General features: G+C 36.4%; 2 protein-coding genes across 2 annotated transcripts in view; both read left to right on the forward strand.

Moving 5' to 3' along the window:
* Positions 1-5184: 5184 nt before the first annotated feature.
* LOC138705175 (juvenile hormone esterase-like) lies at positions 5185-70022 on the forward strand. Its single transcript, XM_069833880.1, has 10 exons — positions 5185-5407; positions 15944-16072; positions 16159-16315; positions 32093-32278; positions 42587-42768; positions 46870-47029; positions 49884-50071; positions 56559-56715; positions 62527-62656; positions 69637-70022. Exons 1-10 carry the CDS (start codon positions 5219-5221, stop codon positions 69854-69856), a joined length of 1698 nt encoding a protein of 565 aa, XP_069689981.1. The 5' UTR covers positions 5185-5218; the 3' UTR covers positions 69857-70022.
* An 18436-nt stretch (positions 70023-88458) lies between these two features.
* The window catches only part of LOC138705174 (juvenile hormone esterase-like), a 58330-nt gene continuing 2609 nt past the window's right edge, over positions 88459-144179 (forward strand). The window contains exons 1-9 of the mRNA XM_069833879.1: positions 88459-88683; positions 100673-100801; positions 100897-101053; positions 104013-104198; positions 109240-109421; positions 118585-118744; positions 122765-122952; positions 127129-127285; positions 139149-139278. Of these exons, the coding sequence (XP_069689980.1) occupies positions 88492-88683; positions 100673-100801; positions 100897-101053; positions 104013-104198; positions 109240-109421; positions 118585-118744; positions 122765-122952; positions 127129-127285; positions 139149-139278 (1481 nt within the window). The 5' untranslated portion in view covers positions 88459-88491. The remainder of the gene's footprint in view (positions 88684-100672; positions 100802-100896; positions 101054-104012; positions 104199-109239; positions 109422-118584; positions 118745-122764; positions 122953-127128; positions 127286-139148; positions 139279-144179) is intronic.

The following is a 144179-nucleotide window of genomic DNA, read 5'->3' on the forward strand; positions in this document are numbered from 1 at the left end:
CTAAAGGAGTTTTCGCCCAGTTAAGATCAATGTGGAGAAAACGGAAGATACTTGTAAATAACAAAGCGAGTCAAATATAGTTCACTACATTTCCACGGGTATGAGACGTGGAAAATAACTTTTTTTTTAATTGGTGGCATTTGATATGCCTATTTAAATAAGTTTCAGGTCTCTTATGGACCCTTGCCTTTCGCAGTCGTATGGAGAAATATGATTAATGTGAAACTGGCGTTTTCATTTTCCTTTGGAAAATAACTGACGGAATAACCAAGAGCTTATAGACAATCACAAACAGATGTCTAAGGACCATCCTCGGAATAAGAAAGATGGATGTCACTTGCATTGAGAATGTGTGACAAAGAACATGGCAAACGAAAATGGATCTCCGTATTAAGAAAAACGAAAGTGGCAGTGGATCGTTCATACTCTGAGGAAGAGCTCAAATCATATTCCATGACAGGTTCTAGAATGGAACCCACAAGGACAGAACAAAAACTATTTGGTGAAAATATATCGACTTGTAAGTGACTATGCCCGGTCTGTCATGAAAACAGGCAAAGGAGATGGTAGCGAAATCTGCCCGATGGCGTTCTCCTCTGGAAACCCTGTGTGTCTCAGAGGCACGATAGGAATTCAAGAGAAGAATACTAAGAAGGAACCAATAAAAATGACCACGACCCTCCACATTCCCAATTCTACTAAATTCTTGACCATCACTTCTCTCAGATCTTCTTCCGCGATAGACTGTCATCTACTCGTACTGTATCGGTGAAAAATACCTCTACTGCAAAACGTGACCTCTAGCGGGCATTACAGAGAACTACGACAATATGGGGAAATCAGAACAAAAATAAAATTATTGCAGCATTGGTTTAAGATAACGTATTAAATTGTACACAAATGGTCTTATATAACAAGGTGATTGCTGTTATCTTTACAATGCTGTAAAGAGGTTGATTGCAATCAGTTAACTTTCATCATTTTCCATTAAAATTACCGTTTCTGTTTACTTCCGAATGCATGAACTGCTTCGTAGTGGCGTTCGAGTTTGACGCCATTGCTGTACACTGATTTCAGAGCTACTGTGAACAGAATTTTCAGCTGAAGGGAACGCCCAATACCTTAAAGACAAAGTTCATGGGGTGGCTGGGCTCAAGTATAATTCAGATCTGGATTTTTGTAACTGAAAAGTCCATAGTTATGCTTATGCACAAGGTCGCAGTTAGAGTCTTCTTGGGATTCTCCCGTTTCTCCATGTTAGACATCAACATTTCTTCAGATCTCCATTCCATTATTATTCCTCGATCGGCGGTTGACGATGCACGGAGTGATCTGATTTCGGAAACAGCGAAGTTGCCTGCTGGAAATCTGAATTTTCTGACAATGTGAGTTGAGAATGCTCCTGACCAGGAGTTAAATAAAGATGTAAAAGGCCGCAGTGCAAGGTAGTACTGATCCCTCTTCAATAATAGGCTATTAGTTCTGGTTATTATCAGTATATTCCATAAATCTATGACATTGCAACCATAGCTTTACTTCCAACTCGAAGGAAATGACACGAATTTTATATCCCTTTAAAATCGATTGCCCTGGGCAGAGCTTGAACCCGCGAACTTCAGATACAACGACCAGCACCCTAACCTCCAGACCACCGAAGACGATGGACCTGGGTATCTTCTCGTTCTTCACATGACAGGATGGTGTGACATGAAAAAGAGAAGGAAAAATGTTATGTGTACTTCCAAAAGGGATGGATTGAACACAGACTGTGAATAAATAAAATAGTCTTTCGCTTAATCAGCTCTACTATCGTCATCATTATCAACTTCATCATAATCATAATTTCGTAAAAGCTGAGCGCTTTGTCCCATTATATCCCCCCATTTTCGAAGGATCAGTAATACTGTGATTCCGTGTTCCTATGATCAATTGATTATCACGGTGCAGGACAACACAAAATTAGCATCTCGGCCACACGAAATGAAGATAATTCTGCAGGTACCTTCTAGGGATCCACAGCAGCGTCTACCTTTGTAACAGAATCGCTGGGTTTGAAAACAAATTAAGTCCATCGAAATCACAAATTTATTTTTACACTGTTTCGGAGTCTTCTTGGTGACGCATGGAAACGAGGGTAAACCACCTCCAACTTATGCTTGTAAGCAATGACAAAATGCCCCCGGGAATGAAAAGCGAGGTTGTTCTGGACTTACTGGATTTTCCAACCCGGTATTAGATATTAGAAATAGAATGCGAGTTTCTGTACTGCCGCCTACAAATAGCTTGCAGCCTGTAACATTCAGTTATTTACATTACATCTGATTCTCCAAAATAACTGTGTCATGAGATATGACATAATAAGCAGTGCTTGAAAAGACGCAGACGTCACCCTTGTGAAATTATCAGCGCCCACTTGGACTTCCAAGTAACACTCAGGACAGTGTTTTTCTAGCAAAAACCCATATGTTATCACTACACTTAAGAGAGTAAAATTCCCAATAAAATATTATACTGACTAAAACACTTCAATGAGAATTTTGGTTACGCCAAAAAAATTTTATTCATGTAACACTAGTGAATTGCTGGAAACGCAAATTTGACGAGAAAAATTAAGAGAGTGAAAAATTAATTTAAAGACCGAGCTAACAATTCATAGAAGGAAGGCAAAAATGTTGAATAGCATTCTATGAGCATGCCAGGAAAGGACACAGGAAGATGACAATGTTGCAGGTCTTAGATTAGATTAGATTTATTTATTTAACCTGGTAGAGATAAGGCCGTCAGGCCTTCTCTGCCCCTCTACCAGGGGATTACAACTATAACATGAACAATAAGATTACAATTAATATTAAATTTACAATTACAATTACAATTACAATAAAAATTAAAGTACGACAAGAATACCTGATTAATGAAAGCTAGACATTTTATCATAGAAGTTAAGAACAAAGAATATTTTTGTATTTACAAAATTACAAATTAAACCTACAATAACAAAATTCTATAGTGATGAAATTACCGGATATTGAGATATTTTGTGGTAGATTAAAAGAACTATTTACAAGAAACCATGTCTGAACGAGTCTCAATTACTGACCAAGTGCCTAGTAAGTTTGCGTTTGAATTCAATTTTATTTCGACAGTCCCTGATGCTAGCAGGTAACGAATTCCAGAGTCTTGGCAGGGCTATTGTGAAAGAGGATGAGTATGAGGAGGTGCGATGGGATGGTATTGTTAGTATTGTTTCATGGCGAGAGCGTGTGTTCAGATTGTGGTGGGAAGAAAGGTAAGTGAAGCGAGACGACAGGCCTAGTATTCTATTTTCAGCAGAACATGCCTGTGACTCATCTTCGTGGCACTGAGATATTCTGTCGTCGACAGATTTCGATTTATTATAATGTCTGCATTTTCACTGGGCCGAATATGGCGCTAAACGATGTGATGATGAAAAGACATTAAATAGAAAACTGCGGACATGAAAAATCTGTACTTGTTCACTGATCCTTGTCCAGGGAAGAATTTAAACAATACAATTGAGTAGTTTTTCTGCACTAACACAGTGTGACATGTTCAATGATGTACAAAATTATTTACCAGTGCGATACCACAGTTACCTACCATGTGACCGTTGTTGCTCTGTCACTGAAAGGATGAAGAAGGTTGAGAAAACAGAGATACCAATGGTTGGTACGACACGGCTAGTCGGAAATATGTTATTGTAGTCGTGAAGGAAGAAAATTTCAAAGAACATGAGTTTCTAAAGGGTTACTTTAAAAAGTATGTAACCAACAAGATCGGGAAGTTCACTGTGTCTCAAGTATAAGGTACTAAAGTATTCTAGTGTACACAAGTTTCAGGTCAAAACATCAGAATTAATGAAAGGTGAGCTGTGTGAGTACTTTCAAAATTGAAAACCTAAAGCAGATGTGATCAGGCTACCAAAATTGTTTAAACATTCAAGCAGACATGCACAGAAATGGTACAACTCATTGTCGTCACACAAAGACATGGTTCAGTCCAGCGACGGTAGTAATGCCTAACCTACTGCTCAAGTGAGCTAATCTGTTTTTGAATATTAAGTTTTCAATAATAAAATACTTCTTTAGTCATCAGGCGTACGTATAAAATTTTCCTGATCCACAGCTCCTACTAAACACGTTCAAGAATAAAAAAAGATGCAAATCCAGATTATTCAAAGGCACACATACCTTGCAATTGCACATACTGTGTAAGTAATAGAGTTTCTGGTAAATGTGTAGGTGTTAAACTCTGTAAAACGCATTCAAGCCATTAATTTGTCATGAAAAAGAATGCAGTCATGATGTTTTTTGTCTCTCCTGTAAAATTTGGCTTGTTAGACTTAGCTAATGTATTTTCGAACCTAGTTATTCAATTGTATTAATTGAGGCGTACAGTTCCAAACCCCTCTAAATACACTTTTTCAATGAAATGATTTCTATCTCGTAACAGTAAGGATGGATGCATTATCCTATTGACCCACGAGAAAAAGTTAATCTAAAAAATAGTCACTTTTCCAATATCCTCTAATTATCAAATCATCTCCCGAATAAAAACAAAAGCAGTATAAATTTCTCATTTCCTGAAAAATTTGCTCGAATCGAGAGGGTTTTGGGACTGCACGTCTCACTTATGTACTTATAGTCGAATATTTCGCATATTTCAGTGCATATTTCGCATGTTGTGTACACACTTCGCATACATGTCCAAGGTCCAGTAATCATATTTATGAATTTATTAATTTTATTTGTCATACTCATAACATTCAATTGATGTACTAGCAGCAATATCACCTCATGGTCCACCGCTGTGGAGTAACGATTAGTATACCTGACCGTGAAACGAGCGTTCGTGGGTTCAAATCCTGGTTCCGACAAGTTACATGGTTGAGGTTTTTCTGGCGTTTTCCTTCAACCCATTAAGAGCAAATGCTGGGTAACTTTCGGCGTTGAACCCTGGACTCATTTCGCTGGCATTATCACCTTCATCTCATTCAGATGCTAGATAACCTTAGCAATTGATAAAGCGTCGTAAAATAACCCACTAAAAATCGCCACTCATCCAGCGTCCAATAAAGTTGTCGCCACTTGGACTCACAATCATATGGCCTACGAGATGATTTTGTGATTGTGGTGGCGATTACTATCTTATATAAGGTGCACTCTGTGTGCTGTACGTATTGTCACAGATATACAGTAGCATGATGCTTCAGCCGTGGTTCTGCTTTCTCGCTGCTCTGCTTGTCTACGAGGCGCAGGGGCAATGCTTCGTCTCCAAGCAGCAGGGATCCGTGCAAGGCTCCCAGATGACGTCGAGGAATGGACGAAATTTCTGCTCATTCAGGGGAATACCGTATGCTGCACCTCCGATAGGACCACTTCGATTCAAGGTCTGCTACATACATCTATCATAACATAATATAAATGTCGTAATTCATTTAGGGGAAATGCAGAAGTTGAAGAATGGAATTATGAGTCTACATATGCCTTAACTCCGCCAGAAAAAAATAAAGAACTGATTGAATGAATGGATGAATGAATGAATGATTAAAACTTATGCAGTAGTAATAGTAGTAGTAGTAGTAGTACTAGTAGTAGTAGTAGTAGTACTAGTAGTAGTAGTAGTAGTAGTAGTAGTAGTAGTAGTAGTAGTAATAGTAGTAGTAGTAGTAGTAGTAGTAGTAGTAGCAGAGTTTTATTTAACGTCGCTTCGAAATCTATTATTTAATTATTGAGTCGAAATTTAACGCGGGCGAAAAATAATATTTGTACGCGTCTCTGTATCAGGGACAAGGTTCTTTTCATATACAATAAATCTATAACACGGAACTCACAACATGACTTCTCTCCTTTTGCAATAAAAAAAAAAAAAAAAAAAAAAAAAAAAAAAAATGCATTGTCTGCACTTCATATTATTGTTCCACATCACTTCTAAAGTCGTTTCTTCTAAGTCATTTTCCTCACACTTACAAAGTTACATGGAAGATTCAAGACTTTATTAATGACAATACTACTTACTAATTTATAGAATAATGTAGCAATAATATAATATAATTAATTAAAGCATTTCAATTTCATTACCTAGCCTGCTTATAATTTTAACGCATCTGTAGTTATATGACACTTTAACAAAATAATATGACAGTAAATTGTAACAATTCACATTAAAACATACAGTATTTTAGAAAAAAACATCGTCTACACTTTTAATATAGTTCCATATCACTTCGAAGTTCAATTCTTATTATTAATTTTTTTAACACTTATATAAAGTTATAAGATATTCACAATTTAAAGTACCGTACCAGACTTTGATTTCAAAAGTTCCAAGTCTAAATAAATATTTATTTCTATTGAATTTAATTTAAACAAAAAAAAAACACGTCAATTTAGATTAAGAGTGACGTGTGAAACCAGTGATAATTGCATTTTAAATTTTACCACCTCACCCTTCTTTTTAAAAATTCAAATGGCACCCGTATATTATGATATTTAATTTTGAAAGAGTGTTTGTCTATATATTTTACCGGGTGAAAATGAGATAGTCCAAAGCCACATGTCTAACTCATTTTTTTGTGACAGTTAATTTCTTACACGTATAGGGAAGCTACTTAATAGCAAATTATTATAAAAAATTACTCAACAAATGACTTATGTATACGCGAAGAAATTATGATACCGTACCTAATAGCATTGGACTATAAAATTCAAATATGCTCTCCTGTAAAATGTTGTCTTTGTGGCTTAGGACAATATCATTCTCGATTCTTCATATATTCATTTTGTTCTCTATCGTCCCTGAGAGCCTGGATTGTTATTGTCAGTCGAATCAACTATTACATTAAATGCTCAATAGACAGTCTTTGTAGTTTTATTTTCTTCAGATCTAATCAACAATAACAACAATCCAGATTGCCAGACGATGCGACTGTAGAAAACAAAAGATGTGAAACAAAATTAAATGTATAAACAATTGAATACATGCTTTAAAATTTAAGTATCATAATATAAGCGTGACATTTAAAATGGGTGAATCGTGAAGCGGTGAATCTAAAATGTAATTTACAGCTAATTTATTTCTTATTTATTCCCACTCTAGTAGATCCGAAAGGAAACATTTATCCCTTAATGGATTATCATGCAAGTAAGAAAATTATCAAGCAAGAAACTATAACCTACCCTAAGATTCACCTTTTAGTCCCCCCCCCGGAACCTGATAATCTGAGAAATGCAATCTATCCGTTGTTACTATTTTTAAAGTCCATAGAAATCCTACAGAAGCATTAAACATTTAAATGTGGTACCGGATTCTCTTTAGAATAATATCAATATCTTGGTAATAGTATTATTAAAATAGTCTGTATTTAATAAGTATCAAGTGAAAGATTACTTATTTAATCAATTGTCTTCACTTAAGTATAATAATTCTATTTTACTTGTGATTGTTGCATATATTTTAAATGACACTCTAAAATTGATGTAGGCCTTCAGCTGTCAAAAGAGAAATGACCGCACTCGTGAACAGCGAATATATTCCAAGTCCACTTCGGATTACGTTGATGTTACACGATCATTGCGCTTGCACTTGCACTTGAAGCAGTTTCGAAACTATGGTGTTTAAGCAGGAGTTCAAGTTATAATTTATATTATGTTATCGTTCTTTAGCGATATAAATAATATTCAAGTTATCATTTATATTTTGTTATCGTTTTTAGCGATATAAATAATATAAATTTACTGTTAGGTTTGGGACAATAAGCTGCATAATACCAGTGTTAGAATTTTCTTCTTAAATTATTACATTATACTACCCCAGCGGTTCCCAGCCATTTTCGACTCGCGAACCCGTTCCACAACGATCTGAGTTGGGTCAACCATTGACTTTTAAATATACATACAGTAGACATGCATAAAATTTTATTCCAAGCAAAAGGTTTAATAACCTTAAATTAACTTAACCCTTAACGGTTAAAACCTATAGTTACTCTAGTTACGGCTTAAAAGTTACACAACGTGTAGGCCTACTTGCAATAATAAATACAAGTTTTCATTGTAATTACTCACCTCTTCCCTGGAATTCAGTGAGAAGTTTGCGCCTACTTCCCATAGCACAGAGCTTTGAAGTGAGGAACCACAGAAGTTAAATAAAGTCTCAAATCACTTTGAGCACAAAGTCTATTTCTGTATTTATTTTTTAAATAGGCATATGAAGAAAACGACTATTCGCACAAATATGTGGATGAAAAGGGTAATAAAATTGTTACGTTTTTATTCGCTAACACTGGGAACTCCTATAAAACTCAACCAAAAATCAATTAATGGCAAAGATTTATAACTTTTCTGTAACTGAAAATCAGTGGAAATTTCAAGAAACAGATCTTTTTCATCTACGCTTGATGTGGATTCTAAAATTGTTGACTCTTCGAAGGGATTGCGAATCCAATTGTTATTCTTGGACATAGCAGGGAAATATTCTCTGAAGGATTTTTCAGGTCCATTCAAATGTTCTTTAACCATGTTCTTGACATTTTCGTCCAAAGAAAGATGATTTTTCACCAGGAAGTCGTGAAGGGTATCAAAGCACTCGATTTGGTTGCTATTGAAACACGTTTCAGAAAAAATTAAATTTTTTAATGAATGATTCGATACGGTTTTGCACAATATAAACGTTTATATTTGACCCCTGGAGAGATAAGTTTAAACTGTTAATTTTTTAGAAAATATGTACCAAATAAGCTAAAGTCAGAAGCCAGATTCCATTTCCATGCACTTTGCTCGGTGAAAGGCATAGCTGGTGAGAAAAACGTAAACTTCGTCTTTAAGCTCATACAGTCTGGAAATAGTTCTACCTCGAGATAGCCACCTAACTTCAGTGTGAGACAATAAACACTTATAAATGCTTCCCATTTCCTCACAAAGCACTGCAAAGATGCGGGAATTTGTAGGGCGAGCCTTAATAAAATTAATTATTTTCACTGCATCGTCCAGCACACATTTGAACTCATCGGGCATGCGTTTAGAAACAAGAGCCTGTCTATGAATGCAACGATGTGTCTAAGAAGCGTTCGGCGCTACCGATTTCACTTTAGCAACAAACCCAGCATAACACCCTGTCATAGATTTCGCACCATCTGAACAAATGCCTAGGGCCTACACAGCGAGTCCAGTCTATTGAATTTTCGCGAAAGTATTCGTCAGTTAACTTAAATATATCTCCTCCTGTATTTGTCTCTTTTAAGGGCTTGCAGAATAGTAGCTCCTCTTCTACAGACTCCCCATTAATATAACGGACGAAAACTAACAAAATGGCTAAATTGGCAATATCAGTCGATTCGTCAAGTTGAATTTGCCACGTCTTTAATCCGGCGGTTGATCGTATTGTCGGACAATGATAGCATATCGATTTTTTTTGTGAAAGATTCTCCAAGCATGCACTGTACTACATCATTTATACATATCCGCACTAAATCTTCAGATATTGAATGAGGTTTTGCAGTTTTAGCAGTTCTGTAGCTAACGCGATAAGACGCATTGTTACTGTTTGCAGCGGATACAAAAGTAGTTAAATCATTTTTCCACACGTTAGCTTTTCGTGAAAAAAATCAGCAGATTTGTTTACGTGGGTGGGGTGTTTAGTTACTAAATGGCGTTTAAGTAGAGAAGGTTTCAGACTACTGTTAGCAAGAATGTCGCCACAAACAACACACTGTAATTTTGGACAATCCTTGTCACCTACATATGAAAATCCAAATCTAATGTAATTATCATCGTACTTTCTTTTCTTTACACAGGGTTCACTTTTGTCGGATTGATACACATCACTAGAAGTTGAATGAACTATTGACACAACACTAACTTACGATTTTGTTAAACCTTGTTTCCCTTTCAAATTTACACTTTTCAACCAGTTACCCATTTTAATGTGAACGGAAACGATTCTGATACATAACTGACAACTTACTGCATTTGCCACAAGAAAATAAGAAGTAGGCTATTGTTGAAAATACAAAATTAAAAATATAAATTTGTTGACATTCCACATTAACATCTAAAATCAAAGGCCTGACCGCTATGTAACCGTTCCTTAGTCGGGTCGCGGTACTGTTGTTAGTATTGTTAGAACACAAAGAAGCTGGCAGACAAAATTTCTATTGTAGCGAAATCAAATGCATTCCTAACGTTGTTACATAACTGTAAATCAGGCATTCGCCGTAAATATTAATCTATAGTGGAAATAATGTGATAAATTGCCGATGTTACACATATGTAACAAGGGGCATTATAGGGTTAATTTAATTTTAAAGTAATAATAATAATATAATAATAATAATAAATATTATTATTATTATTATTATTATTATTATTATTATTATTATTATTATTATTATTATTACGACATTGCCGCAGAAATGAAGGAAACAATAATAGGCCTAACCTCGAAACTCGCCATTACGGAACTCCTTGGGGGTTTGCGAACCACAGGTTGGGGACGATGTACTAACCTATAACACAATAAAATGAAAAGGAGTAACGAGGATTTGAGCCTGAGACGTTGATATCAAAATTCCGACGTTCTTCCGACTGAGGTACGGCATTTACTTGGCACTGATGTATTTTTTTTATTTTAGTAGGCTATTTTTTGACGCTTTATCAACATCTTAGGTTATTTAGTTTCTGAATGAGATGAAGGTGATAATGCCGGTGAAATGAGTCCGGAGTCCAGCACCGAAAGTTATCCAGCATTTGCTCATATTTGGTTGAGGGAAAACCCCAGAAAAAACCTCAACCAAGTAACTTGCCCCGACCGGGAATCGAACCCAGGCCACCTGGTTTCGCGGCCAGACGCGCTAACAGTTACTCCACAGGCGTGGACTATTCTGAATATTTAATTATTTAAAAGGTTACATTTATGACAATAACATTAGTAGTTATAATAGCAGATGCAGCATCAGTAGTAATTGTAACTACAGAGTGATTCAAAACCTCTGCGACAAACTCTGAGGGGTGACATACCTATGTCGTCATATCATATTAGTCAGTTCAGATAGGAAAAATGGACGTTGCCATGTTTCCTACGTTATTTTTGTGTAAAATTTATAAACTAATAAAGGATAGTGTGCTCTTGGTTAGAAACATAAAAAAGGCTATTTCCTTTATACAAAAAGGCCAAAATGGTCCTCTAAAAATCCTAACTTTGGCAATGATTAAGAACGTACTATGTGGATCAGAGTGCTGTAGAACAGTGCTTACAACCGGTTTATATTCGACCGGTTGCAGATCAACCGGCGAGGTTGGACATTCGTTCGAATATCCGACCTTGAAGCGGGTGCGCCTGGCTAGACAGAACCACAGATATAGAGGGCAGAATACCAAGCGAATTTCACCATACAGGAACTCTGCTCACATTTTCTAACTACACAAATGGAGTAACAATTGAAGGAATTTACTTTTCCTAATTAAAAAAGGGTTAGCTTGAAATTCTTAGGAAAATATTTGGGGATGAGGGATGAAGTTACAGGAGAATGGAGAAAGTCACACAACGCAGATGCACGTACTATATTCTTCACCTGATATAACTAGGAACATTAAATCCAGAAGTTTGAGATGGGCAGGGCATGTAGCACGTATGGCCGAATCCAAAAATGCATATGGAGTCTTAGTTGGGAGGCCGGAGGGAATAAGTCTTTGAGGAGGCCGAGACGTGTATGAGAGGATAATATTAAAATGGATTTGAGGGAAGTGGGATATGATAATAGAGACTGGACTAATCTTGCACAGGATAGGGACCAATGGCGGGCTTATGTGAGGGCAGCAATGAACCCGCGGGTTTCTTAAAAGCCATAAGTAAGTAAGTTAGGAAATAGGGTTATAATTGATTGGACACTTTGGTACATTTATCTTCATAACTAATATATAAATCAACTAATGAACGCCGTTAACAACAAAGGAAATAAGCGTAATGCATAGATGAAATATGACGTGTGAAGAGATATAAGAATGAAATAAATTACAATTACTTAGAAAATAGAAGAGCAAATATGTACACACTTACTATTGTAACGTTCATACTTCAAACTCACAATACATAGGTTATCTCTGAAAGAGTAGTTCTTAATATAGCCTATGCCTTTTAATTATTCTAAGTGGATGTATTATTATTTCTCTAACAAATCGTTGTTTTGGAGATAACAAGTTATTAACAAAAATAAAGCACTCTCAAGTTTAATGATTGTAGTTTCATGATGCGTGCTTCAATCAATGAGGAGAGAGGAGGAAATATCATTTGAAAGTACACTATGATAATCGCGTCCTTGCAACGATCCTTGGAACTCCTGAATGGCTCAATATTATCTGTTTTTCATGAACCAGAACCGTGTAACCGAGTGAGACTCGGACATTGGTTAAACCGAACATTAGACTACTCTGCGAGACGGAAGGGCTTCGCATACTGTCTATAGCGTCAGGCGTTCAGTAGCAATCTGTCTTTTCTATCTTTCGTAACCGGTTATGCAGTACTCTAGTGTGAATGCAGTTCGAAAACAAATTACGGCTCTGAGTTCGAGATTATGAACTATATTTTTTAACTCTGTGAAATTTATGTCCGCAAATGACATAGTTATTAATAAGACTCTAACATGTACTTATATTATTACTTTATAATTGAAGAATGCATATTTTTATCATAGTGAGTACTTTGCCAATATTTTAAGACCTAGATAGAGGCTAAGACTCTGCGAGGAAACTAAGACGCCATTTCTGCCTGCGACTTTGACTGGCATGGCTCTACAGAGAGGTGCAGGAATGAAAGAAAGTGTAATATGGGCTGTGATTCACCTTGATTTTTCGGCATCGGAGGCAGGTAGACGTTTCCACGTTTCAGAAAGGACAGCTCGGAGATGGTAGAGTGGTAGAAGAAAAATTTAAACACGACAACAGGATGCCAGATTAGTGGTAGAGGTTGAAAGGAATCCCTTTCATACCGCTGCTACTTTGAAGGCAGTTAATTTCCCTTGCCACGACCAGACCGTGAGAAACCGCTTAAGGGCCACCAATTTGAGATCTCCACGTGCCAATCCTAGAGACGTTCACAAAGAGGAGCAAATAGAAGAATGTTTAGTCTTTGCAGTGGGAAATGGTGATCGGGATTGGAAAAGGTTAATCTTTTCTGATGAAGTCCTCTTTTCTACTACAAAGGAAGGACTAACTCTTCTATATCGTCCAATTCGACCACAGATACGCTGCCATTCGTGCCCGCAGTGGTAGAGTATCTGTGTTATGTTGGGAGTGAATTTCTCGTCGTGAAGTGGGCACAATCCATCGCGGGAAACTGAACCAGCAGACATATCAAGGGTTGCTGAAACTCTATATAATTCTTTATGCTAGGTAGTTATGTTCTGCTGAAATTTTTCAATTTCACCAGAATGATCTTCCAGTCCACACACCTCAATTGATTCGAGACTGGTTTGCGAGGAGATAGGATATCAAACTGATAGATTGGCCTCGTCGCTCTCCAAGCTTGAACCCTTTGGAGAATATGTGCACCCAAGTAAAGAATCATATGCGGAAAAATTGGACCACTTCCCCTCCAAGACGTCCTGATAATTTGTGGAAGCTCGTCCAGGATGCCTGGGATGCCGTGGCTGAGAACAGTCGCTATTTGAAAACACTAGTCGATTCCATGCCCACCGGACTGCAAGATGTGATCGAGATGTAAGGAAGATGGACTAAATATTGAATCGTGGCTCTTTTTTTTTAACTTTTTATTGAATGAATTTTCTAAGACAGACACCATAATTTCTGCCACGAAAGATATTTGTGTTGAGAATAAAATCTTTCTTTCTTTCCATTTTCAGTCAGAATGTCATAATAAATAATGATAAAGTCTTGGTGTAATGCATTCATGAACCTAATGTTAATTAATAGGAGTCATAAAAGAAACAGGAGCATTTATATTTTCTCTCTCACCGTTTAAAAAAAACAAAACAAAAAATACATCAAATAAATAAATGAACAAATAATTTAAATTATAGAAAAGTTCACAGTAGTACCAATCTTGATCACTAGAATGCATGTTGAACAGTCTTAGAGGTCTAGTTTTGAATAATGTAGGCTATAGAAAATCAACAGCAGCGCAAACAAGATCCAAGCTAGGGAGCTGCAGATTGGAGTTTAGAACCGGTTTAGATTCGAACGGTGAGAGATACAACCAGCTAGGTTGAGCATCCGGCCGAATATTCGATTTTCAAACGGTTGTGTTGCAGGCTAGACAGAATACCAGGAGCACTTAATCATACATGAAACTGACATTTTTCGATTACACAACCAGAGTAACAACTGAAGGAAACTTATGTTGACTTATTTTTAAAAAGTGTTTGCAAGTACTCCTACAGTAGATTCAACACTATAACACATTAGATATTTTCTTCATTATTTTGAACTTGCAGTAACTCCATAAGTACAGTATCGTTTATAATTTAAACTTTTAGAGTCTTGCTAATAAAATTTGCTTATAGATGTGTTAAGCAATGGTATAATTTCACACAGAACAAGACGTGCAAGCCATGTATATTTTTCTTACCAATAAACGCTATAGGCCATAGCTAGCGTTTTACTATACCAGTGTTAAACAGTATTAACTTCATCATTATTTTATTACGTCACAACTCTTTCTCGTCACATATCGACTGAATCTCCTTCGATTTGTATAACACGTTAATCGATATTACGTAAGTGTTTACTGTTTATGTAAGATTGCGGATGGTTTAGAGCACAAATCACACAGAGAAAGAAATGGGAAGGGGAAAGAAAATACAGAAAAAATTAAGTATCATAATGCAGTATAGTACGCATAATTTATATTAATAAACATCTTTCATAATAGGTAGGTATTATACGGTATTAATAAGCCATGAAAATACTCGGCTGATATTTTACAATATCATAAACGTATGTTTTGGTCACAAGTAGGACGAGACAGTATGTGCAGTACTTATTCTGGCTATAAAAGACAAAAAGGAGATATTGTAGATTATTATTTAGTCAACTGTCCGAGGGCAGGTCTGAACCTCACAAGTGTTACCAAGAAGGCACCATTTATAAGGCAACTAGGCCAGGAGATAATGGGGTACGGTGACCAGTTTCTTTTCCCCTCCATTGCATACATAGCCGACTAGCTACACGTTACATTAGACAAACTTCAGATATGTATCTAAATAATGGTTACTGAAGGGAACAAGTTTTCTCTCATTGATTCATTGTAAATAGAAAATTTGTTTCCTTTATACTGAAGAAAACAACATTTAATCAATTGTAGGCCTAATATTGAACTCATAAATTTACAGTTATAAGCACTTTGATATCCATTGGCGCCACATCACTGCTTTCTTATATTTATCAAAACCGACACCATTTTGTGACTTCTTTGGTGTAGCTTTTCTATAGAACTATAAAAAAGTTTTATTCAAAGTATTTGTGATAAGTAAATAATTATTCAAGTTAGAAGCAAGTGCATTTAGTAACGAAAGTCAAGCGTGCTTTAATCTATTCTCTACCCCAACAGGACACAGAATATATAATATAGTCGCCTGCTTAAAATTATGTCAATGCTTCATTTCTTGCCCATGTGCGAAGACTTCGACGTGATATTAAAATTTGCAGTTCGGAACTTACAGATCCACCTGCTTCAAATTTCTTTTGCAATATCAGCAACAATTCGTTGTACGCAGAGTTCAATAAAAATACAAAAGAAAAAAACATTTCGGTTATTTTTGGGTCCCTCCTCGTAGCTGTGTCTGTTATAAAAGAACTCTCATTAGTGCAGCCTAATAAGCATATCTTGTAAACATTAAAAACTTAATTACTCTAGTTCATATTGTTCTGATTTTTATAAATGTTTGTTTATATTTTGAACAGATGTTATTTCGCAGGCACCTCAACCTGTAGATTTCTGGATTAAGGAATGGAATGCAACTGTAGATGGTCCCATGTGTATGCAGAATACAGGACAGATAGCTGGACAGGAAGACTGCTTGTACCTCAACGTTTACACTCCACAGGTAATGAGAAGTTTGTCGCTAAGAATTATAATAATTCGAATCTGAGATTCATTGAACACAACATAATGTTAATTTCTTGTCTACAGACCACTTTTCCCAGCGTCCAGTCTTTCCCAGTGTTACTGTATCTACATGGAGGTGCCTTCTACTACGGATCGGGGATCAGTACTATGTACAACCCTGAATACGTCTTAGATAAAGATGTCGTGTTAGTAACTATCAACTACCGACTTGGAGTTTTGGGTAAGCAGTGGTATAGTATTTCTTATTTAGCTCTTCCTGTTGTTCTTTTGTTCCTTCTTATCAACTTAAACTTTTAATCTCTACTTTGTTTTCCCCTTCTGCTGGTTACTTATTAATACTTTATTTAATGGCGTGATGAAATTTTAAACGATACTTCATTCATTTCACTGCAAACCCAGCATTATCCAATCTACCATATTTGCCGCCTTCCTCTTAGCCTTCTTAATGTTGTATATAACCTGATACCTTCTTCTGAACCGAAATTTTCCCTCTTTCACCATTTCTTCCATTCCACTCTTCAGTCCGCAGTTTATTGTTAGTCAATGACCCAGCCAAATTCTTTTTCTCTTCCTGAACAGTTTCAGCATTTATCTTTCTGAAACAACTTCACTTCTTATTCTGTCTCCATTCTTCTCTATATCCCCACATCTCAAATGCTTCTAGTCGTTCCTCTTTATATCTGCAGCATACAGTGCCACACTCCATATAAAGCGCTTCATTAGTCTCTTCCTTAGTTCTTGTCCACAGATCTGCAGAAGACACTCTTTTTTCTATTGCAACCTCCTTTGTCATTGCTATTCTCTTTTTGTTTTCCTGACAGCAGCTCATGTTAGCACTTGAAATGCACCTCAAGTATTTGAAGCTGTCAACATGTTCTATGTCTGACTTCGAATTCGAATGTATATAATCAGCAAATCTTAAACACCTTATTCTTCTTCCCATGTTCTGAAAACAATGCTTCACTAAATCCTCCAAGTAGATGTTGAATAGGTTAGTGATAGAAGGCATCGTTGTAGTATTCCTCTCTCCATTCTACTACTTGCAGACATGTCTTCTCCGATCCTGACTTTGACTCGTTGTTTCTTATAAAAATTACTGAACAGCCTCCTATCTTTCCAATCCACACCAATTTCCTTCAGGATCTCCATATGTTTACTCCAATCCATTGTGTCAAAAGTCTCGTTCAGGTCCACACATATTACATAATACTTATTTATTTTGTCTAGGATCTTTCACCGATTGTTCACAACAATCCAATTGCATCTCTCGTATCTTTTCCCTTCCTGAAGGAAAACTATTGTTCTTCCAACATTGATTTAGTATTCGTAGGAGAATTTTCGCCGAATGCGACATGAGGCTGGTAGTCTTGAAATCATTACATTACTTAGCATTATTTTCTTTCGCTATTGGCAGCAATACTTTCTCCGTGAAATATTCAGGCCATTCAATTTTTTCATAATACTATACAATATTAGTCAAAGGCCAGGAAAGTTTCGACATGGCTCTAACATTGTTAAAAAGTAAATTTTTAGAAAAGTAGTCAGATTTATTTACAAAAGAAAAGGCTATAAACTGATTAAACACGTTCAAATATGACCGCCATTTTTCTCCTATATTTTTAATTGGCTCAGTTCTAGAGAATTAACACCATTTAGAAGAAAATCTTTCTGATAATCTAGAAATTGTTTTACAAGCTTTCACAATGACGACAGTTCATAGTTCTGAATCTTGTTTGTACAGTAGAGTCAATTCGCATTTAAAGAGTCAAAGCATTATTTTCTAGCATGAATTTTAATATATATATATACATACATACATACATACATACATACATACATACATAAAATTCACTCAGGAATAGCTTCAATTGCTGTTTATGTATTTAATTTTCCGCAGCAACAATAGTGAAACAATGGAAACAAACAAAATCTGAAAATTAAAATTAATGCACGTTATGTTTTGTAAATATAATGCTCCTTCGACATATCTGCAAAAGTAAACTGTCGTAATAATGAAACCATTGAAATACTTCATACAAACCGTATACAGTATATTGTACTTAGTGAGGGAAGTGAGACTGGTTTCTATGGACAGAAAACATATAATTAATGACAAATATGATCCGTAAAAATCTGTTTATACATTTCTTCACAGCAAACAATCTGTTTGCGTCGTAAATCTAAACCACAGTCTTCTCGAACTGTATTCAACGTGTATTTAGACATGTTTATTTGATATGTCAACCACTGGAACGCTTAAGAACGGTAGCATTTCAAGTATAGAAGGCTGTGGTCTGTAACTTGTGGTGGTCATTGTTGCCAATTTAGTGACTGTGTCATCAAATCTTATTCTTTTAAAATATTTGTCAGTGACAAATATCGTTACTTATCTATTATTTATATAGGGTTAAATACAGTACTATTTGAAGCATTCTTTAGCGATAGAAATAAAGTTTTAATCATTATCACTATAGAAAGTAAATAAATTTTGCAACACTGTTAGCGATTTGCCATAAAAGTAGTATTGGCATTGTTTGAACCTCAACTCAGGACGTAAATTTCTGCTTCAGCATAATTTTGTAAGATAATTTTTGTTGTTGCACTTTTTATTAATAAATTAAGTAAGGCACTCTGAAGCTTTAACAGTATTTCAAATGATAAGTGTCAAAGAACTTTGCAAAATAATCGTAAGCTTCAAAGATTTACGTCACTGACTAAACGAAACAATTTATTGTAAATATCATGTACGTGTATGTTGTAAGGGAGATGTACGACTTTTTTCAAATTGAGGTAAGCCAGGAAAAAATCTTGGGGTAGCATAGCGCCTCTGGTTTTTTCCCACTTCCCTCACTGATTATACTTCATTGAATATTATACTACTTCATAATACGTTTTGTCCCATATAACAGCTATTTTCAACCCTTTTCAACATGTGGCACAGTAAAGTTGTACAGTGGAAGCTCTTAGGTTCGACAGAACACAAGTTCGACATCCTATAGTTCGACTGCTTACGTAGGAGAATTAGACATGCCCCTATACGGGTACTAAGAAATGGGTTTGCCATTTGAATGGAAATTGGTTCTGTGTCTTGTAGTGATACTTTTTTAAAGAAAGCATAATATTTTATTAATTAGGACATCCATATTGATCACTGATTTTAAATTAATGAACTCTTCTTTTTCTATTTGAGAATTGTGCCGTTTGTGAGACGGAACTGTCGAAACCCACTGTGGTACTAGAAGTGCATACACAAGTCTCGGTGCGGGCAGAAAATGCAACTACAGTACTGTATACGTTGACGCATAACCAATAAGAATTTGTATTCATTTCACCTAACACGCCCATTACCCTTATTGGACTGAACTTTCAATTCTGTTTTGTCGAACTTAGGAGAGTCCACTGTACTTAGAATCCCGCGGCACACCCGTATGATCTAAATCAGTGGTTACTAATCAGGGAGGAATTTTTAGGGTCTTAAGAGGGAATAAAAATAAATCAAATATAGTATGTGTATGTGCATTAATATATAAAATAACATATTTTCAGCCACCGGCGTGGCTCAGTCGGTTAAGGCGATTGCCTGCCAGTCTGAAGTTGCGTTCGGGCGCGGGTTCGATTCCCGCTTGGGCTGATTACCTATTTGGTTTTTTTCCGAGGTTTTCCCCAACAGTAAAGTGAATGCAAGGTAACATGGCGAATCCTCTGCCTCATCTCGCCAAATATCATCTCGCTACCACCAAACACATCGACGCTAAATAACCTAGTAGTTGATACAGCGTCGTTAAATGACCGATTGAAAAAACATATTTTCAATTTTACTCCGTATAAGCATTATTTTTGAGTCGAGATAGAGGAGAATTGTAGTGGAATGAATAGTGAAAGGACGCTTGGCGCAAAAAAGGTTGAGAAGCACCGAAACAAACCGCACATTATTCACAAATAGAACTAAAAATTTTTTTATATTTCTATTTGAAGATTATGATATAAATGTAAAATGTAATAAAATGATTGTAATGCAATATTAGGTGACACCATTAAGGAATTATGCATATTTTCTTAATTTGTTATGTGAAACATACAAGACTGTTACATCTTTTGCCGAAGTATTTAATGTACAATATATTTTTATTTCATAAATACATGTAAAAAACGATATTTTTAAGGCTGGTACGCTATCCTAACTTTACTGATCTGACAACCTTAGCTGTGCCTCTGTCATTCTCTTCTCTGCTACTCGCAAACCTACACTGTGTTTACTGAATGTTGATTTGTGCCTCGTTCGCTGAAAGTTGACACTTGTAGATTTACTTTTCTTTTATTACTGTTTTCACTTTTGTTTTTCCAGTTTTTGCTATCATAACCTTCACTATTTTTATCTTCCCACGACACACCAATGGATCACTCGCTGCAAACTATTGTGCCGCGGCACACCGGTAGAAGATGGCTGGCCTATAATATCATACTTCCTTTCGCTGATTGAAGCACTTCTAATTAAGTATCTCTAAAAACAATAACAATAATTTAAAACATTTATAACCATACGACGCAATTTGTTCAATTAGAATATCAAGAAATTGTGATGTAATACATTTAACTCAAATTAATTTATGATAATTATAGCTAATCGCATGTCTGATTGAGGTTCTGGCTGATATGTAGGTGTAGGTCTACATCTATTATCAGGCAGAAGGGTAAGGAAAGGTATTTTCGTGATATAGGTTTATTCATGATAATTTTTGCAAAAGCTTTCAAGAACATGCCTACTGTAGAAAATAGTTGTAGGCATCTGCTAGTAATACTGTAGACCTATTTTTTCACGGATGGCAAAACACGATTGATTCCATCTTAGTTTGTTTGTGCTGGCCATGACAGAAAGATGTATTGTGCGCTGCTTATTTTCTTAAGAATTTCGGCAGTTTTTGAACTGTTGGTAGTGTTGCAGTGATTACTGTGCACATATAAATTAAGAAGTCCATACTTGTACTATACTGTAGTACTTGAGTTCGTCTAACTGTAGAGTGGATCGGGGGAAGATGCCTGAATTTTTCTTTGATTGAAAATTTAAGATATTGTTCATTTAGTTTGGAATTTCATATTGAAATATCAAAGTCTGGAAGGTATTTTGAAAATATATTTTTGGTACAAAACAGAAAACATTAATTACCTTGTTTATAGATACGGGTTTTCTTCTTACCTGCATTGTAGGCATCTTTCCCCAATAGTCGGATAAGATGGCAAATACAATTAACATATATACAGGGTGTTTAAAAAATACGGGGCATAATTTCAGGTATGTATTTCCCACATGTAGACAATCAAAATAGTTCCTTACAACATGTGTCCGGAAATGCTTCATTTCCGAGTTATGGCCTTCACAACATTGAAATTCACCGGAAAGTTTTTCTTTCCGCAGGTCGTTGTCATTACAGATGATGTTCAAAATGTCCACCTCCTGCTTGAATATAGACCTCACATCGATGTCTCATTGACCTGCGAACACGATCCCAAACTCCAGGAGTATTGCGTATGTCCTCAGAACATGCCACAATTCAATTCCTTAGGGATTCCAAATCAGGCACCGGAGACGAATAAACCAATGATTTTAAATGGCGGTTCTCCCTCAACATGTGGGCCGGTATCATTGGTGATCGATTAGTTGGATCCCATGTACTTGTAAACAGACTTACAGGGCAGGCGTACACAAACTTCCTGGAAAACACCATACCTCATGTTTTAGAAGACACTCCACTGATCAATCGTCAACACATTCACTTCTTGCATGATGGCGCTCCTGCACACTTCAGTCGTAGGTACGGCTCGCCGGTACTTGGATCGAAGGTTTCCTGATCGATGGATAGGTAGAGGTGGCCCAATTACTTGGCCTCCACGCTCACCTGATCTGAACCCTCTCGATTTCTACTTGTGGGGCCATTTAAAATCATTGGTTTATTCGTCTCCGGTGCCTGATTTGGAATCCCTTCGGAATCGAATTGTGGCATGTTCTGAGGACATGCGCAATAATAATAATTTATTTATTTAATCTGGATGAGCTAAGGCCAGTAGGCCTTCTCTTCCGCCCAGCCAGACTCTAATTCTAATTAAATACATTTGCTTACATAGTTATTACATTAATATCTAGATCATAAAACAACATGAAAGTAAATAATGAAAATTGGATAACTAATGTTAGTGTGACAATAATAGACACTTGTAAGAAATAGTTATAATAATAATGATAATAATAATAATAATAATGGTAATAATAATAGTAATAATAATAATAATAATAATAATAATAATAATAATGAGATAATTTAGATATTTTTCTCTGTGATATATATATATAACCATTAAACATTGAGAAACCTGAAACAGCTATTATTGTTGACAATAATTGTTAGAAAAATATCTCGTTAGCCTATTCTTAAATTGATTTGATGTCTGACAGTCCCTGACATTACTCGGTAGGGAATTCCAAAGTCGAGGAACAGCCACAGTGAAAGAAGATGAATATGAGGATGTTCGGTGGGAGGGAATGGATAATATTGAGGAGTGTTGTAATCGTGTGTCTAGGTTATGATGGGTGGATAAATTTTGAAAACGAGACGCAAGATAGACAGGAGTGGAGAAATGCAATATGTGAAAGAAAAGGGAAAGATAGTGGATTTTCCTACGATCTTCTAGACGGAGCCACGACAACATTTCGAGGGATGGTGTTACGTGATCAGCCCGGCAAATATTGCAGACGAAACGGACGCACATATTATGAACACGTTGTCGGACGCACATATTATGAACACTCCTGGAGTTTGGGATCGTGTTCGCAGGTCAATGAGACATCGATGTGAGGTCTGTATTCAAGCAGGAGGTGGACATTTTGAACAACTTCTGTAATGACAACGACCTGCGGAAAGAAAAACATTCCAGTGAATTTCAATGTTGTGAAGGCCATAGCTCGGAAATGAAGCATTTCCGGACACATGTTGTAATGAACTATTTTGATTGTCTACGTGTGGGAAATACATACCTGAAATTATGCCCCGTATTTTTGAAACACCCTGTATATATATATATATATATATATATATATATATATATATATATATATATATATATTTTTTACCTGAACTTGGTTTGATACATGTATATAACAAAAATGACAATCTGAAGCTCATTGACATTTTATCACTCGTTTATCACTACTTAACAACACAGACATTGCACATATTTTATTTCCGTGTGCAAGACTCGTGAAATCACTTCTTGCACACAATGAATTTCATCCAGTACATTTTCTGTCATCATTATTTCTAGGCGGCGTCTAAGGATACGGTAACGAATCCCGTATGTTGCGATGGCCTAAATCAATTCATATCCTCTGTTCTAACACGTTCCATCGCAAGTTGAAGACTGTCCCCAATCCCCTGAATTCTATCAGAGGACCTTACTTAATGTTTACGCATTCCCTGCAAGAAAACGAAAAAATAAAACTCTTGCAAAAATTTGCCATCTTACCCCGAAAAAAATTGAGCATCTCCCCCAAGTATCGGGGTAAGATGCCTAATGCTGTGACTCAAGCTAAGATGGCGGAACAAGTTCGTTGGTTGTTAACAATACAAACTTTAGAACCTTTACTACAATATCCATTACAAATGTTTGACAGTTATTACGAATTCAACGATGTATTAAAATTGTAACATACCTTTGCAATTGCTTTATAGCAGAAAAATGAACTGTTTTCTTGCTTTTCTTCTTTTCACAACAAGAACACGTCGCAAATTGTGTTAGCTTCCACTCCACAGACATACAACTGTCTCAGTGATCACGAAGACATGCGCGTTCTCTCTTGGAAGAATGTGAAACTACAAAGAAATAAGTATCTTCCCCCCGATCACTCTACATATATTTAGATTATATTACTGATGTTAATGGCGTCAATTAAAGCTTAGGAAATGGATGCGATATCTTAGCTTTCATCTCGTGAAAATGATGGCGGCCGAACTAGCCTCAGTATTTCGGCCCATAGCAAGGTTTCTGTACCTTTGCCAGAAAAACTTATTTGAAGATAATTGTTACCCATAAATCGTACTTCAATTCTATCTATTTTTTTTATTAATTTAGTGCCAATCACGAAATTACCTACCTTATTTTGAGTTTAGATTTAACTTAGGAAAAGAGAGAATTAAATACAGGAAATATGGTGCAATCAACTTATTGCAGCCGCCAAAATGGTAAGGGAGGAGAAAGTATCTAGTTATAAAGCTACGAAAAAAAAATGTATGTGTAATGGAGTTCACTCAAAGATTTCATGACCAGAAATGATGGTAATGGAAATCAGACTCCTAAATTACGAAGACTTTTTGCTCTTACGTCTGATCTGGAAGTACGGCTATATATTAATTATACGAGGGTGGATCGGAAAGTAACGCACAATAATTAAAGAAAAACGTTCAGTAGGTAAACAAAAATAAAAAAATACCCAAATGAACTCACATGTTTCAGCTACTTTTCTACATATGCGCCAAATTTCTCAACACATTTCTCCCATCGCGGTACCAGTTTCAGTATACCCTGTTCATAAAAGTCTGTTCGGTTGGAGTATAGCCATCTGCGGACAGTTGATTGCATTTCTGCATCGATCGCAAAGAGATGGTCTGCCAGGAATTTCTTCTTGGGACCAAACAGATAAAAGTCCGACGGTACAAGGTCTGGACTGTATGGTGAATGCAGGAGCGCCTCCCAACCAAATGTGTTTATTTTCTCACGAACAGAAGCCGCAACATTGAGGCGGGTATTGTCATGCAGAAGTTTGACATAGTCAGCATTAATGTTACGGCGTTTGTTACGAAGGGCACGATTCAACTTTACCAAAGTTTGAATATACGCTTGCAGCATTCACAGTGGTCTCGTGTGTAGCAAAGTCCACCAACAAAACACCATGTATATCCCAGAACACTCACAAGCACTTTCTTTGAAGATTGAGTCACTTTGAATTTTTTCTTTACTGGGTAAGCAGCATGTTTCCACTCGATAGAAGCCTGCTTTGTTTCGGGCGTGTAGTGCTACGTCCAGGACTTACCACCAGTAACAATTGCTTCCAGAAAGTCTTGCCCTTCTGCAGCGTAACACCTTAAGTTGTACAAGTATGTCATCAATCGCTGGCCCTTGTGGTCGTCTGTCAGGTTCTTAGGCGCCCAGCGGGCACTAACTTTAGAAAATTTCAATGTGTCATGCACGATATCGTACAACACAATGTATGAAATGTTGAACTGCTGAGATAAGGTTCGCAGTTACATCCGCCGGTCGTTCAAAATTTCCACCTCATGTCTGTGACATTACGCTGGGTTGCAGCTGCTACCGGCCGCCCGGAATGTGGCGAATCACGAAGATTCTCACGGTCGCCTGAGAAGAATGCGCACCACCTGGAGATATTGCTACAGTCCATACAGTCTTTCCTGTACAGCCACACATGTCCCTGAGAATGTCCTTTAACCCACAAAAATCGCACAACACTTCGCTGCTCTTCACAAGTGGACGATAGTAACATGCGCGCCATCTTTGTTGCGTAGCTCACGCACACGCTTCTCTCGCTAGAGCTGCACATGCAATGAATCTGTATTGAAGACTTCAAACTACGAGTAATATCTCGGTGAAATGTCAATACCAAAGCAGAAAAAAATTTGTGCATTACTTTCCGATCCACTCTCGTATTATACAAATGCAAGAGTTGGGATTTGGCTTGACAGTGCCAATTTTGAAAGTGGCACACCAGACGGCCAGGAGTGTCGGGCGAGAATATTTGTTGAATGCAGATAGCGAAAGTGCCAGGTAATGATGTTGCTTTCATTTAAAACAGAGATATAATCTCAATATGTCTCGCGCCGTGGCGTCGTGGTCTAAGTCATCCTGCCTGGGACTCGCGTTACGGAATGCGCTCTGGTTCGAGTCCTTATGGGGGAAGAAATTTTCTCATGAAATTTCGGCCAGTGTATGGGACCGGTGCCCATCCAGCATCGTGATGCACTTGGGGAGCTACGATAGGTAGCGAAATCCGGTTACGCAAACCAGCTATAACGGCTGGGGGGCTCATTGTGCTAACCACACGATACCTCCATTCTGGTTGGATGATCGTTCACCTCTACTTCGGCATGTGGCCGTGAGGCCAGCAGACGTCTGGTCGGTCTTGGCCCCTCGTAGGTTGTAGCGCCACGGATCATTATTACAATCTCACAATAAGGACTCCTAAAAATTTTGCTGCCTAGAACTCACAAGAATCGTAAAATATGTGTTTATGTTTCACATTTTGTTCTTTGTTTAATGTTTTTAATTTTTATTAGCCCTAAGATGTTTTAGAGACTGTTGTTCCGATGATCTCTTATTTTTACATCAACAGTCCCTTGAAATGTTCAAATTAATCAAAATAGGCCTATCTCTACATAGCGGTCATAAATGTGTTTATATTTCATATTTTATTCTTTGTTTCATTTGTTGTTCTTTATTGGGCTTATTTCAAAGATAGTAATCTAGAAGATTTTTTTTTTCATGAACTATCTTATGAACTGTTAAAACTGATGAAATAGTCTATATCATTGAAATACATTTATAGGCTTGCATAAATAAGAGGTCATCAAATAGTTTAGTGTTTAAAAACACTATTGTTAATTTATGTAAATATACAGTAGGCCTAATATGAAATAACTATGTATTCCTTTCATACACGAAATTGCCTTTCCACTATCACGAAATTAGGTACCCCTATCACGAAATTACCTACCTAACACGCACATTTTCAATCCTATTTTCTATTAATAATTAAAATTAAAAGAACAGAAAATATACCTCTCTGTTATATGTTTTTTTACAATAATGCCATAGAAATAGAAAAATATAATATTATTTCCAAAATGTAGAAAAACTAGCCATAATATTAAACATATCACAAAAATTCCTTTCCTTACCCTACATCTTACTTGACGATATGTGTCAGGGGAAGAACAATTGTTTGTATAAATCTGAAGTATGATTAGTGTAATATACAGAGTGAACGGTAACTAATGTCATTCATTCTGGTGGGTGATTCCTTGAGTAAAGAGCAACAAAAAAGTCAAATATCATTTTTCTATATTTTGAATAGTTTGCCAGAAAAACGTGCATTTTTAAAATACATGAATTATGACATCTTGCAACATTGCGCCCTGCAGCCAGCTGCGAGTACGCATTCAGTTGTTTTGCTCTGAACAACTCCTTCACCTGGATTGTTGAAGGGTAATTGCCAATGTAGGCCATTGTTTTTAAACTCGTAAGGAAAAAAACAGACAATATACCGGTAACATTTAAATTTTGTGTTTCAACTGTGTTAGTGAATGGAGAATGAACAAGGCTCATTTCATGTTATACAAAATCTTGGAAAATTTAAAATAAACTCTAAAACCTAAATTTAATTTAATGTTCAGACAACACAGAGACTAAGACACGCATATTTCAAACTAAAGTGAAAAGAATAAGAAATACTTCTATACCCTCGTTTCAATTGAATAGTCTAGAGATCGTGTAGAATAATAAAAAACAAAATTTTAAAACATCTGAAACTCTAAAGGAAAGAAATAAACATACGATAAGCTTATTTTACGTTAAAGTAACGAACAAAATTAAAGTAGTACCTAGTATTATGAAACAAGTTTATAATGTTATAGTTTATTACGTGAGAAAATGTTATGAAACGAATGTAGTGAGTTTCATACTTTTACGGATGTAATAATTGTACAAAATTATAAATGAATTTCTTACCCGTTTTTGTACGATAGCATTATAAAATATTATTAATAAAGAAATAACATTAGATTTGTAATGATGTATATTATGATATCATGTTCCATGAAGAAAGAGCTTGCTATGACAAATTTGATATAGGTATCAAATTATTACAGCACTGGCAAATCGTTTCATAATGTTAACTTCATTATATAAGTTATGCCTGACGTTTTGGTTGTCATGGTAATATTTTTACGGCACTAGTGCTATAATGTGACATATTATGCACGATTTTCACTAACAATAAAGACTGTTTATAGTGCTAATGTACAACAAATTTTACTTTTAAACTCCTCGATTCAATTTTAATTAATTTCTAGTGAACACACCCAATAAAAAAATTATTTTACATTATACAAATGTAATTAATTATTTAAAAAATTTCCTTTTGTCGTACTACGATTATTCTCTTCAGCCAGTTAGAAATAGTTCCCTCCCACTTTCAGTTTCAGTATTCGGTAAACTTAGATACAAGAAATCAAATTTCCCGAGTCATAAAAAGATATTGTGTTAAGTTTGCATTTCTCGTTGCCTCACCCACCCAATCCTTGCATATGCGAGCTCCACATCTTCAGGCAGCTTATAATGTTGTTACACTGCACCAGGTTTTAAAATTCTTTTCGGAACAACTTACATTGGTTTGGATCAAATTTCTGCACATTTAAAGGGCAAAACTAAAATTCTTTTAGTCATTTATTATCATAATACACTTCTTTCTTAAGCTGACTGAGCATATTGGAAAATTATTCAATAGCTTTCCCAAAATACATTATAAAATGTTTCATATAAAATAATTTTTTTCTCGAAAAGGAAATACAAACAAGCAAAACTGTATTAAACTTTTTTGTTTGAAATATCTCAAAGAATAAGCCATTAAAATTCATGACATCACTTACATCGGTGATATATGCAATGGAGGGGGACAGGAACTGGCCATCCTACCCCTTTCTGTCCTGGCCTAGTTGCCTCATAATTGGTGCCATGTTGGTGTCACTTGTGAGTTACATATTGTCTTCGGACAGATGACTAAACAATAAACAACATAGCTGATCGATATTTTCAAAGAATCCGAGGGGAAATATTAGTACTAATATTATTGGTTAAAGTTATTTGATGATTAAAATTCATAGTTTTCTTCTGCAAATGAAACAAATGGAGAAAAAGTTGGGGAAATAGATAGATAAATATTATTAAATAATACACTATTGCGCCTCTTTTCAATGTAATTTGAGCTCTGAGGAAGAATCTGTGTGAGCTTCACTTGGCTTTATCCTTATACATTGTTCCATTGAAGAAACTTGAAGAATTTTAATTTTCTTCTGAATTAAGGGCATCCGAAGTATGGGAAGACTGAAATATATTGGAAGTGACCTTAAGGATTACAGCAAGAAAGAATATGAAGAGAATGGAAAGTCGTGAAAAGCTAGATAGCTATTAACAGTAGAAATACGTCTAACTTACTCTCAACTATGTCATCATCATCATCATTATCATCATCATCATCATCATCATCATCATCTCCCAAATCGGGATTCGTCCTTTAAAACCTGTTTCGAGAACAAATGGGTCCTTCCATTTTCTCGCGGTTCGTCCGACATCTGTAAGTCCAGACAGTTTGTAAGGCAATGCTTGTCGAGGATATCTTGAAGGAATCATTGTCAACACATTCGTTGCCATGCTGTTCATGGCGTTGTCAGCATTCAAGTCTGTCCAGATGTCTCTGTTTAGCATTCTGAGCGAGTAAGAATTCCCATGGAGAAGTTTCCTGCCTCTTGCATGGTACATTATCTGTAGAGGCTTATTCTCTCAGGTTAGGTGGATTGCCTTCACTTCGTCTCTAGAGCTCCATCTACTTCCCACATTTACCTATGACCGGGTCCTGTCTTTTGTTTCGTAATGTCGGCATCTCCTAGCCTTAGTCGCTCCCATGACAATAAGTCTACAAGACAGCAGATCCTACCCATCTCTAATCTCTTCACCAACCTACAGCCCATGCATTTTGCCAAGACACTTGCGATGAGCAGTAGAAGAACAACGTTTATGTGGAGGGGGTAGAAGTAAAAGGGAAGGTTGGGCGTGTGTCTACCGAGTTCAAGGCAAAGGCTAACCTATTCCCCTACAATTCGTAAGTAGACCCATCCGATCTCGTGCGCATCTCTGTAGGAAGAGTGGGGGAGTGTCTGGACATAATGCATGAACTGTACCTTTCCGATGAGGTTGTTTACTCAACTGAACGTTAAGAACAGCTAACGCAGAACAAATCTGAAATTATTAACTGAAGGGAGTGGTGGAATAAAGGCCTATACCACCCTGTCATCAAAATTATTTACTTAAAATGGCTTCTAGTGAACCAGGATGTTTACTGCAGCCCTCACATAGGCCCGACATTGGTCCTTATTCTGACCAAGATTAATTCAGTCCCTAACATCATATTTCAACTCCCTCAAGTAAATTTTAATACTTTCCTCTCATCTACGTCTCGGCCTCCCAAAAAGACTTTTTCCCTTAGGTCTTCCAAATAACACTCTATATACATTTCTGGATTCACCAACACGTGCCAATGCCCTGCCCATCTCAAAAGTTTGGATTTAATGTGTCTAATTATGTTTCGGTGAAGGATACAATACCTGCAGTTCTACGTTGTGTAATTTTCTCCATTCCCCTGTAACTTCATCCCTCTTAGCCCCAAATATTTTCCTAAGAACTTTATTCTCAAACATCCTTAACCTCCGGTCCTCTCTCAAAATAAGAATTCAAGTTTCACAACCACACAGAACAACCGGTAATATAACTGTTTTATAAATTCTAACTTTCAGGTTTCTTTGAGAGCAGACTACACTAAAAGCTTCCAAACCGAATAATTGCAAGCATTTCCCATATTCATTCTGCGTTTAATTTCGTTCTGAGTGTCATTTATATTTGCCACCGTTGCTCCAAAACATTTGAATTTTTCCACCTCTTATTAGCATGAATTTACAACTTCTATATTTCCATTTTGTACTATGTTCTGGTCACGAGACATAATCATATACTTTGTCTTTTTGGGATTTACTTCCAAACCTCTCTCATCACTTGCTTCAAAAACTTCACGTGTTTTCCCCTAATAGCTAGTGGATTTTCTTCCAACATATTCACGTCATCCACATAAAGAAGTAGCTGTTGTAACCTGTTCAATTCCAAACCCTCTCATTTTTCCTGGTCATATTCTAGAGCAAAGTTAAAAAGTAACTTGGTGAAAGTGCATCTCCTTGCTTTATCCTGCTGTGAATTGGAAAAAACTTCAGACAGAAACTGGCCTATACCGTTTCTGCTGTACGTTTCACTGAGACACATTTTAATAAATCGAACTAGCTTTGTGGGAATACCAAATTCAGTAAGAATATTACGTAAAACTTCTCTCTTAACCGAATCAAATTCCTTTTTGGAATCCATGAATAACTGATGTACTGTACTCTTATACTCCCGTTCTTCTCTAATATCTGTCGAATACAAAAAATCTGATCAATAATTGATTTATTAAGCCTAAAACCACATTGATGACAACCAATAATTTCATCTACTTATGGAGTTAATCTTCTCAGAAGAATATTGGACAACATTTTGTACGAGGTCAATAAAAGTGATAATTCCTCGAAAGCTACTACAGTTAGGGCTATTCATTTCTCCTGTCTTAAAATAGATACAATTACAGAATTTTTCCATTGTTCTCGTACAATTTCCTTTTCCCAAATAGCAAGTACAAGCTTATAAATTTCACTAGATAATGCGGTTCTACCCTCTTTGTATAAATTCTGTTGGAATTTGATCGATACTTGGAAACTTGTACTTTTTGAGCTTTTCTATCGCAATTTCGACTTCAGAAAGTGTAAGTTTGGGCATTAAAATAATAATAATAATAATAATAATAATAATAATAATAATAATAATAATATATTATTATTATTATTATTATTATTATTATATGGTGAAATATAATGGCAGGCATCATCTAGTGTGTACGTCCATGTGTTTTTTGTGAGTTATACCTAACTGCTTTCATCTTGATACAAAAAGAATAATTTTTCTCATAAGTCTAAAAGCGTGGAATAGGCTCTTCTTCCACCGAGTCCTGCAAATATTTCCTGAAATATTAATAGTGTATTATATACGAGTAATTACAATTCTTTCTTACATTGTTTTGTTGCAGGCTTCATTAGCACAGGCGATGATGAAGCTCCAGGAAATTTTGGCCTTAAGGACCATGTAGCTGCAATGAAGTGGGTTCGCGACAATATAGCAGAGTTTGGAGGGGACCCCAGCAAGGTGACGTTGCAGGGACAGAGCGCTGGAGCTCAGAGTGTCCACTATCACATGTTCTCACCACTAAGTAGAGGTATATCGAATTACTAAATCATTGTAAGATATAAGGTATGTATACAGAGTGTTTCTGGAGGAATGTAAAATACTTCAGTATATTTTGAGTTAACCTACATCGATTTAACTTGGTTACCTATGTCCGAAATCTAACGGTTTGGGAGAAATTAAGAGGAAAAAATTCTGCAACGTCTAACTGTTCTATATACTATACGGTACGTGACGTGTTACGCCAGATCTTTTGCACACGGTAACATCCGATCATCACAACGCCTATGCACCACGCTGAACTGAATACACGTTCACTTTACATTTAATTCGTTACTATTTGCATAGTAAATAGGCAGATATGATTTTGTTTATGGATTTTCTGATGGCAATGCGTTGGCTGCTGTTTAAGAATCTAGACGATGTTTTCCCAGTCGAAGGGATTCCATCTAGTTGTACGTTTTCCCGTTTTTACCGGATGTTATCTGCAAATGGCAAGTTATACATTGTTTTATTGAGGTCAGAAAGGGAACCGGTATCGGTACCTGACATGAATTTACAATTCATGGACTCCATAAAAAGGGCAATCTTAGTAATTTGCCTTGTGTAATTATTTTAGTTTCTTACTGAGTTTGTGTCAAAAGCCAATATAGCATACGAAAAACGGAGTTCGGACGCCAGTTCATCAGTGGTCGTCAGGTTGCCATAATAACCGTGAAGTTGAAAGCCTGTATAGCATACGGAAAACTGAGTTCGGAGGCCATTGTATTAGTGGTCGTCCGGATGCCATAATAACCGTGAAATCGAAATTCTATATAGCATGCGGAAAACTGAGTTCGGAGGCCAGTTTATTAGTGGTCGTCAGGTTGCCATAATAACCGTGAAGTCGAAAGCCTGTATAGCAAACGGAAAACTGAGATCGAAGGCCAGTACATTAGTGGTCCCCCGGTTGCCATAATAACCATGAAGTCGACAACCTATAAAGCATGCGGAAAACTGAGCTCGGAGGCCAGTTTATTAGTGGTCGTTTGGTTGCCATAATTACCGTGAAGTCGGAAGCCTGCATAGCATAAGGAAAACACAGTTCGGAGGCCATTGTACCTATTAGTGGTTCTCCGGTTGCCATAATAACCGTGAAGTCGAAAACCTATATAGCATGCGGAAAACTGAGTTCGGAGGCCAGTTCATTAGTGGTCGACCGGTTGCCATAATAACAGATAAGTCGAAATCCTGTATAGCATACGGAATACTGAGTTCGGAGGCCAGGTCATTAGTGGTCGTCCGGTTGTCATAATAACCGTGAAGTCGAAAGCCTGTATAGCATACGGAAAACTGAGTTCGGAGGCCAGTTCATTAGTGGTCGTCCGGTTGTCATAACCGTGAAGTTGAAATCCTGTATAACATACGGAAAACTGAATTCGGAGGCCAGTTCATTAGTGGTCGCCAGGTTGTCATAACAACCGTGAAGTTGAAAGCCTGTATAGCATACGGAAAACTGAATTCGGAGGCCAGGTCATTAGTGGTCGTCCGGTTGTCATAATAACCGTGAAGTTGAAAGCCTGTATGGGATACGGAAAAATTAGTTCGGAGGCCAGTCCATTATTGGTCGTCCGGTTGCCATAATAACCATGAAGTCGAAAGTCCATACAGCATACCGAAGACTGAGTCCGGAGGCTAGTCCATTAGTAATCGCAAACTTGAAAAATAACCGTGAAGTCGAAAGAGTGTATAGCATACGGAAAACTGAGTTCGGAGGCCAGGTCATTAGTTGTCGTCCGGTTGTTATAATAACCGTGAAGTTGAAAGCCTGTATAGCATACGGAAAAATGAGTTCGGAGGCCAGTTGAGTAGTGGTCGTCCGGTTGTCATGATAACTGTGTAGTTGAAAGCCTGTATAGCATATGGAAAACTGTGTTCGGAGGCCAGGTCATTAGTAGTCATCCGGTTGTCATAATAACCGTGATGTTTTTTTTTTACAATTAATTTATTAACATAAAGTGTATAGTACAAAAGTCAACAGAGATTACAATACGAATCTTATTAACTGTACTATGTTAATACTTTGTAATGTGTCCATATTTAACAGTTAATACAGAAAAATCTGTGAAATTAAACACAGATTCAAAGTAAACTGACCTCACTAATGATTAAGGGTGCTATTCATAGACATTTCGCAGCACGCGCTACGAGCGTACTAAGCTAGCCCCGGCTATCCACTGGTTACTAGTACAGAATTCAAATCATATCCTATCGCTAACACTGGTTTATTAATACGAAAAACGCTGATCATCCACCGGAAACCCGCGCTAAAAATGTCTATGAATACGGCCCTAAGGTTTTAAAACAGCATTTTTAACAATTAAATAAGGATATTCTAAATGTAATTTTACAACAAACTAAAAGGGTTAATTTGACAAGCTTTAACTTATAACTGTGTCTTAATCTCAGGCTTCATGATGCCTGCAAGACACGTGGTTCCGAAAACTTCACATATGCACTGAGAATTAACATTTAACAAAGAACACACACTCACCTATTCAAAGGAGTAACTATTCTTCCGTAAGGAAGTCTAAAATTTGAAGTTCTTTCCTAACATGTACATCAATTTGTAGATATACCCTTCTGAGTTCTTTAATAAAGTCTGGTAAAGATTTTGTTTGCATTTGCAGCATATAATAAATAAAACCCATGGCAAGCCACAATATACTAAAATAATGAGGAGTTTGTGGTAAGTCCAGGTCAAAAACGATCCGCAGATTCGTGTTCGGGTTCGTTGCCTTATGCACATTATTTAGCTTTTGCTGAAGCCATAGCCAAATACCCCTTGAAAGATCTGAACATCTTGTTAGTCTGTGGCTAATTGTATCAATAGTCCCACATTTATTGCACTGTGGAGTTGGAACAATGTGATGCATATATTTTCTTTCTTCCGTCATAATTATCCAATTAATTAGCGCATATGACTCCCATTTCCAATTTGATGGTATATGCGGTATTTTAAAATATGACCAAATCTTCTTCCAGTTCTTATTAGGAAATTCAGATTGCACATTAGGTAAACACCTCACTTGATCTTGTAAATAGTTGTAGATCAGTTTAGTTGTTATTTGTTCTGGTGCAATATTTGTGTCTTCCAAAAATTTGTTCGCGTCAGTGGTGAGTTTTTTCAAAGACCTAGTCATACTGGATGCATGCAATGAAGAAACATAGTTAGATATGAACACTAAAGTGTCTATACTGTGGTCAGCGCGTAATATATATTTTATAAATAGAGAATCACATTTAGATTTAACATTAATTAACTGTAAACCTCCTTCCTTGATCGACAATCTGCATTGAGGTCGTGCGATACGAAATACGAAACTTTTCCACAAATAGAATCCTACCATCTTTTCAATTTGTTGAGCTGTCTGTTCGGGTATCGGAAGAACTTGTGCAAAGTACCATATTTTGGATAAAATAAACATTCAAATTTCGACTGAGGTGTCTTTGGATTCCATATCTGATTTTTTTAACAATATCCTTCCAATTTATCTCAATAGCATCCATGATATTGGGTGTAAATAGTATCCCTAAAACTTTCATTTCATTAACATTAGTAAATCGAGTTGTTTTCGTTTGTCCTCTTGGAGTTATGGCCATGAACGTACTTTTCGTAAAATTAATGAGAGAGTTTGACGCATTTCCGAATACTTGTAGAACTTTTTGAATACGAGGAGGATCTGTTGTTTCTTGGCATAAAATAATCGCATCGTCGGCATAGGCATAAACCGGGGGTATAGACACCAACTGTCTGTTATTACACAAGGAAAAAGTCAGCATCCTCAGCAGTGGTTGTAATGCACATGTAAATAATATCATTGACATTGGACAGCCTTGACACACGGATCTTTCAATGGCGATTGGTTTAGTAAAATACCCGTTTATTTGTACACGTGAATGCGCATTCTGATATATTCGTTTGAAGGTATTGATAAGTTTTATAGGCATATTCAATTTACATAACACTGCAAACAAATAGCAATGATTTATATTATCAAAGGCTTGCTCAAGATCTATGTTAAGTAACCCAGCAATATCATTATCTCCTTTTTTCAAAACCAAATCCCTAATAGTAGAGAGGATATTGGTGATCTTTCTTCCTGGCACTGCACACGTTTGCCCTATTTCTATAAATTGAGGAAGCAGAGTTTTTAATCTATTTGCAAAAATCTTCATCAGAATTTTGTAGTCGGCATTTAGAAGTGTAATCGGTCTATAGTCTTTAATCATTCCAGAGCATTGCTTTTTTGGAATAAGAATTACAATGCCCTCAGTAAAACTTGTACAGTCTAATTGACACTTAAATACTTCATTAAACACATCTGGACCTGGAGCTCATTTGGAACTTGCAGAAAATACCGCTCTTCTAATTTCCTCCTCAGTAATGGGTTGTTCTATTAGTTGTTGATCATCAAGTGATATGGCTCGTTGCAAGTATTGAAGTACGCTATGTTGATCTTGCTCAGAGTGTTCTCTACGGCGAAATCTTGATTGAAAATATTTGAAAGCTTCTTCCAATATTAAGGGGGTACCTGTAATATTTTGGTTATCTGGTGTTTTTAAATGATGAATAAACATTGTTTGACCTTTATTTTTTTCTGTAGCAATATGGAAAAGCGCGGCTTTTTCTTCAGCAATGATTGAACTATTTGTGCTTCGTGTTAAGGAACCTTGAAATACACGTTCTTGAAATAAGTTGAATCTCCTCTTAGCAGCTTGCATGTGTTTAAAAACATCTTTACCGTCACATTGCTGTTGATAGATGTTGAGCATGAGTTGATAATGATAGCGCAGCTTGTTACGTGCAGTTCGCGCCCTTTGTATGCCTTGGGATTTAAAAAACTGCTGAAAAGCTGATTTAACAATGTAGGTCCATTTATGAAGAATGTTAGATGAAGACCGTCTCACTCTATCAATCACTGCCTCCCAAAAAGATTTAAAATCTACGGTAATTTTGTCATCACGTAATAACTGAGAGTTCAGTTTCCAATAACTTTTCCCTATCTGTGGTACATGATGAAGTTTTTCCACTTTCAACATTACGCAATCATGGTCAGTAAAGGAAACTAGAATCGTACTGACCGTTTTAAGTTTATCTGTTGAAGCTGCGTTCACGTAAATTCTGTCGATACGAGAAGCTGCATTCAGGTGATGATACGTAAAACGAATGTTGTTGCCATGCAGTTTTTCCCACACATCATATAAACCGAGTTGAAGGGTCATGCGGTCTAAGGCAATCGATGGATTATATTCTCCAGTTTGGTCTTTTGCATGGAACACACAATTAAAATTTTCACCAAAAAATTGATGATGAAAATTATGTCTTACATAATAAGATAATTCATTGTAATAAAGTGTTCTCTTTCTGCTCTTTTATTCGAACCAGAAGGGAGGTAAACATTTACGTATAGCGTATTATCATTTGTTAACAGCGTCGTTATTCTGCCGCTTGGGTGGATTTCGAATTGTTGAATTTCAAAACTAGAACAATACACAATGGCAGTGCCTCTTTGATTTTCCCCAGGGTTGCAAATCGCATGAAACCGTGGACCCAAATAATGCATATTAGGCTATCTACATTTATTTCTTGCAACAAAAAGTGTCGATATCATTGTCATTAATAAATCTTGTTAATTGCTGTTGTTTAGATCTACTGCGAAGAAGATTAACATTGAGAGTTGCCACTACATTTAAAGTGAGTGACATCAAAAATGAAATGCACAGGCAAGAATGCATTTTATAATAATACAACTAATTATGATATTATTACCCTTCGACTTTGGAAGTTACGGTTTGTTTCTTTTTAGAAAGATGAGGATCTCTTGAATTAACCTGCCTCTTTAAATAAGGTCGAATTATTAAATCAGTCGTTTCACTATCCATCAGTGTATCCGGAAACATTGCATCATAAGAATCATCTGTTCCGTGTTCTTGATTCACCATAGAAATAGCAAGGTCATTCACACGACCGACAGGCATACTTTCTTTCGTGTCTTGTTGTGAGGCAGTTTGTGTACTGACCTTGACATTGACATCGTGCGCAGAAGGATTATTCTGCGCTGAAGCGGTGTTCAGTTGTGGGGGAGTGCCATCCTCGGGTATCTTGTCTGACGTTGTCTCTGCTGTTATGGTTGAACTGTTAACTGATAAATCAATAACTTCAGATACGTCTTCTTTGTTTACTGATGACGTCGAAGCGGTAGCTTTAGTTTCCGTCGTATTGCTGGATATATTATTTTTGCTAACATCCACTTCCAGTTGTTGAGAAATATTATGCTCTCTTTCTGCAGGGTCGTGATTATTTACATCCATCTGAAGCACAGATCGTCTCGCCGGCAGCGTCCCAGCTACCAACTTATACCAAGCAGGTTGATCACTTTTATTACAAGAAATCATAATCGCGAGGTCTTTTTTGTTAGGACAGTTGTTTCACAAATGACCAGTTTGATGACAGTATGAACAAGTAGTAGGTTGATTTTCATAACTTACTAAGGTTTTAAGTTCACAAACATCAATATATGAAGGGATATGCGTTTTCAGACCCATTTTAACTGTACGCACTCCATTCTTAATCTTGTATCTAAAAGCCTGTCCCCATGAATCATCAGTAACTGAATAAACCGTGCCGTATTTTTCAAGAACGGTACTTATATTAGTATTAGAAAGTTCCGGAGGAAGGTTATAAATTTTGACAGATTTAATGCCGGGTCCTGCTTTCTCTATTATCACTTTGGTTCTCTGTCCATTAGAAAATGTGAACGACAACTCACCTTTGGTTCTTTGTAATACAGGGACATCATTTTATTTTTACTAACATTTTTCATATTAACCTGGCAATACCTTCGAATTAATGGTTGAGATCCGGAAACACCGTTTGCTACCCCCTCCACGACTGGAGTTCGGTGATACTGGCGTAAAATACTAACAAGTCACTTTACTAGGTATAGGAGGGAAGAAAAGTAGTTCAACCATTTACGTAAAGTAGGAAATATCGCAATTTTGAGTTTGATAATTTTCATTAGGTTTTGTTTAATCAGAATACAGTACAATGTTAACAATAAGTGTTTTACTCACAAACTGAGTTATCCATGCGAACTATTCATTATGAAGTGTATATTATACTGTCTACAGCATATTTGCGTACAATATAGAGAATGAAGTTAAAATGAAAAATAATCATAAGGATATTTAAACACATTTTTGAAAATGGTGGCCGTTCATTTCGATACAGGCTTCAGTTCTAATGTGCATATTATCGCACTATAGACTATTGCATCTAATTCTAATTACCAGTTTTGTACTTCGTACTAGTAACTCATGTTGAAATAATTCTGTACTTACTCTATAAAAGAGTACTTTACGTACTGTAAATTCAATCTTCACTTCTGCCCGACCCGCACAGATAAAATTACTCAGACATGCTATCTACTGTCCGTTCAAGTGGTTATGTCGCAGGATCGTAGAAAGGGGGGGAATCACGTGATAGTTAATTACTTAACGGGGCCCTTTTATTTAAGTTATTTTAAGCAGTTGCATAATATTACGTAGACGTACAATTAATTCCTAACAGAAATTAATGTTTTCAGAAAAGAGCTAAGAAAGCCCAGCCACTAGTCTTTACAGTGGAGCGAGCAGAAGCAGGTGGGAGAAATCGGGATGCGATGTGGGCAAACGGACGACAGTACCTTTGCGAAAATATGATTCAATATTGGAAGTTTTCGTCAATGGAAAACGCGAACATATTTCTGAAACGTACTATACTCACTAACTCATTACTGCTTACTATATGCGGGTTTGGTTATGTGTGGAGGACAGTTGGAACTTCGTTAGTAGAAGGGGTGGGAGTGAAGTACATACAAAAACTCAGGTGCAATAAAAGTTGAAGTAAAAATAAAATGATGTCCCTGTATTTCTTCAACAATGTTAGTGGAAGTACATTCAATGAAGACTTGCCGTGTCACTCCATTCAGTTGAATCATCTTTAGTTGTTCTTCCATTAGTCGGAGATCTTCATAAATCCATTCGTGAAGTAAATATGGTTCTGGTCGAGGAATATCTTGCTCGATGAAGAATATCACAAGCGTTTGTTTCCTTTCCATCATCATAATTTTTATCAAATAAATTTCAGGAGACTTAGTCCAAAGTATATACACGCAAACTTGTGCAGGAACACGTAACAAAAATAATCACAGTTTATAACTGTAACAAAAGTCACTGTAATATAATATTATGTCACTTATGAAACTGAAACGCTCACTAATCAGACAGTACAATCGCGTGCGTACGCTACCAAAGCTTGCTCGCAACTAGAAGTTGAAAGCCTGTATAGCATACGGAAAACTGAGTCGGAGGCCAGTTCATTAGTGGTCGCCAGGTTGTCATAATAACCGTGAAGTTGAAAGCCTGTATAGCATACGGAAAACTGAGTCGGAGGCCAGTTCATTAGTGGTCGCCAGGTTGTCATAATAACCGTGAAGTTGAAAGCCTGTATAGCATACGGAAAACTGAATTCGGAGGCCAGGTCATTAGTGGTCGCCAGGTTGTCATAATAACCGTGAAGTTGAAAGCCCGTATAGCATACGGAAAACTGAGTTCGGAGGCCAGGTCATTAGTGGTCGTCCGGTTGTCATAATAACAGTGAAGTTGAAAGCCTGTATAGCATATGGAAAACTGAGTTCGGAGGCCAGGTCATTAGTGGTCGCCAGGTTGTCATAATAACCGTGAAGTTGAAAGCCTGTATAGCATACGGAAAACTGAATTCGGAGGCCAGGTCATTAGTGGTCGTCCGGTTGTTATGATAACCGTGAATTTGAAAGCCTGTATAGCATACGGAAAACTGAATTCGGAGGCCAGTTCATTAGTGGTCGCCAGGTTGTCATAATAACCGTGAAGTTGAAAGCCCGTATAGCATACAGAAAACTGAGTTCGGAGGCCAGGTCATTAGTGGTCGTCCGGTTGACATGATAACCGTGAATTTGAAAGCCTGTATAGCATACGGAAAACTGAATTCGGAGGCCAGTTCATTAGTGGTCGCCAGGTTGTCATAATAACTGTGAAGTCGGAAGCCTGTATAGCATACGGAAAACTGAGTCGGAGGCCAGGTCATTAGTGGTCGTCCAGTTGTGATAATAACCGTGAAGTTGAAAGCCTGTATGGCATACGGAAAACTGAGTTCGGAGGCCAGTCCATTATTGGTCGTCCGGTTGTCATAATAACCATGAAGACGAAAGTCCATACAGCATACGGAAGACTGAGTCCGGAGGCCAGTCCATTAGTGATCGCAAGCTTGAAAAAGTAACCGTGGCGTCAACAGCCTGTATAGCATAAAGTTAAGGAAAGGGAATTACTTTACAAGAGGCAAATAGAAGACCAGTATAACTTGAAAGATTAGACCTGAACCAAACAAGAAATTCCTCTCTTCCACTAGCCGCTACAGAGATGATGTCATCATAATCTATTGTGCATACTAATGTTTGTCTTACGTGTTAAAAAAGACACACCGTCAGCAGCTACAGAGATGACATCAACATTGACCACTGCAAATATATATATATATATATTTAATTTGGGTCTCGGCCTAACATTTGTAAGTTTGTTAGTTTCATCCTGCTTCATTATTATTAATATTATTATTATTATTATTATTATTATTATTATTATTATTATTATTATTATTATTATTGCAGTCTGCATTTGTTCCACAGATATTTGGCCAATTTCAGTTATCAATAATTATAAGTTATTACAATTGATAGGCCTATAATAACCGGCTCTAATGAATATTTAGCATTTTTCGACACAGATGACCCTATAATTATGCCTACTATTCTGTTGAAAATTATATATTTTAGACGAAATTAAGTTATTGACAGAAATTATATTTTAAGGAATTTGTATTAAAATGTCTTTTCGGAAAATATAAGTCGAAAACTCTAGTATTCTTCGTGATTCAAGTTTTATGAGTACTGCTGCACCTATCATTAATCTGTTTGTTAATTTTACCCATAAAAGTTCTCTGAACTCGGAAGTATGCTATGTGCTTATATAGGAGATGGTATCTGTCTCAAATAGATGTAAGTCTGGCCTTCTCATAGCAGAATTTAAATCCATATGACGCAAATGGTTTTTGAATTAGGAGTCTACGATGTGGAAGATATTGCCATTTTCTGTGAAGTTATAATCATGAGAATTCCGTTTCTTAGAATCTTTGCTTATTTATTCAAAATAATATTTTTTTTCAACAAATGTGCTTTTTTCTCCTTGTCCAAGTTGTTCAATATTTCGTCTCTTCTTTAAGGCTTGTTTCACGCTGCCATTTCTGAGAGCGGAACTAATTTTGACGCCAGATTAATCCCAGTGGCCGAGCCTCTGGCCCTCGCAAAGGAACAAGCTGAACTACTGGATTGTCCGGTGGACAACTCATCTGCTGTTATCAACTGCCTGAGGGATGTGGATATCAACTTACTCATTAGTAAACAGGTACGTCGTAATTTACTTCTGAACGCAGACCTATTGGGTACAGACTATATAAAATGTCAAATTTTTTATATTTTTGGAACATAATGCACTGATAATTGTGCTATTTCACTTTCTTTTCTCGTTGTACCAAATCAATAATTAAACCTTTCAATACTCTGAGACCAAAGTAGCGTTAGAATTGGACGGCGATATTCATCAACCGACTATGCGACATTCTGTTAATTTCAAGAAAAACGCGTTAGATGATTTTGAAACATTTTTAATCCTGGAGACATATATTTAATTCTTGCGGACTTGATAACCACACTCCTAATAATGTTTCATGTAGGGGAGACTGTTGTACCTTTAAACACTTTTCACATTTTATTTTTTTTTTAATTTTGGGAAATGAAATTTGTTAAATGAAAAAGTGCTTGAAATAATTATTGAAGATTCCTTTACAACTTCCTGTATGTATTTTCCTGTTTTACAGATCTATTAAGGATGGAAAAAATAAAATGAAGGGATATGTAATGTGTTCAAAGGTACAACAGGTTCATGTACCTTGGAACATACACATGGAATATAGGAGGGAATATAGCTGTAAAAACTGACAATCATATTTAAAATGTAATTGCAATTATAAACCAGAGCAGGCTTCTCTGATTTAGATTTTATTTCCTGGAGAAGCAATAAGTGCTTCAACAACTTTCTTCAAGGCATCCGGATCAATTGGGGACCTCTTTAATTCCAGACTTACTTCGTGACATGACCTTAAAATAAAAGAAAAACAAAAACCGATAGTATCGTATAATTTGGAACATGTTCCGTGGTACAAGATGTTTTGTGTTCAAAGGTACAAGAGGGTACACGTTTAAATAAATATGGCTCCGAAAACTAAGAGTGTCAAATAATCATGGAAATTAAAATATGTTATTACTCACCAGATGATAGGGAACACACCGTACTTGAAAGATATTAACAAATGAAATCTGGTTTTGTGTTAGAAAACATATCAATGAACGAAATGTTTACTTTTGGTACTAAAAAAACTTCTTTTGTCTACGGAACTCACACTTTGCAATAAATCAAACCAAAACTACGACCAGAGCTACTTACCGGCTTTCTCTACAATTTACTTCATTTTGAGTCCTCTAGGTAGTAGCAAAAATTAAAAAACAAACAATTTTCAAAGGTACACTATGCTAAAGGTACAACAGTCTCCCCTACTTATTCATACTATGTGCATAAGAATGGGTTATACGCACTATTGTAGGCGATATTCCATTATTGCACTTAGTCGAAATAGAAACGACCGAATTATAGTTACGAATCAATCGGTTAAGCGCCAAGTTAAGGCGCTTACATTGTTGATGCATATTACTGTGGCACATTTTGATACACATTAGTCACTTAAAAGTCGAGAAATGGCGTGTTATGTTTGATGTATTATACTTAGGTATATAAAAAATAAATTAATTAATTCTCAAATAGGCCTACACTTTAACAGTGCGGTAAGCTTTATACAAAGTAATTGGAACAATAATACGTGTAGGACAATATTGTGAACAATTTTAGAGTAACAAACTAATAAGAGGCCTATAAATGAAATATTTTATGATATATTTTCTGAAACTTCAGCACTATATTGCAATGAACTGTAAACTATATTTTTCTGCATTTCCACTTAACAGAACAACACAATCGTAATGGAATGCATTACTATCAGTTTTAAATACCACGAAATCCTACATCAATGACGTTTCCTGTGCGGCACCAATTGGGCTATTCTGTATGAGTAATTTTATTCAATCCACTTTGCGCTAAATGCGATGTTAGTATGTGTATCACTCGCGACCCATTCTTTTCTACGGTGGACTTCTTTTATTGAATTAATTCAGCCGTTGCATTGGTGTGTCATTTCTTGACCTTAACAGAGGTTATCGCGCTATGCGACATCAGCTTTTGTTCAGAGGGGGAGAAGAACACGCTGAATTAAAAGGTATGGGAAATTAAATGTTGTTTGTACGTACTACTTCCGAAGAAAATGTATGAACATAAAGTATAGAATACTAAATATGATTTCTTTGTTTGTAATTATCTTCATTTTAAAAACGTATAATTCTGTTGAGTAATCTTAAGAAATACCAGACTATTCAAGAGAATGAACGCACACATGCAAATTAGCTAGTTATGAAATTTCTTAAGAACTCGCCAAAACAGTTCAGTGACTGAGAAACAATAGAGGTGCATGATTAAAGCTGCAAGTTAATCTGTTGAAGTGAAATAAACAATTCTACAGTATTACGATATCCTGGAGGGCTCCTAAAATCTGTCACTGATCGCATTAACGATTACGGTGTGACACAGGTCACAGTGGATATTTCCCATTCTACTCTACTCTCCTAGTAAACAAGGTAGGGCCCATTGCATATTCTGTGCCTCACGTAACGGAAAATTATGTAAATTTATAAGTAATAATTGTACTGTTACATACCTGTGAACAACTGGAAGCTTCCTTTTCAGTTCCAGGGAGATTCTTAATTAACATATCTATAATATTTTGTGCTCTGCTTGTCATTATTAGTTTAGAAATTTTACACTTAAATATTTATAATAGTAACAAAGTATTGACGATTTTCTACACGACCTTATCCAAGTGACGAACTCCACAATACAAAGCATGTCAAATGCATTAACAATGTAAGCGCCAGGAACATACAGCTGCTTGATGCAAAACTACGTTGAGCATTTATAAAGATTTAGGTGCATAGCCGTTTGATGCAAAACTTGTAATCTCGGAGTCGAGAAATGGCGCGTACATTTTAATAATAAGGGTATATTTTCAAGGAAGAGCGACAAAAGTGTGCGTACTCTTAGATTATCCTCCAGTACGACAGGTGGCATCAAAATCTCAATTTTGAAAAAAGTAGCGATTAACCGGCTGATACATATCGCCGTCCAATTGTAGTTGCCATCTTCCTTTAGGATGCTTTATATAACGTCTTCATGAACAATTAATAGTCACAGTCGACATTCTGAGGCTATAGTATTTTCTAGGAATTAGTAGTTCACTGTAAGTTGGTGCAGAAAATTGACAAGGTTTTCTGCAACTTTTATACGTATGTATAAAAATACGCTCCATTTCATCAATAGATTTTTCTTGCTGCTAAACATATAATTATAATATATCAATTTAGAAAAATAAATATGAATTAATTTACAAAGCAAGTACTCATTATGTACAATATCTTCGTCATAAGTGTACCAATGATATGGAGCAAAACATTAAAATAGAAGAATTTTAAGAAAATCAAAAGAGATCTTTAACTACTCTGCTGTAAAATATTATTAGTGACTATAGTTAAGTTGTACCGAAGATTTTGTATAATAAAACAGGTATTAATATAGCATTGTCAAATCTCATGTTTGTTTCTCACGAAGTGTTTGCTACAAACCTTATACACAAACATCTTATTTAGTGTTCTTCTTTCTTGTATTACTTTCCAATTATTCCTACTTTATTTTACAGAATGATATTACAACGTATGTAGTGCAAATAATTTGTTTTTAATCAAATTAAATATCCATCAATATTCTGACTCTGGTATATTCTGTCCCTATAGTCATTTTCTTTTGTATACAGTATATTTTCATATTATACATACTTAGTAGACATCTCGTTCTCCTTTCGTAGTATTTTCAGGCAAGTGAACTTCTTATTAATTTGGGGTATGAGTCTTCGATATTACTTCATATCCATAGCCGTCTTTCTGTTATATTATTCAGGAAATAGGTACATCTTTTAGATCTTCCATTCAGAATTAGCATAACTTTCCTACCTAAAGCAGAACAAGCAAAAATATCTTAACTACAATAAATACTATATATATATATATATATATATATATATATATATATATATATATATATTTCGTTTCAAAAACTTCTTCAATTTGTTTTAAAATTTGTTGTAACAAAATGTAAGTTATTTTTTTACGGAGTTTATAAAATCCTTGCTCACAACTTTGTCTTTTTTTGTATAAAGAGAATATCGAAGTTTGAAACCCGAACAATATTTCTTTTGCTCACAAAACATGCAAATTTATGTTTAATTTACAGCTTGGAGATACATTCATGCCAGTGATTGAAATAGAAAGTGCAGCCAATCCTGAGCCATTCGTCACGGATTCTTTATTCAATTTGGTGAAGTCTGGAGATTTTTATCATGTTCCTTGGATTCTGGGATGTAACTCTGAGGAAGGCATCTCTTTTATTTCTGGTATTTGATCATGATGTTTAAAGAACTGTTCGGGCACAACTTAAGTGAAAAGATTAACAGAAATGTGTCAATCCTCGTTAGTCTGTCGGAATTATTTTCTTCAGAACTAGCTTTGTGGTTGATGCTATACTGCTTCTTTTGAAATTAATAATGGTGGGTGATTGATTACTAATTTATACTATTTCATTGCAACAATTTTATTCATAGTTTTTCTAAAGAACTATTTATGTTCAGAAGCCAATATCTAGGACATCTTCAATTTAACAGAATACACATGTTTCTATATTAATAGCAAAATACAGAAATTTTTTAATCAATTTGAAAATAATCTTCTTTGCTATGAAAACCTTATTTTTTTCATAAGTTTTGTTCTCTTTTCATTTTTTTTTATAGATTTTTGCGTAGACCATGTCTGTCGAATTGAGACCTGGTATGTAACACCATTATTACTTCTCATAAGGAGAAATATGTAGATAACATAATGAATGGCTAATTTTTTTTTACAATAGCATATATAATTTCAGTGCTTTTCTTAACATACCTTCACTGCCGTGAATATTTAATTTATACTGATACTACAAAGTATATGAATAATTTTATTTCTAATTCTTATATGAACAATTAATTATAAGCAGGGAACGGATTTATATGGACTAAAAATATATGAAATATGTAAATATATATGTAGTTATTTTTACCAAAATATGGAATTAAATATGGATTTTTACCAAAATATGGAATTAAATATGGACTTAAAATTATAAAAAAATGACTATGTACGTTAAATATTGGTACATTTTAATCAAACTAAACAAAAAATATAATGGACGTACCTTATCTTCCAATGTAGTTTCAACAAAACACAATTTTTATTGTCTGTTACCATAACAATAGGTTACAAACATTTCTTTCAAGTGCTGAAAAGTGAATCTTCTTCTATTGTCTCTGAGGATAGATTTATACTGACTAAAAGAGCGTTCGACGTCACAAGAAGTAACTGGTACATAATTCAATTTCACAATGTCTGCTGGGGATAAGTCCAAGTTAATCTTCACTGTTGATTCACCACTCATCACAGCAACAACCTTTTGTAGTTCTTCATATCCAGGGTTTTTTGAAAGTACAGTGTCCACCTTAGCTCTTACTGCATCTGCAACTTTACCTCTACCACGATTCAGTTGTTCCACAGTACTATTTATAATTTCAAAACTTTCAGATAGTGAAAGGTGCCTATTTTGGAGACTTTTGAGCGTTTTTATGATGCATGAAAATGTATGCTGAATGTGAGCTAAGTCATTCTTCACACTTATGTCACAGGTAACTGTTTTCGCAGTATCAATTGAGACTGCATCTTCAGAGTCCAACGCAAGGAGAACATTGTTAATAGAGTCTATATGTTCGGCATAATATTCAACTGCTTCTAGCCATGTACCCCATCTAGTTAAAATTGGCTTTGGTGGCAATGGAATTTCAGGGTACATTTCTTTCAACACGTTAACTCTACTGGGAGCTTTGAGAAATACTTTTTTCACTGATGAAATCAACAAATCTACTTTAGGGAAATTGTCTCTGACCACTTCTGCCACACGATGAAATGCATGCGCCACACAAGTAAAATGAGTCAATTTAGGATATACAACAGATAATGCTTGTCCAGCTTTGACCATATAAGGGGCAGCATCGCTAATAAAGAATAACACATTATCGTACATAATACCCTTTGGCCACAGGATACCCATAGCTTCGTTGAACAGTTTAACTATAGTTTTGTTATTGCACTTTTCTAGAACATCACAATGTAAAAGAATTCGTTCAGAATATTGTTCACTTAACAAACCGATAACTACATTACCAACAAGTCTACCTTCTTTGTCGGGAGTCTCATCAATGGAAACCCAAATTGAACTATCTTTAATTTCATCTCTTATCTTCTGTATTGTCTCATCGTAGATGGATGGAGCATACGTCTTCCTAAGTGTTGACTCATCCGGGATTGTATGTTGAGTATATTTTTCAAGGAATTCCCTGAAGACCTTATTCTTTAGTTTGTAGAGAGGAATATCAGCAGAGATGAGAGAACGGCACAGGTCGATGTTAAACTCAGATCTTACATTCGATGTTGTTGGTTGTGTTAAAAACAATTGTCTCTGCTTGGAATTTAGTTGTTTGTTGGCCTGATGTTTACTAGTTGTAATGTGTTGTTGCACCAGGAACTTTTGTGTAGATGATACTGCACACTGACACAAATTACAAAATAATATTTTATTGTCAGTTGATAAACCATCTTCTTTAAATTCTGAAATGTAACTTGTTAGTTTTGATTTTAAATTGACTGAATGACGTACTTTTGGCATATTTACCGTCTTTATAGTATGATTTACAAAACTGAACCTATGTGTACTCTGACTGGCATTTAACTGTTGAGCTGCACAACTGAAGTCTGTTAAAAATTTTAAATTAAATTAATACAGTTTTGTAACTTACTTTCCCATTGTTGATAGGACTGCTAATTTTCAAATAACTCTGATGTTAAAGGGATTACTGAACATGTGTTTAAATCTCTATTGTTGAAATGTATTTTTAAAAGTTAATGGAATTTTGTTTTGTTTTATTGTTAAGCCTAATATAATATGGACTGTTTTATATGAAATATGGAAAATATATGGAAATTAACGAAAATATGTACTAAACTCTAAAATATGGAAAAATATGGAAAATAAAAGTAGGATTTTTCAACCCTACACATTGTGAAACATAAAGATAATGCAAAATATAAATTATATTAGCTTTATAAGTAAATATGTATTTACATATAAATCCTTTCCCTGATTATAAGTGTTGTTTCATGTTACAGATTTACTTCACAATCAAACGGATTTGGACAACCTCAACAACAATTTTGACGCTGAAGCTTACTCTGATTTCTTCTTGACATTAAGTCTTGATGATTCTCTCATCCCATCAGTATGGAAACAGATCACTGAATTCTACTTTGCCAACAATCATACAGTCACACCAGATAACGTCGAAACATTTGTTAAGGTACGTGGGGGGAAGAGTTAAAGGTGGAACTATGCGCATTGTTCTCCACCTCTTTCCACTAGCTGTTACGTCATCTGGATTGAAACTTGAGTAGCGGATGTTTGTTTTGCATTTCTGCACAATCTTATAAGCTGATTCATTACTAAGTGAGACCTTAACATTGTTAATCAGTTGGATACACAGTACGTGAGTATGTCACATTGCGCCGTTACAATGTTGCAATTATTACGATGCCTGGATTACTGAAATGGGTACGGTACTACCACAGTCTAGCATATACAATCATGAGGATGCTAGGAACAATAGACTGTGCCGGTACTATTTCGCATTGTCTGTAATGAGGCGTTAGTAGCGATCCTAGTGGTGAGCAACTACTGTATCTATGGATGTATATTTACTACATATTTAGCTTCGTGACTATATACTAGACTGTGGTACTACTATTGTATGAGGAACACGATGTAGAGTCTGTCATTTGAGAGTTTAAATATCCGGCCCTGATATAGATGGTGCTTTGATCAGGAGTTAAGTGTTCAGCTTTCGTTATATTATGTCGTGTTGGTAAAGCTATGGTTCCGCTATGGCGCTCATCGCCGAGCGTACAATGTTGGCGATTATCGTCGAGCGAATGTTAGCTAAGCTTTCGTATTGAAAATATTATGACATCAGAAAATTAAATAGGACTAACTAAGTTTGGAGACAATAGTTGTGCTGAATCATTTAGCGTTGCAGACAAGCTTACAGCTTATTTTTCTACTAAAGAACTAAGCTAAACGGTATCAGTGAGGTACATTATTGTATTTATGCCACTTTAGACACAGATGAGCAATATATTTCAATTATTTTCCGACCGAGCGATCTGTGTCAAAATTAATTACATCGTCCGTTACAATATTCTAGCTTTTGTTCAAGCTATTCAACTTAAGACTACTGGGTGTTCATTTCAAAGTGTGTCATGACGTCACTGTTGATGAGTCAGCGATTTGAAGCGAGTTTCAGCTTTTGTGTCTGAGAAGTTACCTATTAATCAAGGCGTTCAATCTGAACTTGAGAACGTGTACGGTATAACTTGAACGTCGTAGCAACAGATGGCGGTCTGTAAAGTCTGTGTGCTACCATAACCTCTTTCGAACTGTGTTTTGCGCGGGCAAGTCGTACGCAGGGTATTTGTTATCATCGGTTGCGTACGGCAACATTCCACAACACAAATCAAATGCTCCTTGTCCATGTTGACCGTCGAAGTTAATGTCAACAAATACGTAAGCAATCGTCTTAACCCTCTCCCCATATCCCGACAGTAAGAAAAAACTCACCTCAGTACATGTTTCGAAACAGTTCACATTCCTGCCACTACCGGCATTACTGTACGTATCGGTAAGTACTCTTCAGAATGAACGCCGTGCTTGCTAGGCAACTTCTCTGGCAGATATGTAATACACCTCTGCGGAAGTGTAGGAAGATTGAATTCTCTAGGCTCATCGACTAGCCACGTGACGGCATACAGCGAGCCATGACACAATTTGAACTGAACACTCAGTAGTTCAAAACACACTTCATTAGGATTTTAAAATAATCTGAAGTAATTGGTTACATCAATGTCGTTATTGAAGGTTGGAATTTCGGGGAAGATATTCCTTGCACAGTATATATATATATATATATATATATATATATATATATATATATATATATATATATATATATATACACGTCTTGCTCTAGCAACACAAAATACACTTTATTTTTTTTATAAACACTCTCTTTAAAAATAGATAGGCTTACCATTTTAATTATTCTTTCTTTAATGTATTGGAATACTCGTATACATAAAATTAACCTTCGTTGAAATATACATAATTTACCAATCTTGCCTACAATTTCACCAACTTCCTTCCATAACATTTCCTTTTTATGGATATCTCTGTATTTTTTTGGGACTCATATCGTACAGGGCAGGATGATTGGAAACATGATTAATTAAAGTTTCATCGTTTATGTGTGAGAAATTGCTAAATACACGATGTTTTTTCAGTCACATTTTGTTATCGTCATTCATTTGGTTTCTAAATGAACGACGATCATCGCTATCAATTTGAAGCCATGTCAATCCAGAGCGATGAACGCCAGCGCAGATCTTTGCATCCTGCTCAGAGAATTGTAAAAAACAGCGCAGTATATTTTTTTACACATAGAGCTAATCGAGCGACGCTGTTTGCTCGGCGATGATCGCCATAGCGGAACCATAACTTAAGAGAGCACTTCGGCAGCCAATCCCGCGCGGTGGATGTCGTGATGGAGAGAGAGCTCCTCAGCATGGGGAGGGGGGGGCATGGGGAGGATCACTGTCCCCCAAACTTGTCAGGACGTTTTTTTTTTTTTCCATTAACGTTAGGAAATATTGTTGCTTTTGTTTATGATTAAGTTTCTGTGCTTAAATTGACGAATTAATGTCTTCAGATCATGTGTCTGGACTATAATATTTATTTTAAATTTATGAATGTATAAGAATTTCTACACCTCATTTGAGGAATGGAAACACTGTAATGTTTCTTTTATAACAGCCTGTACTCCGGTGTTAGAAGTCTGCAGGAGTTCAGGACGCCACTTGAAGAAATATGAATAACATACTGCACAACAATGCAGAAAAAAGAAAAGTGATCCCGGTATAATGTGTAAACTTGAAGACGAGATTAAATAAAACAATTACAGTTTACAGTTCATATGATATCTTCAGGAAGGTAAGCTTTATATAAAAAATTTCTGTTGGCACGCACTGTTGCATAGTTTTTATTGATGTATATGTGTTTCTGTGCGAGAGAGAGAAAAAGAGGGAGATTGTTTTAAGTTACGCCCTATTATAATATTTGTAGTAGACCTACAGTTCAAGCCCCTATACAATTTGGTCCGAAATATCCCGGGTATGGATGTAATACTGTAAGAAACATGCCCTCGAAAATACCTGTATTAAATGGTTATATTCCGATATACTGTACCAAGGTCAAGATATTAATAACTGGAGGATGAGGTAAATGATGTCTCCCATAAACCCGTTATATGGAGATCCTATAGTTTTGCTTTGTCCCCCCCCCCCCAAGGAAACGGTTCTCTTTCCGCCTATGTTCCTCAGGTTGTGGCAGGGGTCAGATGCCTCCGAGTTAGGGAGAACGCCGAAATTCAGGCTAAATTATATCATATCTACAGTAAAGTCGCGATATGGCCATTGTTGTTCAAGAGGCTATAAATAAAGTAAAAAAGAAGTAGGTAGTATAGCACACAGAAGAGACTATGGTAACCTCTATCAAGTGTAAGGAAGAGTTATAAGCATTGTGTAAGATAATATCATTTTCCCACTGAAAATTTGTTTATTAGGGGAGATCGGGGCAAGTTCGGCATTAGGGGCAGCTTCGTCATAGCATTTGTTTCTAAGACCTGAGCAAATAAGGGCTTGTTCAGAGGGTAGTGTATTGAGAAAACATGGTCTCTTGCTGTGAATAACGCTTGTGTGGTATGGAGAGATAGTTGCAGATCTGACAGGTAAATATATTTTTTTAACTCATGGCTTATTGTAATTATGATATTGTATGTCTTAAAGAACCCGTAACGATAAAATTGACGATATTAGTGAGTGGCATCATTATTTAGAACGACTAAATTTGTATCAGACTATGAGCTTGGCAAGCTGGTTGCAAGCCCCTAGTAAGGGTACTGATGGATAATTTTTTTCTTGTCAATTGGGGCAACTTCGGCAGGAAGCTGCTGGTCTTGCCCTATGGAAAAGAGGAAGAGGATAGTCTTTCTGTATTGTTTGTTAACTATATAAAATAAGTAATTATACCATTTAAAGTAATTTAAAGCAATTATTCGAAGGTCACTTCAAAAGTAATGCACAATATTTGAAAATTACATTTTATTCTATAGCTAAACTATTTTCACAGAACGTAGATACATACTTTAGGAACAAAATGTCACTTTTCCACATAATCCCTGTTCCTTTCAACTGCCTTACTCCACATTGGAACAAGGGCCTGTACATCTACACGATAAAAGTCTGGACCACCACGTTCGTGCCACTCTTTAGCAGCGTGCACGAGGGAGTCGTCATCTTCAAAACTCGTTCCGCGAAGAGATTCCTTCAGTTTAGCAAAGAGATAATAATCGCATGGTGCCACATCAGGACTGTAAGACGGATGTTTCAGTGTTGCCCATCCAAGTTTTCTGATCTGGTCTGTGATCTTGTGACTGACATGTGACCGTGCGTTGTCGTGCAATAGCAGAACATCCTGCTCCTCCTGATGTGGTCGAACACGGCTCAGTCGAGCTTGAAGTTTCTTGACAGTTGCCACATACACGTCAGAATTAATGGTGGTTCCATGTGGCATGATGTCCACAAGCAAGAGCCCTTCTGAATTGTAAAACACAGTAGCCATAACTTTTTCTGCTGAAGGCGAAGGCGCAGTTTTTTTTTTTTTTTTTTTTTTGTGAATTAGCATGATGCCAGTCCATTGTCTGCCTCTTTGTCTCCGGTTGAAAATGGTGGAGCCATGTTTCATCTCCTTTCACAATTCTTGCAGGAAAGTCATCTCCACCATTCTCATACTTGTCCAATAGTTCCCTGAACACTATTTTTCGGGTTTCTTTGTGGGCTTCTGTCAACATCCTCGGAACCCACCTGGCTCAAACCTTGGAGTGACAATTCTTTCACTGATACTCGTTTGTCAGCCACAACCATGTTGTCAAAACGCTGCACATTGTCAGGACTTCGTGCAGTGCAGGGTCTGCCGCTGCGAGGAGTATCCCGAATATTGGCTTGTCCTCTTTCACCAGATAATCTGCTTGCCCACCGACTAACCGTACTGCAATCGACAGCTGCATCTCCATACACCTTTTTCAACCTCTTGTGAATTTTTCCCACAGTCTCGTTTTCACAGCACAGGAACTCGATAACAGCACATTGCTTCTGACGAATGTCAAGTACAGCAACCATATTGAAGGAGTGCTATCATGGAGGCACTAAGGAGAACGACTTAAATTAAAAATGAATACAAACGGGAAGGTCGTATATATGGCCTCCATAACTTGCAACGCTGTAGAATAAAAAATAAATTTAAAAAATGTTCTGCATTACTTTTTGGAGTGACCCTTGTACATTTTAGTTGCCTATTTATTACCAGTTAAATGGTTCTAAATTACAAGTGGAAAACTGAAAACAAATATGACCAGGACGCACTCAAGAAAGCTCTATGTGAGCATAATAAGAGAAGATAAGCCTGACATCTGCCGAAAAAATTATGGAGTGCCATGAACTACACTTCAGTATTCGCTGAAAGTAGATTTTTCAGCACCAGGTGTATAAAATAATGTCAGGTTTAAAAGAATGTGTGCTTCAGATATGGCTGAAAATTTGAAGCAGCATGCAATCAATCTGCAGAAAATGTTTCTCGGAAAATCTAGAGTGGAATTTCGAAGGTTAGCCTTCGGATTCGCAGAATCCAATCATATAGAGCATCCTTTCAACACAAACCAGAAGATGGCTGGATCTGCCTGACTTGAGGCTTTCATGAAGTCAAAAACCTGTCTAAACAAAGATTAGCCACACAAGAGATGGGCATATGAACATGTACAGACATGGAAAATTTATTTGGGCACTTCATTTCTGATATTTTCAGATATTAACTTTAGTCCTATGAGGTTTGTTATGTTGTAAATCAAATCTGAACTCGGAAATAAGCTATTTTGTTGAGGATACAAATACTGACAAAGTTACCCCAGAGTGCGGGGCAACTTCGACAAATGTAGCGTATTTAATTTATTTTTGTTTTTAATTCAATGCCTCACTTTTTTGTAAATTCTGATCCATATACATAATATAAATATATCAAGTGTATTTATCATTAAGATGTTGAAACATAAATTGTCTTTTTATTGTACTTACGTGAGTGTTTAGCTTAACGTGCCTAACTTGCCCCGACCTCCCCTAAATCACACAGTGCTTACCACATTAGCGGAGATATGATATGCAGTCCACATCAACAATAGCCTATCTTGTATTTAATCAGAAAAGAAACCTTAGTAATTGAAACTAGTGATAATGTTGTTGTTTATGTTAATGATGTAAATTAATTTATTAGTACATTTAGCAAATATTGTAGAACACGAATAGTGGTTTAAAAGTTTTATACTAATGGTGGCACTTAACTGTTCGTATTTTACTCATATTAAGCCAGTTCTGTAGACCAGTTTACCGAGAGAGTCATTGCCCACAGTGCGTCATAGGAGGTTGGTCTACGCCACACTTACGATGAGATCAGATGATGATGTTGGGATACCACAGGGAATCGGAACTCCGGAGAAAACCCCATGTTACCTGGACCACGGGCTTTTCCAACAAAAGTTACAAATCGGGGGTACACCGGAGATCGAATTTGTTGCAATGAGAGACATATAATGTGACACGTAATGTAAAACATCAATTTTTCTCTTGTTTCAGATGGCATCGGACAGGTTCTTCACACAATCCGTTCACAAGGCCGCCCAACTCCACAAGAGAGCTGGCCACAGCCCTGTTTACTTGTACAAGTTTGCTTATCGTGGAAAATATTCTTACACACCCAGAGCTGATTACGGAAATGGCGAAGTTAACTTGGGTGAGTTATAAAATGATTTTGTATGTAAATAGTAGATTATAAAGTAGTGAATCATACAAAGGGCATCGATCCCGTTTGAGAACCCAGAAAACAAGTTGCGCAGAATATGGTGCCTTCATATGCAAGAGGAATGGCGTTGGAATCTTATTCTGATTATTAATTTTGTTTTAAGATTTACAGAGCATTCCCGGACAGATTTCGGCATATAATCGTCAGATTAGTGCACTATACCTATATTAGTTATAAACAGGGTGTTTAAAAAATACGGGGCATAATTTCAGGTACGTATTTCCCACATGTAGACAATCAAAATAGTTCATTACAACATGTGTCCGGAAATGCTTTATTTCCGAGTTATGGCCTTCACAACATTGAAATTCACCGGAACGTTTTTCTTTCCGCAGGTCGTTGCCGTCAAAGGAGACATTAAGAGGGCACTCTGACAGTTCATTCCGAGGCGAAGGTTACATTCAGTGTTGTGTAGGCCTTAGACTGTGCGACATGTATTCAAATCAAGAGCTGGCAGAGATACACTTCATGTACGGTAAGGCGGACGGCAATGCTGCGCTGGCTCGTCGTTTCTACCAGGAGAGGTACCCACAGCGACAATGTCCAGATCGGAAGACATTTGTACGTCTCCATTACCGTCTGTGCGAGTATGGAAAATTTAACTCTCCTGATTTGGGAAGGGGACGACCAAGATCTACAACTCCAGAAGTACAGGGGGAGATTCTGGAGGCTGTGAACATGACTCCTTCTATCAGCACACGAAGGGTAGCGTTGCAAGTCAATGTTCCTCATACGACTGTCTGGAGACTGTTGGAATCCCTTCGGAATCGAATTGTGGCATGTTCTGAGGACATACGCAATACTCCTGGAGTTTGGGATCGTGTTCGCAGGTCAATGAGACATCGATGTGAGGTCTGTATTCAAGCAGGAGGTGGACATTTTGAACATCTTCTGTAATGACAACGACCTGCGGAAAGAAAAACGTTCCGGTGAATATCAATGTTGTGAAGGCCATAACTCGGAAATGAAGCATTTCCGGACACATGTTGTAATGAACTATTTTGATTGTCTACATGTGGGAAATACATACCTGAAATTATGCCCCGTATTTTTGAAACACCTTGTATTTCCATTACTTTTCAAACATCAATGATTTTGTCACTAACCAATATCAGAAGTTTAAAATATATTGTTAAATAAACTGTAGGCCAACAACACCAATAATGACTTTGGCAGCGACACTCGACGCTGCTTTTTAAAACCGATATATGTTTTTTGAAGATATTCAAGGAAAACAAAAATCACAATTTTGTAGAAAATCAGTTTATGAACATGTTTAACTATATAAGAAGCATGAAAAATGAGGATCAATTTTCTGACATGATAAGTTCGACTGAAGCTTCAAACAGATAATTAACTCTAAAACCTACTGTGTTCTGGAATGCATCAACATGGAAATACAAAAAAATTACTGGTCGTTCTAGAAGAAATCGTAAATCAAGTTTAGTGGACTTCTCTGTTGCAATTAGTTTCTGTCCTAGCGTGACTCCATCCCAATATCAATAACAGAAACCAAATATTTCCTTCGACTTAAATGACAAGAACGTATGACGAAATTTTATGGTTGTAATTTGCTCCGAATAAACCATGAGGACAAGCACAGATAACAGAACACCTCAAATGAAGACAATACACTCAAATCTCAACTGAATAGACGGATCTTCATTCATTCATAGTGTTTTTCCCAATGACTGGTCTTTCACTGCAAACCCAGCATTCTCAAATCTTTCCTACAGTAGAACTCCAATTACCCGTCTCCTCATTAGCCGATGAGTGGATTATCCGACTGTCTTTCGTTAGTACGTATTTTATCTATAGGCCTAGAGTGTTGTTACAACCTTTCACCGTTACACTATAATAGGAACGCTGCTGCCGGTAACAGAAGTGTTACTTGTGGAAGGCGGTGTTTGTTTTTCAACTTGTAAAATATTACAGTCACTTAACTTACACGCTTTCAAAGAATTTGTCCCAAAAACTTCCACACAATTTGCAAATCCGTGTATCATTCAGTCTGTGTCCTACTGTTCACAGTGACGGTAATGTATAACTTGTATACAAAATGTGTTCCATGGATGTAAAAAGAAAATCTGTTGTGCTATGTATAAAAATAATAATTACAAATAATTTAACGGTTTAAGAAAGGAGAAACTTCGTCTCGTCTCGCATCAGAATAGGAGATGGAGTTACAATTGTGCGCGATTTAATAAAAACAACTTTATATAGTATGTAAATCTACAACAGTGGATATCTTCTGGAATGTATATTTAAAAATAGATTCGAAATGAACTCTAAAGTTTTTACTGTTTCACTCAGACTCACGTAAGCCGTGATATTCGCCGAGACTATGAATGGGATTGCGTCGCTAAGCAATCGGTTACCAATATCAATGTTTTCGAGTTTCGGTATGGACATTGTTCACTAACCCAGTAGTGCTGAAGGTATCCAATTTAAACGTGAAGTTGTAAAAACGAAAATTACACGATAAATATAAATGTGACTGATGGATATTTTGAAACGAGGGAAATGTGTTAGAAAAGCATCTCGATTATTTACAAGTAAATTATTTTAGAATATATATAATATAAAAATAAATATAAATTATATATATATATATTGTGTAACCTACAGTCTAGGCCATATACCAGCGATCGTCAGCATACTGGACCCTCGGGCTTGCGTCTTTTACTAGCAGGTCTCTTACAGCACCAGCATGCAACCGTGGCTGCTGGCGAGTACACTTTCTACCTCTCCCTTCTGCATGACGGATCACATTTCCTTGCACCGCTTACATTCTACCCATTTCAAGGAATGCTGACGACCACTGACATATACAGTAGAAGAGGAAAGATCTGTCCTGTGACGTTATGTACTGTGGCTATATCACCAAAGTGTATGGTAGAGAAGGATAAGTTTCAGACTGAGAAGAACTTCCGTGTAGGTAGATTCGTATAATATTAACCATCATGAAACAAACATATTTTCTGATAGGTTATTGTTTCCCCTCTCGCACAGCTCATATGCCAGATCTCCTCTCTTCATCTATACAATTTACCAGTCTTGTAAACAGAGGTAACACGCGCGTTTAATAGGGATATCCGACCGCCCTCTCGCACGGAAGAAAAAAGGATCGGCAGGAAATTGCGGTGATTTGTTAGTTATGTTATTTGGTTATTTAACGACATTGTATCAACTACTAGATAGGTTATTTAGCGTCGATGAGATTTGTGATAGCGAGAGAGTATTTGGCGAGAAGAGGCCGAGGATTCGCCATAGATTACCTGGCATTCACCTTACGGTTGGGGAAAACGTCGGAAAACAACCCGACCAGGTAATCAGCCCAAGCGGGGATCGAACCCGCGCCCGAGCGCAACTTCAGACCGACAGGCAAGCGCCTTTACCGACTGAGCCACGTCGGTGGCTATGGCGGTGTTTTAGGCATATAGTCCAGTACAAATGTGTTGGTAAGAGGTAATAAGAAAACATTTTAACGATATTTTTATCAAAGTATAGGCTATGTTCAAAATTATGCCTACTTTCATATATGCAAGAAACACGTCAGTGTAAAAAAATTCAGAAACAACTTCGTAACTCTGTATTTGTAATTTCTCTCAGCACTTGACTGATTTCATTCTTCAGGTCTTCAACAGTGTGTGAGGTATTCATATTCATTTTCTGTTTTAAATTTTCCTGTAGATAAAAGTTACAAGCATTTAAATCCTCGGAACGAACTAGCGAACGTCCGCGACAATTACGCGATCATCAAACACTTTTTTTGTAATTGCTTTTGATAACAAAGTGACTATTTGCAGTGGAGTTATTCTGCTGGAAGTAAACATACTGTTTTTATCTTCAGTCAATATTACAAAAATGAAGCCGCAGTGCCTCTCATACATAACGTTGTGAACTTACTACCGTAAAATGAAATAGGCCAATTATCCTGCGCGCAGTAATGTTACACCATTCACCTATTCATGCGCTAAATGAGGACCTTTATGCTGGGTTGCAAGAAAGCATTTATAGGTTCGTTAAACACTATTGGTCCTATAACTGTTCATTTAGCGTCAGTAAGCGTTGCAAGAACGACCTTTAAAGCTATTGGTTCGTTAAAGCACTCTGTAAACTATAGGTCGAAAATCGGAGCTATAAACTGTTAACGAATCGTTAGCCGCCATTTGTACGTATATTTTTTGTTTTTGTATCTGACAGTATTAAGTAATTTCGTGGATATGTTATCATCAGAAGTAAATAAGTGAAATGTAATAGACATATCACAGTGAACTCGAGATTCATGTGTGTGTAGGAAAAGTTTTGTGAATAAAACAATTTTATTACTATTATAGAATCGTTTGACGTAGAGGTTATGTTTGCTATGGTACAACATCTACCAAGACAAAGAATACTGAGAGACAGATCGAATCCTCTACAAGAATACGATAATATTGATTTTAAGGTTAGATTTAGATGATCGAAAGACACATTCATGGCTCTCTTGCATGAAATAGGGCATCATATTGGAAAACAAATCGCACGCACTAAATTGCCTTGCGCTATTACGCAATAGGAGCGTTTCAGAATGTGATAGTGGATCATATTCATGTTTATAAATCTACAGTTTGTAGAATAATAAGACGTGTGACTGCATTGCAAGAATGAGAGGACAATACATTACTATGCCTCAAGGAAATTCTGTGCAAACAGTAAAACAGAATTTCTTCTCAATTTGCAATATTTCCAACATTATTGGTGCATAGATTGTAGCCATATGAAAATTCAAAGCCCTATTGGACACTTGAATGAGATGTACCGAAACAGGAAGGGTTACTTCTCTATCAATCTGTACCAAGAATAGTTGCATGTTGGCCTGGGTCAGTATTTGATGCCTGTCTTGTGCAAAGTTTGAGAACAATGACTATCCAAAAAGACAATATTACCATAGCGACACGCACGTATAATAAGCGAATTATTTGCGCCGGCTACGATGGCTCTGTCGTTTTCAATCTTTTCCGTTTAAAGATCGAATAGCTAACAGATCGTTAAATATCACATTTGCAACGACCTATACTTTAAAGACTGGAATAGTTTGAAGGTCCGTTACTTAACGCGAGAATAGCAATTTATGGAACAGGTTTCTTGCAACCCAGCATTAGTGTCACAGTGTCTTGTATTCTGAAGTTAACAAAAGAGATTAAATGGAACTAAGTTTCGTCCGTCATTATTAACCAACAGTACCCGTTAAGAACAGATTCCAACATCCGCTTACAAAAATCCCAGCGAGTAACTGAATCATCTTGCTGTAAACGATGAAACAATGTCACTCTATGTGGATAAATGTGAAGTATTTTCAGTCCTCTTTATGCTGGTGTTTTTGACATGTCAAATTCTTGTGTTAATCCGTGCTGAAGTTTTCCTAAGAATTAGCTCTATTCTTGCTTGTATAGATTTCCAAGTTTCTCCGATGTGGTTTATGCATCCAGAAAGGTGTACATCATTTTCAAACATTCTGATTGATGAAGACGAACATAACGTTTCCTTATTATCTCTTATCGACGCATTATTTCTGCGAAAGTATAGGTCTATATCACCGTCAATGCGCGCTGATTCGTTTTCTTCCAGTGCGGTAGAGCGATCGGATCTCCCCACTGAACATGCGCACTACATCCGGTTATAATGCCTATATGTTACAGCCTATATGTCGCGCAGTGTAGTATGTATAAACGTATTTATTTTTTGGATGTGTTGCAGGTGTGGGACATTCTGACGAGTTAATCTATCTCTTTAAGCACACAGAATACCCAGAAGTACCAGAAGATCATCCAGACGTAGTAGTCATCAATACATTGATTACTCTGTGGACTAACTTTGCTACATATGGGTAAGTCCCGCCATGGAAATACAAACAATATCATTTTAAAAGGAATAAGTTGTAATGACACAATAAAACGGGCGCAAAGGCTTTAATTATATTTAACGGAAGTAACAAACTGATATTCAATAAAATTTCTTGTTTAGTCAACTGTCCGAAGACAGGTCTGAACCTCATAAGTGATATATATTTTGATGTACCGAAGTACATATGATATTTCCATGCAGATATTCTGCGTCATCATATGATGAAAGAGTGATGGAACGGAGAAAAATTCTCTCCGGCGCCGGGATTTGAACCCGGGTCGGATCCCGGCCAACCAGTCACTCATTCGAGTGCACCTCAACACATGTATGGACTTCGGTCCTGCGTTCATAGACATCTATGACGTAGTGCAGAGGGCGGCCACTAGAGGGAACCCAAGAGATGGAGCTTAATCTGAGACGATTCTAACCGGCGTCGGGGTTGTATCCGGCGTGGCTTAGGGGATAAAGCATCAGCAAGTAGAGCTGAAAACCCGGGTTCAAATCCCGGCGCCGGAGAGAATTTTTCTCCGTTCCATCACTCTTTCATCATATGATGACGCAGAATATCTGCATGGAAATATCATATGTACTTCGGTACATCAAAATATATATGATATGCGTAATAAATCACTTTGTGATTTAAGACGGCGCCTATACCGTCGGATCCCGGCCAACCAGTCACTCATTCGAGTGCACCTCAACACATGTATGGACTTCGGTCCTGCGTTCATAGACATCTATGACGTAGTGCAGAGGGCGGCCACTAGAGGGAACCCAAGAGATGGAGCTTAATCTGAGACGATTCTAACCGGCGTCGGGGTTGTATCCGGCGAGGCTTAGTGGATAAAGCATCAGCACGTAGAGCTGAAAACCCGGGTTCAAATCCCGGCGCCGGAAAGAAATTTTCTCCGTTCCATCACTCTTCCTCATAAGTGATACCAACAAGGCACCAGTTATGAGGCAACTAGGCCAAGAGACAATAGGGTAGGGTGGCCAGTTCCTTTCCCCCTTCATTGCATTGTACATCGCCGACTAGTTACATATTACATAGTCAGACTTTAGATGCATACAAACAATTGTTTTTTTCTCTTACACATACCGCAAATTGAGATTTACTGCCATCAGTCATAACCAAAGAGTTTGTAATACTTACTAGAGACACATACCCGTGAGTGGCAGGTAGGGAAAATGTCACCAATTGAATCGGCTGACATCCACCATTAAAGGGAGTGTTTGCGGCGCGAAATTCGAAAACAGTACCACAATACATTGATGTAGCCTGATGATAGACACTGTTTTAAACTTCTTTTACCAAGGATGCATCGTGTTGAAATAAATATGAATGGCAGAGGAGCGCTGTATTTATTGAAATATTATATGATTCATCTTTGGCGATATTATAAAAAATAAATTAAATCACCCATATATACTCGGGATAAGCAAGTGAAATATTGAATAATGGCAATGCCAACATGAATAATTATTGTCAGTATTACCAGTATTGTTTAAGGCTACAATAATAGATAAGTACTGTAATATTTAAAATAATCTATACTTTTGTCCTTTCATGCAAAGGAAAAGGAAAGTATATGGTGTTTAGTGGTGAAATATGAGATGATAAAAATTCTGGAACCACTGATTTAAAACATTGTAAGAATAAATTTTTATCATCATAATCTATTAATTGCATAGTTGATGACCACCAGGTTAGAGGTCAGTACAGACTTTTTAGTGCAGCAGTAGTAGTAGTAGTAGTAGGCTTAGTAGTAGTGTGCAATAGTAGGCCTAATAGTAGTAGTAACATTAGGCCTAGTAGTAGTGGTAATAGTAGGCCTAGTAGTAGCGATATAATAGAGGCCTAGTAGTAGTAGTAATAGTAGGCCTAGTAGTAGTAGTAGTAGGCCTAGTAATAGTAGTAGGCCTAGTAGTAGTAGTAGTAGTAGTAGTAGTAGTAGTAGGCCTAGTAGCAGTAGTAGTAGGCCTAGTAGTAATAGTAGGCCTAGTAGTAGTAGTAGGTCTAGTAGTAGTAGTAGTAGGCCTAGTAGTAATAGTAGGCCTAGTAGTAGTAATAGTAGGCCTAGTAGTAGTAGTAGTAGTAGGCCTAGTAGTAATAGTAGGCCTAGTAGTAGTAGTAGTAGGCCTAGTTGCAGTAGTAGTAGGCCTAGTAGTAATAGTAGGCCTAGTGGCAGTAGTAGTAGGCCTAGTAGTAATAGTAGGCGTAGTAGTAGTAGTAGTAGGCCTAGTAGTAGTAGTAGTAGTAGTAGTAGTAGTAGGCCTAGTAGTAATAGTAGGCCTAGTAGTAATAGTAGGCCTAGTAGTAATAGTAGGCCTAGTAGTAATAGTAGGCCTAGTAGTAGTAGTAGTAGTCTAGTAGCAGTAGTAGTAGGCCTAGTAGTAACAGTAGGCCTAGTAGTAGGCCTAGTAGTAGTGGTATTAGTAGGCCTAGTAGTGGTGATATAATAAAGACCTAGTTGTAGTAGTAGGCCTAGTAGTGATGGTAATAGTAGGCCTAGTATTGGTGGTATTAATATCCCTAGTAGGCTAGTAGTGGTGGCAAGGCAAGTTGTGGTAGTGGCGGTGGTACTAAATTGGTTGTCATCGGCTATACTTTCAACAATAAACTAGAAGTACATACTGTACAAAACGAGAACATATATGATATCATTTATTCTGAAACAAAACAGTTTCATACAGATGCTGTCTGAGGATTTTCTTGTGCACTTTGCTATTATAATCCATTGTAATATGATGGCACCTAACCCTTACATACATTGTTGAAACAAACCTTATAAACCTGATTAATGTGTTTCTGGAAAAAACTTTATCCAAGAAATGTTCCGACATTCTGCAAACACATTCAAAGGAGGAATTGCATTTAGAACATTCTTCCAAATATTAAGAGATGCATGCTTTCCTGGGCATCCTACAATAGTAGGCTGTGTTAGAACAATATTTGCGGCGCTGTATTTCACCATTTTCTTATTATTTCCCTTCAAGTGTACTTATATTTATTCATACTCCTCAATAAGCATGAACTGCTCGCACTACCGGCGAAGCATCAACTCCCTTTAATGGCGGCCAAACTGCGGTTCAGTTTTGTACGCGAAACTAGCGCCGTTGGTGTCTCTAGTTATATGTTACAAATTCTTTGGTCATAACCCCAATCAGAAGATATGAATTTAAATTACACAGAAATGCAGAGTACTTCCATTGATTCTCAAGAGAGTTCTAACACTTTTATTATTATTATTATTATTGATTTTAAGCGGTTATTTTCATGTTTATGTTGTTTACATTCAAATCATTTGAAACACATGCTGAAAACATTTCATTTCTAATTGGAGGTTTGACTGTCATTTACCCAATGCTGTAAACATTTAGATTAACGTTTAGGCAATTGCTTATTAAAATTATAATATTTTAAACATGAAGTTTACATTGTTGAATGCAATTATTATCAATGGGTTTCGGAAATTATTAGGATTTATTTCGCTCTATTTCTCACCACACTCTTAACTACTCACACCCACTACACAATCTTCTATAGGAAGCAGTACGATTTTACATTTTAAAGATTATAAGTGGTTATGGTGAAAGTTATTGTAAACACATACAGTTTAAATTTGTTAAAATTATGGACGACTCGATATTTTTGTTCTAACTGTTTTTTTTATGAACATCGGTTAGAATGTCGCTTGTAATTTGCATCTGCTATTCATTTATTTCCCTCGAAGTGAGAAAGTCTAATGTGACGCAAGCCTTGTTTCTTCATCTTCATCTTCATCTTCATCTTCTTCTTCTTCTTTTTCTTCTTCTTCATCATCATCTCAAGTTTCGGTAATGTCTCGTTCGGAGGCTAACTCAATCGTTTCATCTATTCCTTGGTAGTCCCACGTCATGCTTTTCCATAGTATGTGAAAAAGTATGCTTGCCATGGTATCTCCCTGAGAACATTCTTTCAATGTGATGGTGCCACTATCTTCGATGATTTTCAATTGTCTCAACAGTTTTTCGTTTATAATATAGTCCTTATTTGAATACCTTTCATTTTAGTTAACAATGAATCAATATGACTGACCTGGGGAATTTCATTTCTGCTTTTTTCTATACGCTTTTTATCTTGAGATTTTATGGTCATGTTTCACAACCGTATAGAAATCCCTATTTATGAGAATTTGTTCCTGGAGGTCGCAGCCTTTTAGCCGACCAGAACATGAGCCTTTCGCAGTTAAGCATCGTTGCTAAGTTCCAATTTTAAATTTCAGTTGCTACCATTTATGATAAGTTAAATATTACATGTACCAAGACAAAATATTATGGCCACGAAGAATATGTGTCGTATGAACTAAGTTGCGTGAGAAGCATTCTAGTACTGGTTTTGATAAGACATTTTCAACATACTTTCTCGAAACTTATTTCTTATCCATCCATTTTGTTCTGTTGCACTACTGTATACAGTATGCCCAAGAAATTCATATCCCTCTGTATTTACGGCAACCTGACGTAAGTAATCATGCCATATTCCTGTTGGTAATATTGGTCCGACATTCGTACGTGATTTTCCGCTCTTTCAAGATCTGCTTTCGTAGATGCTGCCTCTGTTGAATCTGTGAAAAGGTTAAAAAAAAACGTTGTGGAGGACTCTGTGCGCTGTTTGAGAAGACAATATGGACAGAGACGATGCTGCAATGAGAAAAGAAGGCTTTTACGATACCCTGAGAATTGGAAGGCTATCTACAAGATTTGAAAGTTTTGCAGATATCGCTGAGTTTTTCCAAAGATCCGCGGTTACATGCAAGCGAAAATGTACTCCTGAGTTGAAAATGTGGCCTACCAGAGTCAACCATGCAAAAATACACGAAATTGGACCTATAAGTGAAATAGTGGCATCAATTGAAAGTCAATGAATTACCAGATGCAGATAGGATAGAGATGTGGACGCCTGTGTTGTGATGCTGCAACAATTTTAAACATGGCCCAGCAGACAAAGCTCATGTTTTGAGATGAATGCGCGATTTATCGCAACTCCCGCAGTCGCAATGTATTTTTCTGGAGAAAACAAGATCCACATTTCTTTAAAGAAATTGAGCGGAATCCACTTCATGACATCATCTAGGCTGGAATGACAGCAACGCATTTGTTTGACCCCTATTTGCCAAGGCTCTGTTTATCATGTCAATTATCTTCAAATGATCAACAACCGTGAGGCATGAGAATCTTGTACAGTGTTTGGTGTTAATACGGGAAGGAGCCAGCCCACTTCGAATTGACTGTCCGGCACCATCTGAACGTATTCTTTGGGAATCGCTGGATCGGATGAGGATTGGACAATTGTCCAGCTCCCAAGTAGGCCTGATCTGACAATCGGATAATGAAATCTGTGGTTTCATGGATGAGGAGGTGCGGAAGCGTCGTTATTCCACAAACGATCAACTTCAGAATGCGATGTGTGCAGCCTTCTAGAAAGTCTCCCAGGAATGTTGATTAACATGATGAACAGAACATAGAGGCGTATTCAAATATGCAGAGACAACGGAGGGACACATAAAGATGTTTGGGATTCCTAAGAACGAAGTTGCGTCTTTTGTGATACGTTTATATAGGTGTATAAGGGGTTTGTGCGCACCTTCTAATTTCTTCGAAGTCTAAATTAATTTTCAGTTATAACCCATCCGAAATGTTTAAAAATGTCTGCAGTTCTATATTTTGGACGTCTAAGATTATACTTTCATGTTTACTTTTCTATTGGCAATGCCGTTTTTAGTATATGAAGTTGCAGTGTGGATTTGCTACCTCGTCAGGCTTGCTACTTTCTCATCTGGCGCCTCCCCAGGTAGCGGATAAGGCAGCACTCTCTAGATATGGAAGTATCGTAGAAAATGCACGGGAGGAAAGGCACTAGATAAGGGAAATGAACACTGCAGGAATCCAAGAGGTCGATGTGACGCCACAGATGTAGAGAAAGCAACCCTTTTAAGAGAAAGGATATTCTTATAAAACCCTAAAAGATAGTGAAGGTTCATACTCTGTGGTCAATTTTGTTCTTCAGAAGACCGTGGTAACATCCTAAATTTATATACGATATACTGTATATATATATACTGTACATATATATATATATATATACATACACACATATGAGCACAAACACCAGTAAACCAAAAGGCTAATTTGAAGAATTTTCATGCCTTGAATGTCATGTTTAAAAACACCAGCAATACGACTGAGATCTTGTCATGTAATATTGGATACTTAAATCTTAGGAAAGAGCTTTTATGTAATTAAAGCAAGCAAATAACTTCAATCAATTACAAACTCATCAAATTTTGCTCAAGTTTTCCAATCTCATGTTTCATTTGCAATAAAAACTAAGATTATTTCACATGTACAGTATACTTCATGGAAATTTGCACTTACAGACATTAAACAAGAAAAAAATCTGACAATCTGACTAGTAGGCCTATATATGTTAAGAAAAAGCCTACGGATCAATAGACGGACAGTTTGATAAAGAAACAGTGCATCATTTGGCATATTATATAAAAGCCACGTTTTTCTTTGTGAAAGTTGTTGAGAATATGTAATTTCGTTAAAATCTTCAAATACTTTTTACAGTACTGTAATTGTCCTTCTGTATTTCCAACAGTGAAAAATAAGAATCATGAGCATGTGGAATCACTGAAAGGAAATGTTATTGAATTCATCAACAATGGATTCTGTTAACCATTCATTTATTTTTTTTTGTCAATCAATTAAAAAGCAATTTTTTACGGTCAGATTTTTTTACATTTGCTAAGTATGTGTTACACCGCTGACGGAGAGAAAACTAATTTATATTTTCCTGTTCACTTTTTATGAATACATGAATTTCTTCAGAAGTCTAAATTTTGTAAGTTAACTTTAGTAGAACTATCAACATTTTTCATTACAAATTGTCCTTATAATCGATGCTGTTCATTTCAGATCTCCAACTCCGCCCGGTGGTGATGTGCCACAAGGTGTTGAGTGGCAGCCAATTGATGTTAATGACACTCACACTGCGTACCTGGAGTTCGGCCATGCTGCACCGCCGTCTGTTCCATCGTATGGAATTATGCCTCTCAACATCAGTATGCAACAAGATATGTTGAAGGAACGCATGGAATTTTGGGATTCTCTTCCTCTTAAGGAAAATGAATTGTGACACGACAACTCAAGCGCAGCGGAATTCTGACAATGTTGTGTTCAGTTATTTTCACTATACTATAGCAATTATAAAATCCTTGTTTATAACAGTACTATATGTATAGTTGAATTTGTATGAATTCTGGAGTTGACTGAACCTTGTAATTAAATCAGTTTCTATTTAATATGTGTTCATGATTCATAAGTAAGGTCGTCCCTGGCTTCTTCGTTCGTTATTTTGGTAGCCCATTGTATTTTGACAGGGGCATCATTTAGGAGGATCAGAGGGTCAAATGCCCCCCCACTCCTCCAGATTAAGACTTAAAAAATTAATAATTGAGTAGGAACCGTTTTTTTTTTGTAATAGCATAAGCGCGAAATTTTCCACAATTACATTCTTCTTTTCAGTTACCCATCAAGGTACCTACACTACTAAATTAAACCAGACAAACCCGCGAATAAATAACGGAAAATTTGGATTTTTGTGCGAAATATCAATAACTAGAATTATACACCATCTATCAGAATGTTACGAAATAAGCACTAAAATTTGATTCAGTATTGTTAAAACTTGTATGCGACATTAGTTTCAGTCGCTCGGTAACGATAACATCTGTATTTGCTCTACAGAAGTTGCATAATATATACTCACTTTTACTATCTCTCATGACTATCAAAAGAAGATCGATTTCTATAGCCGAGTGAAGCAAAGAATGAAAAAATGGTAATTTGGTAAATGGTCATTGATTTTATGAAACCTCTTATATGACAGCACACAACATAATTTTTCAGGAAGACGAGAAAATTGAAGGGGTGAGAATGATATAGTCCTAAGCCACAACGCAAAATTTTACAGGAGAGCTTGTTAAATGTTTAGAGTCCAGTGCTAATAGGTGCGGTATCATAATTTCTTCAATGTATATTTACGTCATTTGTTAAGTAATTTTTATAATATTTTACTAGTAGCTTGCCCATATGTGTAAAAAATGAACTCGCACAAAAGACACTTTTGTTAAAAATGTGGCTTTGGACTATCTCATTCTCACCCCTTGAATTAATTAAAAATCAATGGGCCTACATAAGAATATGAAGTATTTCGGTAGAAACGTTGGTGAATGTGGAGAGTGAGAGATGATTTTCTGCGTAAGCCTACACGAAAACACTTAGACTGTCGCATGAATCTTCGTGCGGACGTTGTACAAACGGCAATGGTAAAGGGTTGTGGTTAATCCTCTTACCAAGTATTTTATTTCCCCCTGCTTGAAGCCAAGCACTCGTTTCAAGCACTGCCTGCTAGATTACATGCGTCACGACGAGTCCATTACATATATGAGCCGTTCAAAGCAGAAGTGGCGTAAGTCAATTTTTACTTACACCACTTTTGCTCTGAACGGCTCATATAAACTAGGCTAATGATTCGGTCGTTATTATACAAATTTAAATGACATGAATATATATTTTGCCTGTAAATGTATATACGAAGAGCAGAGAGATTGAGAGAGAGAGAGAACAAAAACAAAGAGAAAGTAGGAATTGTATTTTGTATATTATTTATTTGAGCCGTTCATAGAACTACAACGTCTTTGATTACAACATGGAGGGAAAGCGGTCATTTTAATGTTGCCGTTTCTGTCCTAGTACCCTATACCACGGTCTAATTTTAAAGACCAATTTACATAAAAAACAATGTGCGATTAAACAACAATCAGTGATCCGATTTCTTGTATTGGACTACATGAAACCTGCACAGACATCTACTCTATAAAGCAAACAAAAGTCATCAATTTTATGCACCGCGCCAATTTCAACGATATTACTGGGTTCCTAATGTTAACATACATTTATATTGTATTTAGAAACATAGACACGAAATAAAAAATGTTTCAGTGGCTATAAAATTAAAAATAATTAATGTCATAAATGTGTCTTTTTTCAAATGTGGCTTCTAAAATCTGAACTGTGTGTTCAACACGCACACGCGCACACGCACACACACACAAACACACACACATACAAACACACACACACACACACAGAAGCAGCAGCAGAAGACCGGGAAATCATTTACGACAGAGTACCGAAAGAGGATATTATAACACAGGAAAAAGAAAAAGGAATCGAAATGTGGCAGCAACAATGGACAGACTCAAGGAATGGAGCAATAAGTAAGGCTTACTTCCCATCAGTGAAGAATAGACTACGACAGAAAATTCCCTTCTTCCCAGAATTCACTGCAATAGTAACTGGCCATGGAAAGCTGAGGGCATACCTTCACAGATTTAGACTTTCAAACAACCCGATATGTCCATGTGGAGAAGAAGAACAAACTGCAGATCACGTCGTATGCCAATGCAAAAAATTATCTAAAGAAAGAAAGGAAATGAGTAAAAGAATAAGAAACATTGGCGGAGATTGGCCTACGACCCATGACAAGCTAGTTAGCAAGTATTTGCAAATATTCGTCCGTTTCATCAGCTCGATAAACTTCATGACCTACAATAATATGCCAATTAATCATGACAGATTGCAATTAAAATATTATATTATACGATATCATAGTATGTATGAAGATTATAGCTAAACACGTGTATATTATAATACGCTAGGCACTGTAAACTAATGAACTGAAATTACAAAGCATGTAGTATTACTATATAATGGGGCATGCAGTTAATATAAAAAAACACACACACCCACACCTACACTCACACACACACACACACACACACACATACACACGCTGATATTTTCAATTTTTAAGAATTTTCTCGCTTTTGTTTTGATTGCAGTCATAGAGGAGACATTTATTATTTTTCATAAATGCGATATGCAATAAAAAAAAATGACGGTATGAAATAAGCTACACTAAAGTAAATATTACGTAACTGATTACTACTGTTATTATTACTTGTATGCATTTGTCACTATTGGCAGTGTGAAAGAAAAAGTCTCATGACTTTAACTCTGCCAAAATAAATAAATAAACAAATAAATACATAAATAAATAAGTGCATGAATGAATGAAAAAGTAAATGAATGAATGAATAATGAATGGCTAAATAAATAAATAAATAAATAAATAAATAAATAAATAAATAAATAAATAAATAAGTGAGAATCACAACAATATGGATAATACTTTAATAAAATTACACCAAACCGAAATGTACATTACGTTCAAATAGATTGTTCTTACGTTCTGTGTTGTCAGTGCTGCATTGAGTTGATCTAATTGTACCGCACGTTGTTCAGCAGTGATTTCAGCATGGTCCTTACTATGATACAACGTATCATGTCTTTTAAGATTGAATCATTGTAACTCGTTCAATGTGTTCGAAAAATGCAAATCTCAGACAAACTGAAAACGGTGGAGATTGGTATAAGCCTATGCCCATAATATTGCAGACATACTAATAATTTTAGTAGGGCGTGTTTTGGAATCTATTAGCAGTAAGTGGCTAAAATTTTAATTCAATATGTGCTATAAGAAAACGATAATTTTACTCAAAACCATTGGATACAGCCAAACTTCTTTTGTACTTCTACCTACAAGACGAGAAATCGAAATATAATAATAATAATAATAATAATAATAATAATAATAATAATAATAATGATAATAATAATAATAATAATAATAATAATAATAATAATAATAATATTTATTCTGGCGAAGTTGAAGGAAATCTATTTTCCAATTATCTTTTGCTTCTTAAACTGACCTTTCATTTCATTTTATTTTCAGATTGAGCATCAGAATTTGATTATCAATGAGTCAGTTCTCAGGCTGAGTTACCGCATTTCTATGCAGATAGCTAAGATTGACATAGTTTAAAAACAATAGGTTACATTATTCATGTTCGAAAATAGAACGCTTACATAACAAAGTTCACAACGTATCTGATTACTCCAGTGGCAGCCTATACGCCACTGATACTGCGTTCATTGCGCTGCCGACTTTCATTGCTCTCGCTTCATCAGGAGCAAGAGTGCGATCATACGGGCAAAGCCTGCACGGGTCTGATAGGGCATTCGATGTAATTGCAACAATGCTGTAAATAAATGCTCCTAGCGGTGACTATAGAAATCTTGTAGTACGTAATAAAGCAACGATTAAATTTGCAATATTGAAAGTCCCGAAGTAGCTATATTTTGTAAATACAGTGGCTGTTTCTGATTTGTAGTAAACAATATAGCCCTAGAGGTACGACGAAAGGTGTTTCATAAAAATCCAAGTTGCAAGAGAAAAACATGCAACTCAGTGGTTTAGGGTATTGCAAGAATCTGTGGAATAGAAGTACCATACCGAACTATTGCAAATTGGGTGAAAGTGAGGCATTTTGATGCTCGAACCCACACTTTCCGAAGCCGAAATTGTGACAGAAAAGCTGAAAAAGTACAAGTCCCCAGGTATCGATCAAAGTCCAGTAGAATTAATACAAGAGTGCAAGAGTGTGGATATGCATTATCTAGTGAAATTTGTAAGCTCGTACTTGTTATTCGGGAAAAGGAAATTGTACCAGAACAATGAAAGGAGTTTATAATTGTACCTATCTTTAAGAAGAGTGAAAAGACTAACTGTACTAACTTTCTAGGAATATCACTTTTATCGTACAACATTTTATCCAATATTCTTTTAAGAAGAAAAATCCATATTTAGATGAGCATAATCAATGTAGGTTTAGGCGTAATAGATCGATTATTGATAAGATTTTTTTATTCGACAGATATTGGAGAAAAAAGAGAGGATAAGGACACAGTACTTCAATTATTCACAGATTTCAGAAAGGCATGTGACGCAGTTAAGAGAGAAGTTTTATATAATAATCTTATTGAATTTGGTATTCCCAAGAAGCTAGTTCGATTAATTAAAATATGTCACAGTGAAACATACAGCAGAGTCCGTATAGGCCAGTTTCTGTCTGACGATTTTCCTATTCACTGCAGGCTAATGCAAGGAGATGCACTATCACCTTTACTTTTTAACTTTGCTCTAGAATATGACATTAGGAAAGTCCAGGAGATTAGAGAGGGTTTGTAATTGAACTGGTTACATCAGCTGCTTGTTTATGAGGATGACGTGAATATGTTAGGAGAAAATCCACAAAATATTAGTAAAAACACGAAAATTTTGCTTGAAGAAATAATGAGACAGGTTTGGAAGTAAATCCCGAAAAGACAAAGTATATAATTATGTTTCCTGACCAGAATTTAGTACGAACTCACTGTATTCTTCACCTAACGTAGGAAACATGTGGTCATATTGATTTGCAGATTCCTCTGCCGAGAAAAGCGTAAACTAAAGTATGATGCTAAAAATTTGGTTTATGAATAATAAAATCCTCTCTGTTTAAATGTAATTAGATAAAAAGTGTAATAGCGACGGTTCACTAGTATCACACCCATCTGACATTTAAATTTCTCGACTGAGTGCAAGTGCTTTTTAAAATGGATAGAAATATCACTTAGAAGTGAGATATCGAAATGAAACTTTCACTACATGATCTTCATGTAACACTAGATTTTTTGGTGGCAAAATTTAAAAACTAAAAATTAACCAGTATGACCAAATTTCAGTAGCGCCTCGCCTTCAGGTTAAAACTGACCTAGAAGGAGTGTCAAGGTGCTGAAAATACGGGAGTTTCACCAGCATGTGTAGAAATATAATGGTCTGTCTGTACAAAAAGTCATTTTATTCGAGGCTATAATATTTTGCCAGAGCGTATCTAACAGCATTAACAGCAACGGAGTCTGACGTACAACTAGGCAACGTTATTATTGTGGGTTTACACGTGCATGGATTTATTGACGCCAGTTAATACGCCAGTCGTACTTTTGCGCCAGTAAAGGTTTATACAGGTTTCTGTATTTTGCCTCGCCAGTACCATTTTCATGTGCAGACAGCTACCTGAATGTTGCACAAGGACATAATACATCCAGGGAGGTTGAACTTTTCCTTGGCGCTTGCCCAATAGTCGCAAGTTTGTTGGTTGAGGAGATGATTTATAACTTGGAATAAAGAAATAAACATAAAAGAAGATTGTATATTATGGGTGAAAAAGTGGATTGTTCGGAGGGAGAATTTAGATACATCTGCGAGAATTCCAAAAGAATTTTCAAAACAAGATACCTACTAATGTTACAGATGACAACAAACAATTGATAATCTACTACAACATGTAGTACCATTATATTCAGAAGTTTGATACCGACATAAGAGATGCTTTACTTCCAAAATTGAAATGGGAAATTATATTACTATATTTAGCACCTGGAAATTCTTTTGCTTCATTATAAAATTTTTGTTTCTGCGCTTTACGTATACCTGTGGTATGGAAGAGAAAACCTAATGGCCTTAACACCACCGGAATAAATGAATTTATTATTATTATTATTATTATTATTATTATTATTATTATTAATCATTATTTGTTCATAAAAGAATAAAATCAGCAGTAAAAAAGGTCGAATTTATCAGTGACAGGTTATCATATTTAGTACTTAAGCGTAGATGGTGCGACATCATAGTTATAAATGCTCACGCCCCTACAGAAGAGAAAGACAGAATATCACTTTTGTTGACGTCGTACAAAATTTTGTCCAATATTCTTTTGAGAAGATTAGCTCCGTACGTATATGAAATTATTGGGGATCATCAGTGCGATTTTAGGCGTAATAGATCGACTACTGATCAGATGTTTTGTATTCGACAGATAATGGAGAAAAAATGGGAGTATAAGGGTACAGTGCATCAGTTATTCATAGATTTCAAAAAGGCATGTGACTCGGTTAAGAGGGAAGTATTATATGATATTCTTATTGAATTTGTTATTCCCAAGAAACTAGTTCGATTAATTAAAATGTGTCTCAGTGAAACATACAGCAGAGTCCGTATAGGTCAGTTTCTATCTGATGCTTTTCCAATTCACTGCGGGCTAAAGCAGGGAGATGCACTATCACCTTTACTTTTTAACTTCGCTTCAGAATATGCCATTAGGAAAGTTCAGGATAACAGGCAGGGTGTGGAATTGAACGGGTTACATCAGCTTCTTGTCTATGCGGATGACGTGAATATGTTAGGAGAAAATCCACAAACGATTAGGGAAAACACGGAAATTTTACTTGAAGCAAGTAAAGCGATCGGTTTGGAAGTAAATCCCGAAAAGACAAAGTATATGATTATGTCTCGTGACCAGAATATTGTACGAAATGGAAATATAAAAATTGGAGATTTATCCTTCGAAGGGGTGGAAAAGTTCAAATATCTTGGAGCAACAGTAACAAATATAAATGACACTCGGGAGGAAATTAAATGCAGAATAAATATGGGAAATGCGTGTTATTATTCGGTTGAGAAGCTTTTATCATCTAGTCTGCTGTCAAAAAATCTGAAAGTTAGAATTTATAAAACAGTTATATTACCGGTTGTTCTGTATGGTTGTGAAACTTGGACTCTCACTTTGAGAGAGGATCAGAGATTAAGTGTGTTTGAGAATAAGGTGCTTAGGAAAATATTTGGGGCTAAGCGGGATGAAGTTACAGGAGAATGGAGAAAGTTACACAACGCAGAACTGCACGCATTGTATTCTTCACCTGACATAATTAGGAATATTAAATCCAGACATTTGAAATGGGCAGGGCATGTAGCACGTATGGGCGAATTCAGAAATGCATATTGGGTGTTAGTTGGGAGACCGGAGGGAAAAAGACCTTTGGGGAGGCCGAGACGTAGATGGGAGGATAATATTAAAATGGATTTGAGGGAGGTGGGATATGATGATAGAGACTGGATTAATCTTGCACAGGATAGGGACCGCTGGCGGGCTTATGTGAGGGCGGCAATAAACCTTCGGGTTCCTTAAAAGCCATTTGTAAGTAAGTATTATTAATCCTGTTCCAAAGTGAATGTTACAATATCAACGTTCTAGCCAGAAGTTCATATATCATCTACACTGCAGTAAATAGAACACGCGGACAGTTTAAAATACTTGGGGTGTACTATAAGCAGTAACATGAATTGCTGCCAGGAAGTCAAAGGGCATAGGAAGCTTTTAACAGAAAAATGAGTATCTTCTGCTGACCTCAGGAAAAAGAACTAGGTAAGAGACTATCTAGTGAAGTGGCTTGTATGGAATGTGGCATTGTATGGGGCAGAAACATAGATATTACGACGAAGTGAAAAGAAATTCCTGGAAACATTTGAAACGTGAATATGAAGAAGAATGGAGCGTGTGACGAAAAATAATGGTGAAACTGATGAGGAAGAGAAAAAGATTTTGGCTTTGTCACTGGCTGAGAGAAAACTGCATACTGAAGGAAGCACTGGAAGGAATGGTCAAAGGGAGAAGAGTTCGGGGCAAAAGAAGATATCAGGTGATAGAATGGGGCGGTAGTGAACATGTGGTTACTGTACAGGAAAAATGTTCCAGGGTATCCTTTGTTGGAATTCATAAGGAGGATAACATTGGTAACACTTTCAACTCCAAAGTTGAGCTCCCCAAGGACGTCTGTTTTGCCGAAGAAACCATCACTGATACCAACTGAATTGCGGTATGATGGAAAAAGTCATTTGGTGCAATTTCAGGACAATCAAAGGCTCTGTGGAATATGCAAGAAAAGTGCAAAATACAACTGCATCAAATGTAAAGTTGCCTTGCACTCAAAAGACTGCTTTCTAAAATTCCACACCAAGTAGGATAATGTGGATTACTTTTGTATTTATGGATAATTTGAAATAAGTGTTCACAATTTCTGACTATTTATGCCACAATTTATTCCATTATGATTTATGGAAATAATAATTTAGTTTCTTGCAAAATTCAGTGTAAATTATTTTACATAAGGTACAATGGGGTAAGTGGAAACTTGGGAAAAGTGGAACCTATAGCTGTTACGTTAAAACTATTAAAGCCTGGTGAAACTATTAGGTAATAATGAACTCAAAAAGTAAATTAGAATTTATATGCACTAAATTTCATTTTCATATATGATTCTCTGGCACTGTCATTCGTTAGGTTCCATTTTCCCCATAGAAAACTATGGGTTCCACTTATCCCAGTGATTTTACATATGCTTGAAACCTTTCCAAACATACCCATAATCCAAAACAGTTATTTACCCTGTCACATTCCACATAATTCTGTATAGAACCTTCCAAATAACATTGCTATACACCAACGCCCAGCGTTTGATATATCAAACATAGAATAAAAGGACGTAAATAACACTATTTCGAATTCTTTTATATTTTATATTCTTATTTGGCATATAATGATAATCTCTGAGAGTTTTCACAAAAAAAAAAATCGAAAAAAAAATTCTCTGGGATATAATGGGTTAAGATGTATGGGTCATATACAGAGGTTAAAACGATGGCGGAAAATAGGGAAGACTGAAGTTTGCTAGGTTTGCAGTGAAAGACCTATCCTTAGATAGACAACTATGAATAAATGAATGAGTATAGTATTTGCATAGGTAAATAGCATGCACACGCATCGAAATCTCATTTTTCAGTAGATGCACTTAGCCCCTTTTGAATTTCCAGTCTTAAATGATATATAAATTAAGATTGTAATGTGTTTATACAAATTTCTCAAAATTTCTGAAGACTGTCTTTCTCTCAATTGCACCACTCGGTGCAAAATTCTATCACCAACTGAAAACCATGTTATTTTGGCTTTGTTGATGTCATCTGATCCACCATCAGATTTCATGTTACTTGTTACTTTTCTTACCCCCTAAGTATACGCATCCCGTATGAATTTTACTTTTGATTTCACTTCGGCAATTCCAAATCCATCAATTTTCGTTGCCCTTGCCATGTTTTCGTAAGCCTCCACTCTGGCATCTCTATTTTTTTTTATAAAGATTAGAGCTCACATAACACAAACACTGGTGTTTTTCATATACGTCAAGAAACGTCAAGAATTCCACTTACTCATTCTTATAAATCAAATTTACAAAACTTGATGCAAAGGCATCAGCGGACTATGTACTGTACAATACTGGCGTCCGATGAGAAACTACATGTTTACACGTGCAACAGAGACGTCCATTTGCGCATGCATCGCCACTGGCGCACTGAAAAATTAGAGTGCCACTAACTTTTCGAAATATTGCATGCAGTGTCTAAACTTGCACGTCAGTAAAAGTTTACACGTGAAAGATGTTTTTACTTGCACGTCAATACCTAATGGCGCCAATAAATCTATGCACGTGCAAACCAACCATTAAGCGCGAAAAGATGTGTTCTTTTGGGCAGCTGCAAGGCCAAGCCTCCATTAACTTCAGTCCCGTGAAAAGCAGTATAATTTTGCACAGATTGATATAAAATAGCTATTCGTACGAGTATATTGCAGCTATTTCTAATATTAGAAAAGAAGAATGGTAAAAGATCCTTAGTACCTACCGAAGAATGCGAAATGAAGCAGTATGTATGTTGTTGAACTTTAATCTCATTTTTATATATAGACATATTCTTTATCATTTACATAACATTTATCAATCGTAAAATTCTATAGTTTATCAACATGATCCAGTTATTGATACGCTGACAGTGGGAAATTGCAATCGTAAGGAATGTATATAATTCTAAGGTTACAAAAATGGAAAGTTTATCATGACTAACGATGTGTGGGATTCTCCATGGCATGTAATAAAAAAGTAGTAATTATTCATCTTGTTATGATATATAGCCTAGTTGGATTATCTTTATGTATTTTTATTGGGTTATTTACGACGCTTTATCAACATCTAGGTTATTTAGCGTCTGAATGAAATGAAGGTGATAATGCCGGTGAAATGAGTCCGGGGTCCAGCACTGAAAGTTACCCAGCATTTGCTCGTATTGGGTTGAGGGAAAACCCCGGAAAAAACCTCAACCAGGTAACTTGCCCCGACCGGGATTCGAACCCTGGCCACTTGGTTTCGCGGCCAGACGCGCTGAACGTTACTCCACAGGTGTGGACTATTGTCTTTATTTTCACTTCCATTTATGATACAGATAGGAGTCAAATTCATGTGCTCAAGTACATAATTTTTAATTTTATATACTTAAAGAAAATGTTGAAGATTAAAGAAATTTCTGTTTTTAAATTTACACATTTTAATAATATTGAGTGAAGAAAACTGAAATACATTCCCACTATTTTAAGCAGAAATAAGATTACAAGTTAACTTTTACGTCCTATTTTGCTGCCATTTAAGCGAAGTGTCAAGCTGCGCCGCTGCCGGCGGGCTGTAAAATTATCAAGTGAGCCACTGTTATAAGTAAAGGGCGGAAAAATGTGCGTTATGCCTTTAGTTCAGTATCAACGGACTATACTGTTGTCAGTCACTCACGTAAACAGCGGCAAGAGAGTACAGTCTGGTAATGAGAACCTCATCACTTCATTCAATCGATCTATAAATACTGGAATGAAGTTTTAATAAAATTATTATGATTTAAAAACTTAACTCAAATGTGAACTGCTACCGCCTGGATGTTTAAAGGATGCATTACACTGAACCACAATACATCCGTAAATTATCGAAAGAGAAAGTACGACGTCTCTCACTCAAACAGTTTTTCCAACATCGAAAAGCTTCTTTCCGTGTCACAAGATGTTAGAGGTGCAAACGAAAACAGCGCCGTATTATGTCTTTTTTCCCTCCACTCAAAATGTTACACAATTTTGCAGAATTTGTGGAATTTTTCACCTCTAAAATGTGGATTATCAAGTTTCTTTAACTGAATATTTGCAGAAATCATCATATTACATAAGTTCACATTAAATTTAGATTGTATATGTTTTCCATTATTTGATGTCGAAGATCTTTGTACATTTTCGGTATGTTTCTTGCTGTTACAATGACGCTTTATGTAATATTCCCTATGTACTTTAATTTCACATTTGCGGTCGGCACAGAAAATATTTTCCCTTGCGGAATCAAAATCTCTCTTCCGTATTTATTTCTTACACTGCTTAATTCCAAATCCTTCGACTCAGGTATTTTAAATCACTTTTACACAACACTGCCACCTGCACAATATTGTAAACACACGGCTTTCTTTCCCATACGGCTAGAAGTTGACACTGAAGGTCATTTGTTGCTTCCTACTTGTACTGCCGCCCTCTCGTAGTGCATTTATGTTATTGCGCTTGTACCTGTGACGTCATCCATACTTCAGTCCAAACTAACCTGTATCGCGTGGTAACGCACATTTTTCCGCCCTCTAGTTATAAGCAAAGCTGCAGTACTTTGGCAGTAATGTGCGTTAAGTAATAAAATATGCAGCTTTATGTGAAGGTTTGTTCGTATATAATTACTGATCGTGAGATGAACCAGTGTACAAAAATACTTCAAATTAGAATAATATGATCCATCTAACAGATTCGAACCGGGAAGTTAGAAAATCTCAAGGGAAAATTTCACGTCCTGGTGATAAAAATTTCTAATGAAAGGATAATTTTGAGTTTAAGAAATATAGGCAATAACGTAAGGAAAGGATGTGCCCGTGCGGACACTAATGCAGTGTAAGGGGGAACATTATGCCTATACTTGACATAGGGCATTCATCAAGGAGAATTTGGACAACACCATGTTTACTAAAACTAATTTTTTGTCTTCTCTCGAAATTAGTACGTCTCATTTCCGGAGCGGAATACTACAAAGTTATTAAGTTAATATTGCTTGTTGGCCATGTAAATAGGTTTATGACAAAGAAATTGGCCCCCATCCCATTCTGTTTCTGGACGTGGCTTGGTTTCATCTCAATTGGTGTAGAAACACCAATATTAACACTTGAGTTCTAAAGACATCTCGTTCACAACTTGTTTTTCCGTGATGCAAAATCTACGCGTTAGGAAAAATACAGTTTCTTAAAGGAAATTTTTACTACCGATAGATATGTGACAGTGATTTTCGGCATTCTTTGTTTTTCTTCTTGGCATGTTACATAGTAAGAACGGTATATACATATATATCCATATGAGGTCTCGCCGTCCAAATTAAATACAATGACTATAAGTAGCCATACTGGAGATATATCTATTAACTTGAGAAAAATTCGTTCCGCACAGGAAATCGAACCCGGGTCCTCTCAGCTCTGCGCGCTGAGCGCTCTTTCCAACTGAGCTATGCCGGCCGAACTCTTCTCATTCATATCATCAATAGTCTACTACCTGCATTTTTAAGACCTATACGTCACGTATGCAGGAGCCCACATTTAAATGACTTTCTGGCCATTTTCGACAACTGTTTATGAATAGTGTTGACGTTTGACATATACATATATATTCATATATGAGGTCTCGCCGTCCTCATTGAATACATTGACTACAAGTAGCTATACTGTAGATATCTATGGAATGGAATCTGCAGGATAAAAACTGAGAGAGAGCGTTAATTTCCCTATTACAGGAATGTTAAAAAAAAAAAAAACTAGCATACACAGCCAACAAGTGCTTACAGTGTTTTAAAGTATCCTAAAACATTTTATATTCATCTGATTATATTTATAGTTTTATATTACTTTTAAATAACTTTTAAAATGTTTTAAATTGTACTATATGGACTGCAAATGATTTTGACTTAATGTAACATGTGTATCATAGACCGAATTAGGTTAAGTTAGAGCAATTCACTTTAACAAGATCTGAAAATCATAATAAGTTCTATACCATAAGGCAAGGTTTTCATCATAAATGTTTATTTAACACTCTACATCTGAAGATGATATAAATGTATCGAAAACGTTAATGTAAATTATTAACTTTTAATATAAGCAAAGGTGGCACAGTAAATAAATAATTATAGTCAAATATTAATAGCTTATCGGCATACCACAATATGAAATTAATTAACAGAGCGAGCTCTTGGGTCCTGCCGCCGACCTTTGCGGTACTCTTTCTATATATAGAGCTCTACTTCTTCCGGGATATACCTACCATCTACTGTATGACAGATAACTATGACAATATGGGGAAATCAGAACTATAATAAAATGATGGTATTGGTTTAATATAATGTATTAAATTGTACACAAATGATCTTATATAACAAGGTGATTGCTCTTATCTTTACAATGCTGTAAAGAGGTCGATCGCAATCAGTTAACTTCAATATTTTTCCATTAAAACTTACCTCTCTGTTCGCTTCGGAGTGCATGAACTGCTTCGTAGTGGCCATTGCTGTACACTGATTTCAGATTCACTGTGAACAGACTTCTTAGCTGAAGGGAACGCGCAATACGGGACATTAAAGATTATTGAGTTCATGGGGTGGCTGAGTTCGAGTATAATTCAGGTCTGGATTTTTGTAACTCAAAAATCCATAGTTATGCTTACGCACAAGATCGCAGTTAGAGTCTTCTCGAGATTTTTCCGTTTCTCCATGTTAGTCATCAACAACATTTCTTCATATCTCCATTCCATTATTATTCTCCGATCGGCGGTTGACGATGCACGGAGTGGTCTGGTTTCGGAAACAGCGGAGTTGCCTGCTGGAAATCTGAATACTCTGACGATGTGGATTGAGAATGCTGCTGACTAGGAGTTAAATAAAACATGTACAAGGCCGCAGTGCAGGGCAGTACTGACCTCATTCAATAATAGGTTATTAGTTCGTATTATTATCAGTATATGCCATAAATCTAAGACGCCTGCATCCATAGCTTTACTTCCCTCCCGTAGGAAATGACACAAATTTTATATCTCTTTAAAATCGATCGCCGTGGGCCGAGTTTGAACCCGCGAACTTTAGATACAACGGCCAGCACCGTAACCTCCAGACCACCGAAGACGATGGGCCGGATGGTGTGACATGAAAAAGAGAACATGAACATGAAACGTGTAGGCCTACTTCCATAACGGATGGGTTGAAGACAGGCTCAGGATAAATAAAATAATCTCTCGCTCTACTAACGTCGTCGTCATCATCACCATCATCTTAATCATTATTATCTTCATTATAATCACAATTTCTCAAGGGGACAAGGTACTCAGAATCATAAAAAAATGAGTTTTTTCTTTTTAAAATAAATAACTGTATATCCGAAAGAAAATTAGTTAATAATGGAGTTCGACAAGGTTGTCCACTATCACCAACTTTATTTAATATTTATATAAATGAAATTATTTTAAAATGGAACCAAATCTACACATCAGGAATCAAAATAACCAGTGCTCTAACATTAAATACCTTACTCTATGCCGATGATCAAGTCATAATTTCCAATTCAGAGGATAATTTACAAAGAGGATTGTATACATTAAATGAAATATTAAAAGATTTTGGGATGGAAATTTCAGCACAAAAATCAAAAGTAATGGCATTTTTAGGACAAGACCCAGTGAGAAGTAAGATAATACACAATAACCAATGCCTCGAACAAGTGCAAAATTTCAATTATCTGGGTTGTGAAATATCTTATCAAAATGAAAAAGATGTGAACAAGAAAATTACCAAATTTACACAAATTCTAGGAATAATAAACAATACATTAAAAGCTAAATTAGTACAAAAATCTACAAGAATAAAAATATATAATACACTAGCATTACTCACCCTTCTATACGGAAGCGAGATTTGGACATTAAAGAAAAAAGACATGAACAGAATCAAAGCAACGGAAATGAAATTTTTCAGGAGAACAGCAGGATATACTCTTTTAGACCGAAAAAGGAATGAAGAAATTTTAGAACAATTAGAAGTAGAGTCAGTAGAAGAAAAAATCACCAGATACAAATTCAATTGGCTAGATCATGTAAGAAGAATGGAAAATTCAAGAATCCCAAAAATTATGATGCAATATAAACCTAGAGGACATTGTCGACCAGGAAGACCGTTAAGAAGACTGCTAGATGGGGCCGAAACAGGTCTACAGAGGCCTAATTCGTGAAGGATGATGATGATGATTAAAGGAAATAAATTCTCTGAATCTTCCTGATCAAGAATATATACTGTATAGTTTTATAATGTTACGAAGTGCCTAACGTAAAAAAAAAAAACAGTTTTTAATTGAAGCGGGCATACCATTAAATAGGTAGTGCCACGCTCCTTCACTGAAATGTGAATTTTTCTGCTTTCTATGATGATAGAACTTTCGGGAAAGTTCGTTTCTTTGTAGCACAGCTATTGCCAGCTCTGTTGCTCTACTTGAAATGAATGTAATGGCTTCTTGTGTTTTCATTTTGAAGTAAATAATAGTTTATTTGATGTTCGAGTTAGTTCTTCAGTGTTATTGTGTTACATAATTGATGTTTTTGATCACAATAAACATTTAAAATGGGTTGAAGTAATAGCTATTGTAAGAAACGTACATTTGTGACAATCAATACACTAAGAAGAATAATGAAGAACACAACCTCCAAACTCCATGCGATAATCCACCTGGAGAGAAAGAACTCTGCCCTTCAGTGTCCAGTTCCTCCAAGAGAAAACTCTCCTACCTTCATGAAAATGAAAACGTTGTGCAGGATGTAAATACCAGTACCGATAGTGTTGTAAATAACAGTAATGATGTAAGCCTAAATAGTAACGGTAATATTATAATAAGTGTAGATTTGTAAGTAAGTAAGTAAGTCAGAAATAGATGTTAATTTTTAAACGCGGTTTTCTTAATACAACATTTTTATGTATATATGCACCTATATCTGAGAAACTATTAGTGTTACAGAGCTGAAATTTTGCACGCTCATTGTACATCATATAATGACTTAATGGTAGCACTTTTACATTGATATAATATGTATTACAAGTTTTAGATATATTTTTGTGTTGAAAATTTAATGTTTTTCTTGGTAAAATTTTGTAAAAGTATATTATTTTTTTAAATTGATAAAATCGAGTTATATTAATAATTTTGGTAGTGAACGTAGATAACTATACAGGGTGTTTAAAAAATACGGGGCATAATTTCAGGTATGTATTTCCCACATGTAGACAATCAAAATAGTTCATCACAACATGTGTCCGGAAATGCTTTATTTCCGAGTTATGGCCTTCACAACATTGAAGTTCACCGGAACCATACCTCATGTTTTAGAAGAGACTCCACTGATCAATCGTCAGCACATTGACTTCTTGCATGATGGCGCTCCTGCACACTTCAGTCGTACGGCTCGCCGGTACTTGGGTCGAAGGTTTCCTGATCGATGGATAGGTAGAGGTGGCCCAATTGCTTGGCCTCCACGCTCACCTGATCTAAACCCTCTCGATTTCTACTTGTGGGGCCATTTAAAATCATTGGTTTATTCGTCTCGGTGCCTGATTTGGAATCCCTTCGGAATCGAATGGTGGCATGTTCTGAGGACATACGCAATACTTCTGGAGTTTGGGATCGTGTTCGCAGGTCAATGAGACATCGATGTGAGGTCTGTATTCAAGCAGGAGGTGGACATTTTGAACATCTTCTGTAATGACAACGACCTGCGGAAAGAAAAACGTTCCGGTGAATTTCAATGTTGTGAAGGCCATAACTCGGAAATGAAGCATTTCCGGACACATGTTGTAATGAACTATTTTGATTGTCTACATGTGGGAAATACATACCTGAAATTATGCCCCGTATTTTTGAAACACTCTGTATTGCAAACATGAATGAAAAATGTTAGCCATGTAGACTTGCCAGTTTTCAGGAGAAAGGTGCATGAATTTAACAAAATTTTTCTTAATTTTTTCATTTGAATATATTTTTTTTAAACTCAATTATATCAGTTAATATAACAAACTAACCACCAATATAATCCTAAAAGCATAGCCTATAGAGTAACATGTAAAAACTTGAAAATAACATCTTTTATACTTTCGGAGAAATGACCACTTAAAATCAGCATTGCGCACTACGAAAACACTTAGACTAGCTTGTCCCCTTAAAAGTTGCGCGCTTTGTCCCGTTATATCCTCCCATTTCCGAAGGGTCAGTAATACTGTGATTCCGTGTTCATGTGATCAACTGATTAGCACGGTGCAGGATAACGCAAAATTGGCATCTCGGCCCTACGAAATGAAGATACTTCTGTAGTTATCTTTAAGGGATCGAAGTGAGTCCCCTACATTTCCAGTCGAAAAGTTCGATCCACTGCAGTGTCTATCTTTATAATTGCATTAATTGAGGATATAGTTCCAAAAACCTCTAAATTCACTTTTTCAGCATAATGATTTTTTTATCTCGTTGCAATAAGGATTAATGCATTCTATTGACACATAGTGAAAAGTTCATCTGAAAAATAGTTACTTTTCCAATATCCTCTAAATACCTAGTCATCTCAGAATAAAAACAAAAGCAGTAAAAGTTTTTCGTTTCCTGAAAAATTTATTTGAATCGAGCAACTGCACTTCTCAAGTGTAAATGTGTAGGCTACTTACAGTTCAAATTTTCGCATATTTCTGTGCATATTTGTATACATTCTTATTATTTGTAACTTATTTGTTTCGCATGCATGTCCAAGGTTTAGTAATAATATTTATGAATTTTATCCGTCATACTCATAACATTCACTTGACGTACTGACAGCAAAATCGCCAGTCATCCGGCGTCCATTAAAGTTGTCGCCACTTGGACGCATAATCATGTGGCTTACGAGATGATCTCGTGATTGTGGTGGCGATGACTGTCTTATATAAGGTGCACTCTGTATGGTGCACCTATTGTCACAGATAAACAGTTGCACGATGATGCTTCAACTGTGGTGCTGTTGCTGTCTCGCCGCTCTCCTCGTCTACCAGGTGCAGGGGCAATGTCTCGTCTCCAAAGAGCAGGGGAACGTACAAGGCTCCCAGATGACGTCGAGGAATGGACGAAATTTCTGCTCATTCAGGGGAATGCCGTATGCTGCACCTCCAATAGGACCACTTCGATTCAAGGTGTGCTATCACAGTCTACTATATACAGTCGCGAAGCTTGAGGTGATTTTTTGCAAATCTCGTGATAAAGCGCTCCAAGCGGTTAGCAACTAGAAACAATAGACTGTCCACGGTCGACTTTGGACTGAATCGTATTTCCATCGAGTGCTAGCTCGTTGCGTATTTCACATTGATGCTTGTGAAATGTTCGTTATTGGTTGTAATGAAAATGTTAATGGCTAAAATACAATAATTGGAATAATAATATTTTACTAGAGACGTAGAAAAATTAAGTTTGTTTTAATGAAATTTATTGATCACGTTTTATTTTCAATTCTGGTGGGATTATTATTGCCTAGGCCTACTCTTTTTTTCAAAGGATATGTTTTTAATTACAGCTGTTAATTTTGTTGTTATTTTTATTTGTTACTTTACTAGAGACGTAGAAAAAGTCTGTTACAATAAAATGTATTAATCACGTTTTATTTCCAATTCTGGTGTGATTATTATTGCTTAACCTCATTCCACTACGTAAGCCTACACTACAAGTACCGGTACACGTAAGTTAATCCATTAATTCATATTTCCATTATTATTGTTGTAAAGGGAAATGAAAATTAATATTTATTGGTTTCATAATTAATTATCGCTATAATCTTGAATGAGTGAAGCGATTATAGTAAATTTCAGTTCGTTTTGCACAAACAAAAATAATATGAACCTATTTCTTGCAGGTATCTTCGAGTTTATGGTGGAATTTAATATACTTCATTAAAATAATAAATTAACTTTATGCATTTAATATTTCAGTAATGGAAGGAAGGTGTTAATTTTTCCAAAAGAACACAACGAAAGTGTAACATATTTTGTTGGCTGCTAGGAGAGAGATCTGCGATGATGAGGCGATAGTAGCGATCCTAGTGGTGGGCAACTATCCATGTTTGCATTTTTACTCATATTGAGCTTCGCGACTGTATATAGTAGACTGTGGTGCTATCATAACATAATATATTTTTCGTAATTTATTTATGGAATTTCAGAAGTTAAAATAAGGCATTAGGTCTATGAGTACACATAATTATTTTTAACTCAGTTTTACATACCTGCCGAAACTACTCTGGATATTTTCTCAGAGACCATAACTGTTCCAGTCAAAGTTCTCCTTGTTTATAGCTTCTTCACAGGTGAATATGGTAGAAGGAATTCTGAATTTTTAACTCCAATGAATTTGTTGGGCATCTTGGAATGAACAAACAATCATTCTCAAGATTAAACAACCTAATTTATATTATTTCCTATTTATATATCAACAAGAACGTAACATTTTACATTGTAAGATTACTGTGTCTATTCCAAACTCATTACCAAGTTATATAGCTATCCAATGAGTAAAGACTATAAAATTATACAGGATGAGCCGTAACTAATGTCATTTATTTTGGTGGATAATTCCTTTAGTAAAGAGCAATAAAAAAGTCGCATACCATTCCGCTGTGTTTCGAATAGTTTTCCACAAAAACATGCATTTTTGCATTTCAAAAGACATGAACACTGCATGCAACTCATGCAACACTACACTTAGAAGGGAATGCGCTTAAATTTGTTGTGTTCCTCTAAACAACCTCTTCACCTGGCTTGTTTTGAATAGGGGAGTGGGTGGTCATTGCCATGTACACTTTTTTAAATCGTAAAAAGAATTACATGATATACGCACAGTATAATTTGTGTGTTTAAACTGTGTCAGAGAACGGAGAATGAACAATGCTCATTTCACGTTAAACTAAACAACTCGGAAAATTTAAAAGATTCTACAACATAATTTTAAATTTAATGCTCCGAGAACACAGTTAATATTTAGAGGGCACAGACAATAAGATAAGTTTATTTCAAACGAAATTTAAAAGATTCAGAAATATTTCTTCACTCCTATTTCAATTGAATACTCTAGAAAACGTAAACCATAATTATGTTTATTTCACGTTATAAAGCAGCATTTTAAAACATTTAAAATTCCACAGGAAGAAACTGAAACACCATATGCTTATTTTACGTTAAATGAACAAAATTAAAAATAATATTATTTTAAAATACATTGATTTAATTTTAGTTAAATATTATGTTGACACTGGTGATAAGAAAATCTTATTTTACGATATTATAAAATATACTTAATGATTTAAGAAACTCCGTTTGTCACATTGTAAGCATTTTCTTCAGCCAATTATAAATAGTTCTCTCCCACTTTAATTTTTGAAGTAGTAACTGGTAAACTTACATACAAGCAACAAAATCAATTCCTGAGCTATCTCTAAACGTAATTCTTTGTGTTATGTTTACATTTTTCGTTGTCGCTGTGTTACAAATTTTCTGTAACAAATTCTGCCTATATTTCTTAATCTCAAAATTGTCCCTTCATTAGAAATTTATTCATCAGAACGTGAAATTTTCCCTTGAGATTTTCTAACTTCACGGTTCGAATCTGTTAGATGGATCATATTATTCTAATTTGAAGTATTTTTGTACAGTAGTGACAAAAAAAACCGAACCGACCCTTGTAGCTGATTGCAGAGCCTTGTTCACTCAAGAGCACGATAGACTGGTAACTAAGACTTTCGTGGTTCGAATCCTGCCTGGGGAGGAAAGTTTTTTTTTTGTTCCTTATTCAAATTTATTCCCAATACTTTTCGATTGCAGCGATATTTTACTACATAATTAACTTATTATTTCCAGAACATGAATTTTACCAGCAATCGAAAAGTATTGGGAATACATTTGAATAAGGAACAAAAAAGAAGTTTCCTTCCCAGGCAGGATTCGAACCACGAAATTCTTAGTTACCAGTCTATCGTGCTCTGGAGTGAACTAGGGTCTGAAATCAGCTACAAGGGTCGGTTCGGTTTTTTTTTTTGCCACTACTGTACACTGGTTCTACTTGCAATTACTATTTATATACGAACAAACCTTCACAAGAAATATAAAGCTGCATATTACGCACATTACTACCAAAGTACCGAGGCCTTGCTTATAACAGTGGCTCAATTGATAATTTTACAGCCCGCCGGTCGTGACGAAGCGTGAAACTTCACTTACGGGGTTAGGTACAGCTTACAGCAGTAAAATTTTGGAAATATTCAATTTTTTTTTCTCCATTAATGTATCTTGTACAATAATGAAAATTAGTATGTGTAAAACACTGTCCTGCTATATGAAAAAAATATTTTTACGATTTAAAAAAAAATATATATATATACATTTTTTTTCAAAATTCAGTTCACTGTGCAGTGATGAAGCGTTTCCTACATAACTAAAAAACATCCAACATTCTGTGATGAAATTTCTTGTGTGTATTAATGCATGTCATATCTACAATATGGTGCATGATTACTTCTATATCTTTGATACATTGTCTGATAAAACATGAATTCATTTTACAAAATGGTCAAACATCAGTAATTATTTTCTTCTAACACAAAAAAAAATATTTATTAAGGAATGTAGTTGAAAGAGCATGATATTGTAAACATGGGTTTCAGCAATAAAATAAAAGAGAGAGAACATGAAAAAGTTAACAAGTTTATGAGTTATAAGGGAAACGCTTCATCATTGCACAGTGAACATTCTGAATTTTGAAAAAAAAAATATATATATATAATTTTTTTAAACCGTAAAAATATATTTTTATATAGCAGAAGGACAGTGTTTTACACATACCAATTTTCATTAGTGCACAAGATTCAATAATGGAGGAAAAAATGTTGATTATTTCCAAAAATTTTACTGCTGTAAGCTGTACCTAACCCCTTAAATGGCAGCAAAATAAGACATAAGAGATAACTCATATTCCTATTTCTGCTTAAAATAGTGGGAATGTATTTCAGTTTTCTTCGCTTATTGTTATTAAAATGTGTAAATTTAGAAATAGTAGTTCCTTTAACCTTCAACATTTTCTTAAAATATGTAAAATTAAAAATTATGTACTTACAAAGAAGAGGGAAAATTACATTTAAGAGTTTGAATTCCATCTGTATCATAAATGCAAGTGAAAATAAAGATAATACTACTATATATCATAATAAGAAGAACACGAACTACGTTTTGATTACATGCCATGGAGAATCCCACATATCGTTAGTCATAGTAAACTTTCCCTTTGTGTGACGTTAGGATTATTTACATTCCTTACGATTATGATTTCGCACTGTCAGCGTATCAATAACTGTATCATGTTGATAAAATGTAGAATTTTACAACTGATAAATGTTATGTAAATGATAAAGGCTATGTCTTATCTTTTGACAGTCCGCTTTTCGTAAGTGGAAACTAATATTAGAAATAGCCGCAATATACTCGTACGAATAGCTATTTTATATCAGTCTGTGCAGAATTATACTGCTTTTCACGGGGCTGAAGTTAATGGAGAGCTTGGCCTAGCAGCTGCCCAGAACAACACAGCCTTTCGCGCTTAAGCAACGTTGCATAGGTTATACGTCGGACATCATTGCTAATAGTGCATTAATTTAAATATTAGATGCGCTCTGACAAAATGTTATAGCCTCGAACAAGATGAATTTTTGTACAGGCATACCATTATTTCCTGCATATGCTGGTGGAACTTCCATATTTTCAGTCACTTTATAATCCCTCTAGGTCAGTTCTAATCTTAACAGAGAGTGTCTTTATTTAAAAAAATTAACAGCTGATGAGAGCAACGTTCGAGTCGATAAAGTTTCACAGGCACATTCCTGACATGTGTCACTTTCCTACTTTTTTTTTAGTTGGTTATTTAACGACGCTGTATCAACTACGAGGTTATTCAGCGTTGATGAAATTGGTGATAGCGAGATGGTGTTGGGCGAGATGAGGCCGAGGATTCGCCATAGATTACCTGGCATTCACCTTACGGTTGGGGAAAACCTCGGAAAAAACCAACCAGGTAATCAGCCCAAGCGGGGATCGAACCCGCGCCCGAGCGCAACTTCAGATCGGCAGTCAAGCGCCTTAACCGACTGAGCCACGCCGGTGGCTCTTTCCTACTTTATGTGATCGTGATTCAGTCTTTAGAAAAAAGCTGTTAATTTAGACAGGTTGCTTGGTTCCTATTCGTGTTGGATCGTCTTGGATATTACAGTTCTCTGTCCTAACTATAAAAACTAGTGTTTTATATATACAGATTTTGGTGTTCATATTTAGTGTTTACATTACTATTAGTTAATAACTTTAGAAAAAAATATCTCAGTAAACCAAGCACTTCCGCAATTTATGAAGGAGTTTGCGTTTTCAAGAGCTAAAAAGCCAGGCAATGAAGACTGATTTAAAGATCCATTCTGTCTTTAAGGAAACTGAATATGAGAAACGTCGCCAGCTCAACTTCAGGGCCTGTAATAATCTTACAAGAAAGGGATTCAGAGGACGACGACGACGAAAATAAAAATGACAGACAAAATGAAGCAAGTGACGGTGATATGAATTCTGGCAGTAAATATTGGAGTAAAAAAAACAGGCGTGTGCTAAAAATACGTCATAAAAAAACCCAATTTTATTTTAGGTCTATCAGTTACAGCATATTTAGATCATTATTGATGATAATAATGATGATGACAATAATAATAGTAATAATAATAATAATATCATCAGTTACTGAATGTTTAAATACTCGAGTGAATATGTTAATCATCATCATCATCATCATCATCAACATCATCATGTGTATAGCCTATATTGTTCTGAATTTTTACTGTACTATACATACGAAGTGTGTTTACAAATTAGTTTTCTGATTGTATCCTTATCGGAATTTGAAAAATGAATGAGGTAATTTTATCAGAATATTTACATAACAATTATTTTTAAAAGAATACATTTCTTAATATCACATTTCTGATTAATTCAGGTTGCATAAACGTAATGACGTGCATGAAAATGAAGTCAAAAAATGTCACGTAAACAAGTTGTATAGTTTCAGAGAAACCGTATGGTAACGCAGTGCAGATAGCAATATAACTTGCTTCACACTCGTCCTTAATTAATAAAACTCAAATTTTTCTTTGTGAATCCAAGCTACATGATTGGTTTTTCTTATTATATTATGAAAACACAAATTTATTATACCGGTTGGGTAAGAGCAACTGTGCGATTTAGATGTTGCTTTCTCAGCAGCAATTTTGGAGAGTAACAAGAAGATAATTTAGTTGTTGCTTTGATTAACTTGATTGTAATGTTTGTTGTGGGCTATTTTACTTATCGTTGATTGCGTATTCGTGTACATCAAGCACAAGTTTACAATCCATAACATTGTGTGCATATAATACATTGTTTCTTACATTACCATATTATGGTAACGCTAGGCTAATATATTGTCCCTCATTCTTTGGGCTCTCTTGCTACTAACAGTGAGATGGAAAAGTACAAGTAACAAAATGAATGTTACAAACAGGTGCGTGAAAGTGCATGAGATACTTTTGGAATGAGAAAACGAAACATTGCAACATTCTCTATAGAGCCACCAAAGCCCAACTTTGTATCTGACAATAACTCTGCAAATGTATGTAGAGGGCGACATGTTCGACAGCCTAAGTGGAAGGAATCTGATTTTTGTTAATGGTGACAGAATAGATGGACCAGACGATATTCCTTTTACAGAAGAAGAGGAAGTTGAGAAGTCATCTATGATAGGAACAGAATGATACCGTCAACATTGCAATATGTGGAAATGCTGCCATCAGGGAAACGTAAGTGGATAAAACAGTAGGCCTATGTTACATCCGTTCAATCGATTTCTCCAGAGAGGGACTTTTAAAGATAGGTATGTGACAAATTTTGTTTTGTTTATCAAAAAATCGCTTTATCTATGTAAAAACTGTTTTAGCCCATTTTCACATGGTTGTTAGATGTAGCTATACAAAATGCTTGGTAGCCAAGTAAAAGATCCGGCTCACCATTGAGTGAATTAGGATTCAAATGCGCGATTTGAAGAAAGCGGGAACACCCCAAAAGGCAAGGGGTGACCGTCTACTTCCAAATACAGCGTTATTGGAGCTACGAGACGTGTCCAAAAAGTAAGTTTCCCTGGGGCTATTTGCAGAAAGAAAATATAAGAAAGATTTATTGGAACAGATACAGGAATAGAGCTACTTTTTCAACATATTCCTCACCGGAATTGAGACTTTTTCATACCGCGGGATCAACAGAGAGATGCAGACGGCTGTCACACACTGGTTACGATTTCAGGAGGGAGACATCTACGATAGAGACAAAAGTTGATCCCACGGTATGACAAATGTCTCAGTTCAGGTGGGAAATATGTTGAAAAATAGTTCAACAATTGCTGTGTCTGTTCCAATAAATCTCTCCATGAAATTGTGTTCTCTTTCTATAAACGGCCCAGAGGAAACTTACTTTCTAGAAGGCACTCTCAGAATATCTGGTTATATAAGATACAATGGAGTGGAATATTAGTGATTCCGATACCCGGAAGCAAAAGACGGCGATGTGCTGGTGAGAATGCTCTTCTGGCATGCAGGGTTCTCAAAATTTGATGTAGGTCTGTGCAGCCCATGTTTTTTTTGTCATATCATAAGAAATGTTTACCTTACTACAGAAATATGTGAAAATCACACCAAAATTAATGTAAAGTGTTATACATCTTGATATCACAACTTTTAATACTGTGTCACTTCGGAATATGTATTATATGACTTTCTTGTGTTAAATTCTATCGTACCTGGTTTACATGTTTCGACCTATTATGGGCCATTCTCAGAACTGGTCGTTGTTGGTCTTGGCGCCTCTTGTTTTGTTGCCTGTGGGGATGTGTTTGTGTGTGTAATGTGGAGTCAAAGAGTGTATGTGTTCTCAAATTGAGTTGTTGGTTTAGGCATTCGAGGTTAAAGTGTATGTGCCTAAACCAACAACTCAATTTCAGAACACAGACGCTCTTTGACTCCACATTACACCACACAAACACACCCTCACAGGAAACAAACAAGAGGCGCCAAGACCAGTTCTGAGCCATGACCCATAATAGGTCGAAACATGTAAACCAAATACGATAGAATTTAACACAAGAAAGTCATAAAGGGGAGAGTCGGGTAGTATCGGACATCGGGTAGTATCGGACAGTGCGTTTCTTTCATATACCACTATATGGTAGTACCTGAATGACATGGTTACATTATCTATGCGACATCACAGAAACGTAACCATGTCAATCAGGTACTATCATCGTGTGGTAGATGAAAGAAACTCACTGTCCGATATTACCCGATGTCCGATACTACCCGACTCTCCCCTAATACATATTTCTAAAATGTTATGTTACGAAAATGTGTTTTGTTCATACGAGTACATTGTGAAAATAATTTGTGATTTTCTATAAAATATCGTATATGTGTGAAAGCACACTGAAGGAGACTCTAATGTATCGTATAATGAAGAAATTTACGTATCTTTGTACAGATATTGTGAAAGTATTTTTCTTATTTTTGTATTTCTTGCATTATTTGTATGGAGTGCGATATTGTGTGGGGCTGAAACGTGGACATTGCGACGAAGTGAAGAGAAGCGAATAGAAACATTTTAAATATGACTATGGAGAAGAATGGAACGTCTGGGCAGGCAGACAAATGAAGCTACGTTGGAAAGAGGGGGTGAAGAAAGAACGAAGCTGATCAGGAAGAGGAAAAGGAATTCTTCTGCCCCGAACTTTTCTTTCGTTCAATATTCCTTCCAGTGCATCCTTCAGTACGCAGTTTATTCTTGGTCAGTAACCCAACCAATTTATTTTTCTCTTCCACATCAGTTTCAGCTTTATTCTTTCTTCACCCTCTGTTTCTGCCACAATTTCACTTCTTACTCTGCCTGTCCATTTCACACAATCCATTCTTCTTCATACCCCCACGTCTCAAATGCTAATCGTTCCTTTTCATATCTGTCACATAATACACTCGCTGAGAAGAAACTGCCTACTGAAGGATGCATTGGAAGGAATGGTGAACGGGAGAAGAGTTCGAGGCAGATGAAGATATAAAACAACATTAAGGTGTATGGATCATATACTCGTAAGGACACAAAGACGAAGGCAGAAAATAGGAAAGATTGGAGAAGCTGGGTTTGCAGTGAAATACTTGCCCTTGGGCAGAACACTGAATGAATGATGAATGTATTATTTGTCTGTTAAAGTTCAGTTAAGTTCAATAAATTTATTGTAAGAAGTCATTATAAGGAAATAAATAATTCTTTAAGATTTAACAACATAATAACCCAGCGTTTCCATATGGTCACACCCTGTAATTCCACACATTCGCTTTAACAATGGAAACCAAAGCATTGTTGTGTTCAATTACTCCATTTAATCAGTCTATGACGAAATAAACGAAAACTTTAACGAAAAATAATTCAGGCTTGTAAGGGTTTTAAACTATTTATAACAATTCTGTAGTGCTCGGGAAAAGTGGCACAAGTAAAAAATGTCAATTTTACAGGAGAAGGAAAAAACTGTTTTCTCACTGGTTTATGTCGATTTGATTTTCTTCTGTATGAATTATTTTAATGGGAGAAATACTTATGTCTCTTTTCCAAGCGAGCAGATGTTCCGAAGTTGTCAATAAACTAATAAAATTTTTTTATGAAAATTGACTTATGCCACTTTTCCAAAGAATTGCAGAATTTATGAACAATTTGTTGACAAAAGCAATGAAAAAGTATGTTTTTGCGAAGTATCTTAAAAGAAAGGACCATAATGAACATACATACCAATTTTTGTGAAAATAGCATAAAAATCATAGATGCTAGACAATTTCTTCCAGAATGTATGGTTTTCACAATGTTAGATGTTAATACCCCCTTAACGTCAAAGATTAGGGACTAAGATTCCCGTCTCTAGTGATAATAATATATCTCTTATGCATCTACGGTAGAAAAATAAGTGATATCAATTAATGCAGAACTGAATTATGAGTAACGGAGACGTATGAAATGAGTAAAGTGGAAAGTATTACATCTACGAACATAGAACAGTTCATGGATGAAATCAAATGTATTGCTTTCGAGGGATGACTAATGGAACAAACCAGAAAAGAAAGTTATTATCTAACATGGTGAATCGGAAGTAATTTTCTTGACATCATTTGAACAATAGTTCAAGAAAATAAACTATAAACCTATGGGTCTTCCGTGCTTGCATGACACCCCCAAAGCCATATTTCAGCAGTTGTTCCTGACTTCATTAGCGGACACAATTGCATTCTTTTAAGTTAAAAACTGTTCTGAATCTATCTTACTGTAGATCGCCGAATTTGTAACACACAGAAATTGTGGGATTATTCTATATGTTCAAATAACGACTCCAGAGCTTATACTGTACATAAAACAGTGAACCAGCCAATGCTCATGAAGCTTTTCAGTCTCATATTTAACGACGCTGTTTCAATGACAATCTCATTTAAACGTCGATACAATTGGTAATAATGAGAGATTATTTCATCATATGAAACTGAGGACTCGCCATTAGATTACATGAATAGGCAAAACCTCAGTAATCAGCCTGAGCGGGAATCGAACGCACGCCCGAATCTAGCTCCGGATTAGCAGGTAAACATGCTACCACCTGATCTACACTTGTGTCATGAAATCTGGTCATGGGTATACTGATGGCTTCACCACAAGATACTACAGGGACATCATTTTATTTTTACTAACATTTCTAATATTAACCTGGCTATAACTTTGGATCAACGATGAAGAACCGGAAATACCGTTTGCTATCCCCCTTCCATGACTGCAGCTCGATGATACTGGCGTAATATATAAACAAATCACTTTACTAGGTATAGGAGGGAAGAAAAGTACTTCATCCATTTACTTACACTAGGAAATATCGCGGTTTTGAGTTTGATAATTTTCATTAGGTTTTTGTTTAATCAAAATACAGTACAGTATTAACAATGAGTGTTTTTACTCACGAACTGAGCTTTCCATGCGGACGTATTCATTATGCAGTGTATATTATACTGTCTACAGCACATTGGCGTACAATATAGAGAATGAAGTTAAATTGAAAAATAATCATAATATGGATATTTAAACACATTTTAAAAAATGGTGGCCGTTCATTTCGATACAGGCTTTAGTTCTAATGTGCATATTATCGCACTATAAACTATTGTACGTAATTCCAATTACCAGGTTCGTACTTCGTATCAGTAACTTATGTTGAAATAATTCTGTACCTACTCTATAAAAGAGGCCTTACATACTGTAAATTCAATCTTCACTTCTGCCCGATCCGAAAAGATAAAATTACTCAGACATGCTATCTACTGTCCGTCCAAGTGGTTACGTTGCAGCGTCGTAGAAAGGGAGGAAATCACGTGACAGTTAATTGCTTAACGAGGCCCTTTTATTTAAGTTACTTTAAACAATTTTATGGGTATAATATTACTTAGTCGTCTAATTCCTAACAGAAATTAATGTTCTCAGAAAAGAGCTAGGACAGCCCAGCCATTAGCATTTACAGAGAAGTGAATTGAAGCAGGTAGGGGAAACCGGGATGCGACGTAGGCAAATGGAAAATGATGCAATATTGAAAGCTATTTCGTCACTGGAAAACACGAACATATTTTTGGAACGTACTGTTTACTATGACCGTAAGGCTACTATGACTGTATATGCGGTCTTGGATCTGTGTGGAGGATGGTTGAACTTCATTAGTAGAAGGGGTGGGAGTGAAGTATATTCAAAAACTCAGGTACAATAAAAATTGAAGTAAAAATAAAATGATGTCCCTGTATTAAAATATCTTTTAAATGCCAAGGCGAGGAGGGGAGAGGGTGGCCATATTCTTTACTAAGGAAATCAGATGTAAACTGTGCCTGTAGTAACTAAACTGTTATCATTTCACGATTTCAGCCTAATAAACAGAACCTGTAACGATAAAATGCTTAACTAGTCTAGTTCATATTGTTCTGATTTTTGTAAATGTTTGTTTACATTTTGGATTGATGTTTTATCGCAGGCACCTCAACCTATAGATTTCTGGGTTAAAGAATGGAATGCAACTGTGGATGGTCCCATGTGCACTCAGAATTTAGGGCAGGTAATTGGACAGGAAGACTGCTTGTACCTCAACGTTTACACTCCACAGGTAATGAATAGTTTGTCGCATAGAAATTTCAAATTTCTCAGATTGTTTAAACATTTTTCATGGAACAGAGATTAATATTAATTTCTTGTCTACAGATAACTTTCCCCAGCGATGGGTCTTTCCCAGTGATACTATTTATACATGGTGGTGCCTTCGACCTAGGATCGGGGATCAGTTTTATGTGCAATCCTGAATACTTCTTAGATAAAGATGTCGTGTTAGTTACTATCAACTACAGACTTGGAGCTTTGGGTAAGCATTGGTATAGTATTTCTTTCTGTTGTTGTTTTCTTTCTTCTTTCCCACTTCCAATTTTAATCTTTACTTTCTTTTCTCCTCTTGCTGGTTTTAATAGTTTATTTTTTGATATGATGCAATTTTCAATAGGCACTATTCATTCATTCATAGTTTCCTGCCCAAGGGTATGTCTTTCACTGCAAACCCAGCATTATCTAATGTTCCCTATTTTCCGCCTTCCTCTTAGCCTTCACACACGATCCATGTATATTAATGTTGTCTGTTTTTAATTGGGTTATTTTACGACGCTGTATCAACATCTAGGTTATTTAGCGTCTGAATGAAATGAAGGTGATAATGCCGGTGAAATAAGTCCGGGGTCCAGCACCGAATGTTACCCAGCATTTGCTCGTATTGGGTTGAGGGAAAACCCCGGAAAAACCTCAACCAGGTATCTTGCCCCGACCGGGATTCGAAAATCCACCGATAGATCCAATAATAACTGATATCAAAATAATAATTCACATGAATATATTTATGGTTATTGAATATGAAATTAACATTAAGGGAGCAATCTTTTGAATAGTTATTAAGATGAAACAATTGTTTCATCTTAATCCTTCTATAATACTTGGGAATCATCAATGGAAGGGAGCAGCACCACTTTTTAACCCGGGCCACCTGGTTTCGCGGACAGACGCGCTGACCGTTACTCCACAGGTGTGGACTGTTGTCTATTATCTGTTATCTTCTTGTGCCCCGAACTTTTCTTCCGTTCAATATTCCTTCCAGTGCTTCCTTCAGTAGGCAGTTTATTCTTAGTCAGTGACTCAACCAATTTATTTTTCTATTCCTGATAAGTTTCTGCATTATGTTTCCTTCACTCTTTGTTTCTGCCACAATTTCACTTCTTACTCTGCCTGTCCATTTCACACAATCCATTCTTCTTTATATTCTCACGTCTCAAAAGCTAGTCGTTCCTTTTCATATCTGCACATACAGTGCCGCACTCCACACAAAGCACTACATTAGTTTCTTCCTTAGTCCTTTCCACAGAACCGCAAAAGGTACTTCTTTTTCTATTAAAGCTTCTTTTGCCTGTGCTATTCTTCTTTTGATTTCCTAACAGTTCCTCATGTTACTGCTTAAATAACGCACCAATTATTTGAAGCTGTCAATATGTTCCACGGTCTCATTTCCAATTCGCTCGTTTACCTTTCTTATTTTTCTTTCGATAAGTATGGTCTTCGTCTTGTTTAGTATATTTATCTTCATCCCTTAATGCTCACAGCTGTCATTTAGCTTGTGTAGCATTTCCGTCAGTAGTATCACTTCTTATTGTGAATTTTATTAGTACCAACAATGTAATTTATTCGTCACAACAGTAATTCCTTTCTACAATTCACCTTAAACGCTCTCGTCAACAATTGGATCCTCACTCAACACAGTATTCGTTATAGCACTCCACCGACGACAATGACAATTTACTTGGACTATTACGCACAACAATGAACTGTTAATCTTAACTAATATTTACAAAGCACTATTTACAAATCAGAACTACCAGTTCTCAGTTCACAGTTCTTCTATCTCAGTCACTCGAGTTCACAGTATCTCGAACCACAGACCTTCAGAGACAGTTCACTGTACTCGAACTCGGGTCCCTCCAACTGCGGTCCACTGCACTCGAACTCAGGTCCCTCCAACTGCGGTCCACTGCACTCGAACTCAGGCCTTCGGATGCTGACGCAGATGCGGACGCACACTCGAGTCGAACTCCGGTACACAAGACTGGCTTGCTTGCTCTGGCTTTCTCACTGACTGGCTGACTAATCAACTGAAAACTGGAAACTGCTGTCGTTCCTTCGCGTCCGTAATTTATAACCACAGCGACGTAGCCTCGAAGGTTCCACGCGTCTCTAGAGATGGCACTCCAGAAAAATCCCGAGCCCTCTCCTCTCTACCAGCACCAGATGCGCGCGCACTCTCTCTCCACTCTCTCGCCGCGTTGGCCCTTTTCCCCTCTCCGCCGCGCGCCATCCCAAAGTGCTCCGCGCGATCTTCTCTCTTGCGGGACGCTGGTCGTGAGTTCGAATCTCACGTCGCTGTCACATTATGTTAACACGCCTTATCATCAGCAAATCGTATACACTTTATTCTTCTTCCTTCTACTATCATCACTGCAATCTTCTGAAAATATTTCTTCACTAAATCCTCCGAGTAGATGCTGAACAGGTTACTGATAAAATGCATCCTTGTCGCATTCCTCTTCCCATTCCCCTACCTGCTAACATTTCTTCTCTTTTCCTGACTGACTCATCGCATAAAGATTACTGAACAACCTTTTCTTTCTAATCCACATCAATTTTCTTCATGGTCCACCTTGTATTAGTCCCTCTTTAGAGGAGGGCACGGACTGGGACTGTCTTCGCATGCAGGCCGCTCGGAGCACTGATTTATAGCATTGTTGTCATTACTTATCAAATGCCCCAGTATAATGGCAGGCATCATCTAGTGTGTACGTCCTTGTGTTCTTTGTGAGTTATACCCCTGATCACATATATAACAGATTAGCCATCCCTATGTTAAAATCGGTAACATGTGGAAGAGAACAACCGCCAGGATCGCCACCGTCGATTGAGAAAGACCGCTAGATGGAAGTACAGTTGTTGATTCATACAATTCAAATAAGAGTTATAATATGACTTCTTATTCAGTAGCTAGATGGCAGCATAGTGAAATTGATCAAAGTTGTTACCCCAAACCCCATGAGGCTGAACAGTCTGTTATAAATGTGATCTGCGGTTATACATAACTGCTTTCCTCCTTGGTACAAAGAGAATAATTTTTCTTATAAGTTTAAAAGCGTGGAATAAGATCTTCTTCCACCGAGTCCTTAAACTGTTTCCTTAAATGTTAATAGTGTGTTATCCTACGAGTAATTACAATTCTTTCTTACATTGTTTTGTCGCAGGCTTCATTAGTACAGGTGATGATGAAGCTCCAGGAAATTTTGGCCTTAAGGACCAGGTAGCTGCACTGAAGTGGGTTCGCGACAATATAGCAGAGTTTGGAGGAGACCCCAACAAGGTGACGTTGCAGGGACAGAGTGCTGGTGCTCAGTGTGTCCACTATCACATATTCTCTCCACTAAGTAGAGGTACATCGACTTAATAAATTATTCTAAGATATATGGTACACAAGGTTTCTCTGGAGGAATAAAAAAAATATATTTCAGGATAATATAGTTAGGGTTAACTTACAGCGATTTAACCTGATTGCCTATGTCCGAAAATTAAGGTAAGAAGTTCTGGAACTCTCGTTGTACCGTGTACTATACGTGACTGTTACGCCAGATCTTCTGCACACGGCAACATCTGAGCTACGCAACGTCTGTGCATCACACAGAACTGAATACACGATCACGTGACATTTAATGCGTGTATTATTCGCATAGTGAATATGCAGGCATGCCAGGCATGCTTTTTATTTGTGGATTTTGTGATGGCAATGCATTGCCTGTTGTTGAATACAGACAATGTTTTCCCAATCGAGGGGTTTTCAGCTACTTGTACGTTTTCCCGTATTTATCGGATGTTATGTGAAACTGGTAAGCTACCAGGTGTTTCATTGAGATCTGAAAGAAAACTGGTACCTGATATGAGTTTACAATTCATTAAACGCATAAGAAAGGCAATCTTAGTCATTTTTCTTGTGTAAGTTTAGTTTCTTACGGAGTTTGTACTTAATTATGATATAAACTTACTGGAAAAACATAAGATGCAGCATTTTGAATAATATATCATATCACAACGTTCTAAAATGTAGAAATACGTCTATAATACCTTTCTCCATTTAAACGTTTGGCTATGAGTACCTTCCCAAACGTTACATTTCGGATATAGGTTATCAGGTTAAATCAAATAGCCTAGGTTAACCCAAACTATATTATCCTGAAGTACTTTACATTCTTCCTGAGACACTTGATGTATGGAATATGTCAATATGACTGCAAAGTGATGATTATATGTGCGTCTGTTTCGTCTGCAATATTCGCCTGGCTGATCATGTAACACCATCTCTTGAAATGTTGTCCTGCCTCCATCTAGAACAAGGATGCGACACTGTGACTTCAGAGAGTCACGGATACTTTCCCTTCCTTTTCCGTTCCACAACGCTAGAAGGCCGCCCGTCTCAATGCAGTGCAAAGACATAATTATCTATACACCGTCAGTGGCGGAGGTAGTAATATGAACTTCTTCAAACCGACGTCGCATGTTTCATAGTGATTAGGAGAACGACTATTTTTTTTTTCGTGGATAGCGATAAAATCAGATATTTGATCTGCTCGAAGCAATTCAATTGTTTCTTACTTTAATATTAAGACTTTTTTTAAAAAATCTCATCATACAAACTGTGGGAAGCATACTTTCAGATACGTATAATTTATTATTGTGCAGTGTTTGCAGCCATGGCTGGCAGCAATTTATGAGCTATTAACTTCTTTTTTACAAGATACAGAACGGAAGAAGAAACTGGAGGAAATGAAAAGCAGCTATGAACAATGACTAAATGAATCTCCGTCTGAAAAACAAATTGAGAAAATAGTGAGGGTATTTTCATTATATCGAATCAGATTTCTAAAACAAGGTACCTTGTGAGTGTGGGAAATGCTACATCGGGCAGTCGGGACGAACTATTATGGAACGCTGCAAGGAACATCAACGCAGCATAAGACTATATTATCCTGATAAGTCTGCAGTAGCCCAACACAGCCTAGAAACTGGCCACAAGATAGATTTCAGCGCCACCACCATCTTGGACAAGACATCAGGTTACTGGGACTTAGTTGTCAAGGAAGCCATCGAAATCCAGCTAGATGGCAATAATTTCAACAGAGACGGGGGTCTACAGCTGAGTACAGCATGGAAACGCTTAGACCACCAGCACACGGCAGACAGTCGGGACCAGCAAGTAGCTCCTGATTGGCTGACGTATCCACCAACCAGAATGCGCCTGGCGGTCGGGACTAGGAACTAGCTCCTGATTGGCCCGCAGCGGGAAGCCCTACTTTTGCATATATACCGGCTACACGTGGTCCCACATCATCATCCTGCCTAAGGCTTTTCCGTGGTTTTCCTAAGGCGCTAAGACAAATGTCGGGATGAGCCCTAAAAGAAATGGGCCACGGACCTGCACTCATATCCCCATGAATCTCCCTAATTAACAATTACATCTCTCCCCCCTCTTCGCAATTGAGCCATCATATAGCCAAATGGCTGGTCTCGAAATTGAGCCAAATTGGCTAGTCTCTTATATGAGACAACTCATCCTGCCTAAGGTATTCCGTGGTTTTCCTCAGGCGTAAGACAAATGTCGGGATGAGCCCTATAAGAAATGGGCCACGGACCTATATGCCCTTCCCCATATATACTCCACCTTTATTATAAATTATGTATGCCCTAGTTCAGATAATATTAATAGTCTATTAAACATACGAAGTCACTCAATAAGTCGCAAATTGAAAGGACAGGGACCTCTCAAATTGCAGCTTAGATTTCACGGCGCTTCTTCCGACGGCCTTCACCTGCTTTGTCATCGAACAACAGATGACGGCGTCTTGCCATCCTAACGGCAAACACCAGCCAACTCCTCCTCGCCCCGTTCCGTGATCAATTGATCAATCTCAGCCCCCCTCGCGTATGTGGTACCTAAGAGGTTACGTCCAATTTCGGCTTCCCCTTCAAAATTTTCTAGAGCTCCTTCAGGGGAGCAGCGTAACCCGGAGTGAGACTAGTGGCCAACAGGCTTGGAGCTCACATATTTAGTTTTGTACAGCCCCCAACCCCTTGCAAGGACGAGTTTTGCGTACCTTTTAAATTTTCCTCCCAATTCTCCTTCGATTTTTCGATTTTTTCGATTTCGTCCCACATCACTTCGTCCCTGAAGAAGATGGCAGAGCTAGCCGTCGAAGGCTTGGAAGCTAATCTCCAACTCACCTGGCTGAGAACACGAGAAGAGTTATTCTACATCAAACGCCGGGAAAGCCTCAAGTCATACAGCATGAAATATTTTTGATGGCTTACTATTAACATCATCGATGGTTTTTCCTTTCGTAGCTGCATTAATTATTTCGCTATTTAATTTGCTAATGTCCACCACATGGTTACGTTCACCGCGTTCTATAATAACTTTTATACTGTTCAACAAGCTATAAATTTTCGCATTACATTTTCTAACACTTCCACTTTACTTCATATTTTTTCAATTCCTGGGCTTTATACAATTTACAGACCTCATATACCAGCACTAAATTTCCCCGTTCACTTTCAGATGTAAACGAACGCTCCATCTCGAACGAAATGAAAAACTATTGCACAACCAAGGTTATTATAATATGTCCGAAGTAGGTCTCAACCACTGAGAGTGCTCTTGTGGTAAATCACGTCATATCGTGGACAGTACAGTGCTCCATTTGGATAGTCGTCTGTTATGGCATACCAACATTGCAAATACACGAGCAAAAACAATAGCAAGAATGGTACAACTGTATCCCCTTTTAAAAACACGTGCATTGTCAACATCTAAAAAAGTGACAATTTATAAATTGCTGATTAGGTCAGTGCTTTTGTATGGTTCTACAGTATGGGGATACGCACCTAAGACAACATTAGATCCCATTCGAGTTGTACAAAATAAAGTATTACGTGTAATTCATAACAGCGGGTGGTACACAAGAAACGAAGAGATACATCAAGATCTAAAAGTGGAAAGTATCCCAGTTATCATTAGGAGATTCGCTGAAACAATTTATAAACAGGCACATTCCCATCAAAATGTGTATGTATCAAAACTAGGAACTTATAACCCTCAGTACTACACAAGACATCGTACACCTTTCTTCCTCTCCTCATAGTTATCTGTCAAATTTGTTTTCACGCTGTTCATCCTGGTTATGACGGGAGTGCAGCATCATAAATGAACTACATCTCAGCAATAAGTAAAAGTAATTTAGGAACAGTCGGGAGATCACCCAAGATTTCGATACTGTACCCAAAAGTTGACGAATTTAAAAAAAAAAGTGCAGTGCTACCAAGTGACTGGTTTACGAACTAACATGTAAACAAACGCTCCATCTCCAACAAAATTAAAATAGTTTGGTAAATTAAAAATATGTATAATATCGGCAAAGCAGGTAGAAAACATTTTGGTGTGCAGTTTCCATATGACCATAAGCCAGGTAGAAAATGTTGGTGTGCAGTTCCTATATGACCGAAATCCAGGCAGCAAATTCTGGTGTGCAGTTTACGACGCCCGCATTTTCAGAACTTTAAAAGAGGCAAATGGAAGACCAGTATGACTTGAAAGATTAGACCCGAACCAAACACGTGCAGAGGAAACACCACTTCTTCCGTTCCGCTAGCTGCTGCAGAGGAGATAATGTCATTATGATCTACTGCGCATAATAATGTTTGTCATACATGTGAAAAAAAGACGTACAGAGGGTAAAGAGCTTCCTCCCTTCCTCGGCAGCTACAGAGGAGATGACATCAATATGGGCTACTGGGCAGAATATATTTGAATTGTGTCTGACTCTAATATTTGCAAGTTTAATTGCTTCTTCTAACTTCATTATTGTTTTTATTTCTGCCGTGTTCATTTGTTCTGCAAATATTTGGTCAGTTTCAGTTATCAATATTTTATAAGTTAATACAATTGATATACCTGTCTGTAATGAAGATTTAGCAATTCGATATTGATGAGCCTATCATTAGTTCTCTGTTGGACATTACATTTTTTAGACGAAATGAAACTATTGAAAGAAATGATATTCTAAGGAAGTTGTAATAAAATGTCTTTTCCGAAAGGGAAGTCGAAAATTCGGGCATTTCATACTTCGTGATTCAAGTTTTATGAGTACTGCTACACCTATCATTAATCTGGTCGTTAATCACTGATAAAAGTTGTTTGAACTCGGAAGTATACTGTGTGCTTATATAGGAGATAGATTTGACATTCTCATAGCAGAGTTGAAATTCATCGTCCGTCACTTATTTTTGAATGAGGAATCTGTGAAGTTACGACCATGAGAATTCGGTTTCTTACAATCTTTGCTTATGTATTCAAAATAACCATTTTTTGCAACAAATATGCGTTTTTCTTCTTGTTGAAGTTCTTCAATATTTCGTCTCTTCTTTAAGGTTTGTTTCACGCTGCCATTTCTGAGAGCGGAACTAATTTTGATGCCAGAATGATCCCAGTGGCCGATCCTCTGGCCCTCGCAAAGGAACAAGCTGAACTACTGAATTGTCCGGTGGACAACTCGTCTGCTGTTATCAACTGCATGCGGGATGTGGATGTCAACTTACTCGTTAGTAAACAGGTATGTCGTAATTTACTTCTGATCGCAGAGCTATTGACTACAGCCTATATAAAAGTTCCAATTTTGTATATTATTGGAACACAATACACTGGTAACTATGCTAGTTTACTTTCTATTCTCTTTATACCAAATCAATAATTAAACCTTTCAATAATCTGAAACCAAAGTAGCGTCATAATTGTAATCGCCTAGGATGGTCTATATCACGTCTTCTTGAACAATTAATTGTCACAGTCCACTTTCTGAAGCCAAAGCATTATCTACAAATTATTAGTTCACTGTAAGTTGGTGCAGAAAATGACAAACTTTTCTGCAACTTTTATATGTATGTACGAGGGTCGTCCGAAAGTAATGTCTGCTATTTATTTTCATGGAAACTAAGCACAATGATATAGTTAGAGGTTTCAGCTACATACAGTTATTTGTTCACAAAGTCACCAAAATCGTTATGGACTTTTTTCTAGCGATGAACAAGAGCCTGCATGCAGCGTTCGTAAAATTCTGAACTAGCAGAACCACTTTCTTACAGTTGCGGTATCAGTATCCTTGAAAACAAATTTTTTCCCCATTTTAACACGAATACAATAACTTTTAACTTGAGCAAAAACACAGTCACTTATTTTCGGCTTTAGTGTTGCCGCCATCTAGCGCCAAAAGATTCTATTAATACGAAAACTGTAACACCACTGCCACCTGGTGAGTGAAATTCTAACTACTTACTCAAGTGGAAGTTTTTGATGGTTGGGCCATGGATAAATATATATATATATATATATATATATATATATATATATATATATATATATATATATATATATATATGTATATATATTTATCCATGGTTGGGCTCTAGACGCAAGTCTGTGGACCTTGTTGGTGGCTAGCATAGACTCACCAAATAACCGCTAGATCGCTCACTGGCGCTAGTGTTAACAGAGAGTGTTAAGATGTAATTCCTATGAAGCGGCTGACGCACGCGGCTGACGGATTGCGTGTGACGCACTACGCTGCTACAATGGGATGTTAGGGAAATGATTCTTTTGCTGCGTCAGCTGCTTGCGTCAACAGTAGTGGTAAAGAGCCTCTACTATCTGCAGCAAAAGTTTTATTTATCGTTTAGGAAGATAAACTGGTCGAAATGTTGTCGAAGTTTCCATGCATCTTTGATGTCGCAAGCCCAGTTTACAAAGACCAAATTGTTAAGGGTACCCATGAGTGAAATTACGAAATTCTAAACTATAAAAGCTAGATTTTTCAAACTTGTACCATAGATATATACTAATATATCTAAATAATTCACAAAAAAATGACCTTGTAACTCTCATGGGTCACAAGTTATGGGCAAGTTTACATTTAGGGGGGGGGCGGGTAATTAAAAAGTCCCTTGCGTAATAATTTTCTATTTTCGTTCTCATAATTTGTGCATAGCCTCGCCACATGCATACTTATTTAAATTGTCCTGGATTTCCTTGTACATTGATTGGATAAGCTAGAATTTTTTTTAAATAGTGTATATTTTTTTCTTAAAATAAAAAAATAAATAAACTGAAGCAGTTTTATTCACTGCATATCCATGAACTTAAATACCAAGTTTCAACTGTCTATCACAAAATCTGCGTCGCAAGGATGATTTTATATGAATGAAAATGCTGAAAATTTAAAGTGTGAGAAAACAGCGCAAAACTGAACGTGTCGCAGCTGGAATTTAAAGCACCACGGGACATTTAATTGGCGTATGGACTTAAAAAGTGCCGCTACCGTACTGGTGATGGTATTTTTTTTAACAGAGGGAAGTATATAGTAATGTTATGTAAAAAAACAGAATTGTGATTTTTGAGAGAATTTATTCAAAATTCACTCATAGTTCTTTAAACACAATGCTTGGAAAGAAATATAAATTGTCAAGAGATCAGGTAAGAAAAATATAATCTATCTATAATAAATTTATATAGTTTATTAGTATTATGTGACACATTATTTTATATTGTTGTAAACATGTACAATGTGTAAATAACTAGCTTAGTGAGTTCTAGTAATACGATAATTTTGCCAGAGTACTACCCCTGCGTGACTATTGAAATATTTCGTAAATGAATCTCGCACATAAAACCCATCAATATTCGCAAAACCATCACCCCTAGCAAGTGGTGTAAGATTTTTAGATGGTGGTGGTTCATTAGGTTCTAGTTCATAATAAAGTCTAAACCGTGATAAACTGTGAAGTGTAGTAACTTAATTAACAATTAAATTGTTATTTTTACTTTCACAAACCATATCCAATATTCAATGTGACGATACAAGCACCCAAGAAGACGTCATACTAATGATGGAAACACTGCAGCGGAGGACGCTGGTGCACCATCAACTTCTCTAATCACAAATGATACTTCAACAGAGAATGTGTACAGAACGGTGAATTCACTTCGATCACCAAGTAAACGCCAAAGACACCACGTAAAAATTACACTCTTGTTGGAGGATAGGCGCATCGATAGAAAAATATCATTGACAGTTTGAATCAGAATCGCGATGATGACATTGATTGCGATGTCCGTCAAAAAGCTGAAATCAAATTTGATTCATGAGGTGAAAATGAGATCCTTTCATTTTGCCACCGAAACCTTCAGCATCAACAAGCACTAGTAGTTGGATGACATGATCATGAACAACTTTGAACATCAGCAATCATTCAACCGTCTGTTACTCGTATGATTACATGGGATTTGAAACCCGGCAACTTTTGTATCACTGTAATTGTTTTCCAGTGTTAAAAATAAAAATAATTGATTAAATTACTAGAGTTTATACCAATACTTTACAGTGTTTGCATTGTTACATTTTAATGTTGCAAGAAAAATAATTAAATATATTACTACAATGTTACTATAAAGCATTTTTAATTTACATATTATCTCAATGTTATGGCTAACTTTTCGTCAAGAGTTACAAGGTACAGATATCTACTTGAAGAATCTTTCTTAAGATCGTCTTTGATCAGATCGAGAACATAGTTGAACTGAGAAATGTTTAGCCTGAAAAACTCCCGAAATATCTTGTCATCTTGTAACATTTGCCGATTGATTAGTGTTGTAAAAAACCTTCCTCCGCCTTGTTCTAAATATGGGATATACTTCAGCGTTTCTCTCATTTATTTGTTGGAGCAGAATTTCTTCCCCTTCATTTTCTTCTAATAGCAAATGAGGACCTAACATTCTAAATGTGCTAAGTGCAAAAAACAACTTTCTGAGATATTGATGAAAATGCGAAATGCATATTGAGATACCTAGAACACCGTCTTTATGCGCAAGAATGAGCCATTTACAGTTGAGCTACGTCAAAGACAATTTAGTGTCATATTCCCTTAGATTGAATAAAATGAAATTTGAAAATTTGGAACTTTGCATATTACAATGTTAGGTCTTCAAATACAACAATAAATCGCTTTCATTCATTGTGCAAGTGTCCGCTCACTACCAAAAGATCGCACACATCAGACGTTTCAAGAATCACCTACTAATGCGTCAGCCGTGAACGTCAGACGCATTACGTCAGCCGCGTGCGTCAGACGCTTCATGTTTGTGTTCCCAAATTGAACAGCCGACGAGCAGCCATTTGTTTCGTTGAGCTGAATAAGTAATTTATGGTTCTTTCGTGTGTTGCTTTTAATTGCAGCAATGTACACGGATGTAAAGATAAAGAAGGAAGAAATGTTATATTTCATTGATTAGTTAATCCTTAATTTGTACAATGATTTTTTCTCCATTTTATGTTACAGAAGACAAACTATTGCACTTGTCACGTGACTCTTTATGCTTCAAGTTTCCTCTGAGTAAAGATTTCCTTAACCGAAAGTGGATAGGTGCAATCCGCAGAGAGAATTTTTATCCTACAATGAATCATTCAGTGTTTCAACTCATTTCGAAGATAGTTGTTACCTTCAAACTACGTTATTATGCATTGTTATTGTCCTTCATCCACTCCATATCATTCATTTTCTTCAAACAGCTGTTGTTTCAGTGCATTCATGAATAATTATTCACCGAATTTAAAGATACAGAAACTGCGTAAATTATAAAAAGTTAATCTATACTAATAATAAATCTGTAGCCGAAATTTTTCTGGTAATTTTCGATTTTCCAAAAATAATTGGTCCTAACATATATAATTAACCACCCTGAAACCGAAAATCGCTTTTTTGAAAATTTTGTTTGTATGTCTAGCTGTCTGGATGTTTGTTACCTTTTCACGTGATAATAGCTGAACGGATTTCGATGAAAATTGGAATATAAATTAAGTTCGTTGAAACTTAGATTTTAGGCTATATGGCATTCAAAATACATTATTTAAAAGGGGAGTTACAAGGTGGCCTGAATTAAATAAATCGAAATATCTCGCTTATGATTGATTTTTGTGAAAAATGTTACATAACAAAAGGTTCTTTAAAAATAATTTTCGTTACGTTTTGTTCCTTAAAAATTTTTGATAGGACTGATATTTAATGAGATAAATGAGTTTTAAAATTAAAATAACTGCCATCTAAGGCAGTGTAATGAATTAAAAAACAAATGACTTCGTCTATAAGGGGCCTTGGACAGCAACAATCGAAAGCTATGAAAGATAGCCTACAGAGAATGTTTCTGTGTTTGTATGAAGTAATATCGGAAGCTAAATTAACCGATTTGTATAATTAATTATTATTTCACCATTGGAAAGTATAGTTTCTCTAGATGGACATAATACTATAATGTTATTACAGTAACTTCTGATATAATATAATATAATATAATATAATATAATATAATATAATATAATATAATATAATATAATATAATATGTAATATTATGTAATATAATTTAAGTTATTTGAAGGGTTCAGAACCATAGTGGGCCAAGCGCCATTTACTGAATACGTAGAAAACAAGGGTTAAAATTAAGTTATTACCATAATTCAATGGAAACCTATAACAAGTAAAATAAAATATACACATTAAATCTAAATGATGTCAATCTTCATTAAACTATGGTTGCATGTAATAAAAATTAAACACAGGTTAAAGGAATTGTCATTGCACCAAATGAGTGTCTCTGGACCAAAATGATCGCATTTTAATTATTTGGATGCAATTTAAATTAAGTAACATATTAAACGATTTATCCTTCTATCAAACACGAATGTTCCCTGGATCAAACGTCCTATTTTAATTATGTAATTACTTTATATTTATTTCTAACGGGTGCAGCGGAGCGCACGGGTACGGCTAGTTTTTTTTTAATACACAGTAACTGATTGAAAGTAATTCTTGTCTTAGTTACGGATTAATGAAACAAGTACAACCACAACCACCACCACCACCACCACCAATAATAATAATAATAATAATAATAATAATAATAATAAAAATACTTTTTGACTTCATAGAGCAGTTTTACCTGCACATTGAATTAAAAAGTTGATATCAATTCTTTTATTGACCGTGGTTATGAATATTCACATTCAGAGTTCCTATGAAAATGATGCAAGTCTGACAGCCGGGGTTTGCGGATATCCCAATTTAGGCGGGATTCTCCCAATTTCCTGGTTGAAGCCCGATTAAAGCGAGTCGGGATTAACAAAAATCCCGATTTTACAGATATTAGCCTAGAACATATTTAGACAAATTATGTTTGTATATCCTATTAACCGATATTTTTATTTATATATTGACTCAAATGTTAACATTGCAAACATAGGGGTAATCCGCGGATATTTAGTACGTCTATGAGATGCCCAGCTGATTGTCGTAAGGTAAACAAACTCGAAAAATAAAACTTCCTCTAGTTCTACCTCATTGTTGATTAATCCGTTTCGGTCCCTAGTCGCTGCTGTCGCAATTATAGTCCCATCGCTCTTATTTCCGGCAGCCAACCACGTTGCAGGTCGGCTACATTTAAACGTGTGCGTCTTGTGATTCGCTGATATTGACGTTATGCATTTCCTAAAGCTCGATAAAAACTTAATATAATCGCCCGCTATTTTGGCTCTTTCTTTGGCGTTCGCAGAAAGCACACGAGGACGTTACTTGCTGGTCAATTATTCGCTGAATTACAGTGCGTTTGATTTATTATCATAGGAGCTACGACACGATAATGTTTAACGGTGTGGGAAATAGATTCCTCGTCTGGTAGCTCGGCAACGAAAGAACAGAAATGGCGAACGATACTACCTACCTAGACTTTATAGAGCCTTCACTTCCTAAGACGTAAGCAAAGAGGAGGAGACACGCCGAGAATAACAGCGTCGCACACTATAGTAAATATTGTGTATGTTAAGTGCGTTGAGTGGCAAAAAATATATCGTTTTGATATCGTATTTTACACTCATAACAGACACGTATAGTTACTGCGTTTTAAAGTTTAGTGAACTATATTAATGGAGTCATCATCAGATAGTGAAACCGTTGCAATACCGGTTCCAAAAAAGAAAAGTTGCAAAGTTAATTTAGTAGAGAATTGTTAAAACAAATTCGTGGTTAATAAAAGAAACAAATATTATAGTGTTCACTGTACTGTGTGTCCTTCGTGTTTTAGTGTTTCTAACGGAGGCGAATAGGCCTATTACATTAAAAAGCACGCAAACACTACTTTGCAGAAAACTGCTATAAATCTTATGATAAAGTGTTGATAAATCTATGTCTTGAATCAGCTTCTGATATCCCGATTTCTTTCGCAGAAAACCTAGCATCTCTGCTGTGAGCAGAAACACGGTATTAAAGGTATCTCGCAAAGGAAGTATTATTCCTTTAAACAAAAACAACTAGCTTTTGGATACGCAATACAACACGTATTCAAACAGCGGTTTCGAAGTCCCGTGCGTTTTCTACCAAACAAATGGCGGCTTTTTGCTGCTTCAATTTGGGAACACATTTTTCACTTCTCCGCTGCGGCGTGGTAGGGACTCGGTGGTTAGTTAACAGCACACGGACACACAAAAGTTAGTATGCTAGGGGGTGTCAAAGATGGATGTAAGTAAATTTGAAAGCGGTCATACGTGAAAATTGGAGTACTTTGTGGCAGAAACACTCGTCAGTGTCTGAACTACGAGAAGCATTGTGTGATAGTGCGTTGCCTTATCTCATTCCGCATTTGAAGAAGCCGCTGCGTGGGAAGAGGTTTGCAAACAGAGAGGATATCTTAACAGTGTTTCGACGAGAGGTGGTACACTTAGACTAATCGCACACAGCCGATGGTATCCAACGTCTGCATCATCGTTGGCAAAAATATGTGGAAGCCTTGCGGGGATTATTTTGAAGGGTGTTGGCTGTGAGTAATGTAATTTGTTTCCTTTTGTGCATAGTAGAACAATGATTTCTGTTTACGCTTATTTCAATTTACCTTACCCATTGCCTCCTGTACCCGGAAACTAGCATTGCGAAGCACATTCCAATGACCTTGAATCGCATAGGCCTATAGTAGATTTCTATTCCTGCAGGTTTATTGACTGATATAATATAGTTCGCATGTTTTATAAAGTATCCTCGTATAAACATCTTACTTAAATGATGAAAGAGAGATGGAACGGAGAAAAATTCTCTCCGGCGCCGGGATTTGAACCCGGGTTTTCAGCTCTACGTGCTGATGCTTTATCCACTAAGCCACGCCGGATACAATCCCGACGCCGTTTAGAATCGAGAATTTTTCTCCGTTCCATCTCTCTTTCATCATGTGATGACGCAGAATATCTGCGTGGAAATATCATATGTACTTCGGTACATCAAAATATATATGATATGCGTAATAAATCACTTTGTGATTTAAAGACGGCGCCCATACCGTCGGACCCCGGCCAATCAGTCACTCATCTGAGTGCACCTCAACACATGTATGGACTTCGGTCCTGCGTTCATAGACATCTATGACGTAGTGCAGAGGGCGGCCACTAGAGGGAACCCAAGAGATGGAGCTTAATCTGAGACGATTCTAAACGGCGTCGGGATTGTATCCGGCGTGGCTTAGTGGATAAAGCATCAGCACGTAGAGCTGAAAACCCGGGTTCAAATACCGGCGCCGGAGAGAATTTTTCTCCGTTCCATCTCTCTTTCATCATGTGATGACGCAGAATATCTGCGTGGAAATATCATATGTACTTCGGTACATCAAAATATATATGATATGCGTAATAAATCACTTTGTGATTTAAAGACGGCGCCCATACCGTCGGACCCCGGCCAATCAGTCACTCATCTGAGTGCACCTCAACACATGTATGGACTTCGGTCCTGCGTTCATAGACATCTATGACGTAGTGCAGAGGGCGGCCACTAGAGGGAACCCAAGAGATGGAGCTTAATCTGAGACGATTCTAAACGGCGTCGGGATCGTATCCGGCGTGGCTTAGTGGATAAAGCATCAGCACGTAGAGCTGAAAACCCGGGTTCAAATCCCGGCGCCGGAGAGAATTTTTCTCCGTTCCATCTCTCTTTCATCATGTGATGACGCAGAATATCTGCGTGGAAATATCATATGTACTTCGGTACATCAAAATATATATGATATGCGTAATAAATCACTTTGTGATTTAAAGACGGCGCCCATACCGTCGGACCCCGGCCAATCAGTCACTCATCTGAGTGCACCTCAACACATGTATGGACTTCGGTCCTGCGTTCATAGACATCTATGACGTAGTGCAGAGGGCGGCCACTAGAGGGAACCCAAGAGATGGAGCTTAATCTGAGACGATTCTAAACGGCGTCGGGATAGTATCCGGCGTGGCTTAGTGGATAAAGCATCAGCACGTAGAGCTGAAAACCCGAGTTCAAATCCCGGCGCCGGAGAGAATTTTTCTCCGTTCCATCTCTCTTTCATCATGTGATGACGCAGAATATCTGCGTGGAAATATCATATGTACTTCGGTACATCAAAATATATATCTTACTTAAAGTTCTCCTTTCTTATATTACTTTCCAATTGGTACTTAATTGTACAGAATGATATTACAACGTATCTAATGCAAATGGTTCGTTTTTAATCAAATTAGATATCCATCACTATCCTGAGTCTGATATATTTCTTCTCCATAGCTATTATTTTATATATGTTTTTTGTATAAAGAGAATATCAAAGTTTGAAATCTAAATAATATTTCCCTTGCTCACAAAACATGCAAATTTATGTTAATTTACAGTTTGGAGAGACATTCAGACCAGTGATTGAAATGGAAAGTGCAGCCAATCCTGAACCTTTCGTCACGGATTCTGTATTCAACTTGGTGAAGTCTGGAGATTTTTACCATATTCCGTGGATTCTGGGATGTAACTCTGAGGAAGGCATCTTTTTTACATCTGGTATTTGATCACGAAGTTTAAACAATTTATATCGTATTAGTATGCTGTATCGAAGTAGCCTACATATGATATTTCCATGCAGGAATTCTGCATTACCATATGGTGAAGAATGGGTAGAACGGAGAAAATTTCTCTCCGGAACCGGGATTCGAACCCGGATTTTCAGCTCTACGTGCTGATGCGTTATCCACTAATTTATATCGTGTCAGTTATAACTTAAATGAAATGATTATTCCTAACAGAAACGTGTCAATCCTCGTTAGACTGTCGAAATTATTTTCTTCATAACTAACTTAAGGTTGATGCTATATAGTGCTCCTCTTGTAATTAATAATGTTGGATGATTACTAATTTATTCCATTTCATTGCAATAATTCGTAGTTTTTCTCAAGAATAATTTATGTTCAGAAGCCAATATCTAGGGAATCTTCAATTTAACAAAATGCACAAGTTTCTGTGTGAACAATAAAATACAAACAGTTTGAAAAAAAAATAGAAAATAATCCTGTTCGGCATGAAAATCTTGTTTTTCTACAAGTTAGTTCCGTTCTTTTATTATTTTTTATAGATTCTTCCTTAGAATAGGTCTGTAGAATTGAGAGCTGGTATGTAATATCATTGTTACTTCTCATAAGGAGGAATATGTAGATAGTACAAATCAATGGATACAATTTTTGCTTACATTAGTGCAGACCAACACGAGAACCCGTTCCGTTACCCTCAGGCCTCAAACACCCTCGCTGCAGCATTTGCAAAGCATTCTTCGTCCCTTCAGATTGCACATATAAACGCTCAAAGTTTTACAGCTCATTACGATGAAAATTTATTTTATTTTCTCGAATCTAAATTTGCACGCTCTTGCCGTTTCTGAATTTTCGCTAAAATCAACTCTTCCTACAAATCTTATCCACATTGACGGTTATATATTATTACGAAATGATCGTTTAAATAAAAGGGGAGGCGGTGTTGCAATTATGTTAGGCCATACTTAAATCCTAGAATTATATATGCGACTCCGGGCAATTATGATGGAAAACCGGAGATGTTATTCGTAGAAATTAATGCTAATTTCCAAAAATGTATTATCTGCGTTATCTACCAACCACCTAAAGTTAACGATATTGTAGAAATTGAAAGATCCTTATTGAATATTATTATAGATTATGAACATGTCGTAATATTAAGCGACTTCAATACAAATTTACTAGTCTCATCTTCAATCCACACGAGACAATTACTGACAATGTTTCAGGCTCTTGATTTAGCAGTCCTCCCTCTCGAGCCCACTCACCACACACAGTTTTCTGAATCCCTACTAGACCTGATTGTTACCAATAATACGGACAGAGTACTAACGCATGGGCAGTGTGCAGCCCTGGGAATATCATCTCACGATATTATATACCTGGTATATTCCCTGAAATGCCCTAAACCAAAATCAAAATTTATTACATATCGCGACTTAAAACGTATCGACGAGACTGAACTACACTCAGACGCAGCAAAAATTCCTTGGCAATCTATATGGACTTTACACTCAGTAGATGAGAAAGCAGACCGGTTGAATTCTTATATTATTAATCTATATGACAAGCATGCACCTCTGATGTCAAAGCGTGTTAAGAAGCGTCCGGCACCCTGGCTCTCCCTTGACATACGCGCCATGATGAAAGAGCGTGATGCTGCGCACAGACAGTACAGACTTCATATGATTATTATAAACATCTACGTAACAAGACTACACAAGCTATTAGGAACGCTAAACTCAGACATTTCCAAGACATATTACTTCAGGTTGCTGACTTTTCCAAACTGTGGAGACTCTTACGTACTATAGGACTTGTAAATTCCAGACCTCAAAGTGACACCATCACAATTCAGCTTGAAACTCTAAATGATCACTTCATGATATCACAGTCATTAACCCTCGACCAAACTGAGAAACAGTTAACAATAGATGACGTGATAAGGGCTCCGCCCTCGACGACAAACAAATTCTATTTTTCTTATGTGACAGAAAATGAAGTACGAACAACAATGAAACACATAATAACGAGCTTCTCTTATTATTTTATCCTATCCAACTCTCTGGAAAAGAGCTCTTATCCGCCCACTTTCCAAAATTAAAAACCCGTCATGTCCAAATGACTATAGACCCATCAGTATCCTACCTGCTCTATCAAAAGTTCTGGAACGTATTGTAAATAAACAACTGACGAACTACCTGACCGAACATTCCTTACTTGACGACTACCAGTCAGGATTCAGAACTGGACACAGCACGACTACATCACTTTTAAAAGTCAATGAGGATGTATGCCAAGCCTCCGATAAACGAAAATTAACATTATTGGTGCTACTTGACTTTAGTAAAGCCTTTGACACAGTAGACACAGAACTTCTCTCATATAAACTTAGACAACTTAAACTTTTTGACACTGCTGTCAATTGGCTTGACTCCTATCTTCCGAACGCCAACAATGTGTTACAGCAGGTATTTTATCTTCAGAATGGCGTGTCGTGAAGTCCGGAGTATCACAAGGCTCAGTACTTGGACCTCTTTTGTTTATGATATATGGTAATGACTTGACTAAAATGATAAAACATTGTGGACATCATATGTAAGCCGACGATTTACAAATATATAACCATTTTCATCCTGACGAAATAATAGACCCAATAAAAAGACTTCATGAAGACTTGAACTCAATTTCGACGTGGGCTTATAAATTTGGATTGAGGCTGAACCCAGAGAAATCTCAGGCAATAGTGATGGGTCATCGTCTTCTTAGTATTGTAGACTGCAAAAACTTTCCTAGCATCATGCTTAATTGTACAATTATTAAATACAGTAAAACAGTAAAAAAATCTGGGAATCTTTATGGATAATGATCTTAACTGGAACACTCAAGTTACTCATACATGCAAGAAAATATTGTCGCTGCTCCACCCTTTGAAGCACATAAAACACTTTCTACCACTTCCATTAAAAAAAGAATCTTATACAGACACTCGTGATGCCTCATCTCGATTACTGAGATTCCTTGTTAACTAACTTAAGTTCTACAGTAACTTAAATGAGAGATTACAACGTGTTCATAATGTATGTATAAGATTCGTCTGTAATATTCGTTAATTTGACCATGTAACACCGTCTCTTGAGCTGCTCTTGTGGGCTTGTCTAAAAGAACGAAGAATCATACACGCTCTTTCACTTCTATACAAAATTTTACATAACTCTTCTCCAAATTACTTGTCTTTACGCTTTCAGTTCCTAACTACTTCACGAAATCAGCATCAATCTCTTCCTCCTTTCCATTCCTTGTCACAGAACTTCCCTATACTCATCCTCCTATACTGTATCATTGCCTCGCCTGTGGAATACTTTACCTAGGGACGTCAGGGATTACAGAACACTGTCACAATTTAAAAGTAAATTAGAAAAGTATGTTTTATCTCACGAAATCCGCTTCTGAGAAGTTGCTAGATTAATGGCGAAGTTTTTATCTTTAGTATTTTGGCAATAATTTCCTTTTGTTAGATTAACCCTTTCTCTTGTATTTGTGCTTATTGTCCCTTAGTTAATAATAATAATGCTGAGCGACACTGTTATTTTGTGTCTGTATTTGTTGTATATGTTTTCACTTTTTGTTTGTTTTTTTTTTTTGCATCATTTAATATGTTGGACTAATTTTTATTATTATCAATTTATACTTGTATATTCAGTTGTTTTTTATGTCATATTCATTCTGTCACTCGTTATTACTGTAGATTAGTTGCACTGATGTATAATTTTCTTGTAGTTGTATTGTATTTCTGGTGGTGTGGAAGAGAAGGCCTGATGACCTTAACTGCACCAGAGTAATTAAATAATTCATTCATTCATAATTTCAGAGATTTTGTTAACATACCGACACTGTTGTGAATATTGCATTTACACTGATACTGCATATTATATGAATAATTTTTATTTCTTATATAATCAATTAATTACAGTCGAGGTATTGTTTCATGTTACAGGTTTACTTCTCAATCAAACGGATTTGGACAACCTGAACAACAATTTTGACGCTGAGGCTTACTCTGATTTCTTCATGACATTAAGTCTTAATGATTCTCTCATCCCATCAGTATGGAAACAGATTACTGAATTCTACTTTGCAAACAATCATACAGTTACACCAGACAACGTCGCAACATTTGTTAAGGTATGTGGCGGTAAGACATATAGGTTGACCTACTGTATGAGAATGTTCTCCATCTCTTTCCACTAGCTATTACGTCATCTGGATTGCAACTTGAGTGGCGGGAGTTTGTTTTGCATTTCTGCACAATCTTACAAGTTGATTCATTATTAAGTGAGAACTTAACATTGTATTGAAATCAGTTTGATAACAGTATGTCAATAAATCAAATTGTGTCTTTTACGGTTGCCGAAATCATTATAGAAAAAGAAAAGGAAGTGATTGAGATACAAATGAAGTGTTTTTTGCGATAGAAAAGATGAAAAGTAGAAGTCTTCAAGTATCGATGAAATTCCAGCACAATTAATACAAGATGGTAGACACGCATTATCTAGTGAAATTTATATGCTTGTACTTGCTATTTAGAAGAGGAAATGGTACCAGAACAATGGAAGGAGTCCATAACTGTGCCTATCTTTACGAAGGGGGAAACACAAGCTGTAGTAACTTTCGAGGAATTATCACTTTTATTGAAGTCGTACAAAATTTTGTCTAATATTTTTTTCAGAAGTTTAACTCCATATGTAGATGACATTATTGGGGATCATGAATGTGGTTTTAGTAGTAATACAGCGACTATTAATAAGATTTTTTGTATTCGAACAGATATTTGGGAAAAAAAATGGGAGTATAAGGACACTGTACATCAGTTATTTGCAGATTCCAAAAAGGCATATGACTCGGTTAAGAGAGAAGTTTTATATAATATTCGTATTGAATTTGGTATTCTCAAGAAGCTCGTTCGATTGATTAAAATGTGTCTCAGTGAAACATACAGCAGAGTCCGTATAGGTCAGATTCTGTCTTACGCTTTTCCAGTTCACTGCGGTCTGAAGCAAGGAGATGCACTATCATCTTTACTTTTTAACTTTGCTCTTGAATACGACATTAAGAAAGCGCAGAAAAAGAGAGAGGATTTGTAATTGAACGGGTTACATCTGCTGCTTATTTATGCGGATAATGTAGATATGTTAGGAGAAAATCCACAAAGTATTAGGAAAAACGCAGGAATTTTACTTCAAGCAAGTAATGAGATATGTTTCGGAAGTAAATCCCGAAAAGACAAAGTATATGATGTCTCGTGACAAGAATGTAGTATACTAGGAAATGGAAATATAAAAATCGGGAAGTTATTCTCTGAAAAGGTGGACAAATTCAAATATTTTGGAGCAAAAGTAGCAAATATAAATGACACTCGAGAAAAAATTAAACGCAGAATAAGTATGGGAAATGTCTTATACTATTCGGCTCAGAAGCTTTTGTCATCTATTCTACTTCCAAAAAATCTTAAAGTTAGAATTTATAAAAAGTTATATTACCTGTTGTTCTATATGGTTGTGGAACTTGGACTTTTGGTTTGAGAGAAAAACAATGGTTAAGAAAGAGTTATATAAATTGATTGGACCATTGGTTAAGAATAAATTATCTACTGAGGGATGCACTTGAAGGAATGGTGAACGGAAGAGAAGTTCGGGACAGTAGAAGATGTCACAATATAGACAACATTAAAAAATAGATCATATGCGGAGATTAAGATGAAGGCCAAAAATAAGAAAGATTGGAGAATGCTGGATTTGCAGTGGAAGCCTTGGCTTTGGGTAGAACACTATGAATGAATGAATCCTACTACATAGGCCGAAAGCTTTTCTTCTCCATTTAGTAATCACATTCAGAAATGAAAAGTATGATCCGAAAACGCGTTCAGTTTATTTTTAAGAAAGAACTGAGCTTGTTTATTTGTCCAGAGGTCTACGGACTGAGCGAGTTTCAAGTGACGTGCACAGTAGCACAAACTTTTAGAAAAGATTGGCGTTGTTTTGGAAGAAAACAAGCTCAAAATATGATAGAGGTCTCAAACATAATAATAATAATAATAATAATAATAATAATAATAATAATAATAATAATAATAATAATAATAATAAGTACAGGCTGTTCTGAAAAAAAGGTTCCAATATTGAGAGAGGAGTAGTATGCATCAAAACAAAAAATAAAAGTCCCACAAACATAAGTCCTAAAATTAATATATTTTGAGATATGAGGAAATGTTTACCATCACTGTAAGAGCAGCATATCTTCCACTCTGAGCTCTTTGGCAAGAAACAAATGAGAAAACAGAACGCAACCGTTTGTCACCATTTTTTTGTTTCGTATCTGTAAAATAGGAGCATGTTTTGTACCCTACCCAAGAGCTCATAATAGAAGATGCAGTGATAGTAAACGTTTTTCTCATTTCTCAGAAGATATTAACTTTAGGAACCATGTTACTGTTACAACAAAACAAAATCTGATTCAACACATACGAAACGAACTTACCCGACTGGTACAGCAATAATTACTGCAGTGTGGATTCAGTTTACGTACAGTAAATAATACGGTTACAAACTATAACGTATTGCCGTCTGCTTAAACGGTATGCTGTGTAATACACAGTGACAAACCGTTGCATTCTATTTCATTATTTTGCTTCTTGTCAAACAGTTCATAGTGGAAAATATGCTGCTCTTACAGTGATGGTAAACAATTGCTCATTTCTCACAAAATATTAATTTTAGATCCCATATTTGTAGGACTTTTATTTATTGTTTTAATGGTTATTACCTCCTGTTTAAATGTTGGAATATTTTTTCAGGACATACTGTATGTAGGCTATAAATCATAAAAATGGCCAAATGGACTGAGCGAGTTTTGGGATCACACTCTTCAGTTTTATCGCCGATAAAATCTGTCACAATCGGGAACGATAAAATTCACGTATTTCGAAGATCCCTTGTTCAAACCCCGGAGTCGGCCGACCGAATTGAGAATTTTTTCTGGTTTCCTCAATCTAATAAAATTATATTTCCAGTAATAGAGGCCAATGCCGGGTTGGTACCCAATTTCAACGGAAAACAGACTCATAACCTCTTACACTAGAAGTACATAAATTTCAGTAATCCAGCCATCGTAATAATTGCAACATTGCATACGAGATACATCGGTCAATTTTGAGAATTTAAATGTCGGGCCCTGAGACAGATGGGGCTTTTGTCAGGAGTTAAGTGTTCACCTGTCGCTATATTATGTCGGTTGGTAAGAGAGCACTTCGACGGTCGGGCAGGCGCTGTGGATATCGTGATGAAGAGAGAGCTCTCCAGGTCGTGGCGGGACGTCAAATGTCTCCGGGTTAGAGAAAACGTCGAAATTCAGGCTAAATGATATATCTATAGTAAAGTCGTGATATGACCATTCTAGTTCAGGAGACTTTAAATAAAGTAAAAAAAAAAAAAGCAAAAACAAAAAAAAGTACGTGGTAGGTATATCCCACAGAGGAAACCATGGTAACCTCTATCAAGTGTAAGAAAAAGTTATAAGTATTGTGTAACATAATCACCACTCAAAAAATTTTATTTAATCACACAGCACTTACCACATCAGCGGAGATACGATATGCAGTCCACATGAAGAATAGTCTACCTTGTATTTATTCACAAAAGAAACCTTAGTACAGGGTTGCAGAACTGGGGAAGAGAGGGGTGGAAGCATGGGGAAAGAGTTTGTTACCCCGTCCACAAGGCCGGAGCCTTCCTGTGACTTTTGGCAGGCATACTGAATACATTATCTTCCCCTACCCTACAATGACGCGAGGGTTGAAGGGCAGGGATGAGTTACGCGTTCCGACTTATGACGTATGGCTCAATTGTAGCACAGTTTTGCGTCCCTGCCTTAGTAAGTGAAACTCACGATAATGTTATTGTTTATATTAACGATACAAATGAATCTATTAGGGCATTTAATAAGTATTGTGGAACACGAAATAGCCAAAGGTAATAGTGGTTTAAAAGTTTTATATTAATGGCGGGCACTTAACTGTTCGTATTTCACCCATATTGAACCAGTCCTGTAGATCAGTTTACCGAAAGAGTCGTTGCCCAGGGTGCGCCATAGAAGGTTGGTCTATGCCTCACTTACGATGAGATCAGATGATGATATTGAAATGCCACAGGGAACTAGAGCTCCTGCAGGAAATCCGATGTTACCTGGACCACGGGCTTGTCCAACAAAAGTTACATGTCAGAGGTACACCGGGGATCGAATTTGTTACAATGGGAGACACGTAATTTGATACGTAATGTAAAACATCAGTTTCTCTTTTTTCAGATGGCTTCGGACAGAATCTTCATACACTCCGTTAACAAGGCCGCCCAACTCCACAAGAAAGCTGGCCACAGCCCTATTTACTTGTACAAGTTTGCTTATCGTGGAAAATATTCTGAAACACCAGAAGCCGATTACGGAAATGGCGAAGTTAGCCTGGGTGAGTTAATGAATAATGAAACGATTTTGTATGTAATTAGTACAGCATGAATGAAATTTGTTTAAACAAAAGCCGCCCTAAATAAGGGTTCGATAGATCGGCCTACTAATCAATTCATAAAGAATAATAAGTAAACAAAACAATTTTGTGACATTTGGAAAGAAAAAGAAAAAACATTAAGATAAGAAAACGTAGGAAATCATTTACAATAAAAATTTTGTTGGGTATAAATGATTGATTACTAATTATAGCTAAGGATGATTTTAACACGTGAGATCCTATGGCATCAATCGTTGCATCAGAAATTTTATATTGTTTAAGTTGATTTAAAGTTTCACGTGGGATCGTGCCACGGGCACCGAACATGAGCCCAAAAACTGTCCAATGTGTAATATGGTATTGTGCTCCAAGATGCTGACAACAAGGCTCATATATGACTTGTTTTTCACGACACACCTCTTGTGGCTGTTGCTCATGCATCTCAAAACGGATTGTGGGATCAAGAATGACACCCTTATCCTTCTGCCGATCAATTATGATGATATCAGCCCTTCTAGTAGAGCCATCAGAAGAGACGCAACCAACCTCCTCATAAACCTCATAGGAAGCATTCTGACGGATTGAAGCTGCGATGAGAGAACGAACCGTATTATGTCTGTTGATTCGGAGCAATTCTCCATGATGGCAGAAACCCAAGACGTGAGGAAGCGTTTCTTGCTCGTCGCATCTTCTGCAACGGGTTGAGTCAAGAGTTCTACCAGGGAGAGTACGTACAGGTATTGTATTACAGTTCAAACTGCATCGATCCCGTTTGAAGCTCAGAGGATTAGTTCCGCAACAATATGGTGACCTCATATTCAGGAGGAATGGAGTTCGAATCTTATTCTGAGTATCCATTTTGCTTTAAGATATACATAGCATTCCCGAACAGATTTCCGCATATAATCGTCAGACAGTGCACTATACCTGCATTAGAAATATTTTTTCCATTGCTTTTCAAATATCATTCAACGATTTTATTAGGCCTACTAAACAGCATCAGAAGTTTAAAATGCATTGTTAAATAAACTGTAGGCCAATGACACCAATAATCACTTTGGTAGCGACGCTCGACGCTGCTTTTTAAAACTCATATATGTTTTTTCAAAATATTTAGAAGGGAAGCAACAATCAGAATTTTGCAGAATATCAGTTTATTAACGTGTTAACTATATAAGAAGCATGAAAAATGAGGATAATTTTTTTATGTGGTAAGTTGTATCAAGAATTAAAAAATTTAATCAACCCCAACACCTACTGTATACCTGATTGCATCAACATGGAAATACAAGCAAAATACTGACATAAAATCGTAAATCAGGTTTAGTGGACATTTCTGTTGTTATTAGTTTCTGTCATAACGTGACTCTATCCTAATAATATGAATAAGAGATGCCAAATATTTTCCTTCGACTTAAATGACAAGAACGTATAATGAAATGTTACGGCTGTAAATTTGCTCCAAATACACAAAATTGAGGACAGATACAGGTAACAGAACATCTCAAATGAAGACAATTCACTCAAACCCTGTCACCTCATTAACCGATCGGCGGATTATGCGCCTATCTTTCTCGCCCTCCTTTTTAAGCAGGAGAAATATGAAGTGCAGTAAATTATGTTAGTACGTATTTTTTCTATAGAGTGTTATTACAATCCTTCACCGTTACACTATATAGCAGGAACGCTGCCGCTGCTGGCAACATAAGTGTTACTTGTGGGAGGCCAGCAGTGTTTTTTCCCAACTCGTAAAATACTGAAGTCACTTAAATTATATTGTCCCAAGAACTTCCACACATTTGCAAATCCTTGTATTATTCAATCTTTTTCCTACAGTTCAGAGTGACCGTATTATATAACTTGTATGCAAAATGTGTTCCATGTGTGTAAAAAGAAAATGTGTTGTGCTATGTATAAAAAAACAGGTGAAAATAATTTAACGGTTTGGGAAAGGAGAAACTTTGTCTCGTCTCGCATCGGAATACGAAATTGGAGTTGTAATTGTGCCAATTTAAGAGAGAAAAAAAAACAGGAAGAAGTTTATAAAGTATGAAAATGTACAAGACGAGATCTCTACTAACCATTTCTTTTCACAGACAGCATTCTTGGCATTTTAAAACCTGTCGTTAATAATGGACTTAAATTACTGAACTTGTGACTCACTACCTACAATGATTAACAAAGACCACACATGAGATTACGAAGCTAAATATTATGCACTTAATTTATGAAAATCTTTTACTGTAGGGATTACAATAGTATAATGTTCGAACATGTGAGGGGGTACCAAGAGACTACGAACTTCGCCCTACTCCATAGGCATCCCAACAGTACGTGAAAATGAAGCATGTAAACTAAAACAACCAATACTGTTGAAAACCGGTCATGTTTGCGGAGTCTCTGTAGAAGCGAAGCTCCCTTTGCGTTTGTTCAATATTTCCCCTTCCTTACATAATATGTTCTGTGCCTTTCTCCTTAGTTCCTCCTCTCCCTGCGCACTTATGGTTTAGCTGCTCAAGGATATCCGGCATATATCTTGCGAAGTTAGCACATAATGAGTATAGGTAATTTTCCTTATTATTAATATTACTAAACATTCACAAAAGTATAGTATAAATAAATCAAACAAAATATATACTAATTATAAAACTGTAGTTAATCTTTTTGGCAATTTTCAATTAAAAAAATAATTTGTGATAACATTATAATAAATGGTCCTGAAACCGATATTCGCATTTTTAACATTTTTGTTTCTATGTCTGTATGTTTGTTACCTTTTCACGCGATAATGGCTGAACCGATTTCTACGAGAATTGGTATGTAAAATAAGTTAGATCCCACTTAGATATTAGGATGTATGGCATTCAAAATTCTTTCTTTAAAAGGGGGTTATAAGGGGGAATGTAGTAAATAAATCGAAATATAACCTATATCTAGTTTATTATTGAGTTTTTAGGATAATATTACATAATATCGTAGATATAAATGCTCACGCCCCTACAGAAGAGAAAGACGACCATATAAAGGATAGCTTCTATGAGGAATTGGAGTACACTTTTGAATAGTTACCTAGATATCACATGAAAATTTTATTGGGAGATTTCAATGCTAAAGTAGGACGGGAGGATATTTTTAAACCGACTATTGGAAAAGAGAACCTACACGTAACTAATAATGATAATGGAGTTAGGTTAGTCAACTTTGCCACATCAAAAAATTTAATTGTCAAAAGTACAACATTCCTCCATAAGGAAATACATACATATACTTGGACTTCTCCAGATGGATTGACACATTTCCAGATAGATCACATCTTGATAGATAAAAGAAGAGATACTAGTATAGTAGACATTCGAACCTTCAGGAGGGCAGACTGTAATTCTGACCATTATTTGGTAATTGGAGGACTAAGAGAAAGACTATCAGTAGTCAAGCGAGTAGAGCAACAAGTTAATATTAGAAGATTCAATATTCCGAAATTAAAGGACGAGGAAACTAAGCAACATAATCATGTCGAAATATCAAATACGTTTGCTGTATTAGCAACTTCCGTCTGAGTTGAGAAGGAGTTAGATGTTAATAGCGTGTGGGAAAATATCGAGATAATATCAAAATTGCAATTGTGCTAAGTATGGGTTATTATGAAACTAAGAAGAAGAAACCGTGGTTTGATGAAGATTGTTGCATGATAGTAGAAAGAAGGAAACAGGCAAAATTGAAATTCTTACAGGATCCAGTCGAGGCGAATAGAGATAATTATTTCAATATAAGACGGGAAGCAAATCGTACACTTAGGAATAAAAAGTGAGATTACTTGAAGGAAAAACTGAATGAGGTAGAAACAAATAGTAGAAATAAAAACATTAGAGACTTATATAAGGGCATAAAGGAGAGAAGGCCTGATGGCTTTATCTCTACCGGGTTAAATAAATACATACCACCACAATACTACTAAAGGAATTTAAGAATGGATACCAAGCAAGGGTAAACGTGATCAAGGATGAGAATGGTGACTTGCTTGCAGACTCTCATTCAATCCTAAACAGATGGAAAAACTATTTTGCGCAACTATTAAATGTACATAGGCCAAATAGAAATGATCGGGACGAAATTGAAACACAAACTGCTGAGCCATTTATACCCGAACCCACGGTTTCAGAAGTCGAAATTGCGATAGAAAATTTGAAAAAGTACATGTCTCCAGGTATCGATCAAATTCCAGCAGAATTAATACAAGAGGGTGGAAGTGCATTATATAGCGAAACTTATAAACTTGTACTTGCTATTTGGGAAAAGGAAATTGTACCAGAACAATGGAAGGAGTCCGTAATCGTACCTATTTTAAGAAGGGGGCAAGACTAACTGTAGTAACTTTCGAGGAATATCACTTTTGTTGACGGCGTACAAAATTTTGTCCAATATTCTTTTGAGAAGATTATCTCCATATGTAGATTAAATTATTGGGGATCATCAGTGTGGTTTTAGGCGTAATAGATCAACTATTGATCAGATTTTTTGTATCGACAGATAATGGAGAAAAATAGGAGTATGAGGGTACAGTACATCAGTTATTCATAGATTTAAAAAAGGCAAATGACTGGGTTAAGAGAGAAGTTTTATATAATATTCTTATTGAATTTGGTATTCCCAAAAAAACTAGTTCGATTAATTAAACTGAGTCTCAGTGAAACGTAGAACAGTTTCCATATAGGTCAGTTTCTATCAGATGCGTTTCCAATTCACTGTGGGCTAAAGCAAGGAAATGCACTCTCATCTTGACTTTTTAACTTCGCTTAGGAAAGTCCAGGATAACAGAGAGGGGTTGGAATTGAACGGGTTACATCAGCTGCTTATCTATGCGGATGACATGAATATGTTGGAAGAAAATCCACAAACGATTAGGGAAAATATGGGAATTTTACTTGAAGCAAGTAAAGAGAGAGGTTTGGAAGTAAATCCCGAAAAAAAAAAAAAAAAAATATATATATATATATATATTATTATGTCTCATGACGAGAATATTGTACGAAATGGAAATATAAAAATTGGAAATTTAACGTTTGAGGAGGTTGAAAAATTCAAATACCTGGGAGCAACAGTAACAAACATAAATGATACTCAGGAGGAAATTAAACATAGTATAAATATGGGAAATGCCTGTTATTATTCGGTTGAGAAGATTTTATCATCCAGTCTGCTGTCAAAAAATCTGAAATTTAGAATTTATAAAACAGTTATATTACCAGTTGTTCTTTATGGTTGTGAAACTTGGACTCTCATTTTGAGAGAGGAATACACGTTAAGGATGTTTGAGAATGAGGTGCTTAGGAAAATATCTGGGGCTAAGAGGGATGAAGTTACAGGAGAATGGAGAAAGTTACACAACGCAGAACTGCACGCATTGTATTCTTCACCTCACATAATTAGGAACATTAAATTGAGAGGTTTGAGATGGGCAAGGCATGTAGCACGTATGGGCGAATCCAGAAATGCATAGGGTAAACTAGGGTCTGTTGGACAGTCGGGCATGTTGGACACTCTGTACTTTAACGTGTTACCACGCCACTTGTGGGCACCACATTCTGCTAGAAGCCAATGACGGAAGTAGCCCCACTCGTAGGTACTTCTGTCATGGACTTCTAGCTGAATGTGGTGCCCACAAGTGGCGTGGTAACACGTTAAAGTACGGAGTGTCCAACATGCCCGACTTTCCAACAGACCCTAGTTTATCCTATAGAATATTGGTTGGGAGGCCGTAGGGAAGAAGACCTTTGGTGAGGCCGAGACGTAGATGGGAAGATAATATTAAAATGGATTTGAATATGAGGATAGAGACTGGATTAATCTTGCTCAGTACAGGGACCAATGGAGGGCTTATGTGAGGGCGACAATGAACCTCTCGGTTCCTTAAAAGCCAGTAAGTAAGTAATTAAGTAATATTTCATGACAAAAGCAGCTTTAAAAATATTTCCGACAAGTGTTACTCTGAGCAAAATTTTTGTAGGGCCGCTATTTAACGAGATACAGGAGTTTTAAAATAACAATGAGTTTTATGTCCGTGCCTCCTCAACAAAGTATATAGGTATATAAGATGAAAACAAATGACTGCGATTATTTAAGGTTATCTTGTATAACAAGCGGAAGATATTCATTTAATAATTTTTTAATTTATTGGGTATGCCCGATCGTGTAAAACTCATTCATGGGCTATATAAGAAAATACAATTACTAGGCCTATGGTGTAAAACATAATATAAATAAATAAGTCACTATCCGAAGACTAGTCTCAACCTCACAAGTGATCTACGTTCTACACCTTCCCTGATCAGGTTGGTAAGAACTTGCAGGATTGCGGCATCTTGTGGAGATTCTTACACTACGCGCTTAACACTTTCTTCTAATCATCGATTTTTAGACTTCTTTTCTGCGACATTATGATTCACGCAGTACTGTAACAGCAGAACACAAAATAATTAATGAGAATATAACACTACTGATACTTAGAACAACTACTGTAAAGTTTTAACCCGAGAGCATTCGTAATGCTTCTATTCACTATCTGCCATGACACTATACAGTAGACCTATCTACGTGGTACAGTCATTAAGTTCTAATACTGAGCGCATAGTGGCGTTGTGGTGCACTATAGCGCATAGGTGGCGCCATGGTATGATACCTTGTCAGTTAGTCTCTCGACCCAACAAGAGACAGTTGAGTGCATGCACTGTAAGCAGAACTACGGTCTTTGTTGTGACGGTGATTTGAATGCGCGCGTCGGAACTCGAGTATGTTGCAGTTTGAGCAACGGGCAAACGTCACGTTCTGTCAGAAATTAGGCGAAACTGCTATAACCGATCATAACTGGAGACGGAACATGGTGTTTCCTTTACGATCCGCAATTGAAGCGACAATCCGCCACCTGGAAAACGCCATTATATCCACGACAGAAAAATCCGCAACAAGACAGGTCAAAAGGCAAGGTGATGCTTTAACAGTTTTTTTTATTCAAATGGAATTGTTCACATAGAATTCATCCCACAAGGTGCAACTGTAGACAAGATCCTCTACAAAGAGATTCTTGGCTGTTTAAGCAATTCAGTTCGTCGTAAGCGTCCTGAGCTTTGGCATAGGAAGAATTGGCTGTTGCTACACAACAACGCCCCTGCACATCGCTCCATCCTTATCCAAGAGGAACTTGCAAGGCAACAGGTCGCTGTTTTGCCACACCCTCCGTACTCACCTGATCTCGCACCATGCGATTTTTTTTCTCTTTCCCCTCATGAAATCAATCCTACGAGGGCGTAATTTTTATGCGGCCGAAAAGGTCATGACTGCCACAAGAGAAGCCGTACGGCATCTTCCTGCCAACATCTTTTAGCGGTGCTTCCAGCAGCTACACCAACGTTGGCAGACGTGCATAGCGGCCAACGGCGACTATATTGAGGGAGGATGTCGATCTGTTTAAGTGTACGCCGTATCACGCAGCATCTTCTGAGACATCCAGATTCTTGTGGGTGCCTACCCTTCTTGCGTCAGTGTCAGAACGTAATGACTGTACCACGTATGAAATTGTTGAAATATGAATAGAATATGACTTTTCATAGATGTAAAATCTGACTATAGTAATGCAATGTGAGTACCAATTAAGTCTTAATAATATACCTGCAGTGCCTGGGAAAAGTGATATAAGTCAGTTTCCTTAAACCGTTTTTTATAATTTATTGACAACTTTCACTGGTTTATGTCGATTTGATTTTTTCTGTATGAATTATTGTAACGGGAGAAATACTTATGTCTCTTTTTCCAAGCGAGCAAATGTTCCGTAAGTTGTCAATAAATTATCAAAAAAGGTTTGTAGAAACTGTCTTATTTACTTTTCCCAGGCTCTGCAGATATAATAATATATAATCTCACTTGACGATATGTGTCAGAGGAAGAACAATTGTTTGTATGCATCTGAAGTCTGATTAGTGGAATATGTAGCTAATCGGTAATGTATGCATTGGAGGGGGAAAGAACTGGTCACTCTACCCCATTATCACCTGGCCTAGTTGCCTCATGAGTGACGCCTTATTGGGTTAATTATGAGATTCAAACCTGTCTTTGAACACTTGACTAAACAACAACAACAATATACAATTTAAAGATGATCTTGTAGTACCTAATGTCAATAATAAATGTTCAGCAATTATACTGGCTCTATATGAAAATCATAAAAGTTCCCTTGAGGCGCCCGATCTCGAAAAATAGTACCCTGACGCTGCCTAGGTCCCCCAGGCCTAAAATACATCCCTGGCGCCAAGGAAATGACGGGACATCGAAGTGGTTTTATTGACGGATTAAAAGAGATAGGCTAATACAGAATGGTTACTCTGTTTTTACTTCGAGTAGCTCTTGCATCAAAATAATTACTGTCTAATACGGATTGTGTTTTTACAATCTGTCACTAAAGTGGTAACTTTTATTAAAAGGAGAGTGTTGAGGCATGACTCCAATTCTTGTGTTGGCTTGGCTTCCTTTGAGAGAGACCGATAACTGTCGGTTTCAAGAATGGTATGCCACTCGGCATAATTTGAAGCGCGGCAAAAGTCAACTAGACGTCCACACCAGACGGTGGGCAATGCTCGTTGGCACAGCAGCCTCGATGGAAACGCACCTTTTAAAATTTATGTTTCATTCCTAATTACATAATTATATAAGTTAATAGATTGGCCATCCCTATGTTGGAACTCGCTTCCGAGTGATATAAGGGGTTGTTGGACAATAACTTCATTTAGGTCAAAATTACATAAATTCTTACTTAACAGATGGAATTTCTGATTAATATTTGTTACTTATAATGAAACTAACATCTGTCCATTCTTATTATTATTATCTTTAATTTCTCTAAATAGATTTACAAAACCTCTAATGGCAATTACATTAATATTCTCATTATAGAAATAGAAATATATATATTCTCCCTGTAACATAGTCCTAGTAAGCTTATATTAAATTAATTTTCATCATTTTACTAGCTATCTCAAATATTAAATTAATTATAATTCATTGAATTAAATTAGCTCATAAATTAAGTTACTACTTTACCTTATAGATTTATCTAAATTTAAATAAATGTGTAGTGAAGATTATTGCTGGAGAACCTTTTAAGTGTAGTGAAAATATTTGTAATTTAAATTTATGTATTGTATTGATTAAGGCTGGTTGAGTGGAAGAGAAGGCCTTATGGCCTTAACTCTGCCAGCGAAAATAAAACATTATTATTATTATTATTATTATTATTATTATTATGTTAAGAACGTAACATTTGGAACCACCACCAGGACCGCTACCGTCGATTGAGAACGATCGCTGGATGGAAGTACATTGCTCCATCCAATTCAAATGAGAGTTATAACGTGATTTCTTATACAGTAGCTAGATGGCAGATTGTGAAATTGATAAACATTGTTGTCGTCAAAGCCTATAAGGATGAGCAATCTGTTATATATTATTGATCAAGGGTTTCAGTCATACTTACGTAAGCCGTGATATTCGTCGAGACTATGAATGGTATTGTGATATTAAGCAATCACTTGCCGATATCAGTGTGTCCGGGTTTCGGTATCAACACTGTTCACTAATCCAGTAGTTAGTTACACTTTCTGAAGGTATGACATTTAAATTTCAAGTTGCAAAAACGAAAATTACACGATAAATATACTACTGTGAAAAGCAGCAATAAGTGCCTGTAGTCACTCTTGTAGTAGTTCTTTGTTAGAATTGAAACGAGTCTTAATTTTTTCAATTTAAATGCTGCATATTTTGAAAAGAGAAAAATGTGGTAGAAAATCATCTCGATCATTTATAAGTAAATTATTTTACAATATCTACACTATATAATGCTGTGTAACCTACAGTCCGGGGCATATACAGCAAGGAGGCAAAACCTGTCCTGTGACCTTATGTGCCGTGGGTATATCACCAATGTGTATGGAGGAGGAAGATAGGTTTTAATGTGAGATGAACTTCCGTGTAGATAGATTCGTATAATATTAACATAATGAAACAAACACTTTTTCTGAAAGCTCATTGTTTTCCATCTCGCACAGCTCACATGCCAGGTCTCGCCTATTCATCTATATAATTTACCAACATTATAAACAGTGGTAACACGCATGTTTTTTGAGGATATCCAAACGCTCTCTCTCACGGAAGGAAAAAGAATCTTCGGGAAGTGGCGGTGATTTAGGCCTATATTTCCGTACCAATAATGTGTCGGTAAGAGATAATAAGGAAACATTATGTTGATCACACTTTTATCATATATATATATATATATATATATATATATATATGTTGCAAATTATGTCTACATGCAAGAAACACATCAATGTAAAAAAATTCAGAAACAACTTCAGAATCTCTATTTGTAATTTTCTCAGCACTAGACTGATTTCATTCTACAGGTCTTCAACAGTGTGTGGATTGTTCATATTCTGTTTCTGTTTTAAATTCCCCTGTAGATGAAAATCACAAGCATTTAAATCCGGGGAGCGAGGTAGCAAACGTCCGCGACTAATTACGTGATCATCAAACACTTTCTTGAGTGACTTTAAATTTATTTATTTAGCTAGTAAGCAAAGTGAGTACAATTAAAAGTATACAACAAAAAATGTTTCTAGCCATTACCGTAAGAGCCAGGCTAATGTACAATGAGATCCTAGCCAATAATATAACATAACATTTACAAAGGCAGTTTGCTAAATACACTAATTAACTTAATTCAGACCGATAAATAAAATACAAGAGAAAAAAGAAAGAGAAAAGAGAAAAAAAAAAGATTTAATAGAAATAAACAATCAGATAGAAGCCAGTGACATTCAATAAAAAAATTAATATAGTCGACAGAATTGTAACTGCTTCTAATAATAAAGCGGTTGTATGTGCAGTGGAGTTATCCTGTTGGAAGTAAGCATACCGTGTTTCATCTTCAGTCAGTATTACAAAAATGAAGCCGCAGTATCTCTCGTACCTCGTACATAACGGTGTGAACTTACTACCGTAAAATAAAATGAAACAATTACTCTGCGTGCAGTTATGTCACACCATACACTAAATGAGGAACTATAGTGTCTTGTATTCTGAAGTTAATAAAACAGCTAAAATGGGACGAAGCTTCATCCATCTTTATAAGCTACAGTACCCGTTAAGAACAGATTCCAACATCCACAAAAAAAAAATTTACGCAAATAACAGAAACATATCGCTATAATCATGGATAACTGCGCTGCATTTTCAGTCCTCTTCATGCTGGTGTTTTAGACATGTCACATTCTTGTGCTAATCGGCGTGAAGCTTTCGTAGGAATTAGCTGTATTCTTGTCTTTATAGATTTGCAAGTTTCTCCGATATAGTTCTTGCATCCAGAAGGATGTACATCATTTTCAAACGTTTTGATTGATGAAGATGAATGTAACGTTTCCTTATTATCTCTTACCGACGCATTATTTGTGCGGAAGTATAGATCTATATCACTGTCAATCCACGCTGATTCGTTTTCTTCCCGTGCGATCTGATTTCTCCACTAAACCTGCTCACTACAATCGGTTATTATGCCTATAAAAGCTGGTTCACAATAAACAGCGAACGGAAACGACAACGGAAATAATGTTAAAATGTATTTAAATGTGATCATTTAGACTCACATTTAAATACATCTATTTTAACAATATTTCCGTTCTCGTTGTCGTTTCCGGTTTATTGTGAACCAGCCTTCAGTTATACCCTATATATCGCGCACTGTAGTATGTATAAACTTATTCATTTGTTGAATATGTTGCAGGTGTGGGGCATTCTGACGAGTTAATCTATCTTTTTAAGAACGCACAATACCCAGAAGTACCTGAAGATCATCCAGACGTAGAAGTCATCAATACATTGATCACTCTGTGGACTAACTTTGCTATATATGGGTATGTCGTCTCACATTGGAGGTAGAAACGATATGAATGTTTGAAAAGAATAAGTTGTAATCAAACAATAAAACGGACGCTTAGACATTAATTATTTTTAACACAAGTAACAAACTGATATTAAATAAAATTATAGATATAAATTTAAATTTATTGTAATCTTCAGATACACAGAAATGCAGAGTATCTTTCATTGATTCTCAAGGAAGGGCTAAGACTTGTACAGGGTGCGTCAGAAAGAACGGATGGATTTCACATGGCAAGAAAATTGTAAAGATTCATGAAATCAAAAATTTATTGTTATCAACATATTCACTAATACATGCAGTTTATTTATGTAAAACAACATTATCCATATGATGTCCTTGGCTTTCAATACAGGCATCGAGGCGTTTTTTGATGTTCGCCATCACTTTCACAGTCATAGCTGGTGCAATTGCCACGATTTCTTCACGAATCGCTGTCTTCAGTTCGTCCAGTGTATGTGATCGATGTTTACAAACTTACGCCTTCAAATGGTCCCAAAGAAAGAAGTCGCAGGGCGCGAGATCTTACCGTAGCCTCGGACAATCTCAGTGCAATAGAATTTCGTCCAGGTGATTTCTTCTTTAATGTTGAACCTGTGATACGAAATGAAGCCTCCCACCGCAAAATTGTATTCCGAGTTGGAATCCTAGCGTGACATCCGATGTCGAAATGAGTCCTGAGTGGCGATCACAGACTCTTCATTTTTCAAAAATGTCTCTACGATGAAAGCACGTTGTACACCAGACCAACACCATGTTCTCAACTGAAACTGCATTCTCTGGCTGACCCAACAGTCGTGGTCCCCCTCACTATATCTCTCTCCTCGTTGCGTATCGATAGTTTGAAATCCATCCGTTCTTTCTGACGCACCCTTTATTATTATTATTATTATTATTATTATTATTATTATTATTATTATTATTATTATTATTACTATTATTATTACTCTTATTATTGATTAAAAACAATTATTTTCATGTGTATGCTGTTTACTTTCAAGTCATTAGAAAGACATGGTTTAAATTTCTTTTTTACAAGATCGTTTGTTTGTTGTTGTTTTTTTTTTTTTGTGTATTTACAGTCATTTTTGTTAGGCTTTCAAAGTTAGAATTCCCACACAGAAACATCTTGCTAGGCAAACTGTTCTTCATGACACAAACCTATATTAAAATAGACCCATTACAATGCACTTATTGTTAGTTACCATTACAGTACAGTTTCGCGAAGGCTTTGAATAATATTACTTTTAATTTTCAATGCAATATACATTGTATTTGCAATTTTAAAAATATTATCCTGCAAAATAATGTTGTACAATACACGTTTGTGAAGTGCATTAAAAATCTCGGAAATTGAAAAACTCGCTGTGCTCGTTTCTCAAATTTTTCCTCGATTATGTAAAAAACACTTTCCAACCTTGTATCGTAATATTCTTTTTCTGATGAGAAGTACTTGACTTTAAACATTTATATTAACGTTTAGGCAATTGCTTATGAAAATTCTAATATTTTAAAAGTAAAGTTTTACATTGTTGAATGCAATTATTTTCAATGCGTTTCGAAAGCTATTAGGATTTAGTTCGCTCTTTTTCTAACCACACTCTTAACTACTCACACCCACTAAACAATGTTCTGTGAGAATCAGTACGAATTTTTATTTTAAAGATTATATGATTATGGTGAAAGTTCTTGTACACAAGTGAAGTTTAAATTTCCTAAAATTATAGACGGCTCGACACTTCTGTTCTAACATTTTCTTCGTGAACGTTGGTTATGATTTCGTTTGCGATTTGCACATTATACTTAAAACTGTCCCCCCTTCCTCTCCCAGCATAGAAACCTTACACTAACTTCATTGACGAAACCCTTCTCTGATGTAAGCCTCGTCGTCTTTTTTATTTCTTCTCAAGTTTCGGTCATTTCTTTCCCCTTCAGAGGCTAACTCAATCTTTTCATCTAGTCCTTGGTAGAGCCATGTCATGCTTTTCCATAATATGTGAAAACGTATGCTTGCCGTGGTATCTATCTGAGCACATTCTTTCAATCTGATGTTGCCATTATCTTCAATGACCTTCAATTTTCACAATAGTTTTTCGTTTATAGTATAGATCTTATTTCACTGCTTTTCATTTTAGTTAACAATGAATCAATTTTGACTGACCTGGGAAATTTCATTTCTGCTTTTTTTCTATTCGCTTTCTATCTTGAAATTTTATGGTTAATGTTTCACAACCCCTTTTCATGCGACTTTGTTCATGGAGGTCGCAGCCACTTAGCCACCCAGAGCGACACGAGCATTTCGCGCTTAAGCAACGTTGCAAAGTACTAATGTTAAGTTTCAATTGTTGCCAGTTATGCTAAGTTATTTATTACATGCACCATGACGAAATATTATGACCACGAAGAAGATGAGATATATTAAATAAGTCGCGTGAAAGGCATTATAGTACAGGTTTTTAAACATATTTCCTCGACACTTATTTCTTATCAATGCATTTGTTCTGTTGTACTACTGTATACAGTATGCGAATGAAGTCCGCATTCCTCTATATTTATGGCAACGTGACGTAAGTAATCATGCCACATTCCTGTTGGTAATATTGGTCCGATATTCGCACGTGATTTTCCGCTCTTTCGAGATCTGCTTTCTTAGGTGCTACCCTTGTTGAAGTTCTGAGAAAGTTAAAAAATATCATAGAGGACTCGGTGCGCTGTTTGGGAAGATAGTATAGACAAAGATGACACAGCAATGGGAAAAGAAGGTTTTTACGATACGCTGAGAATTGGAAGGCCATCGACAAGGCTTGAATATTCTGCACATATCGCTGAATTTTTCCAATGATCCACGGTTATACGTAAGCGAAAACGTGCTCCTGAGTTGGAAATGAGGCCTACCAGAGTCAACCATACAAAAACACACGAAATTGGACCTACAAGTGAAATAATGGCGTCAATTGAAAGTTAATGAATTACCAGATGCATATAAGGACAGAATGTATGGACACTTATGCTATATGCTGCAACAATTTGCAACAATGGCTCAGCAGACAAAAGCCATGTTTTGAGATGAATGCGCGATTTATCGCAGTTCCTTCAGTCCCAATTTCTTTTTCTGGAGAAAAGAAAATCCACATTTCTTTGAAGAAATTGATGGCAACGCAACGCATTTGTTTAGCCCTTATTTGTCATGGCTCTGTTTATGATGTCAATTATCTTCAAATGATCAACAACCATGAGGCATGAGAATCTTGTACAGTGTTTGGTTTCAAAACGGGAGAGTCCCTCGAGTTGACTGTTCGACACTATCTGAACGCATTCTTCGGGAATCGCTGGATCGGATGAAGATTGGACACTTGTCCAGCTCCTGTTTCGTGGCCTCGAAGTAGGCCTGATCTGACGATCGGATAACGAACTCTGGCGTTTTATCCAAGAGAAGGTGCGAAAGCACCGTTATTCAACAAAGAATGAACTCCAGAATGCGATATATGCTGCCTTCCAGAAACTCTCCCCAGAAGTGTTGATCAACATGAAGAACAGACCTAGAGGCGTATTCAGCTATGGAGAGCCCACGGAGGGACACATAAAGATGTTTGAGATTTTTAAGAAGTAAGTTCCGTGTTTTGTTATATGTTTATATAGGTGTATACGAGCTTTGTGATCAGCTTCTATTTTCTTCAGTGTCTAAATTATTTTTCAGTTATAACCCAACCGAAATGTTTAAAAATATCTCCAGTTCTATATTTTGGACGTCTAAGATTATCCTTTTATATTTACTTTTCGTTTGGCAATGCTGTTTTAAGTATATGAAGTTGCAGTGTCGATTTGCTACCTCCTCAGGCTTGCTACTTCCTCATCGGGCGCCTGCCCTGGCAGCAGACAGGGTAGCACTCTCCAGATATCGAAGGTATCGCGGAAAATGTTCGGGAGGAAAGACACTAGATAAGGGAAAGGAACACTGGCAGGAATGCAAGAGGTGTATGTGACGCTACAAATGCAGAGAAAGGAATCCATCTAGGAAACTAGAAACACTCTTATAAGACTGTAATGGATAATGAAGGCTAATGGACTGCGGTCAATGTTGTTCTTAGAGTAGGAGCTCTGACAATTCATTTCCTTGTGCTTCAGGATCATGGATTTCCAGAAGACAGTTGTAACACTATAAAATTATATATATATATATATATATATATATATATATATATATATATATATATATATATATATGCGCACAAGACCAGTAACCAAAAAGGTTAATTTGGAGAATTTGTATGCTTTGAATTTTATATTAAAAATAACAACAATACGACTTCTTGTCATGTAATATTGATACTTAAAACTCAGAACGAAGCTTCTTAAGAATAGAAAATTGATGTTTAATTTCCCGCTGCTTTTCATGTAATTGAATCACGAAAATTACTTCAATTAGTTACAAACTTATTAAATTTTGTTCAAGTCTTCCAATCTCATGTTACATTTGCAACAAAAACTAAGATTATTTCACATCCATACTTCCCGGAAATTTACACATACAGACATTGGGCAAGAAAAAATCTGATTAGTATACAGGATGGCCCACTGAACTCTTTCGCCTCCGATAGGGTGTAAAATATTTCAGATATATACAAACTGACAATTACAAGTTAAATTACATCGAAGAGGATATCTCAAAGACATAATGTATTTTTTGTACACGAAATAATTTTCAAAATCTTTAAGTCAATTTTCTATTTTTAAGTGGGAAAAAACTGTGCTTTGTATTGCAAATGATGCGTTAGCTTTGTCTAATAGCTACTGGCTACTTTACTGAGTGTCTGAATGTCACCGGTAAGAGTGAACATAAGCAATGTCTGACCAAGGATCGAACAGAGGGAGGAC

Source organism: Periplaneta americana, chromosome 8 (genome assembly GCF_040183065.1).
Source record: "Periplaneta americana isolate PAMFEO1 chromosome 8, P.americana_PAMFEO1_priV1, whole genome shotgun sequence".
Classification (NCBI taxonomy): Eukaryota; Metazoa; Arthropoda; class Insecta; order Blattodea; family Blattidae; genus Periplaneta; species Periplaneta americana.

What these genes read in the sequence shown, in the direction of transcription:
- LOC138705175 (XM_069833880.1), top strand. Translation starts at nt 5,219, where the DNA reads ATGATGCTTCAGCCGTGGTTCTGCTTTCTCGCTGCTCTGCTTGTCTAC. An exon ending in TCAACGTTTACACTCCACAG is followed by an intron (nt 16,073 to 16,158) that starts GTAATGAGAAGT and finishes TCTTGTCTACAG; the next exon opens with ACCACTTTTCCCAGCGTCCA. An exon ending in AAATGGCGAAGTTAACTTGG is followed by an intron (nt 56,716 to 62,526) that starts GTGAGTTATAAA and finishes GATGTGTTGCAG; the next exon opens with GTGTGGGACATTCTGACGAG.